The 144,179-nt window shown below is 44.9% G+C and overlaps 1 protein-coding gene across 1 annotated transcript; it reads left to right on the top strand.

The window, feature by feature from the left end:
* Positions 1-46,717: 46,717 nt before the first annotated feature.
* Positions 46,718-128,450, top strand: HS3ST2 (heparan sulfate-glucosamine 3-sulfotransferase 2). The gene is made up of 2 exons (XM_014864746.3): positions 46,718-47,652; positions 127,070-128,450. Exons 1-2 carry the CDS (start codon positions 47,168-47,170, stop codon positions 127,686-127,688), a joined length of 1,104 nt encoding a protein of 367 aa, XP_014720232.2. The 5' UTR covers positions 46,718-47,167; the 3' UTR covers positions 127,689-128,450.
* Positions 128,451-144,179: the final 15,729 nt, after the last annotated feature.

Here is a 144,179-nt window from a genome sequence, read left to right as displayed (position 1 = left end):
ATAAATCAGAGAAGAGGAATAGGGAGTGCTGAGGGGTCATTGGTTTGAAAAGGAATTCTTGAGGGCAAGACCAGGGCCATAGGTTCCAGCAGTCCTTTGCTATCGAGAAACTTTTGAGAAAATGTGATTGTACCTAGAGACCTCCTAAAGCTTATTGCATTGCAGCAATTGAGGCAGCTCAGCTGTCGGTGATTGCCCACTTATGGAGTCATTTAGGGCGTGCGCATATACTTGAAAAGGGCATCTGTTATTTTTGCCTTTGTAGCATCAATCCTCCTTATTCCTGTAACTGCATCCTCCGTTTTCCCTTGGGCAATCACCCTTCTCCCTTTCTCATGTCCCATGGTTTAGATGGGGCTGATTTCCCTGAAACTCCATGGTGAACATGTGACCCAGGTCTGGGCAATCAGTATAGTTATCTTCCTGGTCACGTTGATTGGTTCATACATAAACACCTGACCACGTAGAACTAACGAGAGCCATCCCTTAGACTTTGCCTGGCGCCATTAGGGAAGAGGTACCCTCTTTTTTTATGGCTATAGGGATATAATGTGATGAGATATAATTTAATTTAAAAGCCTGCGACTACCAGAGGCCACCTTTGCCATCTGGGGAAGAGTCTGCCTGAGCATGAAGCCAACACAGAGGAGACCTGAGAGATGGAGAAAGATTACGTCCTGATGACGTCATTGGGTTGCTGGACCCAGCTGAGCCTCATCCACAAACCCCTGGATCGCCAACTTCATGAATTAATTTTTTTTTAACTTAAGTCATTTTGATTTGGGATTTTGTCACATGTAACCCAAGAATCCTGATTAACGTGGTGCTTAGTGAATATTTATCGAATGGATAAAAACATCAAAGCTCTGCTGGAAGCAACCTTAAGAAATTTAAATCTTGTTCACTTTGTTTCTATTTTTTTACATTGAGAAGTTCAATGTGATGCCCAATGTGACATCTACCGGCTCTTCATATTTACCTTTGCAGCTTTAAAAAGGAATTTTATTTATTGTCTGAGTCATGCAGCATAGGAAGTAAGCCACGCCTTCTAAGTATGTTGAGATATTGGTTTTAGTCTGCTTCAAATGTAGACATGTTCACTAGAGAGAATACAGAAAAGCATGAAGAAGGAGGTACAAATTATGCATTTACTCATAAATGTATTACTTGGCATACCAGTTTTTCTTTGCATCCATGTTTTTGAAATAAAATTGACATTATACTAAAATGCTCATCATCTGTGTTTATTTTCATTAAAAATATATTTTGACTATTTCCCCATGCCAACAATTATTCTCTTATAATGACATATTTAACCACAATCTGGAAAGAATTTGAAGTTGCAGAAAAGTACAAAGAACAACATAATGGACACCTACACTCCCACCATACACAATTAACAACTGTTAATATTTTGTTGTATTTGCTTTCAGTCATTTTTTTAAAGTAAAACATTACATATGTAGCCAAATTCTCCCAACAGTGAGTCCTTATTTATTTTTCACCATTGTGAAAAGCATTATGAAGAATTTCATTATTGAACTATAACTTTGTATACATCCATCATTCTCTCAGAGTAAAGTCTTAGAAATCGTGAAACTGCTGCATCAACGAGTCGATTGATATTCCTGCCTGCAGTAAATGATAATGCCCCGTCCCTACATCTTAGCCAACACTGAATTATTATAACTCCCATTATTTTTAACAGTTACATTGGAGAAAGGTGACATTGTGTTATTGTCTTAATTTTGCATTTCTTTGATTCTTACTGATGTGAAATATGCTTTTTATGTGTGCTGGTCAACTTGCAACTTTTCTTTCGTGCATTGTATTTTCAGGTCCTGTGTCCTTTACTCTGTTGGAGTATTCATCTTTTCTTTTTGAGCTGAAGGACCTGTTTTGATATTAAAGATATTTTCATATCTAGCAAACATTTTGCTGTGCTGTGCACCATTTGCCCTTCAATTTTATTTATAATGGTTTTGGACATCAGTAAGTTTTTACTTCTTTTTTGTAATAAAATTTGTCAGCCTTTATCTTCATATTTTCTGCCTTTAGTGTCATGCTTAGAGAATCCTTCCTCATCCCAAATTCTAAAATTACTCACCCAAAATGTTTTCAAGTACCTTTATGTTTATTTTTACATAAAACTTTTAAAACCACCTGGAATTAATTTAGGTGTATGGTATGAGGTAGAGATATTATGAATTCTTTTCTAAATGATTATCATGTGTCTGAACATCATTTATTGAATAATCCCTCTGATTAAAAATGCCAATTTTATCATTTATTACATTGCCTTTTATATATTTATGTCAATTTCTGGAAATTTTATTCTGTTCCATTAATTTCTATGTTTTAGCTCCATTACTGCTTCATTAGTATTTGAATTGTTGTGTCTTTATAATATATCTATTCTAATAAGTATAGAGTATGTCTAACAAGTGTCCCCTCTTCTTCAAAATTTTAGCTATTCTTGTGTTTTTGTTTCTCCAAATGAATGATTCCTAATAAGGATGAGCATGAGAACAAACTGTGGAGGTTTGGCACTATAAATCTGCCTAAGGTTTGCATCCCAGGAAATTCTGATTCAGTGGGCCTGGTGTGGGGTCTGGGCATCTTTCAAAAATAGATGTCACATGTACATACATACGTAACACACACATTGTATATAAGGGGCCCTCTAGTTTGGTGGTGAGGCCCTCCCAGATTAGGAACCACTGATCCAGCTCCAAAGGATTAAAAAAATTTTGCTACAAGATATATTGAAAATTTTTTTACCAAATGATTTTTACAATTTCATAACACTATGTCAGGGTTCCCCTCTTCTCTTGCTTCTAGCCTGTCTCCAAGCGTAAAATGCTTCCCTGGGACCACCTGGGGTGCCCTTATTTAACAGGTCTAGGGGATTTAGCTCAGGGTTTTGGATTTTTAAAAGCTCCTCCAGGTCATTTTAATGTGCAGTCAGAGTTGGCAGCCACTGGCTGAGAAACTCCTTCTCAGTCTTGGCCACGGAATCCCCCGACAGCTCATGCAGAATCTAGCTGTGAGTTAGTAGGGATTTCAATCCTGGCTACGTATCAGAATCACCTGTGGAACTTAAAATAAATACAGACTGAGCTAAATATCTGTGTTAAATATTGGCCATCAGTATTCGAGAAAAAGAAATATATTTTCGCAGGTGATTCTGATACGCTGCCAGGGCTAAATACCCATTCTCCAGGTAATTGTCCTCTTTTAATAACCAACCTTACTTTTCAGGTGAGAGCCTACCTGTTTAAACGCATGTGCATAGACTTGACTCTTGTAGACGTAAGCGTACTACCACGTCTTATTAGCAGTGGTTCTCAAACTTAAGCCTGCACCAGAGCCGCCTGGAGAGCTTGCTGGCTCCCACCTCCAGAGTTTCTGATTCAGTTGATATGGGGCTGATGGTTTGCATTTTAACTGGTTCCCAGGTGATGCTGAAGCTCCTGGTCCGGGGACCATACTCTGAGAACCGTGGAGCTACAGCACTCATACAAATGCTAGATTTGTTCCGTGATGGTGGGGTTACATCACTGCAATGAGCTTAAGCGTGGTCTCCAAGCTGAGAAGTGATGGCGAGAGGCACCCAAACCCTTTGTGCACCTGTTATTACTGAGAAGCACTACAAAAGCGTTTCATTAAACCCCTAGGACTATAATCTTCAGTATGACTTTATCGAGGTAACTTCCTACATATCCCTCACTGCCGATGCTGCCCCCATTAGAGTGGGTGTGTGACTCCTAATGCACGACTGCAGTGGTTGCGGTGGTGTATTCAGATGGCAATCCACTGCACATAGGGTGAGTGACAAGGTGCTTCCTGAAGGGCAAGACCTAGCATTGATTATTTAAGCAAGGACACATTTCTCAGAACGAGGTGGGGTGCTGAGATGGCTAGGAGAAACCGCACCCCAGTTCATTTGGAAGCATCATCTTCCAACCCATTTTCTACAGTGGAATGAATCGATCTTTCTAAAATGCAACTCTGATCATGTCACTGCCTTGTGTAAACCCTTCAACGGCTTCCTATGGCTCTTAGGATGAGATAAAAAATTCTTAACATGGTGTTGCAGGTTGAGTTCCCCAGAAAGCACATTCTAAGATGGCGTTTAGCATAAACCCTGTTTATTAAGGGCTGCCCTTGGGATCAACAACTGTGGAGGAGGGGATGGAAACACGAGTGGCCAGAAAGAGTCAAGCCATGATATGGGCCCAGTGACAGCCTCAAGCTGACCCCACAGGGAGCTCTGGAGTTAGATTGGTCCAGCAAAGTTGTCCTAAGTTGAGCCAAAATAGCCCTTAGTGCCCTCAATGGATATGAGCTGCCCCATGAAGAATGTGACATGGGTGAGGCAGCTCTCTACAGAAGGGGCAATCCCTGAAGGGCCTGACAGCTGAAGGAGGGCTGCTGACAGCACACCTGGCATCTAGGGTAACAAGTCCTTCCTTGAAAGAGGGTCTGAGTGGTACAGCACAGTGTTCACCACACACGGCCACAACATTCTTTGCAATCAGGCTGTTGCCTACCTCTCTGGTCTTATTTGTTATTATTTCCCCCTTTACTGTTGACTTTCCAGGAGCACTGTTTTTTCATTCATTCTCAAATTCACCATGATCCTTTCTGTCCCAGGACCTTTGCATGTGATCTCTCCTCTGCCTGGAATATTCTCTCTGCACTCCTGACCTCTCCTCCCACTCCTTGTTCAGATGCTCCAGCTCTTTCTTCCTGTCTCTGCTTAAGTGTTGCTTCCTCTGGGGAACTTTCCTGACCCTCCACTTGGTTAGAATGTCTGGTATATACTTTCGAAGCTTAGGCACCCACCAGACTCAGAGCCAGGAAGTGAGGGACTCATTTCTGCCTCTTTCCTTGGAGTTCCATGTGGAAAGAGAGGGGCTTTAGCCACCACCCCCGAAAAAACTTAGCCCACACTTTTTTGAAAATTCTCTCCTGTTTCCCTTACGTTATGTTGGGGCTGGAGTTTAAAAGGAGAAGCAGCAAGAACCAGAATTGAGGAAGGGGCCTCAACTGGAAAGGACATTCAGGAGGGTATGTCCGAGGGCCCTTGATCAGACATCCCTCTTGACCAGGAGATCCTCCTTCTTTTATTATATGACAGAGAGTCAGAATTTCACACTATTGAATGATAACAGCATGACAGCAGTATGCCGCCCTTTATTGAGCACTTACTGTGTACGCCATGCTACCTATTTCCTTGCCTGTCTTGCTAATCCTCACATCGCTCCAGGAGGAGGAGCTGTCATTTCTGTTTGTCGAAGGGCCTGAGATGCACAGAGGTTAAGGAATTGGCCCAGGATCACACTTGTAATTAGTGACAGGGTTGGGCTCTGAAGCGGAGCTGTCTGATGACAGAAGTCCCAGGCCACAGCAGCATGCATCCGGCCTCTTTGATGTTGGAGCCCACTAGGACCTCCCCGAGGGGCTGGAGCCTCAAGCCCCTGGTCCTCAGCACTCTCGGAGCCCAGCCTCTGCTGCTGCTTCTGTTTCCCATCCCCCATCTCGGCTTCCCCTCCCTCCAGCCCCAGCCGCTCAAGTCCCAGCATGCCCCAGGCTGCAGCCAGCCTGAGTTATGACATAACTCGCCTGAAAATTCCCCTGTAAAGGAAAAGGGGCCAATCAAATGTGAGTTATTCTTATTGTAAGCTCCCCAAAGCCAGGGGCCTTGTATGATTTATCTTGGTATAACCCACAGCACTGGGAACAGGGCCTGGCACGCCGCACACAATAAATGTTTATGGAATGGACTGGAGTGTTTGGAGGGATGGGGGACCAAACACACACACACACACACACACACATCCTCCACACACAACCCTCTCTACCACAGACTCTCTGATCACACTCACCACACACAGTCCACACACGTGCATGGGCGCGCACACACACACACACTGATTTTTCTGCGAGTGTATTTGCGCCTGTGATCTTTGTCTCCCTGTGACATGTTATGTGAATAACCCCATCACTCATTTTAATTACATTATTGTGGGCTCTATTTGGCCTTGGGCTATTTTTGAAACCAAATTAGGAAATTTAAAAACAGCCATCTTTCTTCCCCTAGAAACTTATAACAGTGGTTGCCCTTGGGTGGGGGGGATGCTGGGGTTGGGGGTGAGGGATGGACTTTTCTTGGGAACCCCTTTTCTTCTGTTTGGATTTTTATAAACCACGTGCATGTATTATCTTTTCAAAGCACGAAAATAGAGACATTTAGGAAAGAAAAGAAAATAGCCACCTTGCTTCAAACACAACCACTGACTTACATAAAAGCTTTCATAACTGGGTTAGAGATTAAAGTTGAGGCCTGTTCTGGACCAGTTCACAGGCCCCTGGGGACGTGTTGCCGCCACCCCCAGGGGGAAAGGCAGCCAGCACGGGGCTAACACCCTCTGGGGCCTGGGCTCAGGCCGTCCTCCCGGATGAGCCCAGAGTGATGTTTCGTCTCCAGCTCTGCCTGCCCAGCAGCCCCTCCGCGCTGACCCCGCGCATGCATTTAGCTCTTCTCTTTGCTGGGTCAGTGACAGATCTACAAGGATTAGACGAGGTAAGCTCTGAAATCTACTCAGTAAGATGAAAATCTGTCCCTTCATTCTCAGGCTCGAGTGGAAATGATTAAATTTGAGGAGTTGCGCTCAGGGGGCAGGGGGATGGCTGCAGCCTTTGAGTTCTGAGTTCTGTTGCATCCTTTCCTGTGATTTTTAGAATCACTGGCATCTGGTCCCCAGACTCTACGGCAGCTGTTTGGAGCCTCGGAGTCAAATCCAGGGAAGACTGGGCCCCCAAGGTGGACTGAGTACTTCCAACCAGCTAATGAGAGAGCCGGAGCTTTCTTCTGAGTCCAAGATACTCCTGGAGGGATTAATTTTTATCAAATGACTTCTTAATGAGAGTCTGCTTACCTCCAAATTTGGAGACTTTAAAGCTCCTGAAATTTAAAACTAATCAGCAAGCTGGCCGGCTTCGAATGCGAGTTCACACAATCAGAAGCTCAAAAGAGAAGAGAACAAGTTAGTCACAGCCAGAAGCTAGCAGCGTGGAAAACGTTAGCTTGAAATTCGGCCAATGGCCTTGCTCTGTATCCCTGTAAAAGGCACAGAGGTGCCAGGTCAGGATCTGAAATTGGGGTCCTGGGGGCTGACTCTGGCTTGCTGATGTGTTTTGTTTTTAGTCTACAAATAATTTTAAATTTGGGGAAATTTCACGTACAAAAGCGCTTTGGGGGCTTCTTTGTAAAATAAACTCCAGCAGGAGCAGGTTTGCACTCCTGCATAGGCGACGGTCTCCTTGAGCAACCTGGCGGCTGCCCCTTTGAAGAGGTCTGTGTGTGCTTCTTTGCCACAGTCCCCACCTTTCCCTAGAACCCTTTCAGCTGTATGTATTATGTTACCTGCCTGGCCCTTGTGGGTGTTTGAGTTTGAGTTTCCTGCCCCAGTTAAACCACACTTAGGCTTCGAAAGACCCACAGGATGGACCATTTTGCAAATTTGGAGATCATCTGGCAGACAGCTGAGGCTGAGACTACTCCACTGGGCTCAGTTTGGGGAATTCTTTCCACATTGCTCTTCTGATTTGGCTGCCCGGTGACTCCATGTCAGTGACCTAATGCTTCTCTTCTTGCACCTGCAATGGACACACTCTAAGATGCTCCCAAATTACCCCTGCCTCCTGGTACTCGTGCCATTGTGTAATCTTCTCCCCTTCAGTGTGGGCAGGACCCATGACTTACTTCTAACCAACAGAATATAGCGAAGGGGACACGATGTCACTCTCGCGATTACGTTACATAAGACGAGAGTGTCTTTTTGTCAGCAGACTATCCTCCCTTGCTGGCTGTGATGAAGCAGGTGGCCATGGGGAGGCCCATGTGCAAGGATCTGAGAGCAGCTGCTGGCCAACAAACACCTGGGAACTGAGGGTGACTTCTGGCCAACAGGCAGCAAGAAACAGAGGCCGTCAGTCTGACAGCCCACAAGGACTTGAATCCTGCCACAGCCACAAAAGCTTGGAATCGGACTCTGCTCCAGTTGAGCCTTCACATGAAACCACAGACCTGGCTGATGGCTTGATCGCAGCCTTGTGAGACCCTGAAGTGGAAGACTCAGCTAAGCCGTGCTTGAACTCGTGAGCCACAGAAACCGTGAGATAAAAAGTGTGAGTTGTTCCGACATTTTTCAAAGGAAGATATACAGATGGCCAACAGGCACATGAAAAGATGCTCAAGATCACTGATTATTGGGGAAATGCAAATCAAAACCACAATGAGATATCACCTTACACCAGTTAGAATGGCTGTAATTGCCAAGACCAAAAACAACAAATGTTGGAGAGGCTATGGAGAAAAGGGAACGCTCATACACCCCTGGTAGGAATGCAAACTGGTGCAGCCACTATGGAAAACAGTATGGAGATTCCTCAAAAAACTAAAAATATAACTAGCTTATGACCCAGCCGTCCCACTGCTGGGTATCTACCCAAACAGCTTGAAATCAACAATCCAAAGTAACATATGCACCCCTATGTTCATTGCAGCACTATTCACAATAGCCAAGACACGGAAACAACCCAAGTGCCCATCAACCAATGACTGGATAAAGAAGATGTGGCATATATATATATATATACAATGGAATACTACTCAGCCATAAAAAGACAAATTCATGCCATTTGCAACAACATGGATGGACCTGGAGGGAATTATGCTAAGTGAAATAAGCCAGACTGAGAAAGACAAACACCAGATGCTTTCACCCATATCTGGAATATAAACAAGCAAATGGACAAAGAAAACATTTCAGTGGTTACCAGAGGAAGGGGGGCGGAGGGTGGGCACAGGGGGTGAAGGGGAGCACTTATGTGGTGACAGACAAGAAATAATGTACAACTGCAATTTCACAATGACGTAAACTACTATGAATCTCAATTAAAAGTAAATAAAATAAATGAGAGTTGTTCTAAGCTGCTAAGTTTGTGGCAATATTGTTTGTTATGCTGCAATAGAGAACTAATGCACACTCCCTCTGGGTTTGGAGTTGCAACAAGTACATTCCTTCTCAGTTTGATCCCGCCTGTCTCCAGTCATTTCCCTTATGGTGTATAACTGCTAAGTGTTGCTATTGATCCTCCCAAATCTGGATCACTTGCCAGAATAGACTTCTTTTGGAGGAGAGGAGGGGAAGGCTATGAATGACCACACTCAGTTCACATCTCTTTTGTGTCATTCACCAAATGTATCCCACAATAAAATGTGTGTTCCTTGATGGTAGAGATTCTGTCTTGCTCATCTTGACATCATTGGTGCTAAAGATAATGAGTGTGTGCACAGCAAATAATTGTAGAATGAATGGACGTAGTTGAATGGCTGAATTATCCATTGCAGGCATTTTTTTCCTCCAGTTTCATTCTTAGACTTGGTCATCTTCTATTGTTTGGAGGTACCATAGCTTAGAGAATTAACTTCCTTTTGGCATTCATCTTGTTTCCAGATTTTCTGCTAATATAACCAGTGCTTCAATCAATATAATATTAATTGATATATATAATTTATTATATATAATAATGCTTCAATTCTAATAGCCAAATGCTTGTGCCCATTTGTGATTATTGATGGGTCAAAACAAATACACAATATTATGGTTTTTAAAACTTACTAGAAAGATATTTACCCTCTTAAAAATGTAGTATATGAGAATGCTAACTTTCCTGCACACTTGCCAATACTAGACAGTATTTTTCTGGCTAATGTTTCCAATTTAATAGCTGGGAATGGTATCTTGTTTTTATTTGCATTTATTTTCTTATGAATGAGGTAGAATACTTTTATTAGCTGTTTCTATTTCTTTTATAAATTTTTATATTTCATGTTCATTTTTCTATTGGAACAGTTGATTTTTATCTTATTGATTTGTCAGAGCTCCTTATATATCAGGTACAAATGATTCACTCCAATTTTTAACATTTTGTCTTTTTAAAAATATGTCTTGGGGGCCAGCCCAGTGGCACAGCAGTTAAGTTCACACGTTCCACTTCGGCGGCCCAGAGTTTGCCGGTTCAGATCCTGGGTGTGGACCTATGTACTGCTTGTCAAGCCATGCTGTGGCAGGTGTCCCACATATAAAGTAGGGAAAGATGGGCACGGATGTTAGCTCAGGGCCAGTCTTCCTCAGCAAAAAAGAGGAGGATTGGCAGCAGTTGTTAGCTCAGGGCTAATCTTCCTCAAAAAAAAAAAAATATATATATATATATATGTTTTGGAGCACATTAACAAGTGTTTATTTGGTGAGATTTACCAGTCCTCTATTTTGTAGTTTCTGTCTTTATTACCACACTTAGAAAGCCCTTTTCTACCTTCAACATTATATGTTTATTTTCTGACCTTTTTCCTAGGGAAGTGGTTGATCTTCAGAGGACTGTTTATTAAGTTTGGCAGCTGATACACGGGCTCTCTCCGATAAATAATGTTGGGGTGAAGCATGATTGAAATCTAGTCATGCCGAATCAGACTTGGTCCTTTAGCAGAATCGGGCTTGGTCCCCAGCAGATTCACAAGGAAAGATTTTTAACTAAAACTTCTTGCTCTCACCTTCCTCCTCTTTTGTCTGTAGGATTTATGTAATTTGTCACAGCCCCTGGGGATGACCCATACACGGATCCAGTGTTCTCCCTAGTGTTGGGTGCTAGAAGTGTTCTGGTCTATCTGCCACTTTTCTGGTGCTCATGAGTAGGTATTTCACAAGCCAAGATTGTAGAGGGGTAAGTTCACCACATGGAATCACTGACAGCACGTATCTCTGAAACCATGTTTCATTAATTTATTCCACAAATATTTATCGAGCGCTTACTATGTGCCAAGAACCATTCTAGATGCTTGGAATGCATCAAGCGAACAGATGCTTCTAATATATCAAATCAACCAAACTGAAAACGAACTTGCCCTCAAGGAGCTTACCTTCTAGTCGGGCAGGGGAGAAACAATGAGGAGGAAATGAGATCAGAAAGGTAATGGGTGGGAAGAGCATGCGGGACCGAGTAGGCCGTTGTAAGGACTTTGGCTTTTCCTCTCGATAACGTGGAGATCCATTCATAGGGCATTGAGCAGAGGAGAGACATGATCTGACATATCTTTTAGTAAGATCTGATGGCTGCTGTGCTGAGAATAAACAGTAATTAAGCAAGAATAGAAGCAGTGAAGTCAATAAGGAATCTAACAGAAAAATCCTGAGATGATGGTGGCTCAGGTCAGGGTGATAGGAAGAAGAGTGGTGAGCAGTTGGATTTGGGGTGTATTGTGAAGGCAGAGCGAATGGGATTTCCTGATGTACTGGATGTGTAAGAGAGGAAGAGTAGCAAAGGTTGACTTAAGCAAGTCAAACGATGGAGTTGCCTTCAACTCAGGTGAGGAAGGCTGTGGGGCAAGTCTTGAGGGGAAGAATACGGAGCTCAATTTTGGACATTTGAAGGCTTATTTCTTACGCCTTTCATAATATCCTTTGATTAATCATGGAATATGGCTTGATGTGATGGGAGCTGAGATGACTCAAAAGGGAACTGGGGAAATGTGCAAAGAAAGAGCTGGGCCTTCCTCATATGAATTCCTTCTCTAGAAGGATACAGTAAGGTGATACTCTAGAAGGAATTCATGAGTAAGTTGTGAAGAATCCCATTGCACTGTCGCCATAACGCTGACGGGTTTCATAAAAAAATCACAAGTTGTCCTGAGAGTCTTAAAGCCACACTGATCTCTATCCTCTCTCCATAGAACCCGAGGGACTCCTTGCTACTAAGCTAAGATGTGGCAAGTGTGTTGTTGATGGAGCAAGAGAGGACCTAGTGAGATTTGGGACAAATGACCAAAACAGGGTCTCAGGCACAGGGACTAAGACCCAGATCCAGGTATAAAATGGTGGTCTCCTCCTGTGGGGGAGACTTCTAGTGCTCACCTCCTTCTCCTGGCACCCTGGAGGATGATGCAGCCCTACCCCCATGACATTGAGTGGCGCCATGGGATTAGTTCTGAACAATGGGCTGGAGTGGAAGTGACATATGTCACTTCTGGGCCAAAGCACTTGTCGTGATGACTCTGTTATGGTGACCAAGGAGGGCTTGAGTTTAAGATGGTGCAGCAACAAGATATCAGAGGCTCCATCATGCTGGGCCCCTAAGTGACAACAACCTTGCTGCCTATGTACCGAGAGAAGAGAATGTAACTTGTTGCATTAAGCCACTGAGATTCCAGAGTTAATGTTACCACAGAAAAACCTAGACTATCTTGACTAAAACACCTCTTAAAGACAGAAGCAAATTACACCTTACTGTATTTCCTCTTTCATCTCTTATGCTTTTAAGAAATATAAAAGCGGTTAACACTCTTCTGATGCTCCTGATAATACATCAGTATATCAAAACTCCCACCCATCCTTAGAGACTCAGCTCTGTATGAAGACTTCCCCACCCTCCCCAAGCAGAGTTAGACACTTCCTCCTCCTGCTCCCACGACACTCTCACTATCCCTCTATTAGAGCACTCTCTATTGTACTGAAATGATTGTGTGCAGCTGTCTCTCCCTGTAGACTGTAAGCGTCAGGAGCCTCCTCTATTTCCCTCTTAAGAATCAGGGAAAATATGCCAAAGGAAGGAGAAATGCAGCTGCACTGAGGCTCTCCTCTATCCTTAGCTGGCAGTGTTTTAGTTAAGGCTCTTTTTTTTTCCTAAAGATTTAAAAATTGTTTTTTCCTTTTTCTCCCCAAAGCCCCTGGTACATCGTTGTGTACTTGTTGTTGTTGTGGGTCGTTCTAGTTGTGGTGTGTGAGACACCACCTCAGTACGGCCCAATGAACGGTGCCATGTCCATGCCTGGGATTCAAACTAGCGAAACCCTGGGCCACCTAAGCAGAGTGCGAGAACTTAACCACTCAGCCATGGGGCCAGCCCCCAGTTAAGGTTTCTTTGATTGCAGGCAACAAACATCTAATCTTACCAGTTCAAGTGAAAAAGGAAATTTATGGGAAGGATACAATCATTCTTGGAATCCAAATGAAAGATAAACAAGTAACTCAAGGACCTGCAGGAGCCAGGGCAGCCCAGGAGATCTCAGTGGCAGGACGTTATCACTGTCCCTCTGAAGCTCTGCCGTGGCCCGACACAGCTTCCAACTCCTGGACTCTGGGTCTATCAGTTAAATTTTTCAGCAGACAGAATCTGATTGGCCCAGCTTGGGTTAAGTGTCTACCCCCAACCCAATCATGATGGCCAGGAGAAGTGTCATGCAGTAGAAACACAGAACTCTGAGCAATCAATATGGGTGATTCTCCAAGATAAGCAGCTGGTAAATCATCTAATAGATGCTTCTGTCAGATGATATCTTATCTAACCTTCAGAAAAAGTGTCTACTTGCCTCACTGCTCTGTAGACTCTCTCTCTCTCGACTTGACACTTCCTGATAAATTCCAACCAAGCACCATTCTTGGAGCCTGCCTTAAATGTCACAAATCACCCTGAACTTCTGCAGAAACACCTGGACACACAATCTCTTTGTAGATAACAGAATATGCCCAGAAGTTCCAGTAATCTTATCTGCCCTTAGCTGCCTCCTCCTTAGCTGCCCTTGCTATTCTCCTCAATGGTTCTCAACATCCAGGACACTGGGCTCCACGCATGGGCTTTATCAGCCCCAGCTGAGGCTTATCACTCAGCGAAGCTTGACGGTTAGCTGGGAACTGACAACGAGTTTCCCCATATTAGGCCCACAGGAAGTGTTTGTGGACTTAAACTGAAGTGGATTACTACAAGCTAAATTGTGTCTCCTCTTACCAGCTTTTCATGGAATGGAAAACCAGAAGCAAACTGGAGTCCTTCAGGGAAGTGGGCGTGCAGCATCAATTCTGGAAACAGATCACCCTCCAAGTCCTGACTATTCATTTCCATTTATTCATTCAACAAACTCTTCTGGGTACCTATTATGTCAAGCATTTTCCTAAATCCGGGGATATTAAAATGAAAAAGATCTTGTCATGCCATTAACTGAAGTCTAGTGGGGGGGATGCAGACATTTGAATAGACAACTGAAATTCTGGGTGATAAAACAGGCAGTGAACTCTTATTGAAAGAGTGTGGGTGGAGGCCAGCCCCATGGGCAAGTGATTAAAGTTTCCAGGCTCTACTTCAGTGGCCCGGGTTCGTGGGTTCGGATCCCGGGTGCAGACCTACCTCACTCATCAGCCATGCTGTGGAGGCATCCCACATACAAAATAGAGGAAGCCTGGCATAGATGTTAGCTCAGGGCTAATCTTCCTCAGGTAAAAAAGAAAAAAAAGAGAGGAAGATTGGCACAGATGTTAGCTCAGGGCTAATCTTCCTCAGGTTAAAAAAAAAAAAAAGAGGAAGATTGGCAATGGATGTTAGCTCAGGGCAAAACTTCCTCACTAAAAAAAAAAAAAAAAAGAATGTGGGTTGAAACTTCGATATGAATCCCGCCTCCACCATTTCCTAGCTGCATGACCTTGACAAGTTATTTGACCTTTCTGGATCTTAGTTGCCTTATGACAAAGGAAGGTAAAAATAATGTCAGTTTTGCAGTGCTGTTGTGAGTATTAGATATAATATGTAAAGTATCTAGCACATAATAGATGCCCAATATATGATAACTTTTAATATCTATTACAAAATCCAGGGTTTTTTTTTTTTTTTACATATTTATGCTTTTTGCATAAGTCCCAGGGTCTACAACAGTGTCTGGCATATAGTAAGTCCTCAACAAATATCTTTGAATGAATGAATCAATGAATGAACCATCAGTTCTTGTGTGCCTACCCCATATTAGGCATGTGTGTATATATCTGTAAAATAACTTTTAATTTAGAGAAAGACAGTATAATACAGAAGCTAAGACCTTCGTCTTTGGTGGTAGAAACATTTGTGTTCTAAGCCGTACTATGAATTTGGGCTCTGTCTTAGGCGAGACTCCTAGAAGCAGACCTGAGAAGGGGCTTCTTGGGCAAATGATGAGACTGGTTTCAGGAGAAACTTCTAAGAAAGGGAAGGAAGCAGGATAAAGTAGAATAAGAAGCTAGACAAAGATGTGGTGGCTTCTGGTGCCTCAGTCTGACCTCAGTCCAACCCTGTAGAGAGCTCTGGAGTGTGAATTGCACCTCGGGGTCAGTACTGTCTTGAAGAAAGGGGGCTGTTCTCCCCACATCAGTCAGCTGTTGGCTGCAGGTGGCCCTGGGGAGGAGCGTCATGATCTCTGAAGCATCTCCAGGCGGGTGACTCCATCTGACTTCAAGAAGAGTGCAAGTATGAGGTCCTAGCCATCAACATCAGGAGCTGGGTGCTGGAGAGGGGACCTGGTGGTGAACCAAGGGCATATGCTGTAAGATTATCAGTACTCTCACTACAAATGACACCCTCACAACTTATGACACACGAGGGACTGAGGGATCAAGAGCTTAAAAAACTCATCCGAGGTTATCTAGCTCTAAGAAAAAAGTGAACCCTAACAACTACCATATGGTCATAAAAATAACCACCAGTTATGAATTAAATTACCATGTGCTAGGTAGTGAAAACAATGCTCTACACACGCTATCTCATTTACTGCTCACAACAGACCTACAGGGTAAGTGATCTTATTATCCCACAATTAAAATGAGGAAACAAATGCTAGGAGGGGTCACATAACTAGCCCCACATGACATTACTGCAGTGGCACGGCCAGGGTTCAAAAACAGGAAGGTCAGCCTCCAAAACCAAAGAATCTTAACCACCACTCCAGGAAAATATTTTGAGGTATTGATGTTTATTTCTCTCCCCACAAATGTCCCTTCCCCTTGCCCCATTTCCTTCCCTCTGTTCAGTCAGGGAGCAGTGTCTGAGATGCTTTCCTCACGGGACATTTGTGGTGGAGTGGAAATCAGAAAAGAGGGTTTCCTTTTGGGCTTTTCCCCAAAAGAAGCCTATAGGGAAAAAGGATCTAAGAACACAGACAAAGTGTATTGGCTTGAAGAAATGGGGGAGATTTCATTTGTTCTATTAGAATTAGGGTCTGCTTGTGAGTTTCTGTAGTGTAGAATTAGGGTCTGCTAGACTGCAGGAGGAGGGAGAGAATGAGCAGTGAGGGCAGGGGAGAGAGAGGGAGAGAGAGAGACTGGCCTCTGGATCCCTGGGCAGCAGGGATGAACTTCACTTCCCAGCACCACTGCTGGCAGAGATCACAAAACCTCAGAGAAGAAAGGCCATGTGGTCCTAGGTAGACGGGACCACAGGAAGCCTCACAAAAGACTCTCACTTTCCAAGCTTTACAAAGAAGCATAGAGAGGGAGTGGATGAAAAGAAGACATGCAGACAGGGATAATGGATGCATCAGTGGCAACCCCTGTAGACAGATGACTGAGAACCAAACACAGCCGCTCTTTAGATGCAAGAGACATGGATATGACTGACCCTATGAAGGACCAAAGTTAACTTTTTCTACAGATCAGAGGGCTAGAGAGCATGCAGTCAGATAATCAGGTTGAGCCAGACAAAAGAGGAAATGCTTGTTGCACACCTGAGTTTGAAGTTTGAAATGCGTACCTATGATCAACAGATAAAAAATTGGCCTTGGGGACTGTGGAGACAGCGGCCTGCCTTATGGTGAGTGGAGAGAACTTTCCCGTACTGAAGTCACCACCACCAGTCCTTGAAAGGCAAACCCTTACCTCTCTATTTGGGTTCCTCTATGCACTGTCCTTACCACGATGGTGGAATATTGAAAATTGAGGTCTAAGTAACCAAACCTAGAACACTGATAGGGTCACTGCCTCAGTGAAAGGGGTTAAAAAAATGCTGCCCATCAGGCCGGGGAAGCAAACTGGGGAATTTGTTGCAAACTAGGGCTATGGGTTGGAAAATTACAAAACTGACCCACCCATGAGAAACTGAAATGCCAAGTCTGCACCTCACGGCGATGTTGAAAATCAAATTTACGCTACTGGTAAGTGCCTGGATTTCAAAAGTGATAAAATCTCATTAAAAACTTGTTCTAGACTGGGAAAACCCCAGAGTTTCCTGCAGACACAAATGGAAACCACTCCGTAACACCATTACCACAGCTCTCGGTTCTGCGGGACTTGCACGGCATAAAATCATCCCCATTAGGATGTAGCTATCATGAAAAACTAAAAGTCATTGTCAACCATGAAGAAGAGTCAGCAGACAACACAAACGGTAAAATCAGCTACCCCAGGAACTTCAGGTAGCAGAACGACAATCTGAAAGACACTATAAGGTCCTTTAAAATTTTAAAAGAGATAAAAGAAAACCTAGAAATCACCCTGAAAGAACAGGATAATATGAAAATAATAACAAGCAGATTCAAAAGTGAATCAAATAGAATGTCTACCAATTAAAAAAAAAGTAGGCAAAGAAAATAAAATTTCAATAAATGTTTTAGACAATAGATTAAACATTGCTAAAAAGATAATTATTGAAGTATAAGATAAGGCTGAGAATATTACCCAGAATAAAGGTCATAGAGAAGAAGAGATGGACGAGATGGATAAATGATACAGAGAACAGAACGTGAGAAGAGTTCCAGAAGGAAAGATTAGAGAGAATGGAAATAGGCAATATTCAAGGAGAATTTTCAGAATTTAGGAAGCACACGAAGTGCAGAACAAGATGAATAAACATATATTCACATATGGATGCATCAAGTTGAAGGTGAAAAATAACAAAGACAAAGAAAATATTAAAGACAATGAAATTATAAGCAAAGGAAAAACAAATTGACAACCATAACAGAAGCCCCTTCAAACTCCTGAAAAAGAAAACTGTCAATCTAGAATTCTGTACTCAGGTTAACTATCAACAATGAAAGTAACAAAAAGACATCTCTAGACAGAAAAGATGGAGGGAGTTTAACAATGCCAGAGATGTAGTTCAGTAAGAGGATACTGACCACAGAACAAAGAGGTAGGGTGCCGGGAGCATTACTGAGTAAGCAAACTGGTCAAGTCTGTGGGTAACTCTAAGAAAGCATTTCTCCTGAAAAATAGTAACTAACTTTGGGAGAGACAGTAAAAGATAGGTGGAAATAAAATAACCAGACAACAAAAATGAATTAAATAAAAGGAAAGCAATGAGACCTAAAGCTTTCTAAGGTCCTCATACCATTCTGGAGGAGAGTAGAAACAGTGATCAAGTGCAGAGACAAAGGATGCATCTTAAAAACTTAAGGGAAACTACTAAAAAAACAGAAATAGAATGCATAACTTCCAAAACAGTAGAGAGGAAAGAATACCTAATTAACTCAATATAAAAGTAGGAAGTAGAAACTATATAAAATATATAATATAAAATAAAACCACAAAATAAGATGGTCAAAATAAATCCAAATGTGTGACCACAATAAATGTAAATGGATGGTTGTCATTAACTGACACACAGGGATTCTTGGATTGGATAAAAATAACCTGAATGTATTTATTGCAGAGATAGCTAAAAAGTAATTTTGGGAAGTAAAGGGATGGAAGAAGGAATCCCAGGCACATGCTGACCAAAGGAAGCCCAGTGTATCAATAGCAGTATCAGATATAATATTATTTAAGACAACAAAGCATAATCAGGGATAAATACGGCCTTTATATAATTACTAAATGCAAAATCCACCAGTAAAATACAAACACCTGAATCTATGTTCAACTAATAACACAGCTTCGAAACATACAAAGCAAATGTGATAGAATTACAAGAATAATTTGATAAATCTACAATCATGGAGGAATATTTTAATAAACATTTCTCAGAAACTGATGGATTAAGGAAATGAAAAATGAGTAAGGATATTGAAGTTTTGAACATCACGACTAATAAGTTTGGTCTAATGAACATGTTTAGGATGTAGAACTTCAAAAGCAGAATATATTCTTGTTAAGCACTCATGGAATATTTATTAAAAATTTCTCAGACTGCAAAGCAAGTCTCAAAAAATATCACATAGACCACTTCCTCTGGGATGAAAGAAAATTGGAACAGAAGGGCAGGAGAGCAGTCAAGCCCTCTCTCCACTCTATTGGGAAACGATTACACTTTAAAAAATTCACATGTCACAGAAGAAATTTGATAGAAGTTAAAAAATATTTAGACATAAGCAACAACGAAAAACATTTCCTATTAGAAGACGTGGATGCTGATTCTAAAAATTCATATAGAAGAGTAAAGGGTCAAGTTCAGTAGAAATGGGGGAAATGCAAATTGAAATAGCAAGGAGATTCTTTTACACCTATTGGCATGGCCAAAATTTTGAAAAAGTCTGATAACGACAAGCATTGGCAAGGGTGTGAGATGACAGGAGCCTCCAACATTGCTGCTGGTGGAGGAAACGTTAGAGCAGTTCTGAAGAGGGACTTGTCAGCATCTAGATAAACGAGCACACGCTTGCCCTCTCGATCAGTAATCTCTAGGCATGTACCCTGGACTGGCCACCACCCAGTAGTCAAAGGGTCCTAAAAAGACTGAAAAGGAAAAGAAGAAAAAGAAAATATTAAAGTGCATTACACATTGTGAGGATTAGGTATTGGTTTTGTAAAAATTGTGTGTGTGTTGGTGGCAATGTAAATGTATGCTTTCTGGGGGTCATGGTCAAAAAAGAATTTAATAGACACGAGCCTAAAGAAACTCTCACATTTGTACACAAGGAGGTAGAGTGTTCATTGTAGTGTTGTTTGTAATAGTGAAAATTGAAAACAGTGTAAAGTGTAATGAAAAAAAGTCGTATTTATCTACTTAGTGGAATGCTATCCTTCAGTTAAAACAACCTAGATTTACATTTTTTGACGTTGAGAAATCTCAAAATCATAATATTGAAGGTACGGAGAGCATGGGATCATTTCTCCAAAATTTAAAGATGCATCCATATGTGGTAAAAATACCAAAACATTCATGGGAAGGATACATACCAGCCTCAGGGCTGTGTTTACATCTGAGGAGAAGGGTTGGGAGGAGACTGGAGGGAGTGTGCACGTGGGGGAGGGGGTGTCTCTTGCTTTATCTGTGACATTCTCTATGTACACAAATCTGAAGCACATACGGGAAAATGTGAACACCTGTACAATTCAGGTGCTGGGTACATAGATGTCTGGTATTTACTGTATGTTTCAAACAGTTCATAAATATTTAAAAATTAAAATGATCATAATAAAAATGCTTTCAGAACATTACCTATCCAGCAGAGGCTTGCAAACCACAGGGCCAGCTGAATGGCCGGTGCACTGGGCTGTTTGGAAGGGGTTCTTGCTGGCAGTTAGCTTGGGGGCAGGGAGACAGAATATAAATTTATATCACACACCGACGAAATCAATAGAGGTAATTTCCTGATTCAAACCCATAGATGTGCACAAAACCATCCAGATCTACAGAGAACTATACACATAGAGAGGGAGCTCAAGGGGTGACTTGGGGCCTGAATTATTCAGCATCTGTCTCATGGCCCCACCTCTCTGGGCTTCAGCTGGAGGGCGGTGGAGAAGCGTGAGTTGTGCTGCCGGACTGGCCTCAGCTCAGATGCTCTGACAATAACAGACTCGTGATGAATGACAATTGTGTTTCTCTACATCAGTGTATGGAAATCTGTTTATAGATTTAGATTACAAATTCTGGAAGCTTTACGTGTTTAATGATTTTTCACCGACCTTAAAGGGCTCTGTACTATTTCAACCATGACTCTGCCTAAATTCTGGGCGTTGTGGAATTAACTCTGATTTTGTGGAATTAGCTTTTGCGATTAAGAAACACTTGAAATGTCACTTCTTCCACCCCCAAGTTCCTTGTTTTATTCAGAAAAAAAGTGGGAAAGGGAAGAGGCAGGCATTTGGGAAAAGACTTTAGTGAATGGCTGTTTTTCTTCTCCTAGGCTTACAGGAGACCAGTAATTCCAAACTTCATAACTGGAAGCCTGTCGGGGAGAGCGGGCAGTCCACAGGGCCTCATTTGTGCCTCTCTAAGACTGAAGCAACTGGTCACGAAGTTCAGTTCTAACAAGATTAAAAACTACATCAGCAGGCGGATGGCTACAAAACCAAAAGGTGCCGAGTGACATACACATTAGAAAAGGAAAATTGAATTAGTGGTGACATTTTTTGGCCTGAGGCCTTTTTTTTTTTGGCTGTGGAAATAAAGACAAACTTTGATCTGTTCTACTCAGAACCTGACGAAGACATCAAGGCCGGAATACTGCCTCTAATCTTATTTGTTATTTCCAGGCTGTGTACCCTGGGCTCCTCTGCTCCTGGAGGATGGGACTGTGTTATCTCCGAACGGACATTTCACCCTTCTGTTACAACAGCCCCATAAGAGAAGTCCTGCCGGGCGCTCAAAAGGCATTGCTGTGATTGCTGTGGGGGCGGCCAGTGGTGTGGCCAAGGCTCTGGATTCGCCGGATTTATGTGTTCTTCCTCAGTGTGGAAAAACTATAATTAGTGGAAGTAATACAAAAGAGACCAGGGAAGCAGCAGCACAGTGAATATAGAATTATAAAAAGACATAACAGCAAAAACTTTCCTCTTCTTAAAGGAAACACGTCATTATTTTCTCAGAAAAAAAAAATTAATGAAAACAGAACTGCCACTAGACACAATCTCAAAATGTCTTTTACATTTTGAAGATAAAGAAATTAGGCAGCAAGCATCCAAGCAGGAAAATAATTATCTTCAAAAACAAACAGAAACACGAAAGGAAAACACGACAAAATACATATTTAAAAAAAGGATGCAAGTAGTTCAGAACTTTCCGCGTCAGCAATAAATGCTGTGACAGAGTCGAATGGTGGCTTTACGACTTTGAGAAAAGACTGTAACTCAACATGCATCTAAGTGGGTATTCAGGGACAAGGACAACAGAAAAGCAGGTCAGAGATCCCGCAGAGGGAACGGTGTTGCAAAACTCTCCAGGTGAAAAGATCTTGGCCTGGAAAACTTTGAAAGCTGTGGTAAGGAGCTGGACCTTTTTTCTAAGGGTTTTAAGCAAAGGAGTGATGTGATTCGATGGATGTTTAAAGAAATATTAATCTAGCCTGCTGTGTGAAGGACAGACTAGAGGCCAAGAGTGGGGTGGGTATATGAATGAGTCACACACCAGGAAAGCACGCATACACCAGGCAAGAAGTGATGACAGCGTGAATCAGTGGGGTAAAAGAAGTACTTGGATTTGAGATCTCCTTTCTAGGAGGATGACATAACAGGACTTGTTGAAAGAGACTGCACTGGGGGTGGGGTGGAGAAGGGGACGGCTATTGCTCCCCTGCTGCTAGGAAGTGCAACAGAGACATCTATTTGGATTTTCCAGCTCTCTATTAGATACTCCAAGAACAGCTGATAAAACCTTGCCTTCTCTTCTGGGAGCCCCACAAAACGTTCTTGAGATACATAAAACCCTGGGCAGGTTGTTGGAGAGATGCCCCAAGCAACAATTGCTGGTCTCATCCTTCAGAGCGATGCCCCCTGCATCACTGTGGTTGGACAGCAGTTTCACCATCCTGCATCATAATTCTGGCAAATGTACCCATTTGCTTTGCATCCTAATCCTGCATCAAGATCTCCTAACACCCCCTTCTCCCATTCTTTTTATTGCCACTAGGGGAAAATCTTTTCAACATTTGATTATTGCTTGAATGTGATTCCCTGGAATTTGGAAATGTCTCATACCCACTTAAATATGCTTTAATCCCCTTATACATTCTTTCTTCTAGAACCTGCTGTCCCTTTCCCCATGTATCTATCCCGAGCATGCTTTTCTTGACTTCACTTCTTCATGAGCCAAACTCATACTTTATTCATTGTCACCCTGACAGACTGACCTTGACTATTGTACTCTGGACTGCCCACTGGGTTTCCACGGGGTCATCTGACCATTGGGATCCAACTCTGTCCCCCAACATGTATCCCATTTCTCAGTTCATAGGAATGGCTGCCATTTTGACTTCCACCCCTTGTTCTTATTCTTACAAATTGTTTATGTCTTCCATCTCCCATGGGGACACCATTCTCACTCCAGCTGGGGGCTGGGACCTGCCACCCACAGAGAGACTTCTCAGATACTGCCTTTCTGTCTGCCTGGGCTTCTGAGCACTGTTCTTCTGGGGCTTTTCTCCTGCCATATGTCCTCACTATTCATAGCAACCATTGTGCCAACCAATCATTTACTTAAACCATGACCACAGATGGTCACAGCCCTTGGAAACCATACCTTGCTGATTGAACCTGGGAGTTCAGTCTCCCTCCTTTCCATGCATTTTTCTTCCTAGAAAGAGAATCCAGTCTAGATCATGGTGTGTCTGGCCTACCTACTCTATTTTACTGTGACTTCTGTCCCCCTTGACTCACTTCGAAATATACTAGTTCTAAAATACAGTCATGCATCACTTAACGATGGGGATACGTTTGGAGAAATGCATCGTGAGGTGATTTTGTCACTGTGTGAACATCACAGAGTGTACTTACACAAACCTAGATGGTATAGCCTACTACACACTTAGGCTATATGGTGCTAATCTTATGGGACCCCCGTTGTACATGCGGTCCATCGTTGACCAGAACATTGTTATGTGGTGGATGACTATATATGAAAATGGGATTCCAAACAACTGCTAGGAACAATTTGACTTTCTGAGGGGCAGAAACTGAGTCTCATTCATCTTTGTAACCTGGGACAGCAAGTACCCATAAATTTTATGGGAAGAAAATCCAGAGACCAGGAAAAGATGCTAATCTATTTCCAAAAAAGGCAAATTCCAAGACGCTAAAGATAGTTAAGTGGCTAAACCCTAAAGCAAGCCTTACATTTTTGCCTTGTGAGTACTTCAAAAAGAACGACATGGTCACCAAGTAAGTTGTATAAAATTGACCTAATTTCCTAATTCTGAGGGATTGGTCTCAAAAATATATATGACATAGAAGTTGTATATCTCAATTTTTTTTACTACATAATGTATTTAAAAATTTTTTTGTATTGTGGCAAAATACTATTACATAAAATTTATAATTTTAACCATTTCTAAGTGTACATCTCAGTGGCACTAGGCACATTCACATTGTTGTGCAACTATCATCACCATGCATCTCTAAAATTTTTCATCTTTCAAATTGAAACTGTACTCATTAAACAACGACTCCTGGGTCCCCTCTTCTCCCAATCCTTGGCAGCCACCACTCTACTTTCTGTCTCTATGAATTTGACTACTCTAGGTACCACATATAAGAGGAATCATACAGTATTTGTCCTTTTGTGACTGGCTTATTTCACTTAGCGTAGTGTTGTCAAGTTTTATCGATGTTGTCGCATGTGTCAGAATTTCCTCCCTTTTTAAGGCTGAATAATAGTGTATCTCAATTTTAACATGATAAATTTCCTCCCAATGTCCTGTGGATAAATGACAGGAATGTGGACTGAGAGATGGGATACTGAACATTACTGAGTCTGTGTCATCCGGAGGAAAGTTGTCTCGGGCAGTTCCACAATACTGTTGTCCAGACTTCCCTGGACATCATTTCTAGCAATGACTTAAATGAGGACACAGGAAGAATGCCAAGCTAATAACTTGTGAATGACACAAAATTGGCCATAACAGCTCTTCTGTTGAATGATGAATACAGATTCAAAATCTTTAGTAGACTAGAATGATATATCAAAACCAAGGAGATGAAATTTAACAACAGTAAATGTAATACACTAAAATTAGGTTAAAGAGCATATGTGCACACGCGCGCACACACACACACACACACACACACACCCCTGCAGCATACAGGATGGAGTAAAATGGCCTAGGAGCAGCATGAACAAGAGTTGTGGGTTTTAATTGACCACAAGCTCAGTCTGAGACAACAGTGGGATGTGGTTGCCAGAAAAACTACTAATGTGATCCAAAGGTGCATTAACAGAAGCACGATGTTCGGAGCGAGGCAGGAAATAGCTCCTCTGCCGGCCTTGCTGGTTAAGCCGCACCTGGAATGCTGTGTTCAACTCGGTACCGCAGTTTATGAGTGAGATCAAAAACCTGGAGGGCATTTGGCGGAGGGCAAATGGTCTGGAAAACATGCTGCATGACGAGGAGGAATCCAATCAGGAACTTAGCAGGTAGAAGAGAAGACTTTGCAGGGGGATACAGGAGACGACTTGAAAATTAAAAGCCTTGCCTTTTGTGTGGCATTAGAAAATGGAACTATAACTCATGGATGGAAGTTATGGGAAGGGTAAGTTCTACTTAGAAGAATAGACAATTTCCTCATCGTTGGACCTACCCAACCATAGACTGGGTGGCTTCAGGAGTGAGTTCCTCATCATTGGAGGCAATCAATAAGAGTTATTTCAGAAAAGCGGTTCTCAGGGGCAGTTTTGCCCCCCAGGAGACAGAGATGTTGTTGATCATCACAACTGGGAAGAAGCAGGGTTGCTACTGGTATCTAGTGAGTAGAGACCAGGGATGCTGCTTAACATCCTATAATGCACAAGACAGTTTCTAGAACAAAGAATTATCCAGTGCTGAGCTTGAGAAACCTGCTTCAGATGGAATTCCTATACTAAGATGTTTCAGAGCAGAGGCCCAAGTCCCCTAGCCAGATTTTTTCTTTTTCTATCTTTTGCTCACATTTAAGAATCCTCAGATTTCTCATGAAGATCTGGAATTCCAGCCTTTCTCTTAAAAATCCCTACATTTGGCAATACTGGGCCCACCTTCCTGCTTGGCAACAATTGCCTGGAGCTGAGTAGCTGATGTCCCTGTGGATGAATCTAGAGCTCTCTAGTGGGAGCTTAACCACCGCCCCACCTCCAGGGCTAAGGCTACACCCCAGACCAATACATCGGACTCTCTAGGGATTGAACTCGGCAGCAGTATTTCTTACAGCTCCCCACAATGGATCCAAGGTGTAGTCAAGGGCAAGAACCACAGCTTTATAATGGAATGATAACTTGAGGGAAGAAGTTCTAAGGCCAATAAACTCATACCCGGCAGATAGAACTTTCTAATAGTCAAAGAATTTAAAATGGGCTGCTTCAGAAGTGAGCTTCACATTTCTGGAGGTAATCAATGGAGAGAGTTTTCAAGAAGAAATCTCTACTTTGGAATACTGGAAAGGGAAAGAGACTGGACCAGAGCAGAGGTTCTTCACCCTGAGTGTGGATGAGAATCACCTGAGGAGCCTCCCCAAGGACACAGGCCAAGGTCTCATCCCGGAAGATTACAGTCTGGTAAAGTCAGGTAAGGGCTGAGCAGGTGCAAATTGAAAAAGCTCCCCAGAAGATGCTGGTAAGTGCTCCTAGGGAAGAACCACTGAGAGAGATGGATGACCTCTAAAAGACTCAACCTCAACCTTGGCAATGACTCAGGTCCTTAAAAAAAAATGTAAATCTTCAAATACACACTAAAATAGAAACATAAATAACATGACCACCATGGGTTGGGGAGCATTTTAACACACACGAAGATGCGGTTAAACTTAAAGCTGCAAAATTCTCTGATTCAGTCTAACACTGAGACCCAAGGGACTCAAGGAGAGGTCTTTTCTAGGTTCTAACTCTTTCTGACATACTTGACATGTGATGTTTGCTTAAATAACCTCTCAGAAAGCAGCTTATATGCTTGTGTGAGAGCTTTCAGCTTTAGCAACAGATACTGATGCTGCTGGCTTTAAGCTAAAAAGAATTCTATTAAATGGGTGTTGGGACAGTGTAAGAAGGTTTTAAAATATGCCTGCCTTAATAAAGTATGATACCTCAATGCAAAGACTTATTATACAGCCATTGGAAACTGTCATACAGATTAAAATGTATTGGAATGTAAAGATGTCCACATTATAGGGGTCTGTGAGAAAATTAGGCTATAGAACAGGATATAGATATGATACAATTTATTTTTATAATAGCATATATTTGTATTAATAGTTATATACAAAATCTGAAAAAAAAAAGTCTGAATCTTGACCTAACCCTCACACCTTATACAAAAATTAACTCAAAGTGGATTATGAATTTAAATACAGAATGTAAACCTATAAAACTTTTAGGAAACAACATAAGGGAAAACCTTCAGGATCTAGGGCCAGGCAAAGAATTCTTAGATTTAACACCAAAAGCACAATCTGTAAAAGGAAAGAGTAATAAATTTGACCTCAACAAAACTGAAAACTTTTGCTCTGCAAAGGAACTGTTAAAAGAATGAAAAGACAAGCTATAGATGGGAGAAAATATTTGCAAACCACATTATCTGACAAAGGATTAGTACCTAGAATACATAAAGAACTTCTAAGACTCAACGGTAGGAAGAAAAAAAAAAAAAGAAAATCAAATTAGAAAATGGGCAAAAGACATGAAGAGACATTTCCCCCCAAAGGATATGCAGATGGAAAATAAGCACATGCAAAGATGTTCAACATTATTAGCCATCAGGAAAACCTAAGTTAAAACCACAATAAGATATCACTATACACCTATCAAAATGGCTAAAATAAAAAATAGTGACAATACCAAATGCCGGTGAGGATGTAAAGAAACTGGATCACTCATATATTGTAAAACGGTACAGCTACCCTTGAAAACAGTTTGGCATTTCTTACAAAACTAAACACGCAATTACTATTTGATCCAGCAATTGAGCTCTTGGGTGTTTATCCCAGAAAGATGAAAAATTATGTACATACACCAGTCCGTACATGAATGTTCACAGAGGCTATATTTGTAATAGGCAACAATGGGAAACAACCTAAATGTCCTTCGATGGGTGAATGATTAAAGAAACTGTGATACATCCATACTATGAAATACTACTCAGAAATAAACAGGAGTGAACTACTGATACATGCAACAACGTGGATGGATCTCTGGGAATTATGCTGAGTGAAAAACCCAATCTCAAAAGGTTACATACTGTATGATTCCATTTATATAACATTTGTGAAAAGACGAAATTTTGGAAGAGAACGGATTAGGGGTTAGGGATGGGGAGCAGGGTGGGAGAGAGGTGGGTGGAATTAATAAAGGGCAATATGAAGGACTCTTGTGATGATGGAATTGCTATGTATGTTGACTCTGCTGATGGATACATGGACATGTGATAATATGATATAGAACTAAATACACACACACGTGACTACCAGTAAAACTGGGGATCTGAGCAAGATCAGTGGATTGCATCAATGTCAATATCCCCACAGTGAGATTGTACTATAGTTTCAAGAGATGCTACCATTGGGGGGAACTGGGTGAAGAGTATGCAGATCTCTGAAGTTTAATTAAAAAAAAAAGAAAAATACATTGGCGTGTAAATATGTCCACGATATAGGGTTTTTTGAGAAAATAAGGTTACAAAATAAAGATATGATTTATTTTTGTAATTTTGTGTATTTATATGAATAATTAGACATAAAATTTGGAATGTATGCTGAAGTGATAACCGTAAATTCTCCCAGGTGGAGGGGCTATGGGTAGCTTTCTTTTTCTTTTTCTTTTATTTCTGTGTGTGTTCTATTTTCTCTACTGAACACATGGATTAGTGAGGTGAAAATAAGTAAAGATTCTTAAAAAGAGAATAAAACGCTGTTGGGTGGTTCACAGAATCGCTAAGACATCTGGAGAAAGAGACAAGTGGGCAAGAGTCAGGAGGGGCTGGGTGGTAGGAATCTCTGGCAGGTCCCCTCACAGAGGGTCTGGCTTAGGCACCACTGCAGCTGCCCCGAGCTGCTGTGACGACACAGCTTGCCAATCAGCATCATGGGCAGTGGACTCTGGGTGCCCCGACTCTCCCTGCCAACACTTGCCTCCAGAACTTCAACCGTGCTGGAACCTCTACTGCTACAGGGAGACAGAGAGAGAGAAAGAGAGAGAGAGAGAAACTCTGTGGTCCCTGCTTCCTATGTCCTTTCCTTGTGACTCAAAGCCTGGAGCAAGAGCACAAATGGAGGCCCACATACTATGCACTTAAACATTTAAAAGTTATAAACCAAACCTACAAACTATTAAGTAAAGTATGTTCTATAATGCAACGCTGACAGATATACCCTCAGAGCATTCTGGAAGGCCAAGTTCAGATTTAGAATTCCGACTCCTCCAAGTTCTTCACTTGAAGGTGACGATCTGAGGACAGCCAGCCCCTGGCCTGTGGCCCACTCCCCTTCTCTTTGCACTCCTGGTTCATCCTCCACTTCAAGCTGCCTCATACACAAGCATGTAAACATTCTAGCTCCATACGCACCCTCTCCTGCAAAGATCCCTTTCTTGGCCACCCTTTGGGCCTCAGGGTGTGCAAGCTGGTGGTGCAGTCCACTCTCAGAGGGACACCCCTGAGGAAGAGATCTGTGTGGACCTGAAAATGTGTTGAGGCTGTTTGGCCAGGTATTCCAGGATCCAGGACACCTGGAATGTGGTCTCTAAGGAGGGGTCATAGGTGGGCACATCTCCTTGGTCCTGTGGACTCCTCACTCCATGGGAAGGGACGCAGTCAGAGTCTGGGTCTTCCTAGCTGCAAGGGAGTCCAGGAAAGTGAGATCTGACACTTTCAGCTTCTTGGTGGAGGATAGGTTTATGCCTGCCATCAAGACTTATAGCATGGGAATTCCATAAACAGAGGAAAGATACTCAAAGCTTGGCAGCCTAAAAGAACAAATGTCACCTACAATGCTTTAGCACATAGACTTTATCCACGGTCAGCTCAGAGATTCATAGGTGATGATGATGATGAGGGAAGCTAACATTTATTGAGTATTCACTTCTGTCAAGCACTACGCAAATCTCTTCACATATATTATCTTGTTTAATCCTCACAACAACTCTAGGTTGTAGACTCTTTCATTACTGCCACTTCCAACAGAGAGAAGAAAACTGAGATGCTAAGAGATTAGATAACCTCATCAAGGTCACTTGGGCAGCAAGTGGCAGAGACGGGCTTTGAACTCAAGAATGCCCGGCTCCAGGGTCTGCAAGCTTCACCACTGCACTGGACATCCTCTAGAGCGTAGACTGGTAGAAAGATGATTTAGAACCTAAAAATCAAAATGTGTGTTAATAGCTATTTGCCTTGACTATATAGAAACCCTGAATAATGCCCTCTACGAATGTTTGATCCTGAATGAGGACACCCACTAGGATGAGTTCATCATACAGTGTGTCCCCTGGGGCACGCTATCAAGCTGAGTTCAAGGATATTTTAACACTGTTGGCCTGACACCCTTTCCTCTCACCAGTTTCTTCAGGACCAAGGATGCACAGAGGTCAGCATTGTAGAGATAGGACTAAAGGATCCCAGTGAAATGGAGAGTAGATAGCGAGTACCTGGGAGGTGATGGTGCTGGAGAGAAGGCAGGCATCCTCTTGTCTCTTTCCTGCTTCTTTCTCTCTAGGCCCCAGGTATAAGGCTTGGGGGCGAGATGATTAATAACAGAAAGATGTTTCAGTTTTGCAGGAAGGTGGTTAGAGGTGAGAGGATGTTTTTGGCTGTGGTGTTTTGGAGGGATTTAGTTTAGGGAAGGAGCGATGGAGAGAGGGACGAGATGCTCCCGGTGTTTCTGGGGGTACTGGAGGCACCTTGCTGCTCAAGGGTAGTTCCTAGGCAAGAATATCCCAAGCTTGTCTTGCCATCAGCATCCTCTGACGCACTTTTAAGAATGACAGCTTTTGAGTTGCAATCCAGATGTACCAAATTAAAATCTCTCAGGGAGATTTATTGGTCAATAGATGGTTGGCCTGGTGTAAAGGGGAAAAGATCCAAAATCATGTTTGGGCTTACTCTTGGAAAGAGGGCAGGTAGAGGCTCTCACTAGAAATAAAAAGCAAGCACTGGGCTAAAGCAGCATTTCCCCTAGCGTGGGGTGTCTATTAGTGATGGCACCAAGATAATTTCCGGTGTCACACAGCCATCAACTCACAAAGAAAGTTATCCTTTATAAACAACTTTCAATCCTTCTAATTACATCCAGGAGACTTCTCAGTCTTGTGCTGAAATGTCTTTAACATGACTCTTGCTTATTCACCTTCTGAACAAAGAGACAGCAAGTCTCAAACTCAGCCTCCAGCAGGCAGCAATATCCAAAGAATGTAATAACACTGTTTTGTCTTTATTTGTGTACGTTTTTAAGGTTACCTCCAATTTTGGGAAATGATTCCAGTTTTTCACTTTGAGTAGTGATCAAGCTCACTTTAAAAATATCTATTTAAGTACAAAGGGTGAGATGATACAAAGAAATTTTATAGAAATACCCGAATTTTTGGTACATGGGCAGGGCAGAAATCATGAAGATGCCATGAAAATGACTGAAATTCAAGAAACGCCACTCTAGAATATTCCCAATTCGCTGCTTCCTCCCTCTTCGGAATTTGAGCATGGTGGAAAGGGTGCAGAAAATTAAAGAAGCCCAGTAAATACTATCCACATTTTTTCCCCTTCCCTTCTACTCATTCGTCTTATACTTAGAAGGGGGCGGGGGGGGGGGCTTCTAGACATTAATACATCACCTCCTTCAGTGTGTTAATAAATGATCTGAAATGAGCTATGGTCCTTGCAGCTAGCAATATCCATTAGACAGGGGTTGGGGTGGATGGGAGGCAGAGACAGGGCCGGGGGAGGGATTAGGGAGGAGGCAGTTGCCAATGAAAATAAAGCAGCATTTTCAAGGTCTGCAGCTAAGCCTCAAGCCTCAAATCACTGGGTGAGCAAGGAAGTGCTAAAAAGTTGTTTGTGTGAAATGGAGTGTAAACTGCAAATTTGTTATTGAGGTGGAGGAGAAGGGAGCAGAGACTGAGGGGAGAGAGATGGAATGTGTGGGCAGAAGGAGGGACCCACTTAGGAAGCATTAGCCCCACCGCAAGTGGAAGACTCTGTAGGAGTTTGGCTGTCCTTATTTCTACAATACCAGATAACTCTGCAGCTCACACTCTGTGTGTTTGCTGCCGCATCTCCATCAACAGATGGAGGTAATAAAGAGGCTAAAAATGGAAACACGAACTGATGTGTAGCTTTGTCGTGGCAGTTTGTCACAGAACAGTCAAGAATCCCTCACTGGTAAGTGTGCTTGTCAAGGTCACCCATGACCTCTTTGGTATTAAATCTAACAGACACTTGGCTGGCCAGGCTGTAGCAAGGCCAGGGAGGCCAGTCTCTCGGGGTGTGAGGTTGGCCGCTGCCCACTTGCGATCAGCCCAGCTCAAGCAATGGTTTGGCTTCCCTAGGGCTTCTGGAGGCTGTTAGTTCCAGCTTTGGTCAATAGCCTTCGTAATTAATCAACTTAAAGGGAGTGCCGGTTAGCAATGGTTCTTGACCCCGGCTGCACACTAGAATCACCTAGAGAGCTTTAAAAAGTAACACCACTCCTAGACCTCACCCGGGACCAAGCTGTGGGGCCTCAGATTCTAAAAGAGCCCCAGGTGATTCTAACGTGCAGCCAGGGCTGAGAACCACTCGGCTAGATAGATCATTAAGGGGCCAAGTTCAGACGCAATGTGGGATGCCAATCTTGCTCCTTGTCTAATCCGTGATCTCTCGCCTCTTCCCAGTACACTCTGAATTGGAGTCTAGATAGGGGATTAACACTGAGAGAGCAAGAGACCATAACTTATTTAAGAAAAACCAATGGATGCAGTTTTAAGATTGCTTCCAATTTTATATAAATAATGCTATCATGAACCAATCACCTTATGCACAAACTTTGTATGTATCCATAATCTATTTTCTTGGGATAAATTTCTACCCTGAGTAAAAAGGTATAAATACTTTCTAAAGTTTGTAACACACATTGCCAAATGGCTTCCAGAACAACCGTTCCAATTGACATACTCAAGTATGTACGAGTTTGCCCTTTCTCCGTAAGTTTCATGACCTGGAGTTTATCATTTAAAAATTATCTGCCAACTTGATTGGTAAGAAATTCTATTTAACATTATTTTATTTTGTACTTCTTTAATGTTCACTTTTTCCATTTGTGTATCAGTCATTTGTATTTCTTCTTTTCTGAAATGGCTATTCATGTGCTTTGGCCATTTTTCCATTGTGATGTTCATTTTTTCATATTAATTTTTTTATTAGCTATTCAGATCTATTTTAAAAAATTTTTATGCTATCTTTTTTTTTTTGGTGAGGAAGATTGGCCCTGAGCTCACATCTGTTGCCAATCTTCCTCTTTTTTTCCTCCCCAAAGCCCCAGTACATAGTTGTATATCCTGGTTGCAGGTCATTCTAGCTCTTCTATGTGGGATGCTGCACCACAGCGTGGCTTGATGAGTGGTGCCATGTCCACACCCAGGATCTGAACCAGTGAACCCAGGCCGCCCAAGCGGAATGTGCAAACTTAAGCACTCAGCCACAGTGCTGGCCCCCATATTAACTTTTTAAGACTTTTTATATATATTAAAGGTATTAAACTTTGTGTGTCATATATATTGTCAATATTTTTCTTGGGGTCATTTGCTTTGAATTTTATTTCCACAAATTTTTTTAGATATACAGGTGTAAACTGTTTATGTAGCCAAATTTACCATTCTTATCCTTTATGGTATCTTCCATGGCTTTTGTGTTTAAAAGTTCTTTTTTAATCTCAAAATGTTTTTATGATTATTTTATGGCCTAATTTCCAATATTAAATACTTCGATTCATCTAGAACTTATTTTGGCAAACAAATTGCCTCAGCTCCACACCCAGATGCCACCTCCATCACCCACTGGACACGAGGGTCTGGTTGTGGGCTCGCTCTTCTGCGCTGTTCATCACTCTGTCTGTTCTGTCCTGAGCTAATACTGTACCGTTTTAATTACTGTAACTATATCATTTATTTTAAGATCTTGCAAAAAGTACATCATTGTTATTTTTATTTTCAAAAGCATCTGGTCTATTCTTTATGATTCTTACTTGAATATTATTTTGGAGAAGTCTCATAAAAATATTACAAACTTAATGCATATTAAGACAATATTGTTTGCAAATATTGACACATAGGTCTATGGAGTCAAAGAGAGAGTGCAGGGATGAGAAACACAGGGTTTAAATCTGTGAGAAAGGACAGGACTAGTCAGTATTTCATCTTGGACAACTGCTTATCCAGTTGGAAAACATGAGAGTGCTACCTTAAATTATACACAAAAATAAATCCCAGGAAAATTGGCAAAGTCCACGAATAGTCAATTTACAAACAAGGAATCCTAAACAGCCAAGAAACATAAAAAGATTCTTACCCTCCGTGATAACCAGGAAAATGCAAATAAAAACGACAACTAGGTATAATTTTTCTTACACATGATTGGCAAAATTATTTTTAAAATATAGTTTCTCAATATGTAGAGTCGATGAAGTTCGGGGAATTGCTGGGAGAGTACAGATTAGCATAGCCACGCTGGAGGGAAATCGGGGAGGATCTATTAAAATTTAAAACACACACACCTTATTTCCTAGTGAATCTACTCAGAAAGGCTCGCATGTGCACACAGTAAGGGAAGTATAAGCAGAACTCTACCAGTTGCTAAAATACCAAAATACTCCTCTTTTGGTTGGTAGATAGCCCCACCTTAAGGTCTGCAAGTGCCCTTGACCCCCACTGTCAAGGCCACTTTAACCTGTTCCCCTCAGCCCCATGTTGTCCTGAGATCCAGCAGCTTAAGAGTTAATGAGTTAATGACCCAGCACAGAGAAAGGTCCAGGACCCCCTCCAGTTTGAGGCCCAGGGTCTGTTTCAGTTGGTTGGGGATATTTGACTGTGATCCCTGTGTTAAAGGATATACATCAGGGGCCAGCCCATGGCCAAGTGGTTAAGTTCATGTACTCCGCTTTGGTGGCCCAGGGTTCACCAGTTCAGATCCTGGGCATGTAGCTACATACCACTCATCAAGCCACGCTATGGTCGCATCTCACATGGCAGAACTAGAGTGATTTATAACTAGGATATACAACTAGGTACTGGGGCTTTCAGGAGAAAAGAAAGAGGAAGATTGGCAACAGATGTTAGCTCAGGGTCAACCTTCCTCATACACACACACACACGCAAAATTCATTGATACCCAAAGAACTTGAAATCAACAATTCAAAGAGATTTATGCACCCCTATGTTCACTGCAGCACTATTCACAACAGCCAAAACGTGGAAGCAACTCAAGTGCCCATCAAATGATGAATGGATAAAGAATACATGGTAAATAAATACAATGGAATACTATGCAGCCATTAAAAAGACAAAATTGTCCCATTTGCACAACATGGATGGACCCTGAGGGTATGATGTCAAGCGAAAAAGCCAGACAGAGAAAGACAAACACTGCATGATTTCACTCATATGTGGAAGATAAACAAACACGTGGATAAGGAGCACAGATAAGTGGTTACCAGAGGGGAAGGCCGGGGGGTGGGAGAAAGGGGGAAACGGGCACAAATGTATGCTGACAGATAAAAACTAGACTATTGGTGGTGAGCACAGTGCAGTCTATACAGAAACTGAAATATAATAATATACACCTGAAATTACACAATGTTTTAAACCATTATGACCTCAACAAAATAATTGGAAAAAAAAAGATGTTCATCGAAGCATTGTTGTAAGAACAACAGATTGGAAACAGCTTGATGCAGAGACTAACTGCCTGCCAAATATCCACTCTCTTTCAAAGCCACAGAACCGATCAACATTACTGTCCATCCAAAGAGGACATGTCCCAGCTTTCCTTGCAGCCAGCTGTGGCCATGTGATTAAATTCCAGCCAATGAACCACCGGTGAGCAGACATTAGCGTGGGACTTCTGGGAAATCTTCAGGGGGAGGATGGGCACCTTTCTCCCCTTCCTCCATGCAGTCACCTGGACCGAGATGTGATTGGGGGAACTGTAGCACCCATCTTCAACCACAAGGAGGCGGGACACAGCCAAGGGCACCGAGAGCTGGAAGCAGCTTGGGTGCCTGATAACTCCATGGAGCCACCGCACAGACCCAGACTGCCTCCTTCTGGACTTCCTCTGAGTGAGACAAACAAATTTATGTCCTAGCCAAACAGCTGTTGCTTTGGGTTTCTTGGTTATAGGCAGCCAAATTTAATCACAGTGGATACAAAGCTAAATGCCTATTAACAGGGAAATGGCTAAATCAACCATGATCTATAAAAAACATATAAATGGAAACAGCTTGAGGTGCCAAATATATGATGAAACACTTTGCAGAAACTGAGTTAAATCTATAGGCATTAACATGTTGAGTGAAAAAAAGCAAGTTGCATAATAGCATAATCATATATGTAGACTTCTCCCCAAATCTCCAATAAAGTATGCCGGGTTTTCCTTTTTTTCTATAGATGAAAGCATAGAAGAAAGAGGGAAAGTATACTACCTAAACTGTGATCATGTTAGTGACTCTTGGAGAGAGGATAAAAATTCCTGGGGGATGGTCAAAGGGCACCTTATCTTTGGCTGCACCGTTCTACATTTTTACCAAAGGAAGGATTCATGTACTACTTGTATGGTACGAATTAATTAGGTTTCCCACCTACCCACCAGCTGACCTTCTTAAACTGTTTCCTTGCCTGCTGCTTGCCGCCTGCAGGGTCCACATTTGAGAATTGTCAGGGCTGAGGCTGCGGACCCGGAGCGGCAGCCTCTTTGGCACACAGAGATTAGCTCGAGAGCCACCACCTGAGTGCTTTTTGTCTGAGAACTTCAAGGTTCTTTCAGAACCCCTCTGTCACAAAGACTGTATTTCTTACAATACCACTGTGTCTAAAGAAATGAAATAAAGACATTAATCTGTGAGGACAAAGAAAGTGAGGGGATGCAACAGCAAATGAGAAATTATAATAAAAAATTGCAAGTGGTACCTGGCACAGCAGAGCTGAGAAAGTTGCACTGAATGCCTAAAGCAGGAAATACTGCCGGAGGAAATCTTCAAACAGCTCTGATCTCGGAGGTAGTGGGTGCTGCAGGCAGCAGGACAGAGGTACAAGGCTGAGCAGCTGGACCCCTAGGTATCCCTTATCATGCACACAACCAGGAAATTGTGCTGCCCACTCTCTAGTCGCTTATTCTACAGAAAAATTCACTAAGATGAGCTCCAGACAGGGAGACCTCAAACACAGTGGGAGAAGAAGAGAAGTGTTGGTATAAACCAAAGGGAATTAGGTTAAAATCATTCTCTTATGCAGGATTTATCTGTGGGTCTCATGCCACATTCTTCTATTTCTCATTTTTGAATGAGGCCAGTTCTGAGTCTGCTAGTTGCTTGAGAACAGTGTGGGTTCAGGACAGAGGGGAGCAATCTGGGCAGTTGGCAGTTTTAGTTTGGCTTTATTGTCTCAAAACAATTCTTAGCAGGTTGACAAGTCTTTGGCCCCTGTGGTGGATCTGCTCTCTGAGTGAGATTAGAAGTCACAGAGGGTTTTAAGCAGAAGGATCTCTCTTGCTGTTGAGATGACCTTAGGAAGGCCTTTGGGGGGCTGTATCAATCAGAGTCTGCTCAGGAAAACAGAACCATGATAGGTACTTCAAACAGAAAGAATTTAATTATAGGAGATTGGTTCTAAAAATGGTGGAAGAGTGAGAGGAGAAAAAAGGGAAGGATAAAGTTACTTAGAAATTAGTAACTGCAGGAACTACCCCTAGGCTGTAGGAGCAGAAGGGAAAATGATGTTACCAGAGCCCACAGCTGCTACATCGCTGTGATTGCTGGAGCATCTGCTACTGTCACTGCTGCCTTAGGAACCACAGCCACATCTGCCTTGCAAGAGTCCAGGAGGTCACATTTTCACGAACACGGCAGGATCCCGGGGGCCCCCAAATTGGCTGAGAGGTGGAGGGTTTGCCACACCCAAGAGTTCCGTGTCCTACAGCTGAAGCTATAGGAATGCCCACTTCATCCTCCACGCTATTCTTGTTCATCCTCCATGAACAAGAAATGAAAAACCTGCACTTAACCAACACTGCTGTTGCTGCTAAGGCTGTGTGAGACACTTCTAGAAGCAAAACATGGTTTCTTTTCTTTTTTTTCTCCCCAAAGCCACAGCACATAGTTGTATATTGTAGTTGCAAGTCCTTCTAGTTCTTCCATGTGGGATGCTGCCACAGCATGGCTTAATGAGCAGTGTGTAGGTCTGTGCCCAGGATCCAAACTAGCGAACCCAGGGCCGCCAAAGCAGAGCATGTAAACTTAACCACTATGCCACCAGGCTGGCTCTCAAAACATGGTTTCTCCTTTCCATTTGTTTTCTAGTCTCCTGCCAGGGACTCCCATTGGGCAAACCTAACTAGAACCCAGCTGGTAAGAGATTCTGGGAAATGTAGTTTTCAGGCTTCCAGCATCTTGAACATCAAGGGAGAGCATGGAAGAGAGGGAATAGAAAAGAGAGAAAAGAAATGACTGATAGTGGCTACTACAGGAATTTAGGTGGGAAAGAACCGTGGCTTGGACGAGGGTGATAGCAATGCAGCCAGTGAGAGACAGTCAAATTCAGTATATATTTTGAGGGGAGAGTCAACAGGACTTGCTCACAGATCAGACATGGGGTAGAAGAGAATGAGAGGAGTCAAAGCTAACTCTATATTTTTCTTGGCTTGAGCAAATGGAAGATGAGAGTTGCCATTTACGTGGATGACTAGGACTATGATAAAAGCAGTTTTTGAAAACTAGCAAGAGTCCAGTTTGGGACATGATTAATTTGAGATGGCTGTTAGACATCCAGGTGGAGATGTTTGAGTAGACAGTTCAGGGGAAAGGGGATCTGAATTTGAGATGCAGCGGTATATAAATGGTATATAAAGCTATGAGACTTATGATATAACCAAGGAAGTGAGTGTGGATAGAAAAGAGATGATGACCAAGGACTAATTCCCGGGATACTCCAAGGAATGGTCATGGAGGCAAAACGAAACCATCAAAGGAAGCTTAGAAGAAGCAGCAGAGAGGTGAGAAAAACACCGGAAGAATGTGGCATCTTGAAATCCTGGTGAACTATGAGTTTCAAGAAGAGAAAAGTGTCAACTGTGTCAAATGCTGCTCATAGGCCAGGTTCAATGAAGATTAAGAACTGACGTGAGTTCAGCACTGAGGATGACATTGGTGACCTTGAGAAGAACAGTTTTAGAGGAGACGTGGGACCATCAGCCTGATTGGAATGGGCTCTGGGTCAGTGGGAGGACAGAGGTTGGAGCCAGTGAGCAGAGCTCACTCTTGAGGTGTTGAGAAGTAAAGAGAGGAGTATAAATGGTGCTCTAGTTGGAGGGAGAGGAGAGGTCAAGACAGGGTTGTTTCTCTCTTTTCTTTTTAGGAAGGAAGAAATACCGATGTATTTGTATGCCAACAAGAAGGACCCAGTGGAGAGGAGAAAAATGAGGATGCAGGAGAAACATGGAAAGATTGCTGGAGTCATGTCCTTGAGTAGACAAGAGCGGATTGGATATAGCACGCAAGTGGAGGGATTGGCCTTATCTAAAAACACAGACCATAAAATCATATTAACAGGAGAGAAAACAGTCCATGAACACAGCTGCAGGCGGGTAAGCAGAGGGAGTGGTAAAAGTTCTCTTCCAACTGCTTCTATCTGCCAGTGAAGGAGGAAGCCAGGTCATCAGCTAATGGGATAAGGGAGGAGGCGTTAGAGGTTTGAGAAGAGGAGAGGATGATTGCTAGGAAGAGTTCAGGGTCTACCTGAGATTAGAAACGATGACTTTGAAGTGAGACTAGTCATCATGCTGGGGCATTTGCTGTGCTCAGCTGTGTGGGTGCAGGCATTGGGCACTGAGTGGACAGAAAGTTGATTTTAACAAGGAAATACAGCACAGTGACAGAGAGTCAAGGGAATTAATGATATAAGCAAAAGAGTGATGATCATGTTTCTCCATGGAATTTTGACTGAAAAAAGAGGGAAGTGATGACACGAAGGAGGTGATCAATAAACAGAGAATTCAGTCCTTTAAGATAAGTTGTACCATGTCCTCATGGCTAAAATTGTTGTCCTCCTGGCAAAGGGATCTTTGAGGGTATTACCAATCTATTTATCCAATAAGCATACATTGAACACCTGCCATGAACTGTGCCCAGAGAGGATATTTGGTTACTTCCCCAGAAACATTTAAAATATTAGGGAGATTAGTTGGATCCAAAGCAGGAGGGGTCTTAAGTGATTACTGAGAATAGAGGTTGATGTTATTTTATTGTCAATAAAATTTTCAAGTAGGTTGAAAGATGCATATCTAGTTGAAAAGTACATAGGTATAGCAATCAAAATAGCTTAAGTCAGGGGCCAGCCCTCTGGCTGAGTTGTTAAGTTTACACGTTCTGCTTCAGCAGCCCAGGGTCTCGCTGGTTTGGATCCTGGGCACAGACATGGCACTGCTCATCAAGCCATGCTGAGGCGGCGTCCCACATAGTAGAATTAGAAGGACCTACAACTAGAATATACACGTATGTACTCGGAGTGGGGAGGGGGGCTTGGGGAAAAGAAGAAAAAAAAAAAAGATTAGCAACAGATGTTAGCTCAGGGCCAATCTTTAAAAAACAAAATAGCTTAAGTCAAAAAGAGACTTTATTGATGGATGTAATTGAAAAGTTTGTAGCATAATAATAGCTAACGTTTATTGAGGGCTATTGTTAGTCAGGCTGCGTTCTAAGTGCATTACATTTATATCTTGCTTAATCTTAGTAGCAGAGGCAGGATTTGAACTCCAGCAGTCTGCTTCCAGACACTGCACTCCTAACTACTATGTTTTACTGTTTCTTTAAGATACAGCTGCAGGCAAAGCTGGATCCAGGGATCCAAACATTATTACCATTACTCAGTCTTTCACTCTCTGCTTACTTCTGTGTTGAATTAATTCACGTGCATGTTAGGTTCTCTTCATTCATGGTAGCTGCAGGCTTATACCATCCTTCCATCTAGCATTTTCAGAAGAAAGTTATGTCCTCTTTCTGAAAGTACTAGACCTACAAATGTCTATATCAAGTGATATAAAATAGATTCACAAGATTGTTAAGTAAAAAAACATTTTACAAAACAGTAGATATAGGTCAACTCATAAACAAACATTTATAATTGGAAGGATGTCAAAAAAACCATTGACAATAGTTATTTCTGAGTGTTATGATTCGGAGGACTTTTTTCTTCCTGCTTCTCAGTATTTTCATTTGTTTCTACATTGAGGATATATTACCTTATAATAAAAATGTGGAGGGAAAACAAAAATCTCAATACAAGCCAACAAATATATCTCCCTAAATTGTTCCCTTTAGCTAGGCACTCTTCCACTCCTATACCACTAAGATCTGTCCCTCAGGACATGGATACGTTGGGGGTGATGACACCAATCTTACCTGCTTCCGTTTAGTTAAGCCAAGGAGATGAGAGGGACTGTCACCAGGTCGCTCTGCCATCTAATTGTACAAGTGAACAGGCTTAGTATCTTCCCTGACATTACCAATAATCCACTTTGGATCAATTTGGAAATGAGATATTAGGTCTTCCTTGGAAGCCCTGGCGGGAGTAATATTTAGTGGTGCATCAAGAAGGAGAAAGGAGATGAAACCAAGGGAGTTCCTACATGAACACACAGCCCAAAGTCCAAGTCCTGGGCAGAGTTAGAACTAGCTATTTGGTCTCTGCCCCCAAGGAGTTGACAGTCTCATTAGGAAGGCAAGATGGTAAGAACGGGTGAGGACAAGAGTGTGTGAGTTAAATCATGCAGGATGGGAGGCGGGGGCGCTAAAAAGGTGGGGGCACTGACCCAAGGGAGGATTATGGGTGAAGCTGGTCGTAAATCTCCCCATTCATGCTGTTTGGCACTAGTTTCCTTCTTCAGCCTGCAGCATCTGTAAGAACATGGAAAATTCGACCTCCTTGAGATTGCATCCTTATTTATAAAACAGGGATAGTAATAATCCCTATTTTATTGGTTTATTGAGAGGATTAAATTAGGGAATGCATCTAAATGCTTAGCCCGGTGCCTGGTGCCGAAAAAATGCTCCATAAATACTGCCGATGATGATGATGATGATTATTGCCAATAGCAGAAGGAAACCAACATGGAGATGACAAAAGGTTTGGAATCTTATAGAGTACATACTTAAAAACAACCACGCCCCTGGTCTTCCAGATTTGGTTCTCTTTTATAGGCAGGATGTAGTCCCTTGAATTTTTGCCCTCTGATTTTGTCCCAAGAATGGAGCGTGCGTAAGATCATTTCTCACCCTCACTCCCAACCTCTTTCCTAAACATAGAATATTTATCCACATCCTCTTGGCTCAGATGTGAACTTTGCACCTCATCCAACCTGCAGACCACGTGACTCCATTTCACGGTCCTTTGCCTCATAGAAACCACTGTCTTGGGAACATTTTCTCATATTTTACAAATCTCGACTCTAGGGAAAAAATTTGAAACTTACACTGAAATCAAACTGAATAATAAGGCTCGATTGGGTTGAAAGATTTAAGGGAAAGAAAATTTCCTTGTTTTATTATTTCAAATTCAAAGTCTTAAATGCAGGCTATTAGAGTGGGAAGGAAGATTTAAGACAATGCTGATGCAAAAGAGAAAACGAAGACTCAGAAAGAAAGGGAAGAGAAAGAAATGTGTTCTGTAGTTGCTATTCTGTTTACAAGCCCAGGTCTCCAGCCTTCTTATTAATTCTGCAAGCTATCTCAAAGTTGTTTTTCTATGTGAGCTATTCCAAATTCCTCTTTTTGCTTCTATTAGCCAGAGTCAGTTTCTGTTGCTCGAAACTAAGTAACCTTTACTGATTCATAAATAAAGGGGGAAAAAGGCAGTTAAGAGTAAGAAGAAAATAAATAAGGTACCAAGAGGAGTAGAGAAAATGGAGAAAATAGCCAGATCCTACAACTGTTTCACATTTTGAAGGATTCTAGTCCTAGTTTGGGCATATCCTTAAAAATAAGCTTGCACCCCACCTACACCATCTTTTAAATTAAAATGGTCCCCTTGTAATTGAGGTGGCAATTGGTTTTTGTATTAGTCAAGGTTCTTTCAGTTGTAAGTAACAGAAAAATAACTAAGCAGTTGGAGCGAAAAGTCCAGGGACCACGCTTCTGACATGGCCAGGTTCAGAGGCTCAAAGGATCCCATCAGGAATCGGATTCCCCACCTTCAGCCCTGCTCTCCTCTGTTTGCTTCCTTCTCCAGAGCTTCTGCTCTCGATGGCAGAGAGGAAGCTTTGGGCTTATTTTGTACTAGTTCACCACCTCAGAAGAAAAAGTTTTTCTTTTCCAGTAGTTGCAACAAAAGTTCTGAGGTTGATGCTCACTGGAAAGATTTGAGTTGCTTTCAATCACTGAACTAGGATTAGAAAATTATGATTTCCAGGCTTGGTCATAAGCCTGCCTTTGAACTAGGCTCAGCCCATACAAAACCACATAGGAAAAGAATGAGGGAAAACTCTCTCTCCAAGGACAGTAGAGATGACGACTTGCCCTCCCTAAGTTTTCTTCAGTTCTTTCTGGGTAACAAAACACCCAAACATTAGCCAGGCATATAGCCACCCAGAATCAAGACTACATTTCAAAGGGTCTCTTGAAACTAGAAAGTCACGTGACAATGTTCTGACCAATTGAAGATAAGTGGAAGTAATGCAGGAAACTTGCAGGAAATGTCCTCAAAAGGATATGGCATGTCTTTCTCTGTCCTTTCTTCCTTACCAATGGTCAGAATGTGGACGTGATGGCTGGAGATGAATAAGTCATCTTGGACTACATGACGATTTTGGAACAGAGGAAATACATGGTGGGGCCTAACACTGTGGAGCCAGACCAGCCCTGAATCTTCATCTTCTTTGATGTGATAAAAAAAAATAAACATATATCTTGTTTAAGTGAGTGTTATTTGACAAACCACGCAACCCAACATAATCCTACCTGATTCCCCCCAAGGGAGAATCATGATACTGTCGTAAAAAGATAGGGATCAGGGATGAGTAGCAGGCATGTCCACAGTCTCACTCCCTGAAGAATTCCATCCAGGTCATGGCCACTACTCTGGTTGGAAATTTGAAGAGGCAAATTTGCCTGCATCTGATGTACATGAATACCCAGAAACTTCAGAGTTTATGAATTCAAAGATAAAAATAATTCTAAAATTGAGCCAAGTGCAGAATTCTGAGAAATAACTGTACCCATGTCTTTTTGTCTAAGAAAAAAGTGGTTGTCAAAGTGGATTAATCCATGTATAACCTTGTAATCTTAACAATGAAGTGCAGAAATAGCAGGTTCACAATGTGAAAAACTGTTGAAGGTACATATTAGAACTCCTTTCAACATATTTGTTTTGACATTTTTATTAACAATTTGAGTGAGGAATTAATTAAATTGTAATCAAACACGGAGATGACATGATGCCAATAGAACGGCGTATGCCTTGAATAATGGAATCATGGAATTATGCAACATCAGAACCCCAAGAGGTTTTTGAAGTTAATTGTAACACCCCATTTCACAGCTGAGAAGACAGGCTTGGAGAGGTCAACCCACTTACCCAAGGCACACCTGGAATCAAGGGCGAAGCCGCTGGAAGTCAATCTTTCTACTTTTACTATTTGAATAAATGAAAGCTCTGTCATGATTCAAGATTCAAGCAGACATTTTTAAAACATTGGAGGAGTGAGCTGATGAGACAAGATAAAATTTAATCAGGTCAAATGCGTAAGGACCTACATGTTGGGTCCAAAAAAAGTCCACTGTACAAGCACAGTATGGGGTAACTGTGCCTTCAGCAGCAGCACTTGTAAGAAACACTTAGAGATGCTACTTGGCTGCAAGTTTGAGACGTCAGCAGTGATGTAGCTACAAGAAACAGATTATGGACTCATAGGTGGCACTAGTAAAAATAGAGTTTACAGAAGGGAGGTGAAGAGTCCTGCTGAACTTTCCAGTCATACCCGGAATTCCTCATTCAGTCCCAGGTGTCAGATTTTAGAAGTTATATAGACAAATTATTTTACATCCGGGAGAGAAGCCTAGGATGGAATTATGTGAGGAATGGTCAAAAGAAGTTAGGGAACTGCAAAGCACTGTAATTAAGAGCTCGAATCTTGCAGTCAGACTGCCTGGGTTTAATGCCAGCTCTGACAATCACTGAGTATGTGCTCATTAAGTCTTAATCTCACTGTCTGTAAATTAGGAATTATAATAATACCTATCTCCAAAGATAAACGAGGTAGTGCATGTCAAGTGAGCTGCATGTTACTGGCACGAAACAAGCACTCAAATGTTAGCTACTATGAGGATTAAGGAAGCAAAGTGAAGTGGGGCTAATGGTACCAATCTCACAGGTGAGGTGAGTATTGAATGAGTTACATACTGAGTGCTGGAAACAAAGCTGGTAGTTACTATCTGTAGTAGAGAGATTGGCCTAAGGTGTCTAGGGATGGGACTGGTTTTGGGGCAAAAGATTCCCCGGCTTGGGCTAAGTTCCACAGAGCCTGACCAGGTTATCCCTAAAGAAAGACCCTGAATAAAGATATTCAGTTGGGGGCAGGTGGTGGGGATGCTGGTAGTCAACTTAGACATCCCATGGGGGTACTCGCTTGGCAAACACCTAGGCACAGTGACTTGGCATTGTTGCGGAGTGACATCTTAGTTGCATTCTTGGCCATGGCCATTTAGACCTGCTCTGACGGCCGGTTCTGACCCACTTTGTGGTCACTCAGGGCAGTACTGGGGTTGCTCACTCAAGCCTGTTCTGGGCATGGTCACTGAGAATTGTCCTGTGGGCAGTCACTTAGGAATCCTTCGAAGTGGAACTGCGCCTGGATGACTTCTCCGACCTCTGTTTCCTCCTCCTTGTGCCACTGCGTGAAGAAGTCCTCAGCATCCTGGACTTTTTTTTTTTTAGGGACGCTGTGGGACGCTGAACAGCTCCCCGCGGAGCAGTGCGCCGCTAGGGGGCGGCCGCTAGAGAGGAACCCGCCAGGCGCGGAGTGCGCTCCAGTTCGAGCTCGCTCTCGCGCCAGGCCCAGGGAGAGGTGGAGTGACAGTGGGGTGGGGGTGCATGCTTCATGGGTGTGAGACAGAGCGAGCCGCCTGGGTGTGAGTCAGCGCGCGGGGGGCTAAGGAGTTCCATGAACAGTCACGGAATCTCACTCACGATCGGCTCCTCCGCCCATCCCGTCTAGGGCGTGTGTCCCAGTCCCGCGCGTGTGCGCACACGGCACGATGTCCGATTCCAGGCTATGTGTGTCTGTTTGGAAAGGTTGGGGTGCAGGGGGGCGGAGTGTCCCTGTCGGTGTTTCTATGGCCAGGTTGGGAGATTTCTCCCTCTCCGACCCCGCGTGGGGTGTGGGGGTGTGTCCCGATCAGAGTAGATGCGTACCTGTGTATGTGTGTGCGTGCGTGTGGTTCGACTGTTTATCATTGTAGGGTGCTTGCGTCTGCGCCTGGGTCTATGTCTGGGTCTGGATGTTGGCGCAATCTCGACCTGGGGGCCCACCCCTAGGTGTCGGGAGGCCAGAGTGGTGGGGGTGTCTAGGCTCCTGTAGGACTAAATGCCTCGACACCCTCCCCTCACCACCCCAAGCCGGCCAGGGCTCCTTAAGGAGCGGCCTGAGCTGGGAAGGCCTTGGGTGGATGAGTCGCTGGCAGAGGCAAGAGACTAGGGGCGCAGGGGGCGGGCCAGGTACCCGGGCGGGGCGCGGGCTCGGGGGACCCGCGCGGCTGACGTCAGGCGACTCCTTAAATAGAGCCGGCAGAGCGCTCCGCTCGGCATTTCTCTAGGAGCCCGAAAGGGGCCGGCGCCAGCGCCACCGACCGGTCTGCCCTCCAGCCGGCACAGCCGCTCCGCCGCCGAGCGTGCGGTGCGCCGCGCTCCGAGGATCGGGAATGGGGCTTCGGGCGCTGGGCGCGCTCCGAAGCCGGCGCGCCTAAGAGCAGAGGAGCGCCAGGAGCCGCCCCGCTGCCCGGAGCCCCGGCGCCTAGGACTGGGAGATGACGGAAGCGCAGCCGCCTGTTTCCCGGGGAGCCGCCGTCCCCAGGATCCCTGGGCATGGTGCGCGCCCCGGCCAGCAGCGCTTGGAGAAGACGGCGCCCCCTTCGCCCGACCCGCGTGCCCCGGGCAGCGCCCCGCGAGCCCTCTAGGCGGCCGCAGGGCCACAGCAGCTCCGCCGCCGGCGCCCCCTCGGAAACCATGACCCCCGGCGCGGGCCCATGGAGCCATGGCCTATAGGGTCCTGGGCCGCGCGGGGCCACCTCAGCCGCGGAGGGCGCGCAGGCTGCTCTTCGCCTTCACGCTCTCGCTCTCCTGCACTTACCTGTGTTACAGCCTCCTGTGCTGCTGCGACGACCTCGGCCAGAGCCGCCTCCTCGGAGCGCCTCGCTGTCTCCGCGGCCCCAGCGCAGGGGGCCAGAAACTTCTCCAGAAGTCCCGCCCCTGTGATCCCCCGGGGCCGACGCCCAGCGAGCCCAGCGCTCCCAGCGCACCCGCCGCGGCGGTGCCCGCCCCTCGCCTCTCCGGTTCCAACCACTCCGGCTCCCCGAAGCTGGGTACCAAGCGGCTGCCCCAAGCCCTCATTGTGGGGGTGAAGAAGGGGGGCACCCGGGCCGTGCTGGAGTTTATCCGCGTGCACCCGGACGTGCGGGCCTTGGGCACGGAGCCCCACTTCTTCGACAGGAACTACGGCCGCGGGCTGGACTGGTACAGGTAAGGAGGGAGCGCCCCACTCCGCGCGCCCAGTCTCCCGTCGGCTCCATCCTAGAACCATCTCCTGCGCTGTCTCTTGTCCTTAACCCGGCTCGTTGTGTGCGTTCAGGCTGACAAGGGGAGACTGTAGCAGAAGGATTTACCCGGAACTTCCCAGTGATTATGGAGATGGGCACGCAGTTTCTTTAACTGCCAAGGGCAGTTGTCTTTGGAGTCGCCAGAAGGGAAGGGAGCTCTCTAACCAAACCTCAGAGAGCTGGAAGGCCGGCTCCGTGTCCAGCCTTTGGGGTGGGGCAGGGTGCCCAGGGAAGGGACAGGCCAGGACACGTGCTGCCTGAACACAGCGCCCTGCTGACCCTCGGCGCATCTTTCCTGGCCTCTGAAGGACCCTGAGAAGGGAAAGTCAGAACAGGGCCCCCTTGCGGCAGGGCTCTGCGCTTGGGCGAGGTCTCCATAGTTCAGGCCGAAGGAGAGGACGTCCCCTGAGGCGTCGGGATCAGAAAGCTGCCTTCGAAGTCTGTTCCCAGCTCCAGGTATTTACTGCTGTACCTGGGCTGAGACCCCCAGGCGCTGCGACCCTGTATTAGTGGTCTTAGAGTAGTGGACAGGAACCCTGGATTTGAGTCTTGGCTCTGTCACTTAGCTTGAGCAAATGCCTAAAACTCCATGAGCCTCGATTTTCTCATCCAACACAATGGGCAGGAAAACAGTCCCCGCTGTGTCTGCTTCCCCAGGCCTTTCTAAAGTGCTTTAAAAGTGTAGCATAGATAGTTTGCACTGGGCGGTGCTTCTAAACCAGCAGCCAGGACGTGGACTCTGGGATACTGGTGGGCACCTCATGTGAAGGCTGGCTAGTGTCATAGGGGCAGACAGTCATAAGTCCACGGTCCACTCCCCCCACTGCACTGCCCAGCATGAGAGCCACCCAGGCTGGTGGTGTCTGGGGATAGCCTGAAGCTTCTGGAAGATGGCACCCTCCACCGTTCAATGCCCATCTGCTTCCTAAGCCCTGTATGGTGCTGAGGTGTAGGACTAGCCCACATGTGGCCTGATCAGGGCATCCCTGAGTGGAAGTGGGGGGGGCCGGGGAGGGGGTGATGTATGGGCTCCCCATAACACATAGGTCACAGAATTCTCCCATTCACCTGACCCCTTGAAGACTTTCTGGAAGTGTCTGCATAATGATGGAACTGGGGAGGGGTGGCATGGAGGCTGACACAGTAGCTGATGCTAGTTTTTTTATTTTTATAAAAGTAAACCGTTTAGGAAATAGAAAGTCGTAAGCATTTTGGACAAAGGACAACTTCATAGGAAGGGGGACCCCACTGGGTTCATAATAGGGGACCTTGGATTTACAAGAAAGAGGGCAACAGGGCCGACTTGTCACCTTTGCCAGTTAGCCCTGGCCTGCGGTGGTCGTGGTTGTGGGGGCAAGGGGCACAAACCGTCCTCAGCAGGCAGACAGGGTCTGTCTCCAGTGGAGCCCAGCAGGGGATAGCTGGCCTGCGGGTGGTCCCAGCACCATTATGCCAGCTTAATGGAATAGGGTGGCACAGAGTGGCAGGTCTGGTGCTTCCCCAGCTGTGACCCACAGGCATCCCCTCTGGGTGTACGAGGTGTCGGGGACAACGCGGGAGCCAGACCCAGGGCAGGGGAGGCAAAGGCAGCGAGCAGCAGAGCCCTGTGTGAGTCATCGCGGTCACACTGATGCACGGCAGGCTGTCCTCAGTGGGAAATCTGAAGATCGTTACGAAGCCGTTTGCCCATGTGAAGTGCCTTTTAAGCGCAAAACAGCAAAATTCTGACCATGAGGCTTTTCGATATTGTGCCCCCCATTAAACACCCATCCCCTGCACCCAGTCTCTGTGCTCCCCTCCCCTCACGCCGCCCCCAAACACCCTAGCTCAGGCTTCCTTCCCGGAGCCCGTGTCATTCAGGGATGGCTGCTTTTTATTTTTAACCTTGGCATGTGTGATTCTAAGCCAGCTTAGCTGTGAACCTTAGAGATGGGAGCCGTGCCTTTTTTTTTTTTTTTATAGCACATTTGGATTCTGCTAAAATTCTCAGCTGAGTCTTGGTAGGTTTTATTTAACATCAAGCACACTGACAGCTCCACTTCTCTCTCTACTCCCCGCTACTTCCCAGGGTCTGACTTACCCTCCCTTTCCCCCTTTATATTTCTAAAAGAACAATTAGCCTGGAGGCCTGGTACTAATTGCCCCATGCCCATCACTTCCCCAGGAAGGCTGGGCACCTACTGTCAGGAGAGAGCTCTGTGATCTGTACTTCTCTCAGTTGCAAATCCACACCCTCGGAGTCAAGGGTTTCAGCTGGCTTGCCATTTCTGCCTAAAGTAATACTGCCCCATTTGGACGGTTTTTCCGTAATTGTCTCAACATTTCTCTGTATATGTTTGATCCTTTATTATCACTCAAGTAGTATGCATAATTGCAGAAATGATGGAGATTTCTGGGATCCTTTAAAACCCATGTTTTCACTTTATTCCCGAATTCCATGGGTTTGGATGGCAGGTGATATGCTCCTCTTCTGCCCACTGCCTCTGTTATTTGACAGATGTGAAAACTGCAACCCCAGAAAGAGAGAGCATCGGGATCTGGGGACACAGCATGTGGATGAAATTTAGGATCAGAAGTCACTGGCATACAATATCCCACAAAGATACATGTGTGTGTGTCTGTGTGTGCATGTGTGCATTTCCAGCCACGTGCTCTAACCATTGCTCTGCGCAGCTTGTCACCATAAAGCCAGTGTCCACGAGGTAGATATGGCCAAAGAGCCCTTGCGTCCACTGTGGTGGACTGTGTTTTCCGAGGGTGGGCTCCAGAGTTGTGGGCAGTGGATCTCATTAAATATGCCCACGGCTGAGCCCCTGGGGATAACCGCCTGGGTCCAGGGACCCAAATCAGATAGACAGTGGAAAAATCCAAAGCTTAACTCTCACTCCAAAGGAGAGACTTCTTTCTGTGAGTAAATGGAGAGAAACCAGGAGGTGACAAACATGTGGTGCCTGCAGGCAGAGTGGTACAGTCAGAGAGACACCATCGGCCAGAGAGACCGGGAGAAAGAGTCTGCACCTGTCTTGCCCCAGCCTGAGCCCTCTCTTGGGAACCAGCCCCTTCAGGCCACCCTAGGAGAGCGCAGCCCTCTGTGGTGGGACCCCTCCCCTCGCTATTTGTCTGAGATCCATCATGAGGCTTACCTCACCTGTGCATCTGGCCTGAGTCCCCCTCCCAATTTCCTCCCCAAGGTAGCAGCTGGGCCTGCAGGGTGGGGTTGGCTAGCTGCTTGGACAGGTGGCAAAGCGAGACCACGCTGACTGACAAGGGAACCAGGATAGGCCTGTAGTAACTCTCATAGAAGGTTGTTTCGAAGGATGAATGAAATGGTCTCTGTGAAAGTGCCCTCAGAGTTCAATGGTACGTAAAGATGAGGTAGGAATGTTACTGTGGCCACTGTTACTCCGGCTGCAGCACTACCGACACTTCCGTGCTTACCGTCAGTTCTAGTAGTGTTAAAACTGTTGGTTTCCGTCCCTGCTGCTGTTACCAGATGGGGCTGAGGAATTAATTGATGGCTAGAAAAGTAATTCCATGATAGACTGGAAGGGCCCTGGTCTGAAGTTCTGCTTTCAGCTCTGCTGCAATTTTCTTTTTCATCCTCCCTCCCTTCCTCTGTGTTGATAAAACGTCCCCTTCACATTTCTGGGTGTCAGTTTGCTCACCTTTAAGATGGGAATGCTGCCTGACCTGCTTTACAATCTTGTGAACATCAAGTAAGACAATGTATGTGAAATGCTTCTCCCAATTGAAGATTATCTTTAGGATGCTGTCATTCCCCAAAGGTTGGGTGTGGGTCTTCATCTTTTATAAAGAGGTAAAAGCTGTGTATTGTTCAGTAGTTTTTTGAGTCTTAGGGGAGGCTGAGTTTTGTGTGAAGTGTTCTCCATTTTGCTAGTTTTCAGCGATGGGCGTGGTGGTGGTGGTGGGGGGTGTTGGGGGAGCAGTGTGGAGAGGAAGTGAATTTCTCTAAATGCATTGAAATGCCAACAAGAGCAAGTTAATATGTGATAATCGACTCTGTGCTCTGGTGTCAAATCTTGATAGATAAGCCCGTTCTGTAAATTTTAGACTCCACTTCACAATGCTGGTTATTTATTTGTTCAGCGTTGATGGTGTTCTTGGGATGGTGTGAGGCAAAGAAGACACAACATTTGCCCTGCAGGCAATAGTCTAAGTAAGAAAGATTAAAAGCACAGAATAATGTTTATCACCTTATTCAGCTCATTTCAGTCAGGAAATCAAATTCTAGTGGCAAAGCCAAACTCTAGAAAGGCAAACTTTAGGAAGAAATAAAACCAAAGGCAGAGGCAAGTGGCCTCCTGTATGCAGTAGTTAATGCAGAAGGCTTTACTGTCTTTAACAAACTGGTCAACAAGTGACACAGATTGATCCATGCTCGTCGAGTGTGCACAGACGTGTGTGCATGTGCGCCCCACACGCGTACACAATTACCGTGTCTGTATAGACACACGTCTTCGTAAGGAGTTTTCCAGCCTCAGTCCGGGAGGATGTCATGCACACTGACTAAATGAAACCATTGAGTCCATGAATTTGCCCATCCATCGTGTAGCTTCGAAGCACGCTGGAGATACAATAGTTCCAGCACGTGTACGGATCTTGTCAGGCACCGAGACACATTCAGAATGGGCAAGCAGAGCTGTCATTGCTCAAGGAGGCTCTTGAAGAGCTGGCTTCACATCCCCCTGGAGCTTAGAGGGACAGTGGAAGAGCCTGGAATGGAGACCCGGCTTTCCCCAAGGCTTTTGGTATGTGGATATTTAGGGGGAAAAGCCCCTGACGGGCCCAGTGCCTTTCAGCCAGCACACATTGTTACGGCTATTTTGGATGCTAAAATGTGAAAATATCGCTTATCAGAGATTCTAAGAAGCACATTTTTTTTCACATTTTAACATCTCTGAAATTAGGATGTATCTGAGGATTGCTGGGCTCTTAGATTCAATGAGATATGATGCTTCCATATGGGATGGAAACTCTCTCCCCCAGCGCGGCCTCTGTTTTGAGACCCACTGGACTTTCTAAAGAGCCAGCGACTAGGTGGCAAATACCTGGCACAGCAAGGAGCCCCTGAGACTCTGCTTGTCTCTGCGGCCAGCAGGGGTCTCTTCTGATTGGTCAAGGAGCAGTACCCATTGTAGATTTTTGATTGTTACCCGAGCCATCTCCCTGAAAGCCTCTGTCCTGAAATGAGGGAAAGGGTGGGCTGATGCCCAGCAGGAGATAACAAGATGCTGTGGTGGGCATGTTCTTCATGGCCTGCCGTACCGCCCGGGGATTTGGAGGCACATCCAAGAGTCTCTAACAAGTTCAGGGCAGAGTCAGTGCCCATCAGGTGCTGTACCTGCGTGCTTGCTAACGCTCCATGCGTCTGGCGTGCAGGACTGCAGATTAACTGTCTTCCCTTTGGTTAGACCTCCATGAGTCATTCCTGAATGACTGAGTGACAGAGTAGGTGCGGAGGGGGCCGGAGCACACAGCTCCCTATTGGTGGGGTCCCCTGGAGGGCTTGGAGGGGAGGCTGTCTCTATGTGCAGGGGCAGTGGGTAGACAAGCACGTGGACTGTGAGTCAGGCTGGAGGGGTCTGAAAGGTCACGCAGCCGAACTAAACCTGTGGGACTCAGTATGTCCTCCAGAGCTAACCCCGGGGCGGGTTAATCCATTTATTTGTCAGACGCCTACCATTTGCCAGGCTCAGTGCCAGGCTGCTGTAGGCCAGCTCTGCTGCCACTTTCCTCTCCTGATGGGCTGCACTGATGGGCTGAAGTGCTTTGTAGTCCATGGGCAGCTTGACGAGGTGGGTAAAAGCCACCAGTGAGTGGAAATAACTTAGCATTTCAGAGGTAATTGCTGCCTGTCAAGCTACACAGCTGGGCTGTTCGTCCAATGATGCGGTCTTTCTCAGGAGGATGATGGCATAGGGATGGGGGCAGAGGGTTATTACTGAGCATATTCTTCCAAGGAACATGGGCCAGAGGTTCTGGTTGGGTTATCTGGGGCTCGAGCATCACATGGATTTCCTGGCACAAGTCCATTGGGAGTGTCCTCCCACGCTTTGGAATCAGAGGCACTAATAATGGTCCCATCTCAGTGCCCACGGCCACCAGCTGCCATGAGTAAGTCAATTAGGGGTGTCTGCACTGGGTGGAGGCCTGAGGACCTCTTACTGCCGTCTTATGAGGGGTTGCATCGCTCCCACGTTCTCTGAAATGAGTTTTCCAGGCATCAGACATTCTTGTACTGCCTTCCGATATGCCAAAACCTGGCATGACCTCTACTATTATTTCCTTAATATTTTTAAGTTAATGCATTTAAAAATTATAATTTTTCATAAAGAACTAGGCTTATTTTTCCCTTTAGTGTGTATGTTTTAGGATAGATAATATTCACATAATACAAACTTCAGAAGCAACAAAGGATACTCAATGAAAATTATTCTCCTCCTTCCCACCCCTGTCTCCCCACCATGTACTTCTTCCCAGAAGCATCACAGGTGTCCATTTTTGTGTCCTTCTAGAGATGTGCTGTGCATTTGTAAATCTAATACAAATTATGCAAATATGGCTAAATATATATTTTTTTTAAAAAAACTTTATTTAAAAACCACCCTAAGTGGAAAACCAGCATCACTTGCCATAATTAGAAAGTAATCATAAAAATAAATAGATTGAAGACAAAACAATGCTATTGAATTTTTGCTACCTAAGGTGGCTAGAATGTTCCAACCCTGCAGCCTGCTCTATCTTTGTTTAAAAGAGGACATTAGGGGATACTAGTAAGAGCAGTTAAAGAAATACTGATATCAATGTGAGACTTTTCTCCTTGATGTAATCAGGAAGAATGAAAGTGAAGTGGAAAAGATAATACCTTGTCTCACGATGTGATTCGGTGATATTTAGTAGGTCTGTGTAGTACCTACAGTTACCAAGGTGGGCTGTACACCAACATGGTGGGAAACTGCCAGAGTTTGCAGAAAATCCAGCTTCAGTAAATCCAGTGATATTTCCAGCTTTCAGATTCCTTTGATGTGTTAATGATTGGAAGAGACAAGCCAGAGGAAAACTCAGAACAAATATGGACATTAGGAAAAGTATTTTGACTTGCAGTATTTACAGGATAAGTCTAGCCTTCAGAAGAACAGGGTGTAGCGGGTATTTAAAAGAAAAAAAACCCCACAAGCCTCCCGTTGGTTTCTTCACTGTTCTCACTGGTGGAAAGTCTGCAGTCTCCCCCGTGGTTATCAGATCTACATAGGTCATGATGTGCCTGCAGGCGTCAGTGTTGCAAAAATCAGAGATAAAGTTGTGAGATAGGGTGTGTTTTTAAAATCTCAGGATGCAAAGTTCCTTTACTTCCACCCTGCGATGCGGGATGTGAGGCTTCATTAGACATAGCGGCAGGGCAGGTGTCACTTTTGCTTCCTCAGTTTAATCTCACTGAATAAAGAGGGGAAGACAATGTCTTTCCTTTGTGCATACTTGCTTAGCTGCATAGAAGGAGCTGCGCTGGAGACAATTGTCCTTGGGACTTCCCATATATTGTTAACAGAAGCAACTTAGAGGGTGTCCATGACAGCAGAGCTCTCCAGGTTTGCCTTTAGTTGGGCAAATAATCATCCACACTGATGAGGAGGGGGTTTCCTGCTAGCTCAGGGTCCCCCCGGCCTCCATGCTCACTGCTGGGTGAAGGAATCCCAGATGGAGCCTGAGGCTGGTGGAGAGATGAGCAGGCATTGAAACAGTGCCTCTCGTGGAGGAGGGCTCCTGAGGGAGCATAGAGAAGAGGGATCCTCTCGGAGGGAGGGAGAGCAGCCCAGATTCAAAAGGCGCAGGTGAGATGAACTCAAAATGGAGATAAGGAGACAGAAAGCGAGGGACGACAGTCTCAGCACAGTGACTAAAAGCTCAGGATCTCGAATCAGAATGAATGAGTTGGAGTCTCAGTTCCGCTGTCTGCTAGGTGTGTGTCCGCCAACCGGTGGCTTCTCTGTGCCCCAGTTCCATCTGCTCGCTGAGACAAATCGTCACCAACCGCATCAAGCTGCTGTGAGGACTGAATGAGGAGCAACATGGTAAAGAGCTCAGAAAATTCCTGGCGTGCGGAAGGGGTCCAGCAAGTGTTAGCTGTCATTATTAGTCATTGAGTTTTTCATCGTACCTTTATTGAGCTAAGTGCTGAGGACCTAGACGTGAATAGGACACAGGTCCTGCCCCTGGGCTCTTTGCAGTTTGATGGGGTTATGAGATGTTCATGGAAAATTTCTACGCAAGTCAGGTGGTGAAAGTACCATAATAGAGATACAAGCAGAACTACAGTAGCGCAGAAAGGAGACAAAATCCAATAGAGGGACTTTTGGAAGGCTTCCTGGAGGAGGTTGTATGTTATTTGGGTCTCAGTGGGCAGATAGGATTTTCACAGGTGGTGGTTGATGAGGGTGGCCCCATAGGAATGCCGTTTCTGAATACATTCGTCCCACAGTTTCATCTCTGATTACAGTCAAATTGCAAAATAAAGTTGTTTTGGATCACTTTAGTTCTGTACGCATTTATTAACCACCTGCTATATGCCAGGCACTGGGCTAAGCCCTGAAAAAATGAAGATGAGGGGGGCCGGACCAGTGGCACAGTAGTTAACTGCACATGTTCTGCTTCAGCGGCCCAGGGTTCGCCGGTTCGGATCCCGGGTATGGACATGGCACTGCTTGGCAAGCCATGCTGTGGCAGGCATCCCGCATATAAAGTAGAGGAAGATGGGCATGGATGTTAGCTCAGGGCCAGTCTTCCTCAGCAAAAAGAGGAGGATTGGCGGTAGTCAGCTCAGGGCTAATCTTCCTCCAAAAAAAAAAAAAAATGAAGATGAGGAAAAGGATCTCTCCTTTAAAGAGTGGGAGGGGCAGACAAGTTCAATAGCAAGACTTGCTGAGAGAGAATACTTCCCCCGGCATTGCAGGGTCGCCGAGGAGGGGCCCCCACCTGCGGTGGGTCGGAGAGGCTTTGCGGGGAGGTGATGCCTAAGCTTTAGGTCATTTGCATTTACTGTTTCCTCTGCCTGATCACTCTTGCCCCAAAGCATCCTAGAGCTTGCTGCTTCTCAGCGCGCAGGTTCCAGCTCAAATGTCACCTCCTCAAAGAAGCCCTCAGCCTTAGCCGCCCAATCTGAGCTGGCTCACCCTCCCCATCCCCCCCTCTCTCTCATCACCACCTTCTTTATTTGCTTCGTACTTCTTATTGCAATCTGAAATTGTGTTGTTCATTTTTCCTCTTACTTTCTGTCTCCCCCACTAGACTGATAACTCCCTGAGAGTGGGATCTTGTCTGTCCTGTTCGTGCCTGTATCCTTGGAGCTCAGAACAATGCCTGACACACAGTAGGTGCTCAATAAATAGTTGTTGAGTGTATATACTTAGATAAGAGGGATGGCTAGGAATTGGTGAGTCTGTACCAAGGCCACCAACTGGCCCCCTGCTTTATTAGGCTTTTCACACATGGGTCTCGGGAGACTGCGTGGGAGGATGCAGGACGCAGATGCTGGTGACTCGGCCATCACTTCACAAGATATTTATTGAGCACCTACTCTGTACCAGGCACTGTTATAGTCACTGCAGAGGGAGCAGTGAAAAAACAGACTAAAGTCCCTCCTATGGGGCTTCCTTTCTATGGTGGGAAGGAGATGGTCAGTACACGAAGAAGTCAATCATATCTACGTCGGATGGTGAAGAGGGCTGTGGAGGAAATAGAGGGAGAGGACAGAGTGCGTGGTGGGTGGGAGGGTGTAATTTGAGATAGGGTGGGTAGGAAGGTGATATTGGAGCAAAGACCTGAAGGAGGTGAAGGGGCAACACATGCTGTGATCTGGGCGAAGAACATTCTAGGCAGGGGGAGAAAGAGAGGCAAAGGCTCTGAGGACAGCAGAGCAGCTGGTATGACTGAGGAAAATCTAGAGGCCAATATGACTGGAGGGGTGTGAGCAAGGAGGAGAGTGATGGGAAGTAAGTTTGGAGAGGTAGCTGGGGCCAGATCCTGCAGGGCCTCGTCGGCCATTGCGAGAACTTTGGCTTCTGCTCTGAGTGAATGAGGAGATATTGGGTGGTTTTGAGCTAAGGAGTCATATGGCCTGACTTACATTTTCAAGGGATCTCTTGGGCTGCTATGTAGGGGAGCGAGGATGGAAGCAGGGCAACTGGTTGGAGGCTTCTGCTGTGGTAATGGTTGGTGGAGGGGTGAGAAGTAGGGAGACGCTGGGTGCATTCCAAAGGGACACTTGTGGGATTTGCTGATGGATGGCACGGGGCAAGGTGTAAGAGAGAGGAATCAAGGAAGATGGTGATGATGATGATGATAATGATGGCGCTGCTGCTGGTGATGATGACATTTATCAAGGGTTTGCTGTCCTTCGGACCCTTACAAGTGACAGGCTGGGGTTTGAAGCTAACATACTTCTCAGTACAATCCCTGCCTTGACTGGCCGTGTCTATCTGTAGGTGTCCTTGAACTAACCAAAGAAAGGAGTCATGTCCTACTATAACTTAGAGGCTTCAGGGTGACCCCTAAATAGGTGGGAGATGGCATAATCCCTCTTTCTAGGGGGTCTTCTAGGCCCTTTATATATATACATATAAATGCAGTATTCTTAGGTAACTTCTTGAAATTCTTTGAAGGTTGAATTAGCTTTGTTCCAACCCAGAAAAGGCACATGTCACTCGTTGTGTGTGTCACTCAGTTTCCCATTCTTGTTCCAGCCTCGTCAACGTGCATGACTAGATAGCATGACCTTGATGGCATTGCTAGACTTAGGGGGCTCATATGTGTGGTTTCCTTCAAATGGAATTGAACACCATAATACCTTCCTGCAAGATAATCGGGGTCTGAACCTCCCCGACTTCCCCAAAGCTGCTGAAGCATGGGGAATGTTCTCTGCTTTGGCAGCCTCTTTGCAGTGTGTTTCTGCTTTGATGGTTTTAATGAAGATATGAAATCATCTAACAGTTTTCATTTTGCTCAAGCAAGATGGCTTAAAGTGGAGGTAGCATTTCCCGGGATCAATCTCCATTTTCAGAAGTGGTTGGTTAAACTCTCTGCAGCGTATGGCCACTTCTGGCTGAAACAGTGTGGGATCTGAATTATTAATTCCGTGAAAAATGAGTTAAGTCATTGCAAAGCTCTGTGGTGGCAAAACCCCTACTGTAAGCCCCTTCTCTCGTATTTTCTCTAGCACGAACACCACCATTAACCAGAAATTTGGAGACAACTTGGCCAAATCTCTGCCGGTCATTTCTCTGGGAGGGAAAACACTTGACTTAATTCACTTGTTCTTTCCTGCCAAGGATGAAGAGGAAGAAACAGGCATAAATGACTCTGGGAGGTCTTACGTCAAAGCCGTTTTCATAGGTACTCGAATTTGGACGTCATTCAAGTGACAACTCTGCAAGCAAGGGGACATCTCTCAAATATGAAACTCTGAGCGCCTCTACCCTATCCAGGTGGCTGATGCCGAGGGAAGTATGTGGAAGGATGGCGAGCTCTGAGTGGTTTTGAATATGGCACTGTGAGCCCGGGGCGGTGACCCAGCTGCAGAGAGCTTCTGTCCCATGGAGAAGCAGTGTAGGGCAGCGATGGCATCGCAAACTCAGCATCCTGCCGACACTCTGTGGGCACGTACATGAGTGAATGAAGCTGGCTGTGAAACAATAAGGGGGGTGGATTTTTCCCATTTAGACAAGTCCCATCTGGAGAAGGCACTTGCCCCATTTAGAGAGGAACAACCACTAGTCAATCCCAACAGATTTTTTGCCATTCCTATATTGCCAGATCTTCTAGGCTTTTTCTTTTTTAGAAGAAAACTTGAAAAGGCGTTTAACAAAAATGTGAACTGTTAATTTATAATTGTGTCTTACTGATTCACAACTTTTATAGAACACTTGTGGACCAAACCGAACATGTTTGTGGGCTGAATGTTACCTGTAAGCTTTCCTTTCTGGATTCTAAGAGGGTGGTCCTTAGAAGCAAGTTCTACTGCTTTGTAATCCTGCCTCTGCCACGTATTAGCTGTGGGGTAAGCCGCTTCACCTTTCTAAGCTTTGGTTTCTCCTATATAAGATGAGGATGTTATATGTTCCCGTCTCCTAGGTTCTTGTAGTGATTCAGTGTCATAAGTGTTAGATTTCATTATTGTTGTGGGTCCCTCTTCCTGGATTGTGCTTGGAGGAGGTATGACCATCGCTAAGCCGATGGGCATGCCTGGAAGACAAGAGGCATAACGTGGACCTTTGTCAAGGTAGGGAAAGCTGGAGTCTTATCAGTTAGACCAATGAGGAGGAGAAGAATTGGGAGCTAGGATGACCCAAGGTTGGAGAAACCCATTTGGTTGTAGAACTGGCACCCAGGGAGGGAGCCAGCAGTCCTCATTGCTCCTTATGTCATTCATGTATGTGCCCATGGAGCCCCTAAGGATTTTGAATTTGTGATGCCATCGTTGCTCCAAACTACTTCTCCATGGGATTGAAGCTCGCTTCAGCTCAGTCACTATGCCCAACTACAATGCCATATTCAGAACAGCTCAGAGCTCTTCATCCTTCTACCCACTTCTCTTGGCTTCAGTCACCTGGATAGGGTAGAGATGCTCAGATGTTGATGTTTTAGAGCTGACCTTGCTTCCATAGAAGGCTAATGCCTCTTTGATTCAGTGGTTTGGTGTAGATGGAAGTCCAACCTGGAGAGTAGGATCTTGCTGACAAGCAAAGGAAGGGATGGGCAGAGGTGGACCATAAAGATGAGCCTGGAAAAATTTCTGTTCAGTCTTGGTCAGTAGTTGGCGCTTGCAGAATGACAGAAGAACATTGGACAGCGGGGCAGAGGAGGCTGGAGTGAGAAGAGCATGATGGAGCAGAGAAGGCAGCTGCCCCTCAGGAGAATGAATTGTGTCAGGCCTGGCACGATTCCGTTTAAAGTCGAGGTGAAGGGAAGTCTGTTGGGATTGGTTGCATGATCAGTATTGAGAGCCTGGATGCATGAACCATTGGAGGAGGAGCTGGGAGATCATCCTGGCTTTGCCTCGCCTCCAGAGCAATCTGTCTACAAGCCTCCTCAATCATAGGGTCATCAAAATTCTATCTAAAATGACACCTTGTTTCCCAACCTTCTGTCATTTGGGTGCCATCTTCACGATTTATATTTGGATATATCTAAAAATACTTTTATTTACTTTACATGGTATTAAAGTTCACCTATAGCTTTTGCTTTAACTTATTTACTTAAACAGGAAACTTTATATCACTACCCTAAATGAAAATCATCACTTGCCAGAAATAGAAAGTAGTCATAAAAACCTATGCAGTAAAAATCAAACAATGCAATTAAATTCCAGGCCCATACTGTTGCCTGTGCCTTGTTCTGCCTGAGGCAGCCTCTTTTTTCTGTTAAAGAGAGATCAAAAACTGTTAGAGAGGTGTTCGCATTTTAGCACCTAACTAAGACTTCCTCCATGATGTAATCAGAAGATTTGAATAGAATGAAAAAGGAAAGATAATTATTTTCTAATGATGTGATTAGGTGGTGTTTCAAGTCACGTCCATGTGCCACCTAAATGAGTTTTTTTAATCTCTGGTGGTTCATATCCCACACTTTGGGAAACGCTGACCTACCCACCTAGATCCCTCTTGCTTTGATGTCACTGTATTATTTTATCATACCTGGTTGTCATGGTCCATCAACAGCTTGGGAGGGACTGGCTGACATTACAAAGTCTGGGTGGTTTAAAAAGCTGTGATTCCAATTTAAATTGCAAATTGATGGGGCTTCATGGGAAGAGCGAATGCAGACGTGTAGAACTAGAGGGAGAGATCCAGCTATGCAGTATTTTTAGATCTTTTTCCCTGGATCAGTTTTGTATAATTTTATCTGGACTCTGGGTTTGATAAGTTCCAATATCTGCTCTCTACTGTATTACCTGAGGGCTAGCTCAAAGTTTCTTTACAATTCCAACTTAAGTGACCTATGTAAAATCTTTATTTATTGTTCCTTAAAAAAAAACGTGACTTGGATGAATCTCAAAGGCATTATGCTGAGTGAAAGGAAGGTTACGTACTGTATGATTCCATCCATATGATGCTCTCAAACAGACAGAAGTAAAATGATGAAGAACAAATCAGTGGTTGCCAGGGTTTGGGGCAGGGGGAGGACGTGACTATTAAGAGGCAGACCAGGAAATTTTGGGGGGCTGATGGAACCATTCTGTATCCTGACTGTGGTGGTGGTCAAATGAATCTGTACATGTGTTAAAATTCATAGAGCTGAACACCAATGAAAAGTCTATCTAACTGTATAAGACTTTTAAAGATTTTTTGTAAAACCGACTTTATTTTTAAAACATCCATGATTATAGATCTCGGTATTGATGGGCATCCTATACCTTTAATTCCTAATTATCAAAAGGACCAAGCTCCCAGATTTTTGAAGTTCACTAGCCTCCCTAACTTCCGTCCTTATTATGAGTTAGAATCAAGGATGTGGGTGGCTTTTGCATCTTCCTCATCCCACACCCACGTTCCTGAGTGACGCTGGGATCTGAAGCAAAGTCTGAGAAGTTTCCGTTGTGGTCTGAGGCCACAGTGGCCAACACAGATGTCCAGCCAGGCTTCCACCTAAAGATCTGAGGTCAGGACCACAGAAGGCAGCAGTGGGGAATGCATCTCACAATCAGAGTGCCTGTTAGTGGATGCGAAGATCTGGCTGAGGTCCTGGGGAGAGTTGGAGAGGATATGGGATGGAGAAAAATGGGTCATAGCCATGGCAGGGTTACCCACCGCTGAACAAAACAATTCACAGTCTACCAACAGCACGTCTGTTCTCCTGACCACCAGGCAGCCTGAGGACTGAGCTAGAGAAGCCCCTCCTCAGCCCATCCTCCACCCAGAGCCAATTTAGCAGGGACAAAAAGCTCCCAGACACCCCCTCTCCAGCCAGAGCTGGGGAAGAAGACCCCACCCTGGACTGGAGAGCCCTCAGCGCCCTCTTCCCAGTACTTGGTAAAGACCCCATCTTTCTCTAAGCCCCCCATGCCACAAGACTTCACTCCCCAGCCACTGCTACAGATGGGCCACAGTCGTGTTCTCTCTTCCCCTGGCATCTGAAATTGGACATAGAGACCATGTCAACAGCAGAGAGAGCAGCCATTAAAGCCTGGCTGTACTGCTTGCACTTTGTATCCACAAGGCACCCTGCATCCTTTCACAAACCCCAGTTTTTATTGGGGTTAGTTTGAATGGGTTTCTTTTCCTCAGGTGACTGAGATATTACTTGGGTGGTTGTGCTGAAGCCATCCGGGCTGGAGGCAAACATGTGAGTGTTGCCAGTCTGTGGGTGATAATTGAATTCATAAAAGTGGCTGCAATAACTTAGGAGCCTGTATAGCTGGAGAGGGAGGTCACAAGGTGGGGCGTGACCCGGAAGTAAATTAACACAGTGATAGAGAGGCCTGGGCGGAGGGGCAGTTGGTGCATAAACCACCGTGGAGCAGAGGGTCTGTGCACCAGACGTGTTTGAGGTGTCTGCTCCTTCAGCATCTCTTATTCTGTGCCAACCCCTAGGGAAGAGATGGTTTATATTTCTCAACTTTGCCATTTTGCTGTGGTTATTGGTCTATTTGGACTCAGGTCAACTTTGGTTATTCATATTAACCTATTTCAAAAATGATGATGATCATATTACATATCAAGACGTCTGATATCTGTTACTGTCATCATTGTCCCCAACATATAAATACTTGTGCTTTTTCTGATTATAATTCATCTATAAGTAAATAAATAAGCAGATGAGCAAATAAAGATACATCCACATGATGGAATTCAGCATAGCAGATGAAGAAAGAAAAATATATACTGATATGGAAAGTTCTCAAGATCTGTTGTTTACTTAAGAAAATAGCAAGGTGAAAATGTATTATCTTTTGTGTAAAAGGGGGAAAGGAATAATGTATATTCAAATTTTTTTGTTTATGCATAAATAAATTCTGAAAGGATACACAGAAACTAATAACAACAGTTTCCTGGGGGGTAAATTGGGTGGATGGGGACGGGGTAGGAGGAAGACTTTTCAACACACATCTTTTATTTTTTTTAGCCTATGTGAGGATATTCTTTGAAAAATTAATAGAAACTGTACATTGTGGAAAAATTAGGAAACTGATAAAAGAACTAAAAAGTCATCCAAATTGTACTTCTGGTTATAACCACTATTCGAATTTTGCTTTTTTACCATTCTAGACAAATCATGTGTCTACTTTATATAGCACTTTATACATACATATGTATATTATCGTATGTTTTATATCTTTTATAATTTGCAATTTTGCTTAACAATATGACATGGATATTATTCCATGATAATTATGGAACTACAGAATCATTTTAAATGCCTATATAGCATTTGGTTGTGTGTGTGTGTGTGTGTATATATCATTATCTCTTTAACCAAATTTCCTGTTGTTGGACATTTAGATTTTCTCCACATTTTACTATTTAAAAATAAAAATGACAGCAGCAAGCACTTTGTCCACTTTTTCCCCCTCAGGATAAATCTCTTACAGAGGAATTTTTGGATTTGAAAATAGCATGCTTAAAAGAAAAAAAAAAGAAAGAAAAATTTGTGATACAAATTGCCAGCTGTCCCCTACTCTCCCCTACTCCTATGACAATTAGCTGAAACATTTATATTTCACTAGCAGAGCCTAAAATGGCTTTTTTCCCACAACTTTGTCAGCACTGACTACTAAGGGTCTATTTGATCTTTGCCAATCTAACACATAAAAATGATCTCCTTTTAATTTGAAATGTTTGATAGCTATTTAAAAATGTTTATGCCCATTTGTATTTACTTTCTAAAATTTTTCATTAATTGCTTTTTCCTGCTGGATATTTTTCTCTTTCTTTTTAAAAGAGGATTCTTAATGATTAATGATGCTTATTCTGGGTTGCTTTTATACTTTTAATGTCATATTATTTCAGATATGTTTCTGGTGGGTGTATGGAATTTGGCTGGCTTTTATATTTTTATCTAGTCTGATAATCTTCTCTCAATATGTTAGTTTACTTTTTTTTATTGATGTCGTAATGGTTTATAACATTGTGAAATTTCAGTTGTACATTATTGTTTGTCAGTCACTATATATATGTGCCCCTTTACCCCCTTATGTCCACACCCTAAACCCCTTCCCCTCTGGTAACCAGTAATCTGTTCTCTGTCCCTGTGTTTGTTTATCTTCCACATATGAGTGAAATGACGTGGTGTTTGTCTTTCTCTGTCTGGCTTATCTCGCTTAACATAATACTCTCAAGGTCCATCCATGTTGTTGCAAATGGGACGATATTGTCTTTTTTTATGCATGAATAGTATTCCACTATATATATATATATATATATATACACCACACCTTCTTTATCCATTCATCAGGCAGTGGGCACTTGGGTTGCTTCCACATCTTGGCTATTGTGAATAATGCTGCACTGAATACAGGGGTACGTAAGTCTCTTTAAATTGTTGATTTCAAGTTCTTTGGATAAATAGCCAGTAGTGGGATAGCTAGATCATATGGCATTTCTATTTTTCATTCTTTGAGAAATCTCCATACTGTTTCCCATAGTGACTGCACCAGTTTGCATCCCCACCAGCAGCGTAAAAGGGTTCCCTTTTCTCCACAACCTCTCCAAAACTTGTTATTTTTGGTCTTAGTTATTATAGCCATTTTAATGGGTGTAAGGTGATATCTCGTTGTTGTTTTGATTTGCATTTCCCTGATGATTAGTGAGGTTGAACATCTTTTCATGTGCCTGTTGGCTATCTGTATATCTTCTTTGGAAAAATATCAGTTCATATCCTTGGCCCGTTTTTTGATTGGGTTGTTTGTTTTTTTGTTGTTGCGTTATGTGAGTTATTCATACATTTTGGAGATTAAACCCCTTGTTGGATATATGATTTGCAAATATTTGAGAGTTTACATTTTTATGTATACTGATTCAGCTATTTGAACTTTTTTTTCTATCATTTACTGTATTCATTTTCATTGTTTCTTTTTTCCTCCTTTCCTGACTCTCCACTTTTGGATTGGCAGAGAATTTTTTATTCCCCCTTTTCTTCCCACTACTGGGCTGGAAGTTGTATGAGCTATTTCTGTGCTTTTGACAGTGACCCTTATATCTGACCAAACAAAACCTTAACAGAGTAACACAGAGTGCCATGACACCCTACCTCCTCCACTCGACACTGTCCAGGTTATGCTTGCCTAGTATTTTACTCCACTTGCTTTTGTGATTTTAATGTCTATCAAAATAATGTGTATATGTAGTTTAAACAGTTAAATAATGTCATACGTCTTATCACAAAAACAGCAGCCCATTTCCTGACTCCCAACATTCTGATTCCTGCTTAACGGAAGCAACTGATTTTGAATCTTTTGGCTATCTCTCCTTCTGTGTTCCTCTATATTAGTAAATAACTTGTTTCTATTGCTATGTCTTATACATCACAAAAAGGATAAACTTCTCAATTACTCAGGTAAATGAAGAATTTCAAAACAACAATTGTGCAATATGTAGAAAATAATGATAATGTGTACAATAGTTATTGAAACTAGTCAGGTGTAGCCAAAGCTATACTCCACAGCAATGTAGCTTCTTTATTAAATGAAGAAAATGAATTGACTAAGGATTTTACCCCAGAAGTTAGAAGAATGATAAAAAAAACTTAGGGAAACAAGGAAGATGTCATTTGGAAAGATAATAACAGAAAATGAATCTAGGAAAACAGTAACATTGATTGAAAAAAAAAAATAAATCCAGAGCTGATTCTTTGAAAAATCAATAAAATAGACAAACGTCTATGGTATTTAATCAAGAAACAAAAAGATAACACAAATAGGTAAAACTAGGAATAGGAAAGAGGATAAAACCACAAGATTTTTAAAAATCTGCAAAAGGCTCAAGCATCTTTATGATGCTGAAAAAGAACTAGATAAAATCTAATATTTAGTCCAATAAAACATGCAGTGCATCTTAAAGATATTTTCTTAGCAGGATTTTAAAAATAATTTTCAACATGACATCTTGAGCTGTGGATACCATTTCCCCCAAACTCTGCCTGCTGATAAATCACAGAAGTGCTAGATAAAATGTAAATAGTAAATAGAAGAGTTAGAGAAAGTATAACAACTAAGATAAAAAATCTTAGCCAAGAACTTTAGACATCCTCGGGGCCACAGTGGATGAGAACGGAATGGCAAGTGGTGCTGCTGTTGCTGAGGACTCGACTTCTAAGTAATTATTACTCAATCATGTCATCTAATGCGTCTCCTATTTCAAATATTACATTTGATGTTGTACTCAAGCTTCAAAACCATATTAACAACATAAGTCTGTGTATACTGGTTCTGGTCCTCACCTTTCTTTCTCCCTTACTTTATGACTTTCTTTAGTTGTTTGTTTTTATTTCTCTCTCGACCAGTTGACCAACTTATTATGAATAATGTTTTTTTCAGTTAGTGTTTTACCTTGAGTGCTTTGCTAGTTTAAGAATATCTTTCTGCTTTTCTCGCACCTGAGCTATAATTTGGCTGAATTAAAATTTTTACGGGAAGATCTTTTAAGGTACGCCTCTGAAAGCGTGGTCCGTTGTCTTAGGGCATTTGGGGGGCGGGCAGAGGAGGAGTGTGGTGTCAGCTGGATTCATCTTTTTCCTTTGCAGACTGTTTCCTTTTGGTTTTTCCCTTGCCTGGATGCTTCCATAATTTTTCTCTGTTGTTTAAGTTACAACAGGGTAGGTTTAGGTGTGGTTCATGGGTTTACCTCGCTACTTACGGGCGCTTCTATTCTGATCCATAGCATCCACCACCTTATCTCTTCATCTGGATTTCCATTAAATTCTCATTAAACTTTACAGATTTGTCCTCTGTGGTTCTTAGGACTTCTCTGTATCACTTTTTTCCCTTGCCTCTGAATTCTGTGTCTCCTGAGATGTTTTATTCACTGATACGTGGTTTGAAATGTGGAATCTGGAGTTCCATCTCATTTTTGGCTTTTGCCTTACTAATCAGTTACTCTTTTCTCTGCAGCCATTACTGACTTTGGATTAGTCCCGCTCCATAGATGCCCGGGTGCTGTGTTTTCTTGAGTCTTTTTGAGAATGCAGCTGGCGATTTTCTAATATTACTTTGGTTTCTTGCAGCTACTCTGCTGCTTTGATAACACTTATTCTTGTCCCTTACACTGATTTTTTGAGCTCCCTTATCCTTCTATCCATCTGGTGATCTTTCTCTTTTCTCTACAGGTGTAGACAGGTGACCTATTTCCTTCTTTCTCATGGCTGAATAATATTCCATTGTGTGTATGTATATACATACCACATCTTCTTTATCCATTCATCTGTTGATGGACACTTAGGTTGTTTCCAAGTGTTGGCTATTTTAGTCTCAACTTTATTACATCTTGTTCAAAAAAATCCTTGAAATTCCTGGCGTGTGAGTTAAACGCATCCGCAGGTCCCAATGCTGACACAGATTTCTCCTGTTTTTCTCATTAACAAAAGGGACCCAGGAGGTGGAGTAGGGGAGGTTAAAGATGCAAGGAGTCCTTTTTACTGAAACCAGCATTATAATCATCTTTTGCCTCCTGGAACTACTGGGTTTCTTTGCAGTGTGTCTCACTGGGGTCTGGATTTTAAATCTAGGTCTCTTGCTTGTTGACAGCCTCTCTTTCTTCTCTTTCCTTCTGTCACATAATTGGGCTTTCAGCACTCTCTCTCCAGGGGAGAGGGCCCTCGTCATGTGGGATAGGAGTTGATCTCTTCTGTCCAGAGTTCCTGAAGGTCATAACCTCTCCCCAGCGTGACACACACTGGTGCCTATCTGGATTGCAGGGGATATTGGCACTCTTGACCTCACTCTATGTCTGAGTTTGGATTTCCCTAAAAACAGAGCTGGAGATGCAAGCCTGAGTGCAGGTAGTTTATTTAGGAGGTGATTCCTGAACGCAGGAATAATTGAGTGGCCATTGGGTAAAGCCTGGGACAGAATATGAAAGAGACTCAACAGATACTTAAGAGAGACTGCCAGGGCTCACAGGAGCTGTCCAGCACAGCTGCCGCTGGCATCCAGGCAGCCTATGGAGTGAAATGGGGCACAGAACGTAGAATGCTACAAAACATATCACAGCGCTCTCACTCTGAAACTCAAAAAGAAGTCAAGCTCTCTAGCCACTTTCATTTCCACAGTCCTTTCTCTGGAAGTAGATTTGGGAAACTGCCAAGGACCTGGAACTGAGCGTCCCACTAGGGATCTAGTTTGCTGCTCAGTATTGATGACTCAGCAGTAACTTTCAAGTCCCTCCACATTTTCAGGTTGAGCTTGGTGTAGACAGAGGGTTAGGTTCTCAGTCTCATCTTGGTCTCTTGCTAAAAGGTGCCTATCAGGCCTTCATTGGCTCTGAATCCTTCAGACCAGGCCTTCTCCTCCAGGAGGGCGTGTGTTGAGGCACAGTGCCAGAGCAGCCAGCCGTTTCTAGGCCTCTGCTCCGCTGTGTGCAATCAGTGCTGACCTTGGATGGGTCATAGCTGGGAGAGAGCTGAGCCTTCATAGACTAAGAACAGTAGCCTGGTTCTCCCAGGGGAAGTAAGTGATGCTCAGGGGTCCTGCGCCATGAGGGAAGGAAAGAGGTGTCCAAAGAATTTTGGTCTTGGGCCAAGAAATCCATGTTTTAGTGCCACTGAGTTCATCAACTTGCCTTTGACCTTGGGTGGATGACTTGTGTGCTTTTAGTGTCACTGTTTCCATTTGTAGAATTAAAGAATTAGGCTAGGTTTGTGTAACCTGAGTGGAGAACATGTCATAAACTAGGTGGTTTGAGGTGATACCTGCGATGATTTAGGATGACCTGCACTCACATTACATACATCAGAGCCCATCGTGAAAGCTCACTTCGCTTTCCAGCTCCCCCTCCCTCATTCCAGTTGAGTCAAGGAGAAGGTCCGTTTGGTGTTCAGAGGTCTTTAACATCTCTCTACCACTACCACATGACCTAGTTAGGATTCAATCTTTGTTTCCCCCTTCCATATTGTGGCAAGAGAGACTGGTTTCCCATTTATGGGTCTAACAAAGTTTTAGAAAAAAACTAAAAAATAGATTTATGTAAGCAAAAAAAGTGAGTGGATTTTAAAGAAAAATAGAAAAGTTAGTACAAGAATATAGCCAGAATTGTGGGAGTTGTATGTGAACGACTGAATTTGGAGAAAGTGGACTTAAAGTGCCTATGTCTAGCTGTAGAATCTCTTTGAGCAAAAATCCATCGTGCAGTTGGGACTCAGGACGCAGTATTCCAGGGCTCAGGATTTTGAATGATCCATTTGGATTCCTTTGGAATATATTCCCGGCAGACCCACCAAGCACCACCCTTCTGATGTGATATGTCTGCACCATTGGATCAAAGGGGCTTTTTTGACAGTTGGTGGAGGCTTCTGTCTCCTACGGCAGCCACAGGAATGAGTCCTTAGAAATCATAAATGACAAACTGCTTCTTTGGCTGCTTTGATGTCCTTGTTTAGTTCAATCCAGGTGTGTTGTAGCTGAATAGTTTGGACCAGAGTCCTCACTGGGGAGAAAATCGTTATGAAAAGCTATCGATTAGGTGTCCACAGCTGCTGAAACCCAGCGGCGGAAGCTCCTGGCGCTGCATTTATGGAAGGGCAGGGGTCACAGTGAAGGGCAAGAATGTGACTGAGGGAGGAGACAGTTTGTTTAAGGGATTTGTGTGAAGGCAGGCAGGGACTGAAAAGTCGGTTCTTCCTCATTCCAGGTGGTGGGGCGGAGGGTCCAGGTGTCTGCTAAGGTGTGCCCTACTACCGTTTGCAGCCTGGAAAGAGGCTAGGGGATGCTGTTTCTTCCCAGGAAATCCTGCCTTGGTCTCATTACCCTAGGACTAGGGCATGGGGATGCTGACACTCTGTTTTTACTGCACAGTCCCAGCACTGCCCAGCCCAGTCCAGTGGTTCTCTCCACTGCCCAGCCACGAACACCCAGCCCCACACTTCGCTGCGCAACACCAGCCGACACTGTCACCCCATTTGTGAACTGCACTAAACTGTGATGATCACAGTGCATCTCTGTGTTGCCCTCGGTAACCCTGTATAGCGCACTCCCTCGATATGCTGTACATCCTTAGACACCTGTGCCTTCCTGTGAAATGAAGCACAACCTCCTCTGTGCCTAGGAAAGTGCCTGACACCTAACACCATACCTGTTTGTTGAATGAGTGAATGAGCATGTGTTCGTACCACCTGTGTGGGGCACGTCTCACAGGCACCCACTGAAAGCACATGGGACTGTTGACTCACAGCTGCAAATGCCTGAGAGAGTGAAAAGCTCCTCAGGAGAGCTGGAAGGAGCTCTTGAAAAGAACAAAAGTGTAAGTAGTGAAGGAGTGCCACAATACTCCTTTCTGCTTATAGCTTTAAAATAGTTGTAATTTGCAATGGTCTGTCAATCACATTTCATAAATTGAATCATACCTCAGAGCAGCATTTTCAACATTGTTTTCTTCTTGGCACAAAAGCCTCTGCATAGGTAACTTCTGCGAGGTATGTGAAATTTTCTTTCCTGGGTGGCAGCAACTCCACTCCTTTTCTTCAACTCAAGGCAGCATATTATATGCTGTTTTTTAGATGACATGCAGTTTTTCCCTCTTTCAACCAAAGATTCTTATATGCCCCCACCCACCACTCCTGCTAGTTAGAATTGATGCCTTAGATGCTTCTACCTTCATTCTGCTCATAGATTTCTCTGAGATCATGATGAAAGCTATATTCCCATCCCCCTCCAGTTTATAAATATGTGCATGCAACATATTTGCAGAGAATTCATCTTATTGCAATGGAAATTGATTGCCTTCAAATCCGTGTGACGTAAGTCCTTGCAAAGAGCTATGTCTTTTTACCTTAGCTTTTTAATGTAAAATAAATCATCATTTAAAATAAAACCCTCAAAGTTGTGCAAAAATAAGACAAAAGGTAGCCTTTAACTTTACTCAAAAGGAAATTTCAGTGATAATGCTGCTCATGTTTAGCTTGCACAAGAAGCTGAAATTGTGGTGCAGTGCGCATGTCATTTGTGACATCGAGTCGATTCTGACTTTTGCTTTTGTTGGCGATGTGCACCTGGCTTCCAAAGGTGTAAGTAGAAACAAATGGAATCAGAGATTCCGTGGATAGCTTTGCCCAATGAGGGTGGCCTTGTGTCAAAGAGCACGAGATTTCCCCAAGATTCCTTAAATTGAATTCATGCCACATCATTTCCTTTGTCCTCGTGTCAGGGAGGCCACCTCTAGCTCTGTCTGCATATTCTTTGCTTGGCAAAGAAACTTCATTATTTCAGAGATGTTGCCTGCTTTTGCAATTACCCAAAGGAGCTCACAAAATAGGAATTCTTTGATTGTGACAGGGTGCATGTAAGAGGTGGAAAGAGCTGCTGGCTGCCCTGGGACGTATCGGCAATTTTATCCGGCTGCGTGCTGGAGAGAATGGCGTAGTGATGGTCTCCTCCAGGACCTGCGTCACGCCGTTAGGAGAAACATCAGTGGTTCTGGAGTGAATGACGGCATTCTACAGAACTGCCACTTGCATTTCTTCCTCTGCTCCAAGCCGTGAGCCAGCTCAAAAGCCACACTGACTGCTGTCCTTCAGCTACTTTGGAAGTTGTCTGTTCTCCTTATATTCTATTAGGGGTTATCCTTACAATTTTAACTTAACAGTCCAGAATGTATCAGTGTTTTACCTTCTTCCAGAAAAATACAAGAACCTTAGCATGCTAATTCCTATCACCAACCCCCATCTACCGTGTTTTTGTCTAGGATTTTTGTTACACCTCTTTTTGTCAACCCAAATCCTGTTATCATTATTACTCCTGTTTTAAAAAAGCAGTAAACATCTGGGGCTGGCTCAGGTGTCCTACTGGTTAAGTTCAGTGCGCTCTGCTTCAGCAGCCAGGGTTCAGTTCCCGGGTGTGGACCTACACCACTCATCTGTCAGTGGCCACGCTGTGGAAAAAAACCAGCAAACGTCTACATAGACTTATCCAGAGGTTTCCTAATTTCTTGTTTGCCATTGCTTCTTTTATCCACTCCCTCCCTTTGAGGTCAATTGCTGTCTACTAAAGTATGCCCTTTAGTAGTTTTTTCACTGGTAAATTCTGTCAATATCTTTTTTTTTCTGAAAATGTCTTTATTTTGCCTTCTTAATTAATAGTTAGCCAGTATGGAATTCTAAATTGGCAGTTATTCTCCCTCAGATCCTGGAAGATATTTCACCGTCTTCTGAAATTTCTGCTGTTGAGAAATCTACTCTGAATCTGGCATCATTCCTTTATAGGCGGACATGTCTTTTATCTCTGGTTGCTTACTACGCTATCTTTGCTGTTTTGTAATTTCGCTACAATGTATATAAGTATGGTTTTGTTTTATTTTATTTTTAGCTGAACACATTTTGCTTCCTAAACGTGAGGATTAATGCCTTTTATCAATTCTGGAAGATTCTCAGCCGTCATCTCTGAGTAGTTGCTTTCCCATTCTCTCTGCTTCCTCCTTCTAAGCTCTCCTGTTGACACTTGTTGCACCTTCTAATGCATTTCTCCCATCTCTTAACATTCTCTCCTGTTTTCCTTCCTTTGATCTCTCTGTGTTGAACTATACAAAATTTCCTGTGTATTTTTCATTTGTTTGAGAGTATTTGTTTTTAATAAGAAAAAGGTTATATTTGGAAAGCCTAGAACTTTTGCCAAAATTTGGATTTGCCTGTTTTTTTTCTCATAATGAGCTACTCTTTTATTAGGGTTTCTGTCTTTTCTTTTAATCTCTCAATTATGTTAAACATATTTACTTTGTAGTTTCTTTTAAATTGCCTTATTATCTCAAGTTCTTGGGAAGATCCAGTCCCTTTTTGTCATGTCTTCTTACTCCCCATTACGATGGATCGTGTCCTGGTGGGTTTTGTAATTTTTAAGTTTCGAGCTCATCTTCACTGGGGTTGTTTTTGCCTTCTGAGTGCCATGTGTCCTGAGTGTGGAGTGTTTCTGCTGAGTGGCTTTGCATTTGCTTCTGCTGCACTGGGACAAACTTTTGCGTTCATTTCGTGCTCTGGGATTCCTTTACCATGCTAGACACAAGCTCGGGGTTTCAATTTCTCAAGCCTTAGTTTTTCCTCCCAGAGCCCCGAGTAAAGGCAAAATTCCTTACAGGTCCCCCGGGCCAGTGGGAAGAGTTTCTCTAGTCTTCAGTCCCTTATGAGAGTCCCAGCTCTATGCGAGCTCCATGCAGGGGTCTTGATTCCAGGTAACCCCTCACATTAACTCAGGGTCACAGCTTCAGTCCTTCTAGGGGCATAACAACTCCATTGATAAAGGCCTATGTATGGCCTATCTCTCTGGGCCACGTTGGCATCATTCTATCAATGTTCTCTTCATTTCTGGCATTCAGGGATTTCCCTTTCTTTTTTGTGAACTCATCTATCTATTTTTTATTGTAATGTTTTATCTAGTGTTTCTATTGATATGAAAATTCTTGTTGGCTCAGGCTGCTTTGCTGTGGGGCCTCGTGATGTCTCTTTAATCATGGCTGCATTTGCTTACAATAAGCAACATAGTAAGATGCTGAAGATAAGGCTTTTGTGTTAAAGCAAATTCAACTTTGGGTAAAGTTCCAGTCTTTTGAAATTGAGTTTTCTTCTCATAACAAAAGACTTTTCTTGTCTGATTTCATTTCAAGATGGTCAGACATATGAAGGGTTAGCCCTTCAGAGTGGTCCCTGCATTGGGCCAAGAGGCCCAGTCAACACTTGATATATTATATCAGCTTTGGACAGTGATGTCCCCAATACAGATCATTGCAAACCCTTTCTGTCCTCCCACCTGTAATGCCTCTCTCGTTGTATGCTTGGCCTTCTTTGTACACTCATGTAAACTTAGTGAGGTCCTGGACCATGTCACATACTTGTTTCCTATTACCCATGGCACCAAGCACATAATAGGCAGTTAAAAAAATCTGTATGCTTTATATGAACTCATTTGTAGTTGGAGATATTAAAATTAAGAAAATCTGAGATGCCATTTCACGCCTAGTAGACTAACAAAAGTTAGAAAAATGCCACATTTTGGAGTGGATGAGCGGATATGAGAACTCCCCTGCACTGATGATGGGAAGGCAGCCTGGTGTAATTCTGAAGAGCAATCTGACATTACTGTCAAATTACACATATCAAATTCCAGAGTTCCACTCCTGGGCAAATAGCCCAAAGACATTTTCACAAAGCTCCATAAAAAGACGTGCAAGGAAAGTAATTGCACTGTAGTGGGGCGGGGCGTGGGGGACGGAGCGGGGAGTTGGGCACAATCTTGATGTCCATCCCTAAGAAAGTGGGTGAGCAAAGTGGGGACACACAGCATGGAGTCCTCCGCAGCACTTAGAATCAGCAGATTAGATATCTGATCACAAAGCAGCACGGAGAGACCTTAAAAGTACAGCATCGAGTGAAAAACACAAGAAAGGGAAGGAGATATTCAGCACAATACCATTTATGGAAATTTTTTAAAACCCACATGTAAAGCAATATACATTTTGCAAGAACATACTCAAGGAAAAAGATACACATTAAATATATGAGAATGGATTGCTTATGGGAGAGGGGAGTGAGAAGAAAAGTGAATACGTTAATTAATAAATACATAAGAAAGGGGCCATGCACAGAGCAACAATGATGATAAGACAGAGTAGAATATGATTAATGCTCAACACGCGACGTAAAAAAAAATTAAGAAACTTTGTTCAGTTGGGAATCTCATTTTCTCCTTGATTTCTTGCCTGGTCGGGCCAGCCTCGTGTGTTTTCTGTAATTCTTATTTTAATATGTATCCTTTCCCTCCAACTCACTGGTAAGCTCTTTGATTGCAAGTGTTGTATCCTGTTTGTTGTTACACGGCTGCAGCAGGATGTAGTTGAAAAGGATGGATTTGGGGGTCAAAGGAGCCTCTTCCACTGACTCTGTGACCTTGGGCAAGGTCACGTCATCTTTCTGGGCCTCACTTTCCTCATTTGGAAAACGAGAGCAAAAAGACCTCTGAGGGTTGTTACAAGGACTAAATGAAGAAATATCAACTATTAGACCCGGTTCAGTGCCTAAGGTAGCTATTCGATAAATGCTGGCATGCTCTCTTTGATTGTTTTCTGTAGTCTGCAACACATCCAGGTGTTCTGTCAAGATTTTTTGAGTGAAAATCAACTATAGACTGGAGCAAAAGATGGTGGCTTTAGGTCTGGCTGAAACGAAACTTCCATACAGCTTTTTTTTAAAGCATCAGGGTTGCTTCTAATGGGTTGGTGAAATGTTCTCCTCTGAGTCCCTTTAGAAAGGAACTGTCTCCTTTCACCACGCCTCCACCATCCCGCTCCTCCGCTCTGTTTCTGTGTTCAGCCTTGAGGACTCTGTACCTTCTCACTCACCTTCCTCCCTGCTGGTCTCGGGGACAAGTAGTCTGCATTCAAGTTGATTTCTCTCTCCCTTTGTTCTCCGCTGTCTGTTAGAGAGCCCATAACTTAACGTGAAGCTGCGTGATTATCTCCAGGCCTGCGGCAGAGTGGAGAAACCCTGACACTCCACCGTGGATGGTGGTGATTTTCTGAGGCCTTTAGATTGATTGCATTCATCTTAGCAGCAGGTTGTACATGCTATAAAATTATCCAGCTGCTTTCTGAAATCTGGCATTCAACCTGAGAGTCTTTAAAAGCTTTCGCATTTTGAACATTTGAAATCCAGCAGATTTGGACAATGCACCTGACTTGCTCTGGTTGGGGTGGGTGTTTTTACCTCTCTATGCCTTGTTTTTCTCATCTAGGAAACGGGAATGATCTTCAGCATGGTGTACTTAAACACCCAGAGGGACGAGAAGCATGCATGCAGTGTGCCCTAAATGGCAGGTGTGACGGAGAGTGTCTTGCTCTCTGCACTTCGCTCCCTACCTGGGTTATTTCACCACTGGGGCCAGCAGGAGCTCACAGACATATACACTACCTCTTTAAAATCATCCAGTCCTCCATCTCTTTCAAATAAACCAGCCCACCCGTAGGCTAAGAGTATAAATTAAGGGGGGCAAAACCTTTTACCAAAATGTGTGCTGTAGAGAAATGTTATAGCTCATCTTCTGTATGTGGGAATACCACTCAGTTTATTGTCAAGTTCTCATTCTAACTTGATTTTGACAGACTGAATAGGCTAGGTCTGCTGCAGTAACAACTCCAACATGTCAATGGCTTAGCGCAGCAAAGGTTTATTTCTTGCTCATGCTACAAATCCTTCAAGTCTGCGGGGGACCTCTGCTTATGGTGATCGCTCAGGGATCCTGTTCATGGAAGATGAGTTTTGACGTGGGCTTCCAAAGTCACCACAGAAGTAGAAAGGGATTGTGGTAAATAGTGTGTACTGGATCTTAGCATTTTTGCCTGGAAGCAGCTTCAGGAAAGGCTTGATTCAGGGCACAAACAAGGCTGTGATGCTCCATCTTTCGGATCTGCATCCTCAGGATCTGGCAGTTCTAGGCTTTACATCATCTCAGCACCCATTTCAGCAACAGAGACAGGGTCCTCTCTAATGGTTCCCACACAAATCCTGGGAGCCCCTCTCTCGTTGCCCTGAACTGAGTAATATAGCCATGCTGAAGTGATAACCTGGCTAGGGCAATACAGAGAGTTATTGGCTCAGTGTAGGCCATCCACACTCCTGGGGCTGAGTATAGGAATAGAGTTGCTCCCATAAAATAAAATACAGGATATCCAGTTAAATTTAAATTTCAGATAAAAAACAGAATTTGTTTTTTTAGTATATTGTCCCAAATATTGCAGGGGTCATACTTACACTAAAAAATTATTCATTTTTTAATCTGAAATTCAAATTCAACTGGATATCCTGTATTTTTACTTACTAAAACTGGCAACCCCATATGGGAGCCCCCTCCCAAACCACATACAGGGACAGAGTGGTTCCTCCCAGGCAAAATTGGGATGCTGTGTTATCAGAATCAGAGACAATGTCTACTGAATGGCATAAGCCACAGCTGTTCATTCTAATAACTATGCTAGTGCTGAATGGGTGTGATGCTCCCCCTAGGTGTATGTGTGTGATCCAGCCCTCAACTAATACCTTAAATATCTTAAAATAGCGTGACACTGTTCCAGTTATCTATTGCTGTATAAAAAAATAACCCCCAAATTTGGTCACTTCAACCAGTGATTATAATGATCTCTTATGGTTCCGTGGGGTGACTGGCCTCGGCAAGGCGGTTCTCGCATAGCATCTCTCATGCGGTTGCAGTCAAATGTCAGCTAGGCCTGTAATCATCTGAAGGTTCCACTGGGATGAATGTCGAGATGGCTCACTCACGTGGCTGGCTGTCAGCTGTGAGCTCAGCTGGGGCTCTTACCAGAGTCACTGACACGTGGCCTGTCCACATGGCTGGGGCTTCCAGCAGCATGGCACCTGGGTTCGGAGAAGAAACTTCTCAAGAGCAGGTGTTCCAAGAGGTCCAGGAAGAAGCTGCAGGACTTCTTAGGACTTCCCTCAGAAGTCCCAGAACATCACTTCTGCTGCATTCTCTTAGTCAAGCCAGTCACTGGGGCCAGTCTAGATTCAAGGGCAGAAAGGCATTAGACCCCGTCTCTTATGAGAGGGGCAGCATGTGTGTATGGGAGGGAAGGAATTGATAGGGTCATCTTGGAGACTATCAACTACATGCATTTTATGTGCATTATGTATTTTAACCCTCACACTAACTCTATCAGATAGAAACTGATATAGATGAGGAAACCAAAGTCTTAGTGCAGTCAAGGGACTTGAAATTAAAGCCTGAAATGAAACAGCTAGTAAATGACAAAGCAAGGATTAGCAGTCAGGTCTTCTGATTCCAGGTCGTTGTTATTTTTTTCTTCATTGCAGCCCAGCTGACTCCTCTTTGGAGTGGTGCGGCTGTTGTATATGGATTTAAGAATAAAGATGAAAATCCATCCTCCTGAAGGAGGAAGCTCTCAGATATACTCCATTCTCTCCTGGCTCATGGGAGTTTTCCACCCCCTACTTGTTGTATCATATTCCCTGGGTCTCCTCTAGGATAATTTAAGATAAAAGGTAAAGAACTTGTTAGACTAATATAATTTTCAGCCAATTGTGGTCTTGATGGCTGGGATACTTTGGATTATTATTCCATAAATAGTCACTCCCATCTCCCCTCCAACGTGGCATAGGATGCTTCCTTACTCCATCAGTATTGGCCTTGGCCATGTGACATGCTTTACCCAAAGGGATGTTAGCTAGTGTAACATAATCAAAGGTTGGAAATGTGCTTGTACCATTGGGCTTGCTCCCTTGTGCTTCTGCAACCACCAGTAATAATATGCTGCAGGTAGCCAGCTGGTCCTAGAAGGATGGGAGACATGTGGAGCAGGCCTGGACCCAACCTGAAGCTTAGACCCAAGCCCAGGGGAGCCCAGCACAAGCTCAGCCTGGACCAGTGATTCTCAACAGGAAGTAATTTTGCCCACCGGAGAACATTTGGCAATGTCTGGAGACATTTTTGGTTGTCACAAATAAGAGGAGGATGCTATGGGCATCTAGAAGGTAGAGAGGCCAGGGATGCTGCTAAACATCCTACAATGCACAGGACAGCCCCCTGCGACAAAGGATTGTCTGGCCCCAAATGTCAGTAGCTTGACTTTCAGAAACCCTGAGATAGATAAGCAAACTGCCAGCCTCCCTGCGGACACCTGAGCACAAATAAGTGATTGTTATTTGAAATCTCTGAGTTTTGAGAAAGGTTTTTAATACAGCATTATTGGTAACAAATGGCAGACATAATGGCAAATGTGCGAACAATGTTTTATGAGGCAAGCTCAACAAATAGTTCCTTCCAGCTAAACTTTGCAGTCTCCTTGCTGGCTCTGGTCCCCAGTCATTTCCTCTGGCAAAAGGCAGCCCAGCAGATCAGCCTGGATTCTTAGGCCCTGCCAGGGAAGAAAGGCGCCACCTGAGGCCCCGAAGAGTCCTGGCTCAAGCTTCCTGTTGTCCTCTTTCTTGCCTCCTGAAGACTTTAATGACTCTCTGCCTCACAAGGCCTGCCCCTTCCCCTCTCTGTCACATTCAATTTGTCTGAAGAATTTTCTCCAGCTGGTTGTTAATGCTTGTTTTCTCCTGCAGAAAAGCTCAGCCTTTTCTCTCATCATTCCAGGCTAGACTCTCCAGCCCTGACGATCGCATGCCCTCGATGATGACTCGTGTCCCCAAGGAACCTAATTCATTCTGCACTTTTTCAGAAAAGGTGAAACATGTTCCTTTTGGTCTTTCATAAAATCCCCATGTCCCTTTTTTTTTTTTAATGTAGCCTTGGTTCCCAAACTGAGAAAAGAATCGAGTTCTGACTAATCTACACCAAAGAAATTATAGAAACATTTTTTTACCTACTAAACTTGCAATCACATCTTACATCAGCTTCCTTTCTTCACCCACTTTGAAGAATTTTTTTTAATTGAGGCATAATTTGCATACAGTAAAATGCACAAATCTGAAGGGTACAGCTTGATCAATGTTTAGGTCTGTATACTCTGTGTAACCCACTACCCAGCTCAAGATCTAGAACATTCCATTGCCTTAGAAAGTCCCCTTGTGCCCCTTTCCAGGCAATCACTGCCCCCACAGAGGTAACTGCTGTTCTGTCTTCTATCACCAAAGATTAATTTTGGTTGTTCTCAAATTTCATATAGGTAAACTTATATAGTGTATCATACAGTATTTACTCATTTGTGTCTGGCTTCTTTCCATCCATGTAATGTTTTGAAAATCATCCACATTGAATGTATCATTTAGAGGATTCTAAATGGCTTCTTCCGTAAAGAAGAGGCAGGATTTGGTAAAAATTTCACCACTCCTGTTTCTGGAGTTCGTGAATGTAGACGAGAGAATTAAGGACTTCTGGAGAAGACGGGCATCGAGTCTTCCTCCCCTTCTGTGACAATGATCAACACAATAGGAGGAAAATCTGCATTGGTTTTAGAACTAGGAATAGACATTTGGTAGAAACTTGAAGGAATTTCTGCTGGACTGGTACAGATGAGGCTGGTCTGAAGGTGCCATGGAAGGTAGCCTCACTTTTCCCATCCTGAGAGATGGGAAGAGGGCCATGGGCAGGCAAAGATCCTACAGCAGGAGCCAGCATGGTGGTTGGGCTTCCTCCAAGACTGGAAGGCTGCCATGTGCAGAAAAGCTCCATGGACGGCATCTCCCCAGCATTGCAGCCAAGGCAAATACAAATCCACTGAGGCTAGCATCCTCTGAGGCTGACTGTCTGGTGGAGCAAGAAGCCTGGCATGCTTCCTGATCTAAGCAGGCTGACTCTTCTCTTGAGTCCATTTTGTTGATTTATCTTTTCTTGGAAAAACATCCATTTCATCCAACTTTTCAGTTTATAACCATGGACACATGTACTTTCACAATTGTATTTGAATCAGCTGCTGGTTGCCTGGAGAATTATTTCAATAGTGTAGAATGTGGGTTTTGAACTTTGTGAACCTTTGAATAGCTGAGAATATCTTTCTGTCGCTGCGCATGGGGACAGCACTTTGGCTGTGTGTGGAGTCCTAAGGGTTTCAGGCTCCTGGAACCCTCAATACCTGACATTGTTTTCTGTCTAATGCCACAGAGGTAAAGTCTGAGGCCAGGCTGACTTTTCCCCTTTATGGGTAATTTTTTCCCTGAGTACTTGTAGAATTCTTTTCCTTGAAGTTAGAACTTTACCAGGATATGTGTGTAGGTTTTGGTGTCTTTTCATCAATTTTTTTTTTATATAATTTTCACTCTTTTGAAACACAGATTTGGTTTTTCTTTAATTCAGGACACTTTTTTTCTTGGATCAAATATTGCTCCTGTTACATTTGTTTTGGCATCTTGTTCTCGGATAGACATTTTCTTTGTGCTACATCCCCCTGTCTGCTTTTGATACTTCCCCCCTCACCGTATCCCCTCTGTCCTTTTCCTCTGAATCCTGGGGAACTTTCTCAAGCTTGGCCCGTCGTCACTGAGTTTCTTCCCTGCGTTGTTAATTGAGCTGTTATTGTATCAAATGCATTTGTAAACGGTTTCATTTCTTTCTGCCTCTAAACTATAATCATTTTCATCTCTTTTTTCTTTTTATTTCATCTATATTTTTGTTTCATGATGTCTGCATTTTCTTTAATTTTATTGAAAGTACAAAGCAAACGTGATTGCAATTGACTTCTATTTCCTGCAGAAAATCATTTTCAAAAGCACATTTGTCCTCTGCCCATCTTATGACACAGTTTTCAGAGGCTTCACATTTTATTCCTTTTTATTCTTTTTAATTGATGAGAGTTCTAGCCAGGTCTGCATTTCCACCTAAGTAGAGAGCAGAGGATTCTTCGAGTAATCCCCACCACCACCACCCCCGCCCCATGGATCCTGAGCTGGAAGATTTTGCAAGTTCAGAGATTAAGCATCCTGGGGGACTGAGAAGGAAGGGAGGCCACAGACAGTGCCAGCCCTGGAGTGGGACTTGCCAACATTTGGCAAAGCCACCATGGAAATTTCAAAAACCCCGGGTGTCCAGAGCCCTAAAGTGAGGGGTTTTTGTGAGGCTCGGCACTCTTATGTGTCAAGTGACGTAAAAACAAACCCAGACTGGCTTAAGCAAAAGAGGATTTATTGTCTCCCGTAACTGGAGAGTGGAGGCGCCATCCTGGCCTCACGTATGACTGAGTTCAGTGGTATCAGAAACAGTGCCTCAAGTCTCTCTCTTTCTCTCTCCTCCACTCCATGTGCTGACTTCATCCTCAGGTGCTTTACGGTGGCCTGATGCCTGCTACAGCTTCAGTCCTCATGTGCTCACAATTCCCAGTTCAACAGAAAGAGTATTTTCTTCTCTCCAAGAATTCCCAGGAAAAGTCTAGCTGTAGGCGCATCGGCTGTGATGGCATCACATTCTCATCTTGGAACCACTCAGCACGTCCTAGGGGGTGGGATGTTCTGTCTAGAGTAGACATGAGTCGTACACCCACTTCTCAAGCAGAGATTAGGATCTGCCGCATCCAAATTCTAAGAAGAAATGTTGGGATGCTGTTATTAGAAGAAGGATGAATGGATGGTAGTGGCACATAGAGTTCATGTCCATTATGGAAGATTCTCCCTTTAATTCTGTAAAACTGCTTTATTTCCACAGGGGTAAGTTGTAAACTGGCCCAGGAGGGCTGCAATGTACAGTTGGGCAGGTTGTGCGCTACACAACCATGCCACACTGGAGGGGCTGAAGTCACATCATACACACTATAGATTTTTATACCTTTTTTGTAAGAGTTTTCCAACGGATGGAGTTATCAGATGGAGCATCTTTTACTTATTGCATAAAGGTGCATTATAGGCTGGTATCAAATGGCAGACTTCTCCAGGAATTGTTACTCTGTGCTTCTTTCTGCGAGCTTTAATTCCCTTCCCTGAGCTGCCGGTCCTGATGTGGTTTCTTAGGTTATTTTTACATGTTTACATATGCAAGTTCTCGATCTTGTGTCATTTCCCAGAAATAGAAATCCCATTGCTAATACAGGATTGTTCTTCTGCTCTGCCCCACACCTAGCCCCAAAGCACAGACCTTCTTCGCTAAGGAACCGAGCCTCCCCACCCCTGACCTCTTCGTAAGCATTTCTGATGATACGAGTGGTGGGAAGCCCATGGGAGGGTAGGCGGGTTGGTCTCTGGAAGAGCAGGAGGGGTCCATATGCTTCCATTTGGTAGCGGATGTGTCGTCAAGCTGGTTGTTACCTCGGAGCACCCGAGGCAGCAGCAGTCCTGATTTTCCTCTGCCTTGGGCATGTCCTGTCTCTTCTCTGGGCCTTTAAATGAGGGAGTGGGGCTGGGTCATTTCTGAAAGCATCTCCAGCTCTCAGATCTGACACCTGGGGGTGTCATTCAATTGTAAGAAGAATGACATTTCAACAGATGCTACATAATCTCAATAACAACCTTTATTCAATGCTAATAGAATGCAGTATCTGAGGCCGTGCCCTGCGTGTTTTATACACACTGTGTTATTTAATCCTTACAACAACCCCACAGGTATGTGTTATCATCATCCCCATTTTATAAATGAGGAAAGTGAGGCTCAGAGAGGCTAACGGACACCTGTTTGTTAAAAAAAAAATCTCAGTTAGGTCTCATACCCATGACTTGATGTGAGATTTCCTGATGCTAAGTATGGTGACAAAAATAATATTAATTTTAATGGCTCACATTTGTATAGCAAATGTGGATGTTAGAGATTCTGAAAGGGCTGGGTTCAGATTGGGCCTTTGTTACTTAATATCTCTTGACCGTGACCTTTATCTTCTCTTCTTTAAAGTGGAGATAATACTTGCCTCATAAGACGGTCAGGAGGATGAAATGAGTTCAGATGACCCCTTGGCAATGATACAAGCACTCGAGAAATGCCCCTCCCTGATTATTTATATTTATTTACTTGTTAACCTTGGGTTTCCATGGTTATAATTTTTTACGCAAGAAAATAGAAACTCTAATTGTTTCACAAGACACTTTGCATCTTTCCACCGTGTGTTATCCCACCACCATTTTCTTCCTTTCAGCTTTGGAAGATTTCCTTTTAAGAAAGCCCCTCCTTGTTATTTCCACTGTAGCCTCCGGATGAGCATTTGAGACGATTTTAAAGCATAAACAGTGGGAAAACACGTTAATATCACTTCCTTTCCAGCCTCATTTCAAAATGAAAGGGAAATGTGTTTGGGGAAAAATTCACTTACAACTTTGGCCAAATGCCCAAACTCTCACAGGAGCCTGACACCCGGAACAAAGTTTAACTCTCTCTAAATAAGATCCCCCTGACTCTCATTCTGCAATGAGGAAAGCTCAGACGGTGCCCCATTTGCTCATGATAGCCTGGACATCAATAATGGAATGGGAAAGACAATCTTCTAATCAATTCTTTTTTTCTGCTGGTTTAGATTGAAGCACAGAAAAATGCCCAAATGCTCCATCTGCTTCCTCTAAGATTTCTGGTAGGCTGGAGCCCAATTATGGCTGCCTTATCCATTTTTAATAATCTACTTATGATCATGCAAACAGAGGGTGTGATTATACTCACATCAGCTTCTGTTTCAGGCCTCCATTTCCATCCATAATTAATAAGCCACTCGGTGCATCAGAGGGGAGCTGAAGGAGAGATGGGAGGGATTCTTAAGTAGGATAGCTTTTTCGGTTGTTGGTCATTCATTCATTTTACAAACGTTTCCTGCCGTCCACAACATGCTGGGCACAGTGCTGGACACCAGAGGTGAAAGAATGGCACAGCATGGCCCCCTCGAGCAGCTCGTGGACTCTCGAGGAAGATGCAGAAACACATATGTTTGTGGTGTGGATTGCGCTTGTTTTTAAGCCAGAAAATTCAGCTGCTGAGACAACCAACATCTTTTATGTTCTCGAGTTATGAAGTATAGGACAATGAGATTACTACAAAGCCTATTTGGAACCAATTTCTTCTGTTTGAGAGGGAGTGAGCTATTCAGGGGAGGTAGTCAATTTAGGAGTAGTAAGAGCATTAAACGTAGAGTCGGACAGCCTGGGTTCCAGTCCCTGCTTTGTACTGTGTGACCTTAGACACATCCCCTCACCTCTCTGAGCCCGTTTCTGCATTGTAAAATGTGGAAAGCGCCTCCCTTGCTGGGCTTCTCTGCGATAATGTTCATGAATTCATTGTATGGAATGCAAAGTGCTATACCAGGATAATAAAGAAAACTCTAAAGTCTTGCTGATCAGAAATATGATAAAACCACTCTGTCCTTGTTTTCTGATCCTACCCCCCTACCCATATCTCCTGGTCAAATGTTACCCATGTTCCGGAAGGACCCAAGCCTTCACATTAGAGAATGAAGGATTTTGCAATACTCACGGTACGAGTTCTTCTTTCTGTTGGCAAACAATGCAAATTGCCTCTAATAATTCTCAGCACAAAGGGGTTATTTGGGGAAAGATGTTTGGGGACTCGCAAATTTGCAGAAGGTTAGATAACTGAATTTAGTACATGTTCTGTTATTATTTGCTGCAAATGTAATTGAATCAATAATTGGCTGCTCGTCTTGTTTTCCGTGTCACAGTTGCCAGACTTCCTTCCCTCCTTCCCGGGGCGTGCGTGCGTCAAGAATCCCGCGTGCTCCCCCCACCGCCGTCTCAAAGTCTTCCTTGTTGGGCCAGGATGGTCCTCTCCTGCCAGAGTTGGCTTCTTAGCCCATCTTAGAGGAAGTCTCTACCTCTGACTTCAAAATTCCCACTGCCAGTCTTGATGGAAAATTCCAGCAATCTATAACCTGTGATTTATGGCTGAATTAAACCTACAGACTTTAATCTCTGGCAGTACCTGAGCGCTGAATGAGGGCAGCGCGAAACAAAAACAAATTCAGAGGAGGGAGAGTGGCTTTCATCTGGTCTGCCCCAGAGGGTTTCTTGGGGGAGGTGGCAGCTGAACTGAGACCCCCGCAGAGAGGTAGGATTTGGGCAGGTCGCGGGTGAGTGGGAGCGAGGTGGCTCGGATCCAGAGAGTTCTGACCTCCGTCTGACCTCCCCCGACCCCGCCGTCCAGCCACATGGCCCCTCCTCAGAGGCGTCAAGCACACCCGCCTCCAAGCCTTTGCGCTCGCTCCTCCCCCTGGACTGCTCTTCCCCCAACAGACGGCCACATGGCTTGCTCTCCTGTGTCACTCAGATCTCTGCTTCACTGTGAGTGAGACTCTCCCTAACCACTCTGTTTGAAAGTGTCCCCCTACCCGCAGTGCACATGAGAACACCCCATCCTGCTCCTGGGCTTTATTTTTCTTCATCGCAATGATCACTTTCTACTGTATCATTTACTTGGGGGGGCGGTCTCTCTCCCCCTCCCAGCAGGACCTGCCATCTATCTTGTTCACTGCCGCAGTCTCCAGCACCTGGAACCGTTTCTGGCCCATCGTAGGCTCCCAGTAGATACTTGCATCAGGAACAGAGAAAACAGCCGCAATCTTGTCATGGGCTTTGGATGTTATACGTTGCTTTTCTGGACTCCAGAACCCCAGCCTACCCTGGGGTCTATCCAGGACTCTCGGCTTGTGGGCGCCAGTCTCTCACCCTTGTCTCTGCTTGTGGCCTGGGGGCGGCTGCTCCAGCTGTGTCTGAACCAAGCTGAACCAGCTGGCTGCTGGTGTACACAGTGTTGACACCCTGTACCTCCTGGGGAGGGGGTACTTGTTTCAGAGAAACGGGAGGGGGGGCTGTGCCCTGGAATCTGGGGAGGCACAGTGACAGGGTTGCTGGAGGAGCCATGGTCTCTAGGACCAGCCTCAGTCGTCTCTCCTAGGCAGGCCTCTGCAGCAGCATCTGAATACTTATTGATTTTTAATCCAGAGTTGCGGAGGGAGCCTCCTTCCAGCCATGGGTCAATGGAACTTAAAATATGAACCTCTTACCACGGCCTCTAAGATCTTGGCCACTGCCAACCTCTCTGGCCGCGTCTCTTACTTCCCATCTTGCTCACCACACTCCAGCCGCCAGGACCTCCCTATTTTTTGAAACTACTTCCCTGCCTCAGGGCCTTTGCACCTGTTTCCTAGAGTGCTCTACTCCCCACTCTTGGCCCCTTCTCATCATTCAAACCTGAGCCCAGTGTAGCCCAGTGGAGAGACCCTTCCCTCTAAAGTAGCCTCTCCCAACCTGTTTATTTTCTTTGTAACATGTTTTACTTTCCTATTTGTTTAATTTCACTGCTTGTCTCTCCACCCCCACCTTGGGAGTGTGAGCTCTGTGAGAGCAGAGGTTCATTTACAACCATAGCCTTAATGCCCAGCTCAGCTCCCTGCACTTAATAGGTACTCAATAAACGTTTGTTGAATGAATAAATGAATGAATGCACCAACAGGCCAAATAGGCATTCTTTTTTTAGGATCTAAAGGCAACTGGTGTGGTTGTGTCTCATTCAGGAGGAAGGCTTCTCCTCAGTCTCTTTGAAGAGAATCAGCAGCAAAGATTGCAGCCTGGTAGACTGTGGAGCTAGATGGAGCCTGTGGATTTGTTGAAGTGGTTTGATTGGCCTCCCACAGTTTTTTAAAGGCGAATGAACCAGGCACCTGTGCTTCTTGCATTCCCGGCTGTTTAGCATCAATTGTCTTACCCTCCTCCCGTCTCACACATTTCTGTTACCTGACTGGCTCTGGCAGCATTTGCACTTACCCACCCCGGACTGTTGGATCATTTGGATCGGAACACTCAGACACCTTCTGTGGCCTCGCCTGCCGTCCTCATGGATCAAGAGTCCGTTCTCAGGAAGCTGGCTGGAGAACCAGTCTTCTCGCGTGTCTATGACGTTCCCAGGCTTAGGGGGTGTCAAGGTCTGGCTGATGGCTTTCATCTTCCCTGAGAAGTTGAGGAAGGTTGACGGCCAAGAAGAAAGGACAAGGGGCTGGAGAGTAAAGGTTTGGGAGGCGTGGCGATGAAGGGGGCGCCCGCGAGAGCAGGAACCAGGTCTGCTTTGTCCACTGCTGTGTCATCCTTAGCACCTCGCACAGCTTGGAAAATAGCGATGTTAAGGAAATACTTGAGTTAAATGTTTTAAATTTTAGCCGTGGCTGTAATGACAGTGTCTGGTTTTGAATTATAGCATCTCTCTTTAGTTAGGTTTTATTACTTTCCCCGTCAACCTGGTAAGAAGAGCAGAGAAACTCGATAATGATGATTTCAGTGTCCTGTGATGCCTTTAAGGTGCAATGGGGTAAAAGGGACAGCGTACGGGTGGCCCCCCAAAAATTCAACATACCTGCCAATGCCAGTGTATCCTAAGAATGCCTTGGCACAAGCTTCCTACTTCCATGAACTTCCACCTGACAGGAAGCAACTCCGCTTGGAGCAAAACACCTTTCGGCCTTCAAGATGCAGGCATGTGGTCGAGCCTTCTGCAAGGTATTAACCACCCCTCTCCCCGACCGAAATCCCAAGATCTCTGCACTCCTGTTCAGCTTTGTCAGGCCCGAGTGTGCTGTTTGCGCCACCGTCGTCACCTCCACTTCCAGATCTCACACATCCCAGGATGTGGGTCCCCCTGGCCGTGGTGATTGGTTCACGGCACCAGCTGAACCGGAGCATCTACTGCGGGACTTTCCGGCCAGAGGCATCAGGATGACTTCGTGTTTCCATTGGGGTTGTCGGCCTGATAGGATGCCTGGTCCTGCCACGTGGAGAAAGCAGGGAGGGAGTCAGAACTGAGAGAGCTCTGAGGACATCATCTGAAGCCCCGGGTCCAGCTGGGTCTCTGTCTTCCCATTTTGTGGAAAAAATTCTCTCCCATTTAAGCCCTTTTTGTTTTGGTTTCAGTTTGCAGCTCAAAGAGTCCTTCCAACCTCCTGATAGTCGTGGGTCCACCAGCTCCTGCAAATGCTTTTCTGCCCTAAGAGCCTGCCAGCTTGCCACCTGAGCTCAGTTTGGCACTCATGGATGGCACTCATGGATGGATCCCTCGTGAATGGGCACCTGGGCCACAGTGCTCCCAGGCAAGCCACGAGGACAGTGTGTTAGTTTCCTAAGGCTGCCGTAATAAATTACCACAAAGTTAGTGGCTTAAAACAACAAGAGTTTATACTCTCGTGTAGCTGGAGGCCAGAAGTCCAAAGTCAGTAGCCCTGGGCCAAGATCAGGGTGTCAGCAGGGCCGTGCAGGTCCTGGAGGCTCTTGGAGAGAATCCATTCCTTGCCAGAAACAGCAGATATTAAGAATATATAGTGCATTTATAGTGTCCATTGATGGATGAATGGATAAAGAAAATATGAGAGAGATATATACCCACTCAGAAATTCTGCTTTTAGAAAACAATTTCAAGAAAATAAAGGGTAGATGCATATTTCATCTCAAGGATGTTTAATATAGTTTTGTTTGAATATTAAAAAATGCAAACAAGCAAATATCTGATTAGGAGATGGTGTGGAATACTATACAACTGTTTAAAGAGATGAAGTACATGAATGTAATCTTATTAACATGGAATATTATCCATTGCGTATGAACAAGTTTTAAAAAGTTAAAGAACACCACATTCATTTAGTGTGACTTTGTTTACTTCTCAGAAGTACTGTACACACAAAATCATACAAATAGAAACAGAAAAAGTCTGGAAGAATATACAACACACAGTTACTAGTGTTTATTTCCATGTAAATCGGCCAGAGAATGCAAAGTCAGGAAATATCTTGAAGTCAGCAGCAGTTAAGTTTCGGATCCATTTCCGAGCCTGGGCTCTACCCAGGGCTGTTGTTAATCTGAAGATGAATTCGTCTGCAACTGTGCCCTGTCTTAACGATTACGGGCGTTGATGTGTTTCTTTTTGTAGTTAATGTTGCTGCCACAGCATTCTGAGGTCTCCTGCGCTGGGGTGTGCCTGTTTTAACCAGCAGTCCTTTGTGTCCCTTGCCAGATTTATTCAGCAGTTTATCTAGCGCTTTTCCTAATTGAATAAAACCCATAATTTCATTTTTAAAATACATGGGCCCATTAGTGTCAGTAATGAGACATTAACAAGTATGAAGATGGCCCATTAATGAAACAGCAGTTTGAGGCGGCTCCGCTGGTGGAGTCCAAGGGGGAATCACTTAGAAATGCTGTCTCCTGAGGATTTTTGATGGACCTGTTTGTGATCCTCTGAACAGCAGTGGGACCTACAATGAAATTAGCATTTTCCTGACAGGTATTAAACAGCGAGACCGGCAGCTGAGATTTATGTTGCTGGAAGAACAGAAGGAAGCCCAGCGACGCCGGAGAAGGAGGTCTCGGTGAAACCTGCCCTCCGAGTCAGGGCTGGTTCTGACTTTGCCTTCCGATAGAGGCCTCCTCAGCAGCCCTGCTGGACCAGTCTTTGAGCAGGTGGTCTCCCATCACATTCGGGAGGCAGCATGCTATGGTAAAGATGTGGCTTTAGCATCAGATAGCCATGGGTTCAAACCCAGCTCTGCCACTTTCTGGCTCTGTAATCGTGGGGAGGTTATTGCAAATTACTTAGTCTACCCAAGACTCAGTTTCCTGACCTAAGATTGCAGAGCAGGTCTGAGCTAAAACCCCCAAGATCTATAACCTTCTTTCAGTTTAGGCCAGAGAAGCAACAGGAGCCCATTGACATCACCTGTGGTCCAGCTTAGGTTGAAGGCAAAGCCTTAGAGTCTCAACCTTATTTGGGTCACCGACGCCTTGAAAAGACTGGATAAAAATAGCTAATGTGTGTTGAACACTTCCTATGAAGTGTTTTACAAACACAGTCTTAAATTCTCACATTAAATTTATAAGGTAGGTACAGTTATTAATATCCCTGAGTTTACAGGTGAGGATCCTGAGCCTAGAGGTTTAAAGCTTACCTGGGGTTATAGAGAGAGTAACTGGCTCACGTGGAATTTGAACTTAGGCCGTTTGACCGCAGAGCGCAGCTTACGCTCCCTGGGATTTACTGCCAATGCCGACCCTCCCGTGTACATACCATATACAAAATGGCATTTTGCAGACAAGTGCAGGAGCTCTGTGGACCTCCCTGAAGGAGGAATGTCCAGGAAGCTGTGGTGGCAGTAATAATCGAGGATTTGGAGATTTAGGTGTGTCCAGAATCTGACCACTTCTCACCTGCTCTTGGCCAAACCACCATCGTCACTTTCGTGGATCACTGTCAACAGCCTCCAGACTGATTCTGGCTTCTGCCCTTTCCTCCCTTCCATCTGTCCCCAGTGCTGCAGCTCATGAGACCTGCTGAAACATAGTCGGTCACACTACTCCTCTGTTTCTCCTTTCCTTCAGAGTAACTTCACGGTTCTTCTGTGACCTCCCAGGTCCTACAGCCCTGCCCCTTCCACTTTGTCTCTCTGACCTCCTCTCCTGCCACTTTCCCCCTTTCCAGTTCTGTTCCAGTGACACTGGCTTGCCCGCGGTTCCTAGCATACCCCAGGTGCAGTCCCACCTCGGGGACTGTGCGTCTGGGTTTGCCCCGCCTGGAGCGCTTGCTCCTCCGAGAGCCCCGTGCCCGTTCCATCACTCCCTTGCAGTCTCTGCTCAAACGCCCCTTTGGAGTGAAGCCTTCCCCAGACACCCTTAATAAAATTTTAACCTCCCTGACCCTTCGTTGTCGCCATACCTGTTTTATTTTTTCTCCTTAGCACTTGTAGTCATCTAACATGCTACCTATTTGTTCATTCATCTTGTTTATTGTCCATCTCCCCACAACAACACAATCTCCATGGAAGAAGGGACTTTTGTCTTTGGTTGAGCCTACCTCTGGACTCTGGGACAGTGCCAGCATGTAGTCAACCCTCAATAAATATTTGATGAATGAATGAACCTGGTCCAATATCCTTCTACCTGCAGGGGCATTTGGAGGATTTGGGATTTGGAGGCAAAGTCCTAGGGAAGCCAGCAAGACTCCTATAGTGAGAGCAGCCACTCTCGGTAACACCACGTGGCCTAGAAACCTGTGTGGCTCAGACTCACTGTTGGCAGGGACCAGGATTCATTGCCAGGGCGAGGGTAGGCTCACCTGGGAGGTACAAACAGGCCTGGGAAAGTCCTCTAGGGATCTGACCAGGCATCCAGACATTCCACTGGGTGCCAGTGGAACGATTACAGATGGTGCCTGTGCTTCTGCAGACAGTGTGTTTATTGTTGATGGAAACGAGATCTGTATGCTGTGGAAACCCGGAGAGCCCGTAGTGCAGCAGACGCTCGGAGATGAAAATTTCAGAACTTGGCTTGTAAATCTGCTCTCTACACAGAAGTGGGACAGTCTTGTGATTTGTCAACTGAGTATTAGGATGTCAAATGACAGCCCTGGAGATAAACTGAAAAAAAAGACTGTTTAATAATCTACCCTTCACTTCTCATATCGACCCTAAAGATGATTATTCCTGACTTATTTTCCAGGAGATAAGTTCCCTCTTTAAACTCATGGTGATTTTTATTGTCATTTACCCCGAGTTTTATCTCTTCTACCAAATACAGCAAATGCTGCTCTTGGGCAGTATTTGGCCCAGAGAAATTCTGTTTGGCTCACATGATATTTTGAGAAAAAATGTTTTATTGGATGCCAACTTGAAAATGAAAACACGCGAAAATATTAAATTTCCGGCTTGCCTTGAAAACAGGGAAAATTGGGCAACAGCAGACCCATATTCCTGCTTGCTAACAATCAGCCGGAAAGAACTGATTTCCTCTTTAGATGACGGATGCAGCCTAGGGTTCCCAGCAGCCCCCTCAGCCCGTTCTGCTCATCTGGTACCTGCCTGACCACTGGGTGGCGGGCTGCTCTCTGATGAGAATGGAGGAGAGGGCAGCTCAGCATCCCGAAGGTAAGATTCTCCCAAACTTCATGGAAAGAATGCAAATGTGGACTTATTAGGCAATCCGCTTCCGTGCCTGGGGCCCTCGTGTTGGTTTCTAAGAGGCAAATGAGATGGAAGTACTTATACGATGACTTCCAGACTCTCAGCCACTAATGCTGAACGCTGGCTAACGTGGGTCCTCAAGGCAGAAGGCCTGGTGTCAGATCCTGGCTCGACCACTCCTCAGACGTGTGGCCATGCGCGGGTTTCTTAACCTCTCCGTGCCTGTTTCCTCGTCTGTAAAGTGATGAGAACAGTAGTTCCTACCCCACTGGGTTAGAGTTGAGGGTTGAATTATTCACGGAAAGCACGCAGACAAGGACTTGGCACGTATGTAGTGGTCAAGAAGTGTTCCCTGGAGTAGGGGTCCTGTGGTGTCGTGAAAACACTTGAACTTTGGATTAACACAGAAGATTTCAAACCCTGGCCCTCCACTCTCAGGGAAAAACAGCAGCACTTCTTTGAGCCTGCCCCTGAGTGTGCGGAAGCCGAATCCATCTTGTAGGTTATTAAATGGGGGTGGTGGAGGCCAATGAAACCGAGAATGTTTAACACACCAGGTTCAAAGCCTGGCACACAGTAGACATTTAAACGTCCATGAGGTCTTATCTCACTTTAATGGCAAATTTCTTGGACTGTTTCCCTTGACCTCTACTTATAGCCGACTAAAATTTGGGGGTGACAGAGACCCTAGACTGGAAGAGAGGGAATGATGGGACATGGCTTTTTGTTCCCGATACAGGTAATTTTGAATACATAATCACTCCCTTTGTTCTTTAAATTTTGTAAACGACCATTCTGGAATGTTCTAGATGGATATCTCAGAGTCTCGCTGGATTAAGCCATATTTACTCTGGCAATCTCTAACAACACAAAATTCGTGTGTTTCGATTTGCTGTTGTTGTGTAACAAACCACTCCAGAACTTAGTGGTTTAAAACAACAGCCAATTATTAAACTCAACAACTCTGCAGGTTGGCAGTTTGGCCTGAGCTCTTCTGGGCAGTTCTTCTGGTCTGGGCCAGGCTCACCTGAACTTGGCTGGGCTCACTCACCATCTGTGGCCAACTAGTGGGTTGATGGGCTGGCTGCTGTATGGTGGCTTGGTCCAGGATGCCTCAGATGATGAGGTCGCCATCTCCACATGGTCTCCCATCCTCCAGCGGGTTAGCCTGGGCAAGCTCAAAGGCAGCCACAGGGGTCCAGGAGCATCAGGAGGCAAGCCTCAATGCCTGAGAGCTTTCATGTGTCTGCATGTGTCACATTTGCTACTGTCCTGTTGGCCAAAGGAAGTCACGTGGCCAAGTTTCGAGTCATTATAGGCCAGTTCTACCAAAGTGGGTGAATACAGAAAGGGAAGTTACTGTCGCCATTTGACCCACCATGACCATAAGCCAAGCTGGAAAACTCCTGCCTTGACTTTTATCAGGTGGAAAATCCAGAGAGTATTCCTACCCCCGTCCCATCCCAAGTTCTCAGACTTGCTGGGAATTTGCTCCTTGGCGACTACACCAACCAGCCTTCCAGCAGGGCCCGTACGCCGCTCTCCTCAAGCCCAGTTCACAGCAATACCCGTTCAAGTCCGCTAACCCATGCTTCCCTGTGTGGCCTGCCTTGGCCAGAGTAGCTTAGGCAGTGGGCCCATACGGCTGTGAGTCTGTGCCTCTTGAATGCCAAACTCTGCCAAGGCCATATGCTGTCTGGAAAAAGGCATTGTTCACTGTGAACATCGCCACTGAGAACTGGCAGAGGCAGCTGCTGGGGCTGGAACCTGTCACAGTCAGGACAAGTGCTGGGACCTGCTGTACCTGTAGGCCCCAGGAAGCTGAACCAGCCGGACCAGTGAGAGATCTCCTGGTTCTCCTCAGATCTCTGGGTCCTACGTCCCTAGGCCAGTAGCACCAAAGGGGGCTAGTGTTCTGAGTCCCCGAGATCCTCACAAGAGATTCACCCCCAGGAACTTTGCCAGTAACTGTACAATCCAGGACCTGCCTGATCCTTCTACCCTGTGGGGAGGCACTGTGGGCTCCATCCTCCTGTCTGGCTCCCCCAGGGCTGGGTCAGTGCAGAGGGCAGGACTCTTACCTGCAGCTCGAGTAACTCAGTCAATACCAAATCATGAACAAGGAAGGATATGGGAGGCCCAGGCTGCAGAAACGTGCCCTGGTGGGACCGTCATAACAGCAGCCAGCATTGACAGAGCATTTACCATGTGCCAGGCCCCATGCAAAGCGTGTGTCCTGCAAGGTCAGTATTACTGTCATTTTACAGAAAGGGAAACTGAGACCCGGGAGATGCAGTGACTGGTGCTGGCTCAGCTGAGGGTCAGTGGAGGGAACAATGATCAAGCCTAGCCTGTCTGTCTGACCCAGGGCCCTTAATCCCTACCCCTGGATGCCAACATTGGGTGGATGAAGTGGCCCTGAGAGGTTGGAGGGGGAGCTGGGAAAGACGAAGCAGAAAGAGGCGGAGAGCGAGTGAACCCAGAAAGGGTGGACTTGCTGTGGTGGGGTTCTCAAGGAACCGGACCCTTTTAAAGGGGCTGGGACTCTGGAGCTTTGGCGTGGGGTACTTAGTCTTCCAATAGCACCTCCAGTTGGGTCTTGACTACAGATTCCCTGGGGACAACCCGAGCCCAGGTCCCCTGCCTGAGCCGGTGACTTCTGGCCTCCGTAGACTTTCCACCCTGGTGAAGCTTGGGGTGGGTAGGAGGGCACTGCACATCATTGCCTTCCTCTTCCCGTCCCAAGTTCACAACCAACTGAGTCAAGAGTCAGACAAATGGCGATCCAAATGTCACTGTCACTGATGCAGGTGGCTGGAGAATGTAGTCGAGAGAGCCTGCAAATCGTCCTGCCGAGTTAGACCGACCCTCCTGGTCACCGGCATAGCTGGGCGACTGCGGGTGTCCCCCACGGGCATCGACGGCCCGGAGGAATACGCTTGTTTGGGGGTAGCTGGTGCCAGCGGGGCTCGGGGAGGGTGCTCACCACACTATGCTTGGTTGCTTCTCCCAAACTTGCCAGCTGGTTAAGTCAACGTGAGGAGTGACTGAAGGGTGGGAAGAGGCACCAGGGTGTTGTTCTAGCTGGAGGCTTTCCAAGTGGTTACAAGCGAGCAGGGGAATGGAGGTCCCTCGGACACACCCGGTTGGCCGGGTGACTCAGTGTCTAGAGGAGGGTGCACGTCCCTTCGTGCTGGCCCGAGAGACTCTCGCTTGGACAGAGGAGAGGCTCTGGAAATCTGAGGGAGCCCTTGGGTCATGACTTACCCTGAGAAGGGGAAGGCCGGTATCAGCTTGGATTTCCTCCCAGACCTATCCCTAACCCCAAAGTGCCCTGCAGTCAGATTGTCTTACAGAGGGTCCGTGAGGTAGTGTTTCACTCAGCATTTATCTGGCGTCCAATATGAGCCAGGCGCTGTAGGGGGGCCTGGTAGAGAAGAAGAGGATAGGCCAGTCTCTGCCCTCAGGATGCTGCTGTCTAAACCAGTAAGACAGAGCCGGTAACTCGCGCAACAACGCAGGTATGAACGAGGTTTACAGGTGGCAGAGAGGAGCGAAGGCTGAACTCTGTCTTGCATAGAGGGATTGTGAGGGACTTCTCAGAGGAGGTGATGCTGATGCTGACTCTGAAGCATGAGCAAGAGTTCACCTGGAAGACAGTGCTGGGATGGCCATTCTGGGCAGGGATGTGTGGAACTGCGCCAAGTCCTGGGGAACCGTGAATGCTCCTGGATGTCCAGAGTCGAGCGTGAGGAAGGAGAGTATCCTTTGTCACTCGTGTCATTCATGTTGCCCTTCGTGGTTTCCTTCCTATCAGGTACTTGGGTTTTCTACTTAAATTATCTAGAAAGTAAAGTTTTTATCACTGTGGTAAGTGGAATACGGGTATCATTTGTCAAAGCAAAGAATATTACAAAAACAAAATGATGTTATTCCATTCTGATTAGACACTGCAGCCTGCCAAAGGCTCAGAGCTTGAGACCTGCTCTTTGTGTTGAAAAATAGAGATAACGTGTTAGAGACACACTAACACCAAACGGAGACTGTGCCCTTGACTAGGAAGGAGGGATTGGAAAGGGATTAACCTTTTTGGTCTGTGATTCGATGTTAATTAGTGCTGAGCCCAAGGACCACCCAAATCACCCCACCCTGTGGGGGATCCAAAAGCCATGGGGAACCGCTGACAGATATTAAACAGGGGCATAACGTGACCCAAACATCAGAAAAAAGTAAGTTATGGAGTATATTAGAAGGTGGTAAGTGGTGCAGAGAAAAATAAAACAAGAAATGAGGATAAGGAGCTGGGGGAGGGTAGTTGCAGTTTTAACGAGGGTGGTCAGGGAGGTCTTCCCTGAGAAGGTGCATCTGAGTAGGGAAGGTGCATTTAAAGAAGGGGAGGGAGATGTGGAGATCTGAGGGAAGAGCTTTCCATGCAGTAAGAACAGCAAGTGCAAAGGTCCTGAGGTAGAAGTGTGCCTGGAGTAATCAACTGCAAAATAGCTAGTGAGGCTGGAGTAGAGGGAGAGGTGGGGAAATAGTTGGAGATAAAGTCAGGGAAGTAAGGAGGAGGGTGCAGACAGTCTCCTGGCATTTGCCCAAAGCCTTACCTATATATTCCTGCAACAATCCCACGGGGGAAAATGTGGACGACTCAGCTAAGCACCAGCTTTCATCAGCCAGTGCCAGGACCATCTACACAGATTTTCCAGGCTCTGGCTATACCCTCAACATCAGTACTATGTCATCACCAACACAGCGTCTGTGTCTCGACAGCCCCAAACTCAGGCTCTGCTTTCTGAGCAAATAACCAGTTTGATTATTTCTTGGGATTCCAACAGAATCCACCAAGAGTTTCAGCATCTTATAGACTACCTCAGGAGCCTCCATGTGCCTAGTGCCCTGCAGGGTGGACAGTGATGTTGGGAGCTCGCCTGTCCTGCAAACTGTTACTGGGCTCCCCGGGGGAAGACAGTCAAGCTCCTCTTGTGGAGTACGTTCTTGCCAAGCATCCCGCGTGTCCTGCACCACGTCCTTGGAAGGATGAAGACAGATGGTGGATGGAGGCAGGGGGTTGAGCGCCCTCTGCTGTGTTGGTAGCCCAGTTGAGTATCCCCCCCCCCCCGGGGATGTGCCATTGAGTGCAGATGGCCCTCGTGAGCTGGCCCCATTTTCCATGAGATTAATTGTGTCCGAGGTGTGGTGAGGGAAGGAGAGGGACCCGGAGCTAATGAGCTGAGTTCATGGCGGCATTAATGCGGCTGCACACCCAGCAGGCATTGCCATCAATCAGTCTGTCAGCCTCTCTGGGGGCCGCTGGAGTGTAAATTAATCTGGAGGTAGCAACCCCACTGCCGAATTCTTCCTCCAAATATGTTTGAGTCTGAACTCTTTCCCTGGGCTCCCAGAGAGGGTGACGCATCAGTTTCATCTTTGGCCACCAAAGCATAGGGATTTTCCATGGCCAAGCACCCAGACAGGGCTCAGGGGCCACTGGCCTGGCAGGAAGACTGATTGCCCACCATGGACTGGGTGAGTCAGGGTGAGAGAGAACGAAGAACCGCCACAGCCCCACAAGGCTCCCTACAGCATGAAGCCCAGCCTCTGGGACTGTTTAAGGACGTTCTGCCAACCTAGATCTTAGACAGTAATCAGGTGAATGAGGAAAGGCTCAAATTTGGTAAGTCTCCAATTTTGATTTGTCTTCTTTCCATTAAAGGTGTGGAAAAAAAGCTTTGACATCAGAAAGTGTAGACGACGTCTATTGGTTTTGCCTGCCCAGCATCCATTCCCTTCTCTGGCATTTTCCTTTGGGGAAGCTTTGTGCCATGCACTCCTGGTTGAGGAGTACATAAGACTGCACCTTGTCCCCTGAGGTGGGCACATGACAAAGGCTGGCCAATCAGGGAACTCCACCCCTTGGCCATTGTTCAGGGATGGCACGTGTCTCAAACTGAGCCGATCAGGATTTCCCTAAGATAGGATGTATGGACTCTGGTAGAAATAAGTCTCTTCCCTCTGAGATCTCAAACTGTGCCAATGAACGTCTTTGCCAGTGACGTGGAAGGAGTGGTTGGTCTGCAAAGGGAAGCCAACAGAGCAAGGACAGCAGAGCCAAGTGATGGAGACGGAGGGCCCTGATGACACTATCTGAGCCCCTGGATCCAGATGGGCCTGAGACTGGGTGATCACGGGACCCCCAGAGTATGTGCGGCAGTACAGTCCCTGGTAGTTTGAGCTAATTCGAGCTGAGTTTCTGTCACTTGCAACCAAGAGACCTCAGTTCAGATCCTAGCTCTGCCGTCTGCTAATTCTGTGATCTTGGGAAAGAACTTAGCTCGTCTAAACTCACTTGGCTCATCTGCAAACTAGGAATCATGAGAGCACATGCCTTGGAGGGCTGTCGGGATGGTGAAATGTGAATGCTCTTGAGCATTCCTTGGCCTTTACAGGTGCTCAGTGCGATTCCGATTCCCTTCTTTGTCTGATGCAGAGGGAGACCTGAGAGAAGGCTCTGCTCTTGGTGGGTGGCGCAGACACTGGCGCTGTCAGGAGGAGGTACAGTAGAATCCACGTGAACACCGCAGCAACGAGGGCTGCTCTCAGGTGCTGCCTCCCGTACGGTCTCTACTCCCACCCTCTGTTTCCCCATCTCCCCTCAGTCACCAGCCCCTTCCGTGCTCTGCAGAGGGTACCAGAATGCATGTCCAGACACGTCGGAATGGTAATCGACAGCGGAAACCAAAATGAAAGAAAGCAGAGCTTGCAGGAAGCTGACGGGAATAGGAACAAAGGTTTACAGAGGTACAGGTGACTGCCATGGTAGAATCCAAACTTCTCACCCAAATGACGACAGGAAGGTTTCCAGTGACCTTGGGAAGCTGGAGAACACACTTCATAGCATCTCAGCCAAAGGGTCTTAGCTTAATTTAATTGTTTGCAAGATCAGCAAGGGCAGGAACTGTGGTTCCTTTGCTGGCTTCTCTTCTCCCAGCAATTCTCAAGTGGTTGGCACTTAGTCAGTCCTTAATAAATATCTGGTAAAAGAAAGAAGAAAATACCAGTGGCGTAGGCACACAGGTTGCACGCTGGCAGCCAGTCGGCTGTAGCATCAGGGGACACATTTAAATTAGTCCTTATCATGTCTTTTGAGTTGTTGATGTTGTTTCGAAACACTTGCCAAATTTCATAATTGAGAAATTTCACGTGAAAATCTTTATTTCTCAGTTCACTTTGAAAAAATAGCATATGTGGGATTTCCAAAGAGAGTCTTGGGGATCAGCGAGGGAGGTGAACTTAGCTGCATTAAGATTCCCAGACCATAGCAACACTCCTGCTAACCATATGCTCCATTTGGGGCAAATTCAGATCACTTTATAGCGCTTGCAGAATATTATAAACTGCAAGCAGACGCCAGTTTCTGAACACGTTGACCATTTGTGCTTCCTTCTCCGAGAGTCACGGGAGGAAAGAAAGTGATAGTAAAGAAGCTCAGGGAACGTTTCTCAGCCTGGCTGTGTCAGGCAAGGGCTGCCCAGAACATCAGTCCAGCAACATAGAGGGTTTCACATCCTTTAAGAGCATGCCAGATAAATTGGAGAAGCCAGAAAGGCGGGGGGGAAAGAAAAAAAAAAAAAAAACTGGTCCAATGGGCAAGAGTTGAAGGGATAGAAGCAATCTTGCCAGCACAAGAGAGCTCTAAGATAGAAGTATTTGAAAAGCTGTTACATGGAGGAGCTGTTGCAGGGAAGGCCCGCCTTTGCTGTGGAAGACGGGTGGGAAATTCAAGGACTCACAGCGCTGTTGAAGAAATGAAGGGAGCTGCCTTCGGAAGTCACTAGGGTGGCTGGAAGAACCACTTCACTGGTTTTTTGGGTTTTTTCTTTTTCTTTTTGGCTTGAGGATAAAATAGGAGATGATAGTTGAACTGTGTACTTACCCTTCTGTTGAGATCAGAGGTTAGCAATTAATTGCACCCCTCCTCACCTCCTGGTTCTAAATTGAAAAATAGATGCAGGCGGAAATGAAAACATCATTTCTCCTTATATAGCTGGTCGAGCTAGATTGAAGAATGCATCTTGAACCCAAGACCAAAAGTGAGCATTCACAATTGCCCACCACCCCTTAACCCTGACTTTGGGGTCAGCCCACAGGAGAAGTTGAGGCACCCAACCAGCCAGCCATATAAAGGCACTGGATCTGCCTCCCGCTCTTTTGGGTCTAGTAGAGAAAAGGCAGAAGGGTGGCTTCCAGACCTGTCTCTAGAACCCAGAACAGGTGGGTCCTGCCCCAGGTGGGGTAAGGGCTCCACTTCCAGGCACGTCACAGAGACAGAGAATGAGGAGAAAACACAGGGTCAGGAGAGAAGCTGAGCCGTACTTGACCCAAATGTCACCAGATAAACATTAATTCTAACATCCAACACAGAGAACTGATAACGTGTCAGGGACCATTCTAAGGGCTTCCCGTGATCTATCTCAATGTATTATCTCATTTAATCCTTGCAACAACCCTATTAAGTATTACTATTACTGTCTCCGTTTTTTTTTTTTTTTAGATTGGCACCTGAGCTAACATCTGTTGCCAATCTTCTTTTTTCCCCTCTTCTTCTCCCCAAACCCGCACCCCACACCCACCCCAGTACATAGTTGTATATTCTAGTTGTAGGTCCCTCTGGTTGTGCTATGTGGGACGCTGCCTCAAAATGGCCTGATGAGCGGTGCCACGTCCGCATCTGGGATCCGAACCGGCGAAACCCCGGGCCGCAGAAGTGGAGCGTGCAAACTTAACCACTCGGCCACAGGGCCAGCCTCTATTGTCTCCATTTTACAGATCAGAAACTCCAGGAACAGAGAAGTTAAGTAACTTGCCTAAAAACATACTAGTAAGAGGTTGAGCTTAGCTTCAACCCGAGGTCCATCTGACTCCAAATTGGAGCTCCACCCAGGATAGAAGGAAATGCAGAAGCTTCATTCATGATGCTTTTCCAAGAGGATGCACGTTTTGGCAGGAGTCTCCATGGCCCCTTGGCCCAGGACTCCATAATATCCTACATCTTCTCCCTGGACCTGAGGCCCTACAGTTTCACCCTCCAGGTTAAACAGCTTTGGGTTAAACAGAGTGGGTTCAACCTCTGCCACTTTCGAGCTGGACAACTTGGGTAACTTACTTAACCTCAGTTTTTCCATCTGTAAAATGGAGAAAAGAAAATCTACTGTCAGTTTCATTCCCTGTGAAAAGTTAGGCAGGATCCGATCCATCTAGACGTCTACCTTGACCGTCATTCCTTTTTGCCGGATAGATCTTCAGCCCCAAACCATTGTGTTCTTCGCCCTTATATGAGACACCACCACCCCCCAGCCCCGTTTTGGCCTCTTTAATTTAAGGTTCCCTGAGAGATGGCTTAGAAGAGGAAAACCTTCCCACCCTTGTTCTTCAAAGCCTCCAATTCAGGAGAATCCCCCAGAGGCCAACTCAATCCGCAGTCCCTGGAGAAGGAATTGAGAGAGGTGAAGAAAACTCTAGGAAGAAACGGAGCATCAGAACGTGGGGCTCTTGCCCTCATGTCTCACTTCCTACTGTCCCTGTGGATTCCACTTTGTCCTAGATTTTTACCAGAGATGCTTCTCTGCTGGGGATGAAGGGGACCCGTCCCTACCTCCCCCTGGTGTGTCGGGAAGAAATGAGGTCTTGGGTACAACCCTGAGGAGAGGGTCGGGCACAGGCGCCGGGTCAAACCCCTCTGGTCATTGCTTGAAAAAGGCTGGGAGTCAGAGCCTTTGATAGACTCTCCAGACCCAGCCTGGCTCTCCGAGGTCGTCAGGAATCAGTCTTTCTCTTGTGGCTCGTGTGGGGCTCGGGCTTCCTCACACCCCAAGAACTAAATGTGCGTCACTTACAGAGGTGCAGGCAACTCTCGGATTGTCTTCTTAAGCAAAGTAGCCCTGGAGGCTCATTTTCTTCTCCCTCAAAACCCTTCCAGGCCACCACAGATCGCACTTTATAGCTTGAGTTAGCTGCACAATTAAACCCAAAGCAGCCTGTTTATGAATGTGAGATGCCAGGTTTCCCTGCAAAACATAGCAAAGTAACAGATGCTTTAGAGCAGTAAACAAACTGCAATATAGCTTTTCTTTTCTCTCTCTGATGCTAAAAGGCAGAAACCTTTCTTAGCAAGTTCAGCTTGCCAGGTGGGGGTGCTACTGGGTTTGCATCACTCCACTGGACATGGGGCCTGGGTGACCCACCTGTGGCCCCAGCCTCGATGACTGAGATTCCTAGTGTGAAGCCTAGCCACCACCAGCCTCGTGCGAAATAGACAGAGGCGCCACTCCCAGTAAATGCAGCTGCAAGAGAGGCAGCTCAGTAAGCCAGATGGAGACTGGATTTCTCCCCATTTCCCCCTTGGCCGGGCCCCTTGGGCAGGAATCGACTTGCAGAACTTTAAGTAATGGGCCGATGCAGGTGCTGTTACACTGCCCAGAAAGTGACCTCGGTTTCATAGATTTAAAACAAACAAACAAACTCAAGAACCCAAGGAGACATTCGCTCCACTCTCCTTCGCTGGTTTATACCTCAAGCTTTAAAGATGTTACTGTGGCACTGATTCCACTTCTGGATTAGGAATCCCAACCATCGTCAGAGTCCCTAGCATTTTTGAGTCATTTGTGTGTGTGCCTTGTGGCCTCCCCCTTTCGTTCTCCCAACGGTCATTTCAAACGTTTCATTGCACTTTGAGTCTTCTGCCCGCCCTACCAGCCCCTCAGCAGGTGAGCTTGCTCCCTCAAAGCCTTGCATTGCTCACATGCAGGGCACGGTGCTAACACTTTATGTACATTTTATTTAATCCTCATAGAAGCCCTGGAAGGAACTGTATTTGGGTTCTCCAGAGAAACAGAACCAATAGGACATATACAGATATATATATAGGAGGAGATTGCTTATAGGAATTGGCTCGCGTGATTACAGACGCCGAGAAGTCCCACCCCCTGCCATCTGTGAGCTGGAGACCCAGCAAGGGCGGTGGTGGAATTCAGTCCAAGTCTGAAGGCCTGAGAACCAGAAGCCCCGATGTCTGAGGGAAGGAAAACAAGCAAGTTCCAGCTCAAGAAGAGACAGTGAGTTCTCCCTGCTTTCATCTTTTTGTTCCATTCGGGCCCTCAGAGGATTGGATGACGCCCGCCCACAGTGGTGAAAGCGATCTTCTTTACTCATTCTACTGACTCAAATGCTAATCTCTTCCAGAAACGCCCTCACAGACACACCCAGAAATAACGTTTCACCAGCTCTCCGTGCGTCCCTTAGCCCGGTCAAGTTGACACATAAAATTATCCATTTGCAGAAATATATGACTTTCTCCATTTTGTATGTGTGGAAACTGACCCAGAGTTGAAGTGACTTGCCCAGGGGGCCCAGTGTCTTCGTGGTGGAGACTGGCTCACAGCTCAGCCCTGAGTTGTCACTGCTCTGAAAGAGCTTCCCGTGGGGTTACACTGGACACATTCAACAGGGTCTTCACCACAATTAGGAGGTGGGAGATTGGGGGAATCGCCTGTAACCTTTTTCTGGGAAATAATGGACTTTTGACAAACATATTTCTTTAAAATAAAAATAAAATAGACTAAAGAGCTGCCTTTTGAGCAATGGCTATTCTTAGATTGGATTTCAAGATACAGCAGTTAAATAGTGACTACCTTCTTCCATTTCAAGATTCTTGATCTAATAAGGAAAAATCCACGTCTCCCCATGACAATCTTGTACGATCAGAAAGGAAAAAAAAAGCTCTGACATCTCTCCTTTGACCGCCTTGCTGATTAGAAAATTACTTTTCACATAAATGCTTGGAGTTAAATAATAATTAGTTACATTTATACAACAGCCCACCCCTTGAAAAACTGTTGATATATGAGAGATCCCATTAGATATTCACAGTAATAACCAGACTTTGAGGTTTTCTAAAGAGATTTTCTTCTTAAAGGAGCATTACTTTTTTTTTCGTTGATATGCTTTTGACCAAATGGAATCATACTTTTAAACAGTTTTCCTTTTGGGGATATTTATTAAGCAAATTATTTATAAGCTTAACACAGAGGACAATGTGAATGTCCTTGGCCACTCTTTTCCTGGTCGTTACAGGGTTCCTTACAGAGAGCCCGCCGTCTGCCTCTTTCTGCAGTAGAGGCCCTCTCCACTGCCATCACGGGGACATTATCCTCCCTGTGGATCTTCCGATGCAAAAGCACATGCATCTTTGTTTCATGGACATTTTTTGAGGCCTTGCCGAGCACCAGATGCTGTGCAAAGTACATTTAATTCTCCTGCATCCTCTCCCTTAATTACTATAATAATCCAATGAGGATTGGCCCCACTTAACAGATGAGAAAACTGAGTCCAACAGAGGCTAAATAACTTACCAATGACTTCTCAGCTAAAAGGAGACCAATTAGAATTAGAAGCCATGTCAGACCAACTCTAGAGTCTGTGGGTTTGACCACTACATTATTGTGCCTTGCTAATTTTAAAGAGCTGTCAAACTGACCACCTTCCGGTGGGTTAAGTAGAAATTAGACTGTCTGCTGTTCAACTCCCCAGGCATTCAGCATCTTGCAGGAGGCATGAGTGGGTAGAAGAAATTGCCTGTGTTTAACAGAAACGGGCCAGGGTTTGCTGACATGTTTAGTTAATCCACGTGGAGATTGCTGATGAGGATTCTGGTTAATTAGTTGTGGAATTTTAAACAACTAGCAGATGCGCTATGGTAAAATGCATTTTACTCCCCGATCCCCGGGGAAAGCCCTCGGTGTGTTCTGTGTCTGTGTGCACTTATGTATCCTGATTGAACATGCAACAGCCTGTTTCGCAAGACTCGGGTCTCTTGGCTTTGTTCCAACATGGATAATTACATTCTGCTTCAGCTCTCCTAGTCTCCGGCAGGTACAAGATTAACCATCATAACTACAGCTACAAGCGCCTACTATGCACCAGCTGACACCTTGGGAAATCTCCACGTGTCATCTCCTATCCTTTCCACAAGCCTGCAGAAAACTGAGGCTCAGAGAGAGGTTAGTGACTTCCCCAAGGCTACATGAAGTGGCGAGACAGGGATTCAAACTTAGACACGTCTGGCTCCAAAATCTGTACTTTTTCCTCTTTTGCACTCTCCATTTGAAAGAAATGCTCTTGACAAAAAAAGTCAAAGGATGTGAAAAGGATACGTCATGAAAAACAAGTTTCCTTCCAGCCCGTAGCCAGGCCCACCCACCCGTGTTCTTATGTATCATGCAATATATTCTGTGCATCTACACCTTATTTTCTCCTTGAAGTTGCTGTTGTAAGTTGTTTGGCTGAAACAGACTATGGCTCTGTACTGAAATTTCCTATTGAGAATTTGTGAATGCTTTGGGAGCAAAGTGGGGAAGGATTTTGTGTGAATATCAAAGAACAGCCTATTCTACACACCCTTTCAGGAAAAGTCATCAAGCACAGCAGGTGGTATGTTTATGTAGAGTTGGAGAGGTAGAGGATGCCAGACTATCATAGGGAACCAAGTCCTTCCTTTTAACATCCAAGGACACACACACACACACACTTGCACACGCATGGAGACCCGTTATCATGTATATATAATGTTTTCTAACTTCTTTTTTTACCTACCAATTTAATACCAGCATTTTCCCCGTGTCTTAAATGTTTTCTGCAATGTCATCTATAATCACAGCATAGCATTTCATTAAATGCATATACCATCGCTTCATCAATATGGTATGGTGTACATTTAGGTTGTTTCTATTATTTCACTATTTAAGTAAATAATACCGTGTTGAGCATCCTTATAATATACGTCTTTCTGAAAATATCCTAACATTTCAACAGGATAAATTCTAAAGAGTACCCTCCATAAAATTTAAACTTATTTGCAATCCTAGCATTGCATGAGAGCGCACATTTCTATGCACCATGGATAACACTAAATAATTCTTAACTTAGTGATAGGCCAAAATGCTATCTTATTTGGATTTAATTTGTGTTGTTTTGATATCTTATGACTTTCAATATTTTTCCAATTTTATATTTTCTTTCAGGAATTATATCCTTCCCTCAGTTTTCCGTTGGGGTGTTTTCCTTATTGATTTATGAAAGGTCTATTTATTAAGGATATTAAATATTTATCTATTATATCTGGAACACAGTTTGTTCTTTTGCATTTTATTTCCCCTGTGGTGATTTTTTTGTCTTCCAAACCTTAAAATTTTTATGTGGTCGCATGTTGAGTCTTGTGCATTGCTTTCTTCCTTTGGAATCATGGTTATAGAGCCTTCCTGATTCTCAAGAATATATACATATTTACCGATATTTTAATCTTTTACTCCATTGTTTTCTTTTTAACATTGAATTATTTCACTCATCTTGAATTAATATTGGTGTAGGTGTCAGTGGGGAAAACTAACTTCGTTTTTTCCCCAATCAAGTAGCTAATTGTCCCCACAAAGTCCCAATAATCCATAATTTCTCAACTGATTTGAGACCTTTATTTAATCGCACCTTTATCTTGGGATTTTTATATAGTGGTGCTTATTTTTGATTCCATACTCTGTTCTAGTAATCTATTGGCCTATTCCTGAGCCGGAACCACACTGTTTTAATTACTGCGGCTTTATAATATATATCGCGTGACATTGCCGTTTCCTCCCCATAATTTCTCCTTCTAACACAACACATTGGCGCTCATCTTTAATTTATTCATCCAAAAGAAACTTTATAATTGTAATGTCAAATTCAATTTTTTAAGTCCTCTTGGGATTTGGATTGGTATTAACATTTGATTTATAGATTAATTTGAGAAGACCGGATGTCTTTCTAATATTACGATTTCCCATCCCACCATTTATTAAAGTTTTAATTGAACTGTCTATAAATTATAGAACAATATTAAATATTAATTGTGTTAGCAGGCATCTTTGTCTTGCCTAACTTTAATGAGACTCATAGCCTGGAGGTTACCAGCGCAGGCACTGAATCAAAACGCTTGTGTTTATTTCCAGGCTTCACCAATCAGTACTCTGGGTCTTTGGGCAGGTGACTTCTCTGTGCCAGATTTCCATATGTGAATAATAGAGCTAATACAAATACCCACCTGGTGATATTGGGGTGAAGTTTAAATGAGATAATACAGGTGAAAGTACGTAGAACTGCACCTGCCACATGGCTCTCAATCAATGTAGGCTATTGATATTATTTCATCCTTCAGCATGCAAGGGCCATGGGTTTGAGAAGGATGTTCTTTTTCATGTTAAAGAGGCAGCCTTCCTGGTTTCTTCAGGTTATTTTTTTCTTCATTAGTAATGGATGTTGAGTTTACAAACTGCCTTTTCAGAATCTGTTGAAATGATCATTTTTTTATTTTGACTGATTTCTGTGCTGAATTGGGATTCTGTGTTCGATGTAGTGATGTGGATCTCAATGGGACGTGGCAGCTTTTCTTTTAAGAAATTGTGCTCTGGGAGATATGACTTGAAATCTTGACTGGTCAGTTTCTCTTGAGAGGGCTCTTCCACTTGTCACCTCAAGGTAGATGAGCCTGCCTGCCGGCGTCCTGGCAGGTGTCTCGCCCCGCCCCACTGTGCCCAGTGCCCGGGGGCTGCCCACTTCATAGCTCCCAAGGATAATCTCCTGAGTCCCTGCTCTACCAGGAGTGGGGCCGCGGCCTGGCTGTAGGGTTGGGGGCAAGCTCTGCAGATCTAGCTGCTCCTTTTTGAGACCTCTAACATTGACTGTGCTTCTGCCTGCACCTTTCACCCCACCAAGGCCCCTGGTGCCTCCAGTTCTGGAGCTGTTGGAAGATTCTGTGGCAAGAATTCACTTTCTTCTTATTAGTGACGCTGCCTTTCTCCCCACAGCCACTTAAGTTTCAGCTTAATATCAGCCTCCCTTCTTCCAAAAATATGTCTCTATTCATTGTCTGCTGCTGTCTTCATCCTTTCTCTTGATGTTTTGACTTTCTAGCTTTTATCCATTCATTATCCACTTAGTGGTGACCCAAGAGGGAGTGGAGATAAACACTGTGTTTGATCCACCACGTTATAAGGAAGTACCACTGTGAATCGCCCTATGTGTAGGTTATCTGAAAGTACCACTGTGAATTGGGCCCTCTGTTAATATTAAATGATCCACTTGGTGTCAGTGAATGTCTTTTCCTTGGATTCTACTTTTTCTGGTATTAATATCATGACTCTAGCTTTCTTGAGACTGTCATTTTCCTGATGTATCAGAACCTCTCCATTTTCACAGAAAATGTTTCTGTCCCTGTGTTCTGGGGTGGTCTTGTAAAAACAAATATGACTAGGTTTTATTTCAGAATGAGAAATCTTTATTGTTGTCATTTTAAAAAAAGTTTTGTGTTTCACCTATTTTCAATAATTTTTAATATTAACACAATCAGTCTTATTTCTATTCTTCTGTCATCTTGCTCTATATATTTTGGCTATTTTTTTCTTGCTTTCCTTTCCTGTTTCTTTTGTTATATGAGCTGCCTTGTCTCTGCTTTTTTATTTTCCAGTATTTCGGAAGATATATGTCCTGTGTTTTAATTTTTCATTTTACGTTTCTCTACTAGAGTAAATGAGTGGCCGTGCCTTTTGGGAAAGATCTCAGGTACTTGCACTGTGCCCCTGCCCTCCCCTCCTTCCTCTGTTGTCAACATCTCAGTCTTTGTTAATGTAATCTGGGATTTTTGGATTTGATTTATCAAATTATTTTTTCAACTGTATTGAGATATGAATTATTAATTTTTATATCTTCTTTTTAAAAATCTTGATATTAGAAGCTGAATTGATTAGTTACTGGGACCCAGCACTTTTTTCCATCCCAGTCACCACCCTGTGATGCACAGCTTCCCCATTCTCGAGTTCTCTGACCCCATCACTCCCATGGTTGCTTTTATTTTCAAGGAACTTTTTGGAAAGTGAGTGGAATGCTTTTCAAGCTGTTGCACATCTTTTAATGTAGTTTTTTTTTTTTTTTTTTTTTTTGCCTTCACAAGAAAATTGGCTAAGAGCTAAGTATTGGGAGTCACAAATTTTTTTCTGCAAAAGTCTATTAATGATCTGTGTTTTTCCAGCATTTAATGCTGCTACAAAGTCCTTTTCTGGCTTGAATTTGTAGAAAAACTGTTTTGTTTGCTTTATCCGTCCTGGGCACCTATAATACTTATAAAACTTTTACATTTTTGTCTAATTCAAAATGTTTGCCCTGATGGATGTTTGTATAGCTAGATGATGGATGGATGGATGGATGGGTGGATGGATGGATTCACAGATGTGGGTTTCATTTTGTTTGGATGAAGCTCTTATGGCCTATGATCTGCTCACATAGCCATCTTTTATCTCTAGAAATGTCTGTTTAGTGGAATCTTTGCCTATAGCTCTGTCCAATTTGTTTCGAGTTTCTTCTTCAATAACATCACAAACTATACATTGCCTGTGACTACTCTGTCTTCCATGTCACCTTCTTACTCATCAGTTCAATCTGTGGACTTTTACTTAAGAAATCCAAGATTGGGCTAAAGTTCATTCTGATCTCTATTTTCCACATCACTAGTTCTACTTTTTACTGCTCTGTATAGTTTGCTAATGCATTTTTAGATTCTCTGTGGTACCATCTCACCTCATCCATCCCTGCTTTTTTTCTTATCTTGTTGTCTTTTCATGTCAACCTGTGGTCTTTTCATCCAAGCCAATGCTCATCTCTTGAGCTTCTGCTCAAATGTCTCCTCTGGGGTTTCCCTGACCACTCATTGTATTACCTGCCCTTTTCCTTTACCCCAAGTTGTAATTATATATTTGTTTATTTGTCCCTTATCTCCTCTACCAGACCAGAGGCTCCGTGAGGTCAGGTGCTATGTCCTCAGCACCGAACATATTGGCTGACAAACAGTAGGTGCTTAATAATTATTTGTTGAAAGAGTATATGTCCACGTTACTCTGGCTTGGATACCCTTTGGCTGTACCAACATTGTTATATGCCAGAGGTTCCCAAACTTTAGTCATTGAAGGATCACCTTTTTTTCCATATTCGTGTACCATTTTTACTATTATTTACTTAATATTTGTCTTTAGATAAATTCACATTTCCTATATTCACTACATATTTAAGCCTCATCCCAAGCAATAAAATCGGTTGAGTAAAGGTGATGTCATAGTTCCAATTTTCTAAAATAAACACATAACTGTAAAAAGTGGAAGTTTCATCCACGAACCACTTGCACACTATAGATGATAAGCGACCGCACTTTGGGAAACCCTTTCTAAAGACCTCAGGCTGATGCATTTCCTCAAGGAGCCCAGATCTTCTTGATTTAGGCTTTGGTTCCTTCCCATGTTATTCATTCGACAAGCATGAATCATTCTTTTGTGGCTGCCTGTGATGAGATGGCACAGTGACAAGGACTGAAGATACCACACTCAGCAAGGAAGACACCATCCCTTCCTGATCGGATTTGCACACTAATTGGGAGGAAAGGCAATAGATAAACAAACAGATATGCTAGATAATTGCAGATCGTGCTTAAAGCTATGAGGGAAATAAACCAGGGAGTTTAGAGAGTGACATTTGAGAGTGGTGACATTTGAACAGAGACCTGAAGATGAGAAGGACTGAGCCATGAGAGGAGCCAGGGACAGTGTTCCAGGCAGAAAGAACAGAAAGGCCTCAAGACAGGGAAGGGTAGGACTGAGGGATTCAAGAATGTCTGCCAGCTCATCTAGCTGGGCATCCTGGATGCCTTCCAGAATTGAAATGCAGGGGTGGCCCATTCTACGCCCTAGCCTGGCCAAGAATCCAGATTCGTACAGTTTGGGTGGGCCTTGGACTCTGCAAAAGTATTGTTGACTCAACAACCATACCTTCAGTTTGGGGCACATCAGAGGCCTGGATGATATCTGAGCAGCTAACTTCCACAGTGCATTGCCCAGCAGCACTGCACACTGCTCTTCTTGCTCCCTGCATGATCAGAAAACCAACCCCTGCTAACCCTTTGCAACCATTAATATATTCTGTATTCCCACCTGCATCTGTGGGAGACAAAATGGAAAGGACTCTTGACGGTCGCTGATTTCTCCCAAAGAGGCAATAGGGAATTGTGGAGGGACAGGCAGGAGATGTTCTCTCCAACAGCTACAGTTGTATCACCCCCCACTAGGGGGCACTGTTATGCTGCAGGAAGTGGGACAGGCTTGCAGAACTCACCCTGCAAAACTTGGTACCCCTGGGGACTCTGCAGTGTGAGATTGTAAAGCTGGGTGTTTAAAAATAAAATAAACTCCCTGACTCATACCACCATCTCCTGGGGAGTTTGCAGATGCCTGGGAAGCATTCAGAACTGGTGGGGACTGACAGGTCCTTAGGGTGGATGGAGCACAGGTGGAGAGAGGGGCCTCCATGGACACTGCAGGCAAGGAACACTGGGAGGTGGAGGTGAAGACTGGCATCAGAAGGCCACTGGGTTGATCAGCTCCATCCTCAGCCTGGGGCTGGTCACATGGAAAACTTTATGTGTTTGGCAGCAGGATACTGAAGATATTCCATTCTAACAATTTCTATGTTTTCTATGGAGTTTGATGTGAGCTCCTCTGCTGAGAGGGGCAGGAAAGGGCAGGCTTTGATTATTTGCAAAGAACAGAAAAGCTCTGAAATAGTCTTGCGGAGTGGGAGAGAAAGTCGGGCAAGAGGAACATGGCGGAATTGCTAGCTGTGCTGAGACCCCTTTGTGTTGGCCATCGGGCATTGGCAGTGGAGCCAATCTGCCCTTTTTAGATGTTGTCCAGCAGCACTCTCGCTCTTCCTCCCCTCCATCTGTTTCCACTTATATTGACTTTGGGAGACTGTAAGGGGCATGCAGATCCCCTAAGCCACCATCTTGCTCCCTGGATGTTGATGTCACTGGGGACTGTCACACAGGAGCGAACTGGCTCAGAATGGATGCTGTAAAGCAAAGCCTAGCAGGAGAAAGATGCTGAGCTGCTCCTTGCAGCTCTGACCATGAATGAGGAAGCTGTGATGGGTCCTGAGCTGGCTGGGACAGATGTCAGAAGAGACTGGGTAGGAGGTTACCAGTTGGGTTTGGTTATAGATGAGATGTGGGTATTGCTGAGGCAACTGGTGGATGGTGGGGCCGTTAACTGAGACGAGGTGGGGATAAGTGGTAAGTCGAGAAAAAATAACTGAAATTTGTATGGAGAACTACTCAGAGGGATAAAAAGGAAACCAAGACAGTGTGTTCCCAAAGCGAAGAAAAAAATACGTTCCTCAAGACGTAGGAGGGGGCAAGGGCCTCAGATGCCACTGGAAGGTGAGACGAGACTAGGATCAAAGGTGGGACTGGCATTTAAGGGTGTGCTCGGAGAGGGCCACTTCAGAGGGTGGGAAGCAGATGTGACAAGTCGAGGATGAATGTGAGGAGGTGGAGCCATTGAGCTTTAGTTCAAGAACTTTGGGAAGAAAAGGAGATAGAGGGCTGTGGGAGAGGGACGGATGACCGCCTTTTTGAAAACAAAAAAGACAAACTGTACGGTATGGCGACTACAGTTAATTACACTGTATTGTGTATTTGGAAATTGCTAAGAGAGGGAATCTTAAAAGTTCTCATCATGAGAAAAAGAAATGGTAACTGTGAGGTGACAGATGTTCACCAGACTTCTTGTGATGATCATTTCACAGTATATACAACAATTGAATCATCATGTTGTATACCTGAAACTAATATAATGTGATATGTCAATTATATCTCAATAAAAAAATGAAGAAGAAAAGACTTACACTAAAGGGGGAAATTAAATGGAGAAAGAGGAACCCAGTGCTTTACGGTTTACATGGAACTCTCCTGTTGATCCAGCTTAGACCTCAAACAGCCAGGTGAAGTCCACATTATCATCATCCACATCTCACAATGAGGAAACTACTCGGAAAGTCCCAAAGCCAGGAAATGGGAAAGCTGGGCCTCAAATCTGGGTCTTCTGAATCAAACCATCCACATTTCCTCACCTAACATCAATGAGCCAATTTCATTTAACGCAAGAAACCTTCACTGACTGCAGTCTGTGCCAGTGTTGCCAGGACGGCCGTTAAGACCTCGATAGTGAAAGCAGGGGCCGTGACTAGCAGGTCAGCCTCACCTCGGAGCCTGTTAAAAATGCAGAATCTTGGGCCCCCACCCCGAAACTTACAATCAGGATCTGCATTTTAACAAGACCCCCAGGCAATTCAAATGCACATTGTGTGAGAAGCACTGACTTAAGGGACCCACTCTCCCTAAAAAATGGAGAAGGCTTAAGTGTGAGGAAGGACTCCAAAAGCCCAGACTAAGAAAAGAAGTGAGAGATCCGGAGTTACCCCCAGAAGACGCCCTGATAGTGTCCCCACGGCCAGGCCAGCCTAGCCACAAATGGCACCTGAGAAATTGAGGTCCAGTTGCCTGGAAACTTACCAGAGCTGTACATGCCGCAGCCAAAACCATTCACTCCACACCCACGATCGCCCTTCCTCCTTTCTGAGCCAAGCTTGTTGAGAGAGGAGCTGAACACTCTCTGCTTCCCTTATCCTTGCTTCCCACCCACACCTTTCCTCCCCCTCACTCCACGAAACTGCTTCCACACAGGTGATCTCAAGAATATCAACGGAGACTTTTAACATAGTTCTTTGCGCTGCAAAGAATACATGCTCACGGCAAAGGAAAAGAAATCCAAGGAGTGAAGGATGGTAAAGGCGGAAATGAAGTCCCATTCTATACTACAGTCCATCCCGGGTCCCCAAGGTTATTCCTCAGATGTCATCACTGGTAGCAGTTGACTGTGTTTCCTTTTAGAGATGGTTTATGCATATCCATACTAGCATATATTTGTGTATTTTGTATGTAAACAGGCACATATTGAACTCGCTCTTCTGAAGGTTGCTTTTTTCACTTAATAATGCTTCTTGGTCTCCTTTCTGTGTCAATATCTGTAGACCTACCTCATTTTTTAACAGCCACATAATCATCTATTGTCTGGCCTCACCATAGTTCCTTTAACCAGCTCCCTACTAATGGACATGCAGGTTGTTTCTGGTCTCTTTCTGTTAGTAGCTGGGTCAATGCCAACTGCTATAACAAACCCAAGGACCAAAGTGTGTCTTGCTCACAATAGTCCAAGGGGGCTGTTTTCCTAGTTGTAGGTGGTGTTCCATGCCTTTTCTGCCTTTTGGACCTGCCCCCTTCTAGGGCCTCTGAGTTCTCTGCATTCAGCTGGTGGACAGAACAGACAGCGAAGAACACACACCTACTTTGTAAGCATCTTGGCCTGGAGGAAACACACTGTACTTCTAATCACTGTCCATGACGAGAACCAGCCACAGGGCCCACCTGGATGCAGGGGGTGCTGGGAAGTGTAGTCCTTGGCTGGGCAGGCCGTCGGGAAACAGCTATACTCTGGAGGGGTGCCCAGGGGACCTTAGGTGGACGCCTCCCCATCTCTGCCACAAAGGCTGCAACGAATGTCCTTGCAGACAGGTGTTTATGTGCTTGTACAATTAAACTTCCAGAAGTGGAGTTACTGGGTTAAAGGGGATGTGCATTTTACATTTGGGTAGAAAATATCTAATTGTCCTCCTAAAAACTGCATTGACTTGTGCTCCTACCAACACTGAGAATACTTAGTTCTACACACTCCTGCCAGCAATAACTGTTACAATTTTTAAAAATATATTTCCCAGTCTTATAGGTGAATAATATTATCTTATGGTTTTAATTTGCATTTCTTTAATTTTAAGAAAGATGAAGTATCTTTCCGTATCTTTATTTTCCATTTGTAGCTCTTTCACTATAGCTCTTCTCACGGCCTCTGTTCCTTTGTGTTACCAGCTGCTTCTCTCTTCCTTATTGATTTACAAGAACTTTGAAAAAGTATATCAAATATATAAATATATATGTTTGTATATATATATATATATATATATATATATGAAATCATCCCCTTTTTTCTATCTTATATGCTGCAAATATTTTTCCAATTAGTCATTTTCCTTTTATTTTATTTATGGTATCTTTCCATCTCTGAGACTTACATTTCTTTGGTAGTCTAACTTTTCAGTCTTTTCCTTTTATGATTTTTGTCTCATGCTTAGAAAGGCTGTCCTCATGCCAAGATTAATTTTATATCCTCACGTTTTCTTCTCTTGCTAGAGTCACACTTGAATCCAGATTCTGCAACTCGCTGCGTTGCTTTGATGATTGACTTTGGTTCTGGGTGTCCCAGTTTTCCTCAGCCCACAAACAAGACTCAGGGAGGGCCTGCCTCCTGGGGTTACTGTGAAGACAGAGAGATGCCTCCTAGAGAGCAGGGAGCCGCACCTGGCCCCCCGGCACTGCACAGGAAGTCTCAGGGGTCGGCTTACGTCCAGTGTGTCTATGACCATGTCTCCGTCAGCTCGGGCTGTGTGATAGTGGGATGTATCATACGAAATATATATATTGGTCTCCATCCCTGTTCCTGGCACAGAGCTCCTAAAATCCTTGGAATTTCCTAAGTGATGAAAATGATCAAGGTGTCTGGTTATGTTAATGAGGTGACTTTTGGACCACACCTGAAGGATGGGGGCCGGTTGCCAGGAGAACCAAATTTGTGATTCCCACCCCTCTGACTCCGGAGAGTGACAAGGGACAGGAGATGGAGTTTAACCACCAATGGGCAATGATTTAATCAACCATGCTTATGTAATGAAGCTCCATAAAACTCCAAAAGGACGGGGTTTGGGGAGCTTCAGGTTGCTGAACACCTGAAGACTAGGGGAGAGTGGTGTGCTCGGAGAGTGTGGAAGCTTGGAGCCCCTTCCCACATTCCTTGCCCTAAGCATGTCTTCCGTCTGGCTGTTCCTGAGTTGTATCCTTTTGTAAAAAACGAGTGACCTAGTAAGTCAACTGTTTCTCTGAGTTCTGTGAGCTAATCAAGCAAGTTAATCGAACCCAAGGAGGGGGTGGTGGGAACCTCTGATTTACAGCTGTCTGTCAGAAGCACAGGTGACAATCTGGACTTGCAATTGGTGTCTGCAGTGTGGGGGACAGTCCTGTAGGACTGAGCCCTAACCTGTGGGATCTGACGCTGTCTCCAGGTAGATAGTGTCAGAATTGAGTTGAATGGCAGGACACCCAGCTGGAGAATTGCCTGTTGCTGTGGGGAAAAAACTCACACATCAGAATTGGGTGCAGAATCGCAGGCTGCTATAACAAAAATACCATAGACCGGAGGGCGTAAACAACAGAAATTGATTTCTCACAGGCTGGGAGTCCAAGATCAAGGCGCCAGCCGATTTGGTTCCTGGTGAGGACTCTTCCTGCTTTACAGATGGATGTCTCCTTGCTGTGTCCTCACATGGTGGAGAGAGAGAGATCACCTCTGTCGTGTCTCTTCTTAGAAGAGCACTAAGCCCATTTGTGAGGGCTCCACCATCATGACCTAATTACCTCCCACAGGCCCCACCTCCAAACATCGTCACACTGGGGATGAGGGCATCACCTTATGAATTTGGGGGAGACACAAACATTTAGTCTGTAGCAGACTATGTGTATGGCTGACGTATGCTGCATGCCCCCCCTTTTTTAAGATATACAAAGTGATGATTTAATATACATATACATTGTGAAATGATTACCACAGCCAAGTTAATAACACATCCATCACCTCACATACTTACCATTTTGTGTGCATTTTGTGTAGTAAGAACACTTAAGATCTACTCTTTTAGCAAATTTCAAGTATGCAATACAGTATTATTAACTACAGTCACAATGCTGTGCAATAGATCCCCAGAACTTATTCATCTTATAACTGAAAATTTGTACCCTTTGACCAACATCTTCCCATTTCCTCAACCCCCAGCCCTGGTAACCACCATTCTACCCTCTGGTTCTATGAGTTCGACATATAGGTTCCACGTATAAGTGAAATCATGTAGTATTTGTCTTTCTGTGTCTGGCTTATTTCACTCAGCCATAAAAAAAAGGGGGAAATCCTGCCATTTGCCACAGCGTGGGTGAACGTGGAGGGCATCGTGCTCAGTGAAGTAAGCTGAGTGCCCATTTCTTATGCGTAGCAAGTGACAGAACTCAAACTCAGGGCTCTTTGCTTCCAAACCCCATACTCACAGCCAGCCACTGAAGCAGCCCTGGCCCCTGACCATCGCTGCACGGGTATATCGGGCAGGGAGGATCCTTTCTGGTCCCCGCCTGTCACACGGCAGGCCTCAGGACAAATTCCACAATGCACAGGGGTGGTGGACAGACGAGGCTTTGCTGGGGAAACTCGCAAGCCAAGGGCCTTGATAGAAGAGGCAGGCGTGGGTCACTCTGTTCCCTCACCGTCAGCCTGAGGGACATGTCAGGGTCTGGACAAACTGGCTTTAGGCCCCAGGGAAGGGCCTCCCCCCGCCACACCTCCATCCGCTTCCTTCTTCATAGGGTGGGAGTGAGAGCAGCCTCACCAGCTGGGGGATAATCAAACTTCAGGGACATCAGGCAGGCTGGGCTTAGGTGCCAGCTGTTTATAGGAGTTAGCCGGGAAAGCCTGCTGCCCGGCCCCTGGAGACCTTGATGACTGGTGGGAAACTGGGTTCTGGCAGAGCCCCTCCTGCCAGAGGGAGGATGCCACCAGCCCTTGTGGGAAGCTGAGTTCAGGTGCTGTCCCTCACACTGGGAGAAGGTGACTTCCCCCACCCCTGTGGGCCACAAGGCTGTTATCACCTTGAGGACAGAGACTATACCATGCTTATCTTTGTATCCCTGGCGTACAGTAGGTACTCAATAAATGCTTGATTGATGAATGAACATATGGATGCATACCAGGCACAGGACAGGCATTGTCGATATAGAGATGTGACAGTCATGATCCCTGCCTTCTGTGACCTTACACTCTAAGGCGATGATAGACACAGATAATGCGTAAGACATGGGCCATGTCTACAGCGGGTACCATGGAATCACAGGGTGACAAATGCCTAACTCTTCCCGGAAGCGGGAAATAATGAGGACACAGTCAGGGAAGGCTCTGTGGTGGAGGTGATGAGGAGCTAAGAGCTGAGAGCAGCTTTGCCTGACAGGCTACAGAGGGCTTCCCTCAAAGGGCACATGTCAAAGGTCCCGTAGCACGAAAAGTACAGTCTGGCAGGGAGGACTCTGAATCATCCTGTCTGGCCAGAGCCCGGGGTGGCCATGGGCCAGATTAAGAAAAGCCACATAAATCCTGTTAAGGCCTTTATCCTGTGAGGAATGAAGAATTATTGATGGAGTTCACGCTGGGATGTAATGTTTTGCTCCTGGGTCACATAAGTGTGAGGATTTGGGGCTCTGGAAGTGGGAGGAAGTGGTTCTCATTTCTCCTCTCGACCAGACGAGTATAAACGGCCACAGGTGCTGGGCCTGCGCCCCGCTCAGCACATGTGGCTTTAACAGGTTTCATTTTAAGAACCAGTTTCTTGCAATAAAGCCTTTCCCCTCCTCTTCCGCTCCTAATTATCCCTCCAAGGAGCCTGGTTGCCCAGTTAGGAGCTAATAAATCACTGAAGGCCCCCAGGCAGCGAGGCCTTCCAGAACACAGACACGGAAGGTACAGACTTAGCAGAAAATGAAATGTTCCAGAGGGTTCTAGTGGTAATAATCAGAGGTGTGCCAATTCTGTACGTTCCCAGTGAGGCCCTGCTCAGACGGGCTCCCAGGAGCTAACACACACACGGGATGTCCCTTGTGTGGACAGTGGGGCCAAGCAGCTGTCTCTGCCCCACTAGGTGGGTCAAAAAATATCATTTCCAGAGAGCCTCCAGCTGACAAGAGAGTATTTAGATTTTTTTCTTTTTTTGGAGGGGCCACAGGAAATCTGTGATTTTTCCCTCGGGAAGAAGATAGAGTACAGACTTTGGTGGTTGGGGGAGGCACATGTCTCAGCTGGCACACAAGTGTGCTTCTTCCTGATTGTTCTCAGATTAAAGCCCGCCTTTCTGTTTCCCGTCAGCAAATATTTACTACACCCCCACTAAGTGCCAGTCAGCCCCTTGGTGCTGAGAATACAGCTATGAACAAGACAGACACCAACCCTATTCTTTGGAATTTACAGTCTACGGTTGGGGGCGGGGATGGCAGAGACACAGACATAAAAATAAATATATGGCATATTAGATAGTGATGAGTGCAATTGTGTTATTTATGAGAGTAGCTTTTATTGAGGGCACGCCTCCCAAGCTTCTCTGATCATAAGAATCATGGAGAAGCTTGTTAAAAATGTAGATTCCTGGACGGCACCCCAAGCCCATTGAATCCGAATGTACAGAGGAGGGGCCTGGAATTCTTTTTCCCAAGGTGCTCCCCAGGTGATGCTCATGAACAGCTGTATTATATCACAGGCTAAGTGGCTAAAGGAACACGCGGGCTGCACCAGTGCTGCTTAGGCCCAGGGTCCTCTGGGGAGCTTTAGAACTGCAGGTGCCCAGGCCCCACTCCCGGATTGCTGATTTCATCAGTCTGCCGTGGGGCCCAGCCATTTACATATCTCCAAAACCCTCCAGGTGGTCCCAGTGTGCAACTTGACTTCCCCACTCCCTCCCCTCCGGCCACACTGCAGAGTGACCACAGCCCCGTCCTCTCTCAACACTAGAGGGAGCCTTGGGCAAAGCACCGTGTGCAGGGGGCAAAACAGAAATGGCATGAGATGCGTTCCTTTAAATCTCATTTTAGCTTCTTCCGTTGGAGATTTGGGTGGACGCAAAGCCTGGACTACCTCAGTCTGTGAGCCTGAGCACCTGTGGCCGTGACGCACTCTTAAACCAGTGCAATGATCCTCCCTCCCCAGGACTCTCTGCTAAAACCTTTCTCTGCCCAAGGCCAGAATGCTGGGAAAAGGCTGGGCTTCATAAACTGACACTAGTCACTTCTGAGGACCCAAGGTAACCTCTCAATAGGCACCTACCTTTGACACTGGATCTTTGATCAATTTATTGAGCACCTATGTTGTGCCAAGTATTGTGCTAGGCAAAACTGAACAGGAAACGCATTGCCCAAGTTGCTGAAAATCTATTGATATGAATGGATGCATAGCTAATAGGTTCCACAAAATGGGATGAGGCTCCTGGTGGCTGGGTGCACAGAGTGCCACGCAGTTACAAGAAAGGGTCCAGGGTGGGTATGACTTTTGGCTTGGATCGGAAAGAGGAGAAAAAGTTCACCAGGGTGAAGAGTCAAGAAAGATGACCCAGAGTCTTAAAAAATAAAAACAAAACACTCAGCAAGTGCAAAACACACGAAAGGGCAGGCTGTGGTTTGGGGAGTGGATTTTGTGTTCAGCATGGCATGAGCATCGGGTTACCAGGAGGTGGCAAGAGATGAGTTCTGGGAAGGTAGGCAGCAGCCTGAGTACCAAGTCAAGGAACATGGGCTTCATTCAAAGGATAACTGAGGGTTGACAAGATTGAATTTGCTTTAGGAAGGTTTCCCTGGTGGACACAGAATGCAGAGTGGATTGAAAGTGAGAAGAGAATAGAAGCATGGAGGTCAGAGAGAAATCTCCTGTCAGAGGAATAGATGACAAGGCCCTGAGGCTCTATGAGTGGGCTAGGAAAGGAGGGAGAGAGGTGAGAGCTTACAAGAACGAAAGACCTTAGATGTGAGGAGGAATCAAGATTGATTGTGGAGCTAGCTTGGTGGCATAGTGGTTAAGTTCACGTGCTCCACTTTGGCAGCCCAGGGTCCGTGGGTTCGGATCCCGGGTGCAGACCTATACACTGCTCATCAAGCCGTGCTGTGGTGGCGTACCACATACAAAAAATAGAGGAAGATTGCCACAGATGTTAGCTCAGGGACAATCTTACCCAAGCAAAAAGAGGAAGATTGGCAACAGATGGTCGCTCAGGGCCAATCTTCCTCACCAAAAAACAATAGATAAACACAAAGAGTGATTCTGAGGTTTTTCTGCTTTGTGAGTAGATTCATGGTGATATAATTTGCAAGAACAGGCAAAAGAGAGAAGTCAGTTTGGGGAAGAAGATGGCGAGTTCAGTTGCTGAGGTGAGGTGTCCAGTCCACAGACAGTTGGACATTCTGTCGGGAGCATGTGGAAAGTTGGGGCTGCAGTCACAGACTTGGGAGTCAGCAGCTCCCAGGTGGTGGTTAAAGGCTGGGGAAGGAACGAGGTCATCCAGGAAGACACAGGTAGAATGAGAGCAGTGGGAGGCAGACCTGCGGGAAGATCCAGAATGGTTTGGAGAGAGTTAGGAATTTGAAAATGGGGCGAGGGCTTCAGTGCGTAACCGGATTAGACAGGTTGTTGGTTTCATTTAAACTCTAAAAATATTGGTGGAGACCTTACTTGCGCCGTGGACTGAGGTAGACTCTGGAGATGGAGATGCAAATAAGGAGCGCCCTGCCCTGCCTTCATGGAGCTTACAATCAAGTTGGGTGAGCGTAGCTTCCACACAGAGGCAGCTAGGTTGTGAAAGATAGGTCAGAGTTCTTGGGTTGCAAGCAACAGAAACCAACTCTGACTAACTTCAAGTAGTAGTAAGTTTTTAGAAGGATGTGTTGCAACTTACAGAATACAGGGGAAAGTAGAAGAATCGGGTCTCAGAAAGGGCAAGAACCAAGGCAGCTGAGGGGATTTGGTAAGAAAAACTGACAAAGAGATTCTTCCAGGCTCCTATGCCTGGTAGGAAGATTCAGTCCAAGCATTTTCAGTCTTTATGAGACTTTTTTTTGTCTTTATGACACAACTGGCACTGATCGGCTTAACTTCAGTCATGCACCCACCCCTTGGCCTGCTAAGATTTTATCCAAAGCAGGAGTAGAAGCTCCTTAAAGAAAAATCTGGAGGCTGTTACCAGATGTAGGGAAAATTGTTGCTGAGCAGGTTAGAATAACAGATGGGAGGTGAGGAAGTCCAAATGGTGAGTGTTAGACTCTCTCCCAGTAATTTATGCAGAGCTACCTGGAAAAGACAGGAGACTGAAGCTTAGAGGGTTTCAGGGTGAGAAAAGTTCAGCTATTTGTTAACAGCTGGAAACAAGTAAGCAAAATTTAAATGATGACGTGAAGAGGAAAAATGAGCCTTGAGGAAAAGTCTAATGCATACCCCCACATGTGCACAGAGTGGGGACATGTAGCTTCAGTCTCCAAGCACGCTATTGTCACACAGGCCTCGGATGCTCCATTCCAGTGACCTAAGGAGAAAGAAATATGTAAGGGCGTCCTTTGGTGGGACAGAGAAAATTTGAAGTACACAGGAGCCATTCGACTCAGGCCTGAGGATGCGTGTGTGGTGGTGTTCACGGTCTGGTGTTCACATCTTTCTTAGTTTTGTAATTAGGTTTTGCAGCTGCTATGCCAATTAGGAATCAGAAGGGTGGAGCTTCACTTACATGCACAGCCGGGGGATGACGTGATGCTCCAAAGATCAGTGGAGCAGGTCAGAGTTTTCCAAACTGGTAACAGAGAGAGATGTTAAGTTGTGCTCCTGGCAAAAGTTCATAGCTCTTTAGTCAAATAAGCTTGGGAAATGCTGCATCCTCAGTTCCACCCTGGGATGTTCTTTAGTGTATTAAAGGATATTGCAGAGAAATCTATTTAATGGCTTCTCAGGTCAACTTTTTTGTGTTAGGGAAGACCTTTATATCAATAACCCCAATAGAGTTTGGAAAGTCCTTAAGTTTAAATGCCCTGTTGCATTTATATAATTTTGTCTACTCTCATCCTAAAGACTAACACCTAATTACAACATGTACCGGGGTCATATTATAATAGAGTTGGATTTCTAAGAAAATCTAGCCAAAGAATTCTGTTCAAGAGCACTTGTAATTTTTTGCTAATAAAGATATCCTATTTATGGGGCCGGCCTGGTGGCGCAGCGGTTAAGTTCTCACGTTCCACTTCTTGGTGGCCCAGGGTTCGCTGGTTCCTATCCCAGGGTGTGGACACGGCACCGCTTGGCAAAAGCCATGCTGTGGTAGGCGTCCCACATATAAAGTAGAGGAAGATGGGCATGGATGTTAGCTCAGGGCCAGTCTTCCTCAGCAAAAAGAGGAGGATTGGAAGTAGTTAGCTCAGGGCTAATCTTCCTCAAAAAAAAAAAAAAGATATCCTATTTAAAAAAATAGTGGCCTACTCAATATTAATAAATACTATTAAAATTTTCAACTCACAAGGATCCATTATAGACCTTACGCCTGGAAGGAAAATATCAGTTCTATCAGCCTGTCCGTTGCACAGTGACTTTGAAGGTTCAGGGGATAATGGGCAGGTTTGCAGGGAAAGCAGTAAGGGAAGGCACCTGAGAGCGTAGGTGGACAGGCGAGCCCCTGCCTGCCTTGTCCTCGGAGACTCGTGGGAGGGGCGCAGGATGGGTGCAGATAACAGTCAGTTTCAATATGGAGGAGAGAAAGGATGAAGCGTACACCTTTCAGTGTAGTGGGACACTAGTTGTGTGTTTGGGTGGGTGACAGGAGTGGGAGCTTATGGTAAGAATTTGGAACACTTACTATGAAGAGTGATGGGGGGGGTCTGTAAAGACAAACATAAAGATTATTGAGCAGTGCTGAGGGTTAAATTAATACAAATATAAACGATTCAGTTGTCAGGATCAGCAACTTTCTCTACTGCTGTTTGTCAACCGAGAGACAGAATGAGAATGCCTGAAGGGTTGGAAGGATGCATTACTAGAGACTGGAAGAGCAAATAGTACAGGGAAAGTAACGATGATGATGATAATGACGATAATGATGATATTGATGATGATGCTATTGAAATGATTGTCCATTGGGTTCAGAGAAGGTGTGGAAGAAAGTAAAATCAAGAGGACCATAGATGAATTTGAAAATCAGATATAATGAGTTTGAGACTGTGGTAAAGGAGAAAGAAATAAGGTTGTAATCTGTGTTAGTTTCCTGGGGCAGCCATACCAAATTACCACAAACTGGGGGGCGTAAAACAGCAGAAATGTATTCTTTCACATTTTTGGAGGCCAGAAGTCGGAACCCAAATTGTCGGCAAGGTTGGCTCCTTGCAGAGGCTCTGAGGGAGAATCCGCTCCAAGCTTCTCTCCTTGCGTCTGGTGGCTGCCAACAATCCTTGGCATTTCTTGGCTTGTAGACATATAACTCCATGCTCTGCCTCCTTCTTCACCTTGCCTTCTTCTCTGTGTGTCTCTTCCCCGCTTCTCTTCTAGAGACACTCCTCTTTGGATCTGGGGCCCACCCTAATCCAAAAGGATCTCATCTCGGGAGCCTTAATTTACTTACATCCGCAAACACCCTTTTTTCAAATAAGGTCACATTCGTAGGTTCTGGGTGGACATATCTTTTGGAAGGTCACCATTCAACCCACCACGTGGTCCTAGAGTAGAATTTCAGAGCGAACCATTTCATAGTTAGGGCAATTCCAGTGACAAGACCGAAGAGATGGCCGTGAGGAAGAGTTGCTAAAAGGGAAGAGAAAAGTGGACATACTTGGTCCAACAACTGTGAGGCCACGTTATTGGAGGGAGATGATGATAGGAGCTGGGAGGAAGACAACTAGGAACCAGGAGTCTATATTCCAGGGGACGTGAGGATGAATGCTTTGAGGATTGGTAAATCATGGTGTCAGGCCTGGGGAAAGTGATCTAGAGGTGGTTCTCAACTCTGCCTTCACATTGCATCATCGGAGGGGCTTTCTAAAAGCACCCACTCCCAAATGTGTTTCATCAGGTGGTCTAGGATCAGTTGTCTGGTTTTTTGTGTTTTGTTTGTTTAATCCCTCAGGTGGTCTAATGTGCAGCCAGGATTAAGAAAAACCAGTTTAAGGTAAAGCCTGACCTTCAGAAAGAAGTAGCAACTGGGAGCCAGGAGTGTTCCCCTCCATCGAGGCCTGAAAGAGACACTCCTGGGAAGGTGACTTCAGAGTTTCCCACCTCATTCCCTAAAGTCTCAAGCAGAGCCAGGAAATTAAAAATTAACAGAGCGAGAGCTTGCATTGCCGGACTTCGACCGAGGCCCCGACGGGCCTGGAGTCCTGCGCTTCTTCAGGCTTATGCTGAGGGTGTATTTGAGATGTGTTTCAGGAGGAAAAGACATCAGAACCCGTTTCTGAAACACTTGCTATTCCTACAAAACAAGCCTTCCTCCGCCTCGCCCCCCAAAATTTTCTTAATATATTTGGAGAAGCATCTTTTGCCAGGACAATATTTGATGGCTTCCTTTGTATTTTTGAATATGTAATAAATGCATTAAAAATTTCAAGCAGCATAAAAGATTATACAAGAAAAAGTCTTTCTCATTTATCCCCGACCTCCTCGCTCTGCTTTCATCTCAAGTCCCCTCCCCGGGAGCAACCACTTTTATCAGTTGCTTGTGTATCCTTCCTGAGGAGAACAGGCTGTATCTTGCCTTTTTTCATCTTGGGAATCATTCCCTATTAGTACATACAGATCTGTCCAACTCTATTAATTGGCTCTTCTATAATTTATTTAACCCATACTGATGGACATTTAGGTTATTTCCCGTCTTAAAGCAAACCTGTTAAAGATCTTTTTAAAAAAATCAACCAGAGTTAAAGTAGGTTTCTCACCAGAGAGAGACGGTCAAGTGTAGTGATTACAGATAACGATACTGTGTTATAAAAATCAAGCTTGCTGAAAGACTCAATCATAAGGTGTGTTCCTCACCAGGTGAGAGCAGCTGGGCCTCAAATGTCACAGAGGAGAGAAGGGACTCCATTAGGGAGGCGGGTGTAGGGCAATGATCTCCCTGAGCCCCTCGGGGAACCCTGTCCGATGATGTTCTGTTTCTGCCCCGCAGAAGCCTGATGCCCCGGACCCTCGAGAGCCAGATCACACTGGAGAAGACGCCCAGCTACTTCGTCACTCAAGAGGCCCCTCGACGGATCTTCAACATGTCCCGAGACACCAAGCTGATCGTGGTGGTGCGGAACCCAGTGACCCGTGCCATCTCCGATTACACCCAGACGCTCTCCAAGAAGCCGGACATCCCCACCTTCGAGGGCCTGTCCTTCCGCAACCGCACGCTGGGCCTGGTGGACGTGTCGTGGAACGCCATCCGCATCGGCATGTACGTGCTGCACCTGGAGAGCTGGCTGCAGTACTTTCCCCTGGCTCAGATCCACTTCGTCAGCGGCGAGCGGCTCATCACTGACCCGGCGGGTGAAATGGGGCGGGTCCAGGACTTCCTGGGCATTAAGAGGTTCATCACGGACAAGCACTTCTACTTCAACAAGACCAAAGGATTCCCTTGCTTGAAAAAAACAGAATCGAGCCTCCTGCCTCGGTGCCTGGGCAAATCGAAAGGCAGAACTCATGTACAGATCGATCCTGAAGTCATAGACCAGCTCCGGGAATTTTATAGACCTTATAATATTAAATTTTATGAAACTGTTGGGCAGGACTTCAGGTGGGAATAAGCCACCAAGATGCAAAGGCTCTTCTGCTGTCTCTTCCCTGAGGTTTGCCCTTAGAGACTATGACCCTCTTCCCCGAGCAAACCCAGCCTCCAGCCTCCTTTCCCCACCTTGGGTTCCATCATCCTGGAACCAGGAAGCCCAGCTAAGGCCAAGAATCCAGGGGTGCCTGCCGCTAGGTCTCCCAAGTCTGTCCAGGCAAAGTTGATCCGCTTCTGGCATGTCCAGTCAATTCTGAATCATTTCCCTTTGGCCCGTAACAGGCCTTGGGAAATTGCTTTAAGAAGAGTGGGTCTTCCAATTATGATAGATATTGTAAGTGGTGATGGTTCTGTTGCTATGAACACAGCAGCCTGTCCTTGTCCCTGTCGCCCCAGAGTGGGCTTGTTAATTTCAAGAGGCATGTACCTCCCCTCTAAGCTTTACTCTCCGGAGACGCGCTGGTTGTGGGATGGGAAACCATCCTCATCCTCCTGACCTTGGCAGCCCATGGAGAGTTTGCAGAACCGGAAGCACACCCTGGGCACTCCCAAGAGACAGACCCTTTAATGATGAAATAACCCCGAGATTTCAAAGCCTGTGATCTCAACAGTGCTTGAAGGGTAACTGTCTCTGAAAACCACTTTGTGACTCTCCCTGCTCCCTCTGGACAAAAGCACATACTCCTGCTCTTACGGGTACTCTCCTCACGTGAGCTTTCATGTTTGGCATGCAACAGAATCATGCTTGTCCATGTGAAATAAATATAGCTCTCTCGTGTCCTTAGCGCTGGGCTCTTCTCTGTAAGCCAGGCCTGGAGCACAGCTCCTTCACTCAACTCCTCCCATACAAGACGGGGCTGGTGCTGGGGCCGGGCTGGGAGGGCATGGGCGAGAAGCCAGAGTGGGTGATGGGGAAAAGAAGTTCTTGCTGGCAGAGGCTGGTGCAGACATGTCACCTGGGACCATCCTCTTTCTGAAACGTAAATCTGATTGGGCCAGCTCTCTGCTCAAGCTTTGCATCTGAAGCGCCAAACTAGAGGCCCAGGGGCTGATAGAAGATCAGACATGTTTTTGCTTGGCCAGCATGACGTTTTGAAATAATTTCTAACATTTAAAATTTGAGTGTTTCCATAGAAAAATATGGGTTTCCAGATTCGTTTTTTTTAGTGGAGACAGGGCTACACTGAGCCTGTACCCAGCATGGCAACAATTGGCCGCCGCCTTTAGATGGCGTTTTCCAATCCCCACCGAGCCCCGCCCCCCTCACTGATTGACGTCATCTGCCTGGCCCCCAGGCATTTGCGTTCACAACCCTGCTTTGGGTGTGGACCGTGACCTCAGAATAAAGTCTAAATCCTCCAGTACAGTGCCCAAGACAACCTCAGTTACAGTTTCCGCATCCCTCAGCCTCTGCTCCAACCTCACAGAACTGCAGGCCTTTTCTTGACTCCTTCAAGTCTCTGTGCCTTTGCCTGGAATGCTTTCCACCGCCCCTGGCCCCCACGTCTCCAGCTGACGGAAGCTCTCATAAGACTTCACTCCAGTGTCACTTGCTTGATATTTGTGAGGCCATCCCCAGCCAGGCTCTCTCTTTGCTTGTCTGCATTTAGTTGGTGGTTTGTACGTAGCTTTTATCACACTGGATTTTCATGATTTGTGTAAATATGTCTCCACCATAGACCTTGCCTCTTTGAGAGTCAAGACTGTATCTTGCTAACATATCGTAGAACACAGCATGTGTTGGACGGGTGAATGTGTGAGTGGGTGGATGGATGCTGCGGGCCTGAGAGCATGGAAGGGAACGCTCCAAGGAAGTGCACTCTGGGTCGCGCTTCCCAGATGGCGCCATGTACCCACAGGTGGCCAGGAAGGACTGCTGAACCTGCCGAGGCTGCTCTGCCTGTGTCTGCTGTCAGACATGGTGGAAGGTTCCTGAAAATGAGTGTGTGACTTACAAAACGGGAACACAAAAGCCTAAGACACAAGTTCTGTTTCTTGGCCCATCTTTCTGCCCCAAGCATCTCACAGGAGATCTAATGACTGAGACCATGGTACCAAGAAGTCAGTTCTGGGAGTCTGCCCCGCTGTGTGCTTCCCCTGTGGGTGTGGAGAGGTGATTCAGAGGCCACTGGGAGCTGTTACCACCCAGAAGCTGGGGCCCTGAACCTCTGGTGACCAGAAGAGGGACAGGTTGTATATAGACATTAATGTTACCCTTATATATTCTCCATCCAAAAGTATTTGGTATCTGTGATCCTGGGCCATGTGGTGGCTAAGAGTGTATCCAAGGGGATACAGAATTACATTGGGACATAAAGGAAACACCCAAGAAAGAGTTGGTGGAATTTGCTTGTTTATTCTGATTAGGTAGAGTCCAGTAAGAATTGATGAAAATTCTGCATTTTGTGTGCACAAATGCAGTCTTATTCCTTTGCATTACCAGCATTCCCAGACAAAGTAGCCTCCAAGCATTAACGAATGTCAGAGTCTACTGTAACTAGCATATCAACCATTGTATGCAAACAAAAGATGCTCAAGTGCCTTTAAAATCCTAGTTTAAACAAGTGAATGCTGGTGTACAGGAATCTGCTGAGCAAACTCTGATTTCTACTCCAGCACAAATGGACCCTTTCACCCAAGGCGTCCTGGGGCAAGCTTGCACAAGGTCCAAATTAGTAGTTTAAATAGATGGTGTTTGACTATTCAATCTGAGACCCAAAAGGCTCCTCTGGGCGTGTGTGTGTGTGTGTGTGTAGTGTGTAGTGTGTTTCTCTCACAGTCCAGGATGTTGAGCGCTTCCACAATACCAGCGGCTCCTTCCATCCCCTGCTCACAATTCACAACAGCTCACCCCATAACTGCATCCCACTCAGCAGGAAGGGCGTATAGAAACCAGTGAAGACTGCTCAAAAAAGAACAGCCTACTGACTCAGAGATTGCTCTAACAAGGAGTCTTGCACAGGGAAGCCTTCAGGGCACCCGGATTGGAGGCTGTCTGCATGGGGAAGCTGGAGGCAGGCTCACTAGAAGCTGGGCATCCCATGTAATTGGTTTGTCGGCGTATTTGACTTTCTCTGGTTGGTCCTGAGTTGGAAGCAGGAAGATAAAAACAGGAAAGTTGGCAGTCAGTGACCAAGTCCTGACCATTCTGGGCCAGTTGCTGCAGAAGTTATGGGTCAGAGTTCTATTGCCATATTTGTCTGGCTATTGTCCATTCAAACATTCAGCCTCTCAGGAGGAAAAGGGGGCATGGGCACAACAAGCCTCTTCCATTTGAGGTTGCGACATCCTTTCCAACCACAGCTCCCTCCTACTGTGAATGGTGTCCTATAGGATGGTATGAGGCTAGTGGAACTACTTTTGCTCACATCTGCTTGGGTAGAACTCAGCCACTTGGTCAGACTTAGATCCGAGGGAAGCTGGGAAATATCATCTTTCATTTGTATGGCACAGTGCTCAGCTAAAAAGGGGGTGTTCTATAGAAGAAGGGGAGAGCGAATATTGGGGGACAGCTCGCTGGATCTTCTGGGTCACAGAATCTTATCCAGGTATCAAAGCTTCCAGAGGTGTCTGGGTCTCCCTATGGCTCTGTGTTGTTCTGTGAGCATGCTTCTCAATGCATGTCGGAATGTGCTAGGCCTGTGTCAGCGCTGCTTGGCTTTCCCTGCTTCTGTGAAGGGACACTATATCACGGAAGAAAACACAACTTCAGGAACCCAGTGGGTCTGAGTTTGAATCCTACCTCTGCTGGTTCCTAGCTGTCTGACCTTGGTCAAATTGTCTAACTTCTTTGAGCGAGTTTTATCATCAGTAAATTGGGACATAAATTGTACCCATGGTAAGGGGTTTATTGGGTAGATTAAGTGAGAGAGTATGTGTCCAACACATAGTAGGGGCTCAATTTGTCTTCCCTTTATTCTCAGTTATTTGGTTCCTGGCAGTGGAATCTGCCACAGCTCCTCCACTTGTCTGCTTAGATCAGCTACAGTGCTAATAGAACCAAGCTCATGGCAATTTCCTCCAGCCTCTCTCTCATGACCCAGGATCAAGTGGCTGAGTCTAAACCGCTGAGCTGCATTTTTGGATGGTAAATCCCCGGGTGTCCTTATTGCCCCCGTGCCAAAATTGTCCCAATGTTTTGCTCATGCTGGCCCCATCCAGTCTTCTCCTGGGTTGCCTTTGGTTCCAACCATTTTCCATACCTATTACGCTCATCTTAGCCTGAACTCCAACACCGGCCAGTTTCTCCCAAAGGGCTGATCTTCAAGATAGCATGACTGGCTCCTTCTCATTGTCCAGTTCTCTCAGATATCTACCTAAAGTTGCCCTCCCTCTCGCCTGTCATTCTCAATCTTGTATTCTGTTCTCCTTCCATTACAGCGCTTACCACTAGCTGACATTATATATTAGTTCCCTTGTTTGGTATCTGTTTCCTCCATGGGTCTGTCAGCGCCATGAAAGTGGAGGTCATGTCCATCTTCTTCAGCGCGGTGCTCAGCATACAGGAGATATTTAATAATTATTTGAGTAAATGAGCGAACTACTGGGGCTCTGTATCTTGAACACTAGCCTTTGACCATTGCTTAACCCCAAGAACGGACATTACCCCTAAGCTCTGTCTTCTGCCTCGAATCTCTTAGGCCTCCTGAGATCTTTCTTGCCATTATTATCGTATACAGCACCTTTGTGGGAGTTAGGAAAAGGCACTCCCTCTTGGCAGATAAGTGAGAATAGAGTGCCCCTTTGGGTTGGAAGCAGCCTTCTGGGCTTACAGTACAGTGAATGGAGTACAGATTGGCTATGAGCCCCTACTCTCCCCCTACCTGAGCTGACGTCTTTGTGCAGGGCACAGAGGGCACAAGCACGCATGGCAGCCCCGACTACCATTCCTCCCATTCATTGGGATTCCCCGGCCTGGAACGCTCCTGAAATCAGCACTAAGGCATCAAGACACTTTCTATTCTCCTGGCTCCCTGCCCTGGCTTTAGGAGCTCGCCCGTCCCTGCTGGTGTCATGACGCTTGGTGATTCCCCACACTTTACTTTCACTCCTTCTGGTATGTGCACGTGTGTATCTCTGTGCATGCACACTCATGTGTGTCTTCTCATGCATGTGTGTCTGGCTCTTTTCTATATCCTCATATACACTTAGTAATACTCAAAACTATTCAGCAAACATTTACTGAATGTTTGCAAAACAAGGGTATGCAGGTAATGACAGCTGACATTTATTGAATGCTTTCTGTGTGCCAGCTGTTGTGCTTTCCATATCTTATCAACTCTGTGAAACAAGTACTAGTTCAAATTGGAGTAAATACAGGACAACGAGTGTGCTGGTTACGAACACGGGCTGCCTGTGTTCTAAGTCTTGCTCACTACTCTCTTACTCTGGGATCTTGGGCAACTTATTTTATGCTCTCTGTGCCTCAGTTTCCCCATCTATAAAACAGAGGTGCTAATAATAGAACCAACATCATGGTGGTTTTATGAGGATTAAACAACTTAATTCATGGGAAGTGTTGAGAGTCATATTCACAAGTGATAGATGATATTGGTATTATCCCCATTTTTGAATTGAGGAAACCGAGGCCAAAAAAAGTGAAGAAAATTTCTCAAGTTCACACAAGTGGTAGAGCCAGGAGTCAAACGAGTCACAGCTCTCAAGGCCACACCCTTGATCACCGCAGTATGGACGCTGTCCTGGAGCAGGTCACACAAGAGATGTACAGGGGAGTGAGTCCAGCGCAGTAACTGGAGCAAAAGCAGGAGTCGAAGCGGCATAAAGGAGGAAAACATAACACGGTCAGCAAGGGCTTCACGAAGAAGGACACGGAGCACCTTCTCGCTCCTTCCCACGTATAGCAAATCTCACAACCTCATGACTAACGCTCAGCTTATTAGACACCAGGGATGCAATGACATTACATCTCCCGGAAACAGGAAGAACTTAACACGGTCCATGCCTCCACTTTGGTGAAGCCCCTACTAGATGAAATATGAAAAATGAGTAGCCGATGAGATTTCCTTCATTCTGCTGTGCTCGTGGAACACGTCGGGTGAACTAGCCAGCTTCTGAGGATGTGCTGTTGTCTTCATCTTTGTTCCTGCTTCCCTCATGGAGCTCCCAGTCTAACGAGCATGAGAGCCGCATAAACAAATGGTTACTATATGATGGAATAAACTGAAACTATGTGATGGGGGCAAAGGGAAGAGAGCGGGGACTTTCCTGGAGGAAGTGACAGTGGAGCCATGTCTTAAAGGATGAGTAGGAATTTATCTTTTGGAGAAGAGTGTTACATGCCAGTCTGAAATACCCCTGGGGCATGGTGTTTCCAGGTGGGGGCAACCAGGCCCAAGGATTAAGGGTATTGGGCTAAATTCTGGTCCCTGGTTTGGAACCTGGGTCTGTCTACACCACATCCAGGTGCAGGGGCTACTCTCCCTTTTCCCTCAGATTCACGTTGGGTCAGGCCCACTCTTTTTCCAGGATGAGGCCACTAGTCAACTTAGACTCCTTTCTAGGAAGATGCATGTAATTCCCATCCTCTTGTCCCACCTCCAGTGCCCAGCACTGGAGATCTGAAAAAACAGTCCACGTGGACAAATAGGTGCCCCGGTTGGGTTCCTCACACTTTGACAATGAACTTGGCTCTTGATGAACTTGGCTTCCTGATAAGTAAGGAGAACATGTTGCTTTTATTATTTGAAAAAAATAAAAAAGCAAGCATGCATACCTCAGCCCCCAAACAAACTTAGAACATATTTTATTCCATTTTTCTAGGGTAAAACAGAAATATGAATGTGTCATTTAGGAACTATATTCCTAACTGCTTTTTATTGACAATAGTGGCTCAAACAAATTTGGGATTTATTCTCTCAAATTAAAGAAGTCTGGAGATGAACAGTCCAGGGCTGGTACAGCAGTTTGGTTGTTTTATCAGGGACTCAAGCTCCTTCTGTCTTTCTGTCACATTATCCTTAGTCCATGGCTTTCGTTCTCATGATCCACGACGGATGCTGGTGCTCCAACCACCACATCTTTGTTCCAGTTGCAAAGAAGAGGAAAAGAAAGAAGACAGGGAAACACTCCTCCCAGGTAAGTCAATCCCGCTTGAGGAGATCACCCAGAAATTCTACCCCGTAACTTATACTTACATCTCGTTGACCACCTCTAGCTGAAAAGGAGGCCAGAAAATGCAGTCTTTTAGCTGAATATATTGTCTCCCTGAAAACCCAGGATTTTGATGCTAAGGAAGAAGGAGAGAGTGGATATTGAGAAGGCAATTAGCAGCCTCTGTTACAATGAAACTCCAACTATTTGAAAAAGCTCTCTCTAGGATTATCAATATTTTCCAATCAATCTTCAAAATGGCTCCAGGACCTCCCACATTTGAGACCTCCAGGTTGTCTCTCTATCCCTTCTGCTTGACTGCTCAAGGAAGCAACCCCAGCACTAACTCTCATCTCCAGCTAGGAAACTGGCTTTCTGAGGGGGCAGGAGACGGGGAGGGGGACGTCGGATTGGTAGCATTTGCCAGTTGCCCTGGTGTAAGTGCACCCACCGTGGGCAATTTCAAGCTACCCATGTGACGTCACCGAATGCAGAGTTGGGACACCTTCCGAGTCTGAACCTTTGGTCCAGAGGCCGCACAATCAGCTCTCAGGAGTCAGCAGGAGCCCGCTCAGGCAAGCCACCGCGGAACCTCTTATCTCCCTGCTCCCGAGACGGGAAACCCCTGAGAGAATAGACCGGAGGCCCCGGATCTTGTTATGCGCTGTGTGCCTGGTGCCTCCACTGGCCTGAGCTCCGGGCCCTGGACCAGCATATTTCCAACCCCTCTCCAGCGAGTCAGGCTGCATCTCATCTGATGATACAAAGGAGTTGCGTCATACAAGCATCTAATTCACCTAAGTTCCGTTACACTCTGTCCGAGAGAGGAGGAGAGAGGTGATCTCAATAGTGTGAGCGGTTTTGCTCCGGGAACCTATCTGACAGTGACCGTGAAAAGGCGCCGTGGATCTTTGATCTCCTCCAGCCCTGCATGCCTGCCACAGCGTGAGCATTTTGCCTCAGCGACTGTGATTCTAATGTGGATTATTACTTATTTTTTATACTCCATGGCCCCTAAATGCAAGCCAACTACTTCCGCAGATACCCACCTGGATAAATAGACAGAAATCCGCAGCAGCGATGCAAGTGACATCGGCAGTGTTGGACGAGGCAATTTTGCCTTCATCATGTGACCTGTTGACTTCGACCCCAATCTCTGAGTAAGAGGCAACTCCACCTCATTTGCCCCCAACACATGGCCTCCGCATCCGCTGCGTCCACACACACCCTTAGCCTGCAGGAGAGGGGACCAGAGCACGAATGAAAGGGGCAGGAGAAAAGCAGGGCAGGACAGCGGCCTTCCAGCCGCTTCTTTACTCCTCCAGCATCCTCCCGCGCTTGCTGCGGGGTACATGGTTGCGCCCTTCCTCTCTCACAGAGTGTGCGGCGGAAATGCACTCCGTGAGCCTGTGTGTGACTGACATTTGTTTTACTCCCGTGTGCCTCGAAGGCCTGGAGATGTGTCTGTGTGACTGACGCACGTGTGGCTGCTCCGCGTCTGACCAGAACATGATTGACTACACAGGACTAATCGGATCACGGCTGACTGACACGTGCTCCGTGGGCACGGCCCGCCCAGCGCAGCTCTGGCTGGAGCTGTCTGGGAGTACCAGTCCGACGTCTGCTCAGCCTCGCAGCGGGGCTGGCATCTTGCCACGGGCTGCTGGGCCTGCAGTCCTGCCATCAGGCTTCTGGGAAGGGGCTCTGTCCCTCTCTGGGCCCAGAGCAAAGGGTGCATTTATGGCTTGGCTGTAGCTGCTCCTCAGCCCTGACCTGGCGCTCCTTCCGTGCTGGGCATTTGGCTGTATTGGAACCCAGCACGGGCCCTGCGGTGTACTCCTCCCGGTCGAACCTGGTCCTCATGGGGTTCCGTTCTGGGCTCCTCAAAGTGGCTTTAAAGGCATCTCGTGCCTCCTTTAGAGTCCTGAACCCTCTCTCCAGAGCAGCTCAGAGCCCTCGGGCGGAGGCAGAGCAAGAGGACTCTGAGGAAATGGAGGCACAAAGTTAAGATGGCAGAGGCAAAGAATCCAGGAAACAAAGGTATTTACATAGGACTTCAATCTTTCTCCTGCCTTTGAGTAATGGTTACGTGACTTTTAAACGGGTCTAAGGGGATAAAGTTCTTTCACATACTTCACACCATTTTATCTTTGTAATAACTAAGGTTTTTATTCCCATTTTGCTGAGGGAAGAAATTGAGGCCCGGAGGTTTTTTTTTAAAAGCAACCTTTCTGAGGTCACATTGCTAGAACTCATATCTATAACTTCTAACTCCAAATTCCTCGTCTTTATGAGAAAGAGACTTGTGCTGCAGCGCTAAAATTTAGGTTGTCTTTTGGGAAGAATTTGACATCAACAAGGGTGGTTAGACCCGGGAATGAAGGACAGACATGCGACATATCTTAGCTAGTGTTCTTTAAGCCCACTATATGAATATCTGAGAAACGGACATAATAGGAAATTGGCATAAATCTTGGTGTTTTGCTTGGGCACGCAGAGAGGGGTGAGGATAACTCACATATTAGTCTTTCTTACATAAAACAATGATAAACATAAAATAATGATAAATGTAAAATAGTAAGAATATGGGATAACGGGTCTATTAAAGGATGCTCTGGGAGATCAAGGTGATACTGTACAGAATACAAATGATGGTTGGTCCAAACTGATAGATGGATGAAGGCTGGAGAATCCTGAGAGGGAGTAATTATTGTCTCGTGCTTCCTAGAACGTCAGCCGTCTGACTTCCGCATTAGCTGTAGGCAAATGATCCACCACTGATGTCCCCCGTGAGCATACGAAAGACAAGTATTCTGCGACTTCATGTGAAAGACCTTCTAATAAAGAAATTAAGCAAACAGTGAACAAAACTATAATTTATCATGAAAACAACTAAAAAGGAGATTATTATAAAAAGAGGAGGATTACTGGAGTAACTACTGACAGAGCCAAGAATTTGTCTCCCCAAACGGTCCTCAGTTAATTAAAAAATTCAACAAATATCCAGTGATTCTCCGAAATACCATCATGGTCCTAGCCTTGGAGATTCTGCAGTTAGAAAGTTCCAAGTTCCCACATTCACCTTGTAGCACATATACCAGCATATAAGGTGGCCCCACAGCTAGGACAAGCCACTGTTTTCCCAGTGATATTTTTAAGTGTTTTGCCCACTTGAGTTTACGAAGTTCAACCAGGTGAAATTGCCAGAGCTCAGTTGTTTTCACTGGCAAAAATCGCAATCTCGCACAGTCTTCCACCTAATACAGACTTTCAGGAATTCAGAGGATGTTGTGAGCTCTCTACTTGCAATGTCTGATTTTAGTTACTGAGATATATTTAAAACCACAGTATCTGGACAAACGTATGGACTTAAAATGCTGCTTTTTCCCCTTCTCGTATCTCATGAAATGATATTATTTAACTTCTCCTCATTAATCTTTGGCATCAGGATGCTGTTTTGAGTTAATCCAGCAGTCCTCTAATCTAGCAGAGGTTCGGTGCTCTCACCACTGCAGCCCGGGTTCCTTTCCCGGTCACGGAACCCCACCACCCGTCTGGCGGTTGTCACACTGTGGCCGCTGCGTGTTGCTGGGATGCTGAAAGCTAGGCCACCGCTATCTCAAATACCAGCAGGGGCGCCCACAGGGGACAGGTTTCAGCAGAGCTTCCAAACTAAGGCAGACTAGGAAGACGGACCTGGCCACCCACTTCCGAAAAAGTTGACCTCGAAAACCTTATGAATAGCAGTGGAGCATTGTCTGATATGCTGGAAGGGGAGAGGATGGCACAGAAAGACAGGGCAGGGCTCCACTCTGACAGGGTCACTAGGAGTCAGAATCTACCAGACAGTACTAACAACAAGGCGGTTCTCCACCATGCTTATCTCCAGTCCCGGGCACCCATTCCCAGGACATTAGGGCATTAGGACAGTTGACCTTTCTGGTGGACCCATGATTCCATCCACAGAATCATTTAACATCCCGCTTGTTAAGATGACCTTCCAATGGCTTGTTTAGTCCAACACTTGCCCTGTGAGTTCACATCCCAAAGCATAACAACGAGATCCGTGTTCAATTTCTTTTGCCTTCTCTGTTACCAAGTCCATCTGGCAACCTACATAAACATCCCAAATTAGCACTGAGTCAGCTCACTTCAGGTCGTGCAAACAGCACTTCATGGTTCAAAATAAAGTAATTTAGAGACTGTCCTTTAATACAGAGACTTTATAAGGGCTCAAATATAAGATGACTCCATCTTTTCTGAGGGAATATTTTAGTCAGGGGAGCTGTTACCCCTGATATGTATAAGCATATTTAGAGACTACTTTCAATTTGGGGTACAAGTGTATAGCAATTAACCTTTCAAGAAAATTTGGCAGCTAAATGGCCCCCAGGTAACCGAGTGAATGAAACTTTTGATTAGGATAATTTAATGTTTCCCATTTGGATGCCAAGATTTTTTTTGCCAAGTGCAGGTTTTCTTTTTGGCATAATTCACATTTAGCTAATTCTACCTGGCACCATTTAGCCAACAGGTTTGGCTGTTTCATGTTGTCTTCCGGAACCTGTGACTATAACCTTGACATCCAGTGGATACGAGGACACCATCTCCCTGTGTGCCATGGCAGTAGGACATGTTTCTAGTTCATCTAGAAACGGCATCAAATTGTTGAAGGACACCATCTTATTTTAAGCCATTTGAAAAAACGGAATTTGCAATCTTACCCGCTTTAATTCTTATAGTAAATTGAGAAAAATGAGAGAGAGAGAGAGAGAGAGAGAGAATTAAAAGCTTTGGATCAATACTACTAAGATCATATGACTTGACCCATAAATGATTTATATATATGAAATCAAAGCCAATAATATATCAAGGGTTTTAGTTTATTCGATTTAACCACTCTCTATTGAGTGAAACAGAATCAGGCCATGATCGACGGTCAGATAACTGCAGTACGGCCGCCTGTCCCTCCTGGAGAACGTCGGGACGGGGGACCCTGGTCGGCAGTTTGTGAAGGTGAAACGCGGCGTTGAGATTTCAAGGAATAGTAACTGGACCAGTGTTTCCCAAAATTTAGACACTGAAGCATCACCCACCTTTACAATTTTTGCTATCCACACACTACCTGCACTATTATTACCTTCGTCTTTCCCTTTTAATCATCTGCTTTTTACTTAACAAATAAATTTATTTTAAAAGGAAACTTTATGTCTCCATCATAATGGAAAATCAGTTCCACTAACCCTAATTATTTAAAACACAAAAGCATAACTATTGCTGTGAGGGAATGTCTTTTCCCCATTCTCCTGGTTTCAAAGAGAAGGCATTTTCACAAAACACTCGTAGATTCTTGCCTACTCTTTCTCTTCTTCCAGAGGTGGCGAGAATTTACCTGGCTGCTGGATGCAGACATTGGTCCTCATTTCCTGGATGGGTAGGGCTAATTTATCAAAAATCCTTCTTTTGATAGGATTCCCTTCTCTCTCCACCCAAACTGGAGTCAGGCAGTGATCGGGTAAGTGGGTCTGTTCCTCAGACTCACACTTTCCCTCACGTGGGCTACCCAAGGTCCCAGCAGGGGGGCATGGTGTGGAGGGTGTTAGTAGGGTCCCTGGATGCTAATAAAGCCAGGTCTCAGCCTAGTCTTTGTCATAATAAGAATGTCATTGGAATCTCCCACCTGCCTTGTGCTTTTTTGTCTTTGTTCTCAGTAGATTCAGAATTCAGATGGAAAGAATAGAGTGGTACCTCAAACCCCAACAAATATTAAATTTTTTTTTAAATTATCAGATCGCTACCTAAAATCCTCTCACGTACCAACGAGACACTCATCCCACTTTGGGATACACCAAATACAGACGATGGGATTTGGGAAGTCGTGGAAATTTATCCTTTTTTTTTTCCCTAGCTAGAATAGGTTATACTTTGCGTTTACCCTGATGGACTCTATTCAAAGAGTTAACGATAATAATTTGTAATAACTGGGGCACTCAAAACTGAGAGCAAAATCTAAAGCATTCTAGTGACCAGATGTTTTCTCCAGGAGCAGGGTGATAGTCCAAAGATTGAAAAACCAGGACAACATTGTCTCTGACCAAGGAAAATAGGTTCCGGCCATATGCAACCAGCGTGGCCTCCTCCAGCTTAGGCAATGAAAAGTCCTCTGAGACCCCGCTACCCGGAGCAGGTCCTGCGGAGCAGCAGCATCGGCACCCCTGGGAATTGGTGGGTTAGAAATGCAGGCTCAGGCCCGCTTTGGACCTGCTGGATCAGAATCCGCATTTTAACAAGACCCTCATGTGACCCCCCAGGCACATTAACATGTAAGAAGCGCAGTGCATTTCTGCGTTTCTAAAAAGTTGCCGGGGGAAGGCGAAACAGGGGATTTTTGCTCAATGAGTACGAAGTTTCACTTACACAAGACGAATAAGATCTGGAGATCCGCTGTGCAACACAGTGCCTGTAGTTAACAATACCGCACGGTGCGCTTCGAAATTTAAGAAGGTAGGTCTCCTGTCAAGTGTTCTTACTGAGACAGGAACCAGCCTAACGAGACAGGGTCGTCCACAAGGCCCCTGGCCTAACAGGATAAGGCCCCTAACCAATGGTCAAGGTAAGAGAATCAGATAGAGACCACCAAGATCCACGTTCCCCAGCCTTGGGAACATTCCTGGGCTTACGCATGCGCCCTAGCACCCAGGAGTCCACTGAAGGTGACCCCAGCCCCATTAACATCGTAAAAATCACACCCAGGGCTGGAAAGGTAGCATGTTAACAGTACACGCATCGCATGTAGTAACATGCCAGGTGACAGTGCAGGCGCAAGCACAGCGCCCCCTACATGCCATGACAAGGCCCTCCCCCCCAGCCTTTGCCTAATAAAAGCCCCACAATCCCACTCCCTAACGAGCTGGTCACCTGCCCCCTTCCTTTCTGCACCAGCTCCCTGTGCCTCTCCTGTTCACAAGCTAATAAACTTCTACTTTTCTACTCCCGTTTGTTGTCTCTCTTAATTTCCATCCTGGGAGACAGTAGGAACCCAATGTGCCAGTACCATTACCACAATAATAGTAATAATAATAAATACAAAGGGACACAGGAAATATGTTTATTACCTTGACTGTGGTGACGGCATCATGGGTATGCATACGTCCAAATTCATCAAATTGTATACTTAAAACACACGCCGTTTTTTCGGTATACAATTATACCCCAATAAAGCTGTTCAGAAAAAGACAGTTCTCACGGATCCCCCCGAAACAACCCTGCCAGGGGGTACTAGTGTACAGACCCACTCTGAGTAGGAAGGTTCTCGGTTGTCTGTCGGGCAGGGAGCAGATGCCACTGGACTCCAGACCTGGGAGGAAGCTTGCAGGCACCAAGGCTGGGTGTGCTCCCCCGACTTCCCCCCTGAGGGCTGGACAACAGCAGCAGTGCCCCACATCTGTGGGAGGTCCCTGGACAGCAAGTACCAGCCACTCTTGACCACGTTAGCTGCCTCTTCCACTGTCCAGAATCGAGCTTTTTCCAGAAGGACTTCAGAGAATCCCTGAGTTAACTTTCTCTGAGCACTGAAGCCTTTGATCATGAAAGACATAGATGCCCTAAAAAAAAAAGGATCTGCAACAAATAGGGCAAATGTTAGCATTTGTTAAACTCCTATGGTGGGTACCTAGATGTCTGTTATACTATTTCCTATATGTTTGAAACTTGGAAATTAAAAGATTAAAAATCTATCAAGTAAAAGTAATAGATACCCAACTGAGATAAGAAAAATTGCAAAGAGGATAAAAAGCATCCATAATTCTAAACGAGACAAGGATGCCCTCTATCACCACTCTTATTTAACATAGTACTGGAGGTCCTGGCCAGAGCAATCAGGCAAGAAAAAGGAATAAAGGAATCCAAATAGGGAGGGAAGAAGTGAAACTCTCGCTGTTTGCAGATGACATGATCTTATATATAGAAAACCCCAAAGAATCCATTGGAAAACTGTTAGAAGTAATCAACAACTACAGCAAAGTTGCAGGGTATAAAATCAATTTGCATAAATCAGTAGCATTTCTATACTCCAGTAATGAACCAACAGAAAAAGAACTCAAGAATACAATACCATTCACAATCACAGCAAAAAGAATAAAATACCTTGGGGTAAATTTAACTAAGGAAGTGAAGGACCTATATAATGAAAATTACAAGGCCTTTCTGAGAGAATTGGATGACGACATAAGGAGATGGAAAGACATTCCATGTACATGGATTGGAAGAATAAACATAGTTAAAATGTCCGTTCTACCTAAAGCAGTCTACAGATTCAACGCCATCCCAATCAGAATCCCAATGACATTCTTTACAGAATTAGAACAAAGAATCCTAAAATTCATATGGGGCAACAAAAGACCCCAAATTTATAAAGCAATCCTGAGAAAAAAGAACAAAACGGGAGGCATCACAATCCCTGACTTCAAAACATACTACAAAGCTACAGTAATCAAAACAGCATGGTACTGGTACAAAAACAGGTGCACAGATCAATGGAACAGAATTGAAAGTCCAGAAATAAAACCACACATCTATGGACACATCTTATCTTTGACAAAGGAGCTGAGGGCATACAATGGAGAAAAGAAAGTCTTTTCAACAAATGGTGCTGGGAAAACTGGAAAGCCACATGTAAAAGAATGAAAATTGACCATTCTTTTTCACCATTCACCAAAATAAACTCAAAATGGATCAAAGACCTGAAGGTGAGACCTGAAACCATAAGGCTTCTGGAAGAAAACGTAGGCAGTACACTCTTTGACATCAGTATTAAAAGGATCTTTTCGGACACCATGCCTTCTCAGAGAAGGGAAACAATAGAAAGAATAAACAAATGGGACTTTATCAGATTAAAGAGCTTCTTCAAGGCAAATGAAAACAGGATTGAAACAAAAAAACAACCCACTAACTGGGAAAAAATATTTGCAAGTCATATATCTGACAAAGGCTTAATATCCATAATATATAAAGAACTCTCACAACTCAACAACAAAACATCAAACAACCCAATCAAAAAATGGGCCGGAGACATGAACAGACATTTCTCCAAAGAAGATATACTGATGGCCAATAGGCACATGAAAAGATGCTCATCATCTCTGATCATCAAGGAAATGCAAATCAAAACTACTCTAAGATAAAAAAAAAAAAACTACACTAAGATATCACCTTACACCCGTTAGAATGACAAAAATATCTAAAACTAATAGCAACAAATGTTGGAGAGGTTGCGGAGAAAAAGGAACCCTCATACACTGCTGGTGGGAATGCAAACTGGTGCAGCCACTATGGAAAACAGTATGGAGATTCCTCAAAAAATTAAAAATAGAACTACCATACGATCCAGCCATCCCACTACTGG

This window comes from Equus asinus, chromosome 14 (genome assembly GCF_041296235.1).
Source record: "Equus asinus isolate D_3611 breed Donkey chromosome 14, EquAss-T2T_v2, whole genome shotgun sequence".
NCBI lineage: Eukaryota > Metazoa > Chordata > Mammalia > Perissodactyla > Equidae > Equus > Equus asinus.
Note: the sequence above shows the minus strand (reverse complement) of the source record. Positions and strands in the feature narration are given on the sequence as shown.

Excerpts from the sequence above, each read along its gene's own strand:
- HS3ST2 (XM_014864746.3), top strand. The coding sequence starts at position 47,168 with ATGGCCTATAGGGTCCTGGGCCGCGCGGGGCCACCTCAGCCGCGGAGG. Across the intron at positions 47,653-127,069 it reads CGCGGGCTGGACTGGTACAG|AAGCCTGATGCCCCGGACCC; the intron begins GTAAGGAGGGAG and ends TCTGCCCCGCAG.